The sequence below is a fragment of the Leucopleurus acutus genome (genome assembly GCF_964270905.1).
Source record: "Leucopleurus acutus genome assembly, chromosome: 5".
In the NCBI taxonomy this organism is placed as follows: Eukaryota; Metazoa; Chordata; class Mammalia; order Artiodactyla; family Delphinidae; genus Leucopleurus; species Leucopleurus acutus.
Window position 1 is genome coordinate 94,139,716 of NC_139147.1, and position 144,179 is coordinate 94,283,894.

General features: G+C 40.2%; 1 protein-coding gene across 1 annotated transcript; it reads left to right on the plus strand.

The window, feature by feature from the left end:
• Positions 1 to 34,989: 34,989 nt before the first annotated feature.
• Positions 34,990 to 96,770, plus strand: NCEH1 (neutral cholesterol ester hydrolase 1; the record flags this gene model as incomplete). Its single annotated transcript, XM_082839896.1, has 5 exons — positions 34,990 to 35,190; positions 79,135 to 79,363; positions 81,337 to 81,406; positions 94,522 to 94,693; positions 96,153 to 96,770. Exons 1-5 carry the CDS (start codon positions 35,053 to 35,055, stop codon positions 96,768 to 96,770), a joined length of 1,227 nt encoding a protein of 408 aa, XP_082696022.1. The 5' UTR covers positions 34,990 to 35,052.
• Positions 96,771 to 144,179: the final 47,409 nt, after the last annotated feature.

The window sequence follows — 144,179 nt, forward strand, 5'->3', positions numbered from 1 at the left end:
CACCCCTGACCACAGGAGCAATGGCAGCAGTGTTTCTGTTCCCTTTGCCCCACCCATCCCCAGCCACAAATCCCGCCACCCACCAGACAAAGCTTGGTGCAGTGAAGACCTCCACTGCATTCTTTTCCTACCAGAGAGAGGACAGCCAGTCCTTCTACACCAAACTTAATCTCTCTTCTCTTTTAAGGGAAAGCCTGCAATGCTCAAGATGTCTCCTCTTGTCTAGAAGATACGGCCTTCTTGCTGCTGCCCTTGGCCAGGCTTCTGTCCCCTTCCAAGGCAAGTCCAGCCAAGATTCTTTATGCTAAATGCAAGCCTCTTCCTTCAGGTGCCTTCACTGGAAATGTAGTTATTGAATTCATATGTCAAGGGGACAAAACTGTTTACAGTACAGGATAAATAGATAGATAAATCAATATGAGAAGTTCCTTGAAAGAATAAACCATTTAAAAACTTCTTACATGTCATTCACAGCTCCTAAGATGCTGAATGAACAGTTTTCAACAAAAAATACTAAAGGAATTGAACTAAAGTACTTAGTATATTAAAGTACGTGACATCTTTTCATCAAACAATATGATAATTTCTGAGGTGGGGAAATGAAATGTGCAAGATAGAACTACTGAGACTCTTCCTTTGGAGGATCAACTTCCCCACCTCCATCTCTGAATTGAGTGACACGCTGGACCATCTTTCCTGACTCTCATCTTAACACTTGTTCCTCTTCCAGTTTATTCCCTCCTCTTTATTTATAGTTCCTTTCTTTCCTTACACCCTCCCCTTTCCATCTCCATCTTCGTTTTCCATATGTACTCCTTCAGGGCAGCAGAGAATGGGGAGTTAGGAAAGTTACTTTGGGGTTATGGAATATCTTTTTCCACCCTATATCCACCCGCATTCACAAGTATGCACACTGCCCACGCCATCACTCTTCAAATCAGAATGAAGAAGTTTTCTCACACTTTTGTAGTTTGTTCTAATCTGCTAATAAGAATTAGTATGTCTGAAAAGAATATTAAATTTTTGCAATAAATGGGCAATATTTGTTGTGGTAGATTTTGTTTTTATTACCTAAAGTTGTGATGAAATATAATTTCTAGGTTTTACTTTTTATTTTTTAAAGGAACATTTCTTTCTCTTTTTTAAATAAATTTATTTACTTATTTTTGTCTGCATTGGGTCTTCATTGCTGCACACAGATTTCCTCTGGTTGCGGCGAGTGAAGGCTACTTTTCTTTGCGGTGCATGGGCTTCTCATTGTAGTGGCTTCTCTTGTTGCAGAGCACAGGCTCTACGTGCATGGGCTTCAGTATTTGTGGCACATGGGCTCAGTAGTTGTGGCTCGCTGGCTCTAGAGCAGAGGCTCAATAGTTGTGGTGCACAGTCTTAGTTGCTTCATGGCATGTGGGACCCTCCTGGACCAGGGCTTGAACCCATGTCCCCTGCATTGGCAGGCAGATTCTTAACCACTGCACCACCAGAGAGGGAAGTCCTAGGTTTTATTTTTAAGTATGAAATGTCATCAACCAATAATACCATCTACTTTATAGTAAATTTAACTATTTCATCATAGAATTAAATGTTTTACTGTAACTAAATATTAACATTGTAATGGCACATAGAACTCATGTAATTGTTTTTCTCCTCTGTCACCATCCTTACCACCTCAAAGCATTTGTGAAATACATAGCTATGTATAAAGCCACACTAGGTACAGTTACAAAGATTCAGTCCCTCTAAGAATTTATCACTTAAGATTTTTGTTTCAAAATCTTTAATGAGTAGCCATGGAATTCTGTACTTTCTTGGAATTATTAACATTTTCCAATTAAAATGTTGTATTTCCAAGTTGGTTATAATATAGCATCTTCTAACCTGTCATCTCTGCCTGTGAAACAAGCTTTAGAAATTATAATCACTGTGAGCCAGAAGAAGCTATTTTACATACCTCAACAGTCAGTAATTAGGATATGACATTGGCAGTTTTATTCATGTGAATCATTAGGCTGTAAATCACTTGACATAGATTTGCAATACTACACAAATTTACCACTTAAATTTTCACTTGGACAAATAGAATTACCGTTCCTTGATGGAGCAAGAGGTTTCCAAATATGGTGAGGCCATTTTTCAAATTATGTAATTTGATTAGCAATATTTTAGATGTAGAAAAAAAAATCTCAGTTCACTAGTGTCATTCTTTATTTTACAAATGAATTTTACCAAGGCCCGCAACATAGAGCTTATATTCCTTTACCAAGGTCAGGTAACTGGTTAATGGAAAAACCAAGATCAAAAATTTTATTTCTATTAAATCTATTTTGTCTTTATTAAATTAAAGATACTAATATTTATATTTTACATTAAACTTATAAAAGTACCAGTATCTTTATTCATACTGCTTATATATTTTACTTTTGAGGACATTAAGATGCTTTCAGGGACTTCCCTGGCAGTCCACGCAGGGTGCGTGGGTTCCATCCCTGGTTGGGGAACTAAGATCCTGCATGCCACCCGGCATGGCCAAAAATAAAAAAATTTTTAAATTAAAAAGAAAAAGATGCTTTCAGTCCCATAAGAGCCTTGTTGGTCTTGTTCACCAGTGTATCTATCTCCAGCACCTAGCAACAGTTCCTGGCATATAAGATGTTCTCAAAAGTTGTTGCATGAATAACATTGTAATTGATCTTCAGAATCCATATTGCCTTCTTCTAATTAATTCTCAAGTTTTCATTTAGAGTGACATTATGCAAATCCAAACTCATCATATCACTACCTCCTTAAAACCCTTCAATACTACTAGGCCTCCATGGCCTGACCTCTACTCATTTCCAGCTTCATCTTACACCATGTTCACTTTCTTTCTCTTGAGTTCTATACCTGCCTTCCTTCTCAAGGATTTTTGCATCTGCTCTTCTCTCTACCAATTCCTTTGATCCCCATTCTTTTAACCTAAGAGACAACTTCTAATCCTTTTAGCATTTGCTCACTTACTACTCCTCAGAAGATCTTTGCTAACTACCCATATCATCAGAATCCCCATTATATAGCCCCCAGCACCATGAGTATCTCTTTTGTGGTACTTATCAAAGATGTGATTATTGGATTAATGTCTCTCTCCTCCACTATCTAAGCTACTTGAAAGGGAAAATGTCTTTTTGTTTACCATTTTGTCCACAGTGAAGGCACTCAATGAAATATTTGTTGAAGTAACAAGTAAATGAATTAATGATTAAATGAACTTATTTTTATTATAATATCAGTGATGTCCTTTCTAAAGTTATTTTAAAAGTTTTCTTTTTTTTTTTTCTGATTTTGTTTTTCTTTGGCTGTTCTGTGCAGCTTGTGGGATCTCAGCTCCCCAACCAGGGATTGAATCCAGGCCACAGCAGTGAAAGTCCAGAGTCCTAACCACTAGGCCACCAGGGAACTCCCCTAAAAAAGGTTTCTATTATTTTTACTTTTATCTAACCCATTATTTATGACAATTTTTCAGGAAAGATTAAGTGGCATATTTCCAAAATTAATAAATTTACAAAAGGATAAAATAATTTACATCTTTTATTGACAGTTGAGTAAATTACCCAAGGATTGAATGCTTTTTATACCACGCCTATTCCAGCTATGAGTGGAAGAGAGTTAATGCTAATAGTACTAAACTGATTGGATAAAACTTGCCAGTGTTTATGAACATAGGCAATTATCCATATCAAAAATTCAGTTTTTATACAACCTACACTTTCATACATTATAAACTGATACTTATAAATTTTCTCTTCCACACTGTCAACTGACTTGTAGACATCAACGTTTTCCCAAAGTGATTTTGTCTTCAGTTTAGTTTTGACAGTAACTCCATCTTTGTAGAGTAGTACTGATATTTACTATGACAACAATTTGAATACTTTGATTGTACTTAGCAATATTTTGCTGCTGCTATTCAAATGAATGGAAAAATGGAATTGCTAATGCAATTGAAATAAAAATGGAACCCAGGTCCTCAAAAAATGGTGGATATTTGACCTCAGTTGGCATGAGGATTTAGCATAAGCAGATTAACTGTGGGTTTAATAATGAAGGAAAAATTACATGTAAATAGAAATGCATTGGGGAAGGTATTTTAAAGGTGAGATATACTGTTGTAAGTGATATTCAAGTGTATAGTGCAACTATATATATCCTATGCCTAGAAAAAAATTAACATTAATGAAATACACAAAATGTTCTTAGTGTCTCTATCTTGGCCATTGCATTTACATTATTTCCCCTTCTTTCCTTTTTTTTTGGTACTTTTCAAATTTTCTATCATGAGCATTTTAGTGGACAGTTGTTGCTTTCCTGGCTGTTGAACATTTAACCATTCCTTCCTAATGATAGTCTGATTTCCCTTTTGAGAAATCCCTCATTGAATATGGTTTTAGTGCAAGGTCATGTTCATCTGTTACCATAGATCTGAGTGGAGCCACATTCTCTTCCCATGCTTAAAGCTCAGTCATCATCTGCTCTTTCAAAGGATTTTGAATTTTTAGCATGTGCTAAAGATATGGGAAGGGTTAAGTATCATATATTGATACATTCTAATAGCATCAACAGTGTGCAGACCAGCTTCTTTGAGTCCAGTAATCTTTGATGGTATTTCCACTGACTATACCTCTGGAGCTCTCTAGCTCCTCCCAATTCCCAAGGCTGACCCTCATACTGATTCTGTGAATTTGCAGAATAAATTAAATCCTTTTTTCCTTCAAGATAGTTAGAATTGGTTTCTATTGCTTGTGACCAAGAATGCCCAGATGTGTTGCTTTTACAAATCCAAATCTTGTTGGCTCTACCTTCAAAATATGTCCATAATTAAACTAGTTCTTATTCCTCCATTACCCTTTTCTACACTACCATCATCTGTCACCTGAATTATTGCAATAGCCTCCTAACTCATGCCCCCAATTTTACCCATAAATCTTCACCATCTCTCCTCAAAGAAGCAACTGGAATATTCCTGTTAAAATATAAGTCAGATCATGTCACTCTGCTCCAAACCTTTATTGGCTTCCAATTTCTTTCATACTAAAGCCAAAGTTCCCACAATAGTCTTCATGGCCCTACATAATCCTCATTGACATCCTCACCCTCTCCCTTTCACACCTTTACTTACCTCTCGCCACACTGGCTTCTTTGCTGCTCCTCAAAGACACGAGACACACTCCTAACTCAGGCTGATTTCTCTGCTTTTATGTTCTTCCTTCATATGTGCCTGACTTACCTCCTCTTCTCCGTCAATTCTTGCTCAAATTCACCATATCAGCTAGGTGGCTACCCCTCCAAAAATTGCAGCTCCTCCTCAAGCTCTCCTGGTCCCCTTTGCCTTGCCCTTTTAATTTTATAGCCATTATCAACTACAAGTATATATTTATTTGTTATGTTATTATTTATTGTCTGTCTCTCCATACTAGAATGTGAGTTCCATGAAGGCAGCAGGGGGGTTTTGTCTGTTTTTTCCCTAGTATATTTCCAGTGACTAAGTCAGTACCTGCCACATGATAGGTACTCAGAAATCTTTTGAAGAAAAGAATAAATGAAAGAAGAAAGGAAGGAATGAAAATAAGGAAGAAAGGAAATAAATATTTCTAAATATTACTTACATAATATAATGAAAATTTAGTTAATAGTTTATCCACTGTTTTCAAGCTTTTTGCATATTTCTTCAAATGAAATGTCACAGTGAACTCCAATACATAAAACAGATAAATGCCAAGCTGAATTAACATAAAAGAAGAGAGGTCATGATTTATCTTCATAGAGACTGCAGGAATTTTAATTCTTCTAGAACATAGAATTTGAAAACCACTGACTACTGACAGAATTTGAAAATGATTGACCACGGTATCTGAAGGGCCAAACCCTTTATTTACAAAACAAGAAGATGAGATTTACTCCTAATAGATATTCACACCCATCTATGAAGTTATCTAGCAAAAAAAAAAAATTCTTTTTGAATTTGAATCTAGTTAATCTCTAGATCTGATTTTTTAGGAAATACAGAGAACAGAGAAATGTGAAAAATTATAGCACAGGGATACAGTCAGTAAGATCTAGCCTTGTAGAAACTCTACAAGAAACCCTGATTTCTTCAGCAAATAATTGAAAGGGGAAAATGATTAGTAAAGGGATAATCAATAGATGAGACTTAAAAGACATAAAACCAAATACAACATGTAGATTTTATTTGGATCATGATTCAAACTTTTTTAAAAATTATGACAACAGGATTTCTGCTTCTCCTATAGCTGAGTAAACTGCTAAACAACCAACTCTTTCACAAATAACTATAGATATAGGGGAAAAGTACGAAAAACAATTATCCAAAAGATTTGAACAGTGAACAAAAGCAGGTAGACTCTGCAGAGGAGTAAAAACTTGGATTGACATGGGGTGTTTAAAAATGTTATGACTTTTAGAATAAGAAAACTCTGCAGTTATTGTTATGCAGAGGCCAAAACTAAGAGAAAAGTCAGTCTTTCTGTCATAAGGAGCAGAGGACAGAATTTGGGGCAACCACAGCTGCTGGAAAGTAAGGGGGTACAGAGGGTCCTCTAGTGAGCCTAAGAGAAGCATGCTAAATTCTGCATATAGAATGAAACGATCTCTAGCTGAACCCTTAACCATGCAAATACAAAGAGGACTGCAAGTAATCCTGTCAAGGAAAAAAGAACAGAACTGAGATTTGAACTGCTGCTCAAAAGACAGAGTTTTCAATTTCAGTTCAAACAAGTAATTGCCTGACAATACAAAAATATCAGCATTTTTTGAAGAATAAAACAGAATTCAGAATCTCCAAGATATAACCATCACGTCTATGTTCTGTGCCATATCAAAAAAAAAAAAAAAAAAAAACAGGCATGACACATTCTAAGAAAAATAAACCAATAGAGGCTAATTCTGAGGTAGCCCAGATTTGAAGATTAGGATACAAGGACTTTAAAGCAGTTATTATAACTATGCTGAACGAGATAAAGGAAAGTATTCTTGTAATTAGTGAAAACACAGAAAAATCTCAGCAGAGAAATAGTATTAAAAAGAATCAAATGGAGCACAAAAAGCAAGAATCATCATATAAATTAAGAAAAATTTTATAAATTATATTTCGTAAAATTAAAAACTTCTACCCTCCAAAATTCACTGTTAAGAAATGTCAACAGTTAAGAAAGTGAAAAGACAAGCCACAGACTGGAAAAAAATTACTTTCAAAATACCTATATGACTAAACATTGATATTCAGAATATTTAAAGAACTCTCATGACTTAATAAAACAAGCAACCCACTTTTTTTCAAACGGGCAAAGAAAGATTTGACAGATACCCCACCAAAGAAGAGATACTAATGGCAAATATGCACATTATAAGATGCTTAGCATCACTATTCATCAGGGAAATACAGGTTAAAACCACATTCAGGTACTACTACACATCTATTAGAGTGGCTAGAATTTAAAATAAAAATGGTCAGTACCAAGTTCTAGTGAGGATGTGGAGCAACATGACCTCTCATACATTGCTGGTGTGGATGTCTCTTACAAAGTTAAACATAATTGCCAAATGGCCCAATAATCCCATTCCTATGTATGAGAATCATTGAGGAAATTTTATTTATAATTGCTAAAAACTGGAAAGAGCCCAACTGTATATCATTAGTGAATGCATAAACAAGTACATCCGAAACATGGGAAACTACTCAGCAGTTTACATGCAACAAAATGGATGACTCTCATAAGCATCATGTTAAGTGAAAGAAAACAGAAACAAAATACATGTTGTATGATTCCACTGATGTGGTATTCTGAAAAAGACAATGATAAACGGACAAAATACAGATAATGGTTGACAGAGGCTAAAGGGTAGGAGTGGAGGCTTACTGCAAAATGGCACAAGAGAACTTTGGGGGATGATGGAAGTATGCATGTCTTGATTGTGGTAGTGGTTACACAAATGTATATCTCTGCCAAAAGTCATGAAGTTACTGTATTGAATAATGTCTTAATAAGCATAACTTAAAAAAAAAGAACAAAATGGGAATTCTAGGATGGAAAATAAAATAGCTAAAACAAAAAATTAACTGGATGAACTTAATAGTAGATTATGAGCCTGGCACACTGCCTACTGTGCTAAGGAGACAGATGGATGGACCTAACAGAAGAATGAAGAGTCAGTCAGCTGGAACATAGACCAATAAAAATTATCCAATCATAAGGACAGAGAGAAAACTTTTAGATAAAAAATGAGAGCTTTAGGAACCTGTGGGAAAACATCACATATAATTGGAATCCCAGGAGGAGAGAGAGAAAGAGGAAAAAATAATTTTAAGAAATAATGGCCGAAATTTTCTCAAATATGGGAAAAGACATAGCATTTGCCAGAAGAAAAGGTTTCTATTTCCAGAAGCTCAGAAACCCAAATTAGGATAAATACAAAGAATATCTTTCATATCATAGTCAAATTGCTGAAATCCAAAGATAAAGGCAAAATCTTAAAAGTGGCCATGGGGGAAAAAAAAAGACACATTACAAATAGGAGAACAAGAGTTTGCAAATATACTAACTTCTTATTAGAAACTATGGAGACCAGGAGACAGTGGTACAACATCAAACAAATACTGAAAGAAAAAACTATTAACCCCAAATTCTATATCTAGTGAAAATATCCTTCCAGAATGAAGGCAAAATAAAGACATTTTTCCAATAAAAGAAAACTAAGAATTAACTGCTAGCACACTAGTATTACAAGAAATGCTAAAGAAAGTTTTTCAGGCTGATGTGAGATGATTCCAGCTAGAAACTTTAATACTCATGAAGAAATGAAGAACTTTAAGAAATGGTAAATAACTGAGTAAATATGAAAGACTAGTTTTCTATTGATTTCTTTAAAACACATGTAACTGCTTAAAACAAAAATTATAGGCTTTTTTATGGGGTTTATAATGTAAGTAGATGTAATACATATGACAACTACTGCATAAAGAAAGGCAGGAGCTCTAAACGAACCCACATGGTTGCAGAATTTGCACATGTTGTCTTAATCTGTTTAGGCTGCTTTAACAAAAACAACATAGACTGGTTGGTTTATAAACAGCAGTAATTTATTTGTTTTATTTTTATTTATTTATTTTTTTATTTTTTGACTGTATTGGGTCTTCATTGCTGCATGCGGGCTTTAGTTGCGGCGAGCAGGGGCTACTCTTCATTGTGGTGCGCAGGCTTCTTTTTGCGTTGGCTTCTCTTGTTGTGGAGCATGGGCTCTAGGTGTGCAGGCTTCAGTAGTTGCAGCACGTGGGCTCAGTAGTTGTGGCTTGCAGGCTCTAGAGTGCAGGCTAGAGCTAGAGTAGGCTAGCTAGCGCAGGCTCAGTAGTTGTGCCGCACAGGCTTAGTTGCTCCGTGGCATGTGGGATCTTCCTGGACCAGGGCTCGAACCCGTGTCCCCTGCATTGGCAGGTGGTTTCTTAATCACTGCGCCACCAGAGAAGCCCCAACAGCAGTAATTTATTGCTCACAGTTCTATAGGCTGAAAATCCAAAATCAGGGTAACAGGTGGTAAGATTCTGGTGAAGACCTTCTTCCAGGTTGCAGACTTCTGACTTCTCACTGTGTCCTCACATGGTGGAAGGGGTGAGGGATCTCTGTGCAGTCTCTTTTAAAACAGCAGTAATCCCATTCATGAGGGCTTCAGCCTCATGACATAAGCACCTCCTAGAGGCCCCACCTCCTAATATTATCACATTGGGCATTGAGATTTCACTATATGAATTTTGGGGGAATGCAAATATTGAGACCACAGCACATGTTATACGAGGTAGAATATGAAAAGTTGACTGTATACTGTAATCCCTAGAGAAAACACTAAATTAATAATTCAAAGAGGCATAAATAAAAATGCAAAGAGGCAGAGAAAAAAATTAAGTAAAATTCTAAAAACATTTAAATAAACCAGAAGAAGGCAGAAAAAGGGAAAGGAGAGAATAAAAAAGTGAGAATCCATAAAACAAATAATAAATGATAGATCTAAATCCAGAAGGTTTAAACACTTTACAAAAGACACTTTACAAAAGAATACAAACTAATGGTAATGACCAAGAAGCACATAGAAAGGTGCTCAATGTCATTAGTCATCAGAGATAAGCAAATTAACAGCAAAATGAGATAGCACTATACACTCATTAGAATGTAAAAAGACTGATAATTAAAAATACTGATAATACCAAATGTTGGCGAGGATGTGAAAAAATCAGAACCTTCATTGTTGGTCCATGTAAAAAGCTACAATCTCTTTGAAAAAAGATCGGAACCATTTCCTGTAAAATAAGTATGCACCTACCCTATGACATTAATGCTTACTCAAGAAAAATCAATACATCTGACCACAAAAAGACTTGTATAAGAACTTTCATAGCAGCTTTACTCATAATACCCCAAAACTGGAAACAGCTCAGATATCCATCAGAGACTATATAAACAAACTGTGGTATATTCATACAAGGGAATATTATTCAGCAGGAAAAAAAGGAATGAATCACTGATTTCCACAACAATGTGGATGACTGACTCTCAAAAACATTATGCTGAGTGGAAAAAAGCCTCACACAAAAGAGTAAGGCTATTTATATAAGGTTCAAGAACAGTAAAATCTAATCTATTATGGAAAATAATCAGAACAGTGGTTTTCTCTTAGGTAATGGAGATAGGGAGTAAATGGGGAGGGTCATGATGGCAATGGCAATATTCTGTATTTTGACAGCAGTTTGAGTTACAGATATATGCATTTGTCAAAACTCAATATATACTTAAGATTTGTGCATTTTATTGTTTGGAAATTTTATGACAAAAGAAAAAGTAAACAAATATTTTACTGTAGTTAATGATGTGCATATTGAAGTAAATATTTAAGGGAAATTGTACTGATATCTGTAATTTACTTTGAAATGTGTAAAAAAAATAGATGAACGAATGGATACACAGAGGGATAGATATATGATAAAACCAGAAATAGAAAAACATTAATGGTATCATCTAGGTGGTCTGAAAATAGGTGTTCACTGTAAAATTATTTCGACTTTGCTGTATGAAAATTTCTCAATAAAATGTTGGGGGAAAGATTCAGTAAAAATTTATTTAAAATAAGAGGATATCAAAGAAATGTGAATGCAGGCTGGATATTTGATGGTATTAAGGAATTATGTTTATTTTTGTGTGTGTGATAATGGTATTGTGGTTATAGTCTTTAAAGGTATCTTTTAGAGATGCATTACAAAAAAAATCACATTTTTGAGATCCTTGCATGTTTTTCTTTGTTTGTTCCCCAAATTTATACTTTTTTATTCATGTAAATTGACCTTATGGGCTTCCCAGTTCTCTGTTTTCCTATGATTGTGATATATTGACCCTGAATATGACACCTTTACTAAATTCTGGAGCAGAAATAGAACAAAAGAGTGCCTGTTAGCAGGATTCACAACTTATGGGATATGAGTTCAAAGGCACTGGGACTCAAGAAGTTTTAGACCCATGATGACTGAGCTACTAAAATTCTAGCAAGCGTTAGGGATCAAGTAGTATGTAAGATGCTATAGACAAGAGCCACACACAGGAAAAGAAATTCCATACTTTGGACAACAAAGGTGAATCAGAGGAAACCTAAAATTCAGGCAATTGTGTGATTCCAGAAGTTCTTAACCTTTGCCCTATAGCAAATAAGCTAATGGGTACCCCATGAAGTGGTCTGTGAGTTTTTGTGCGAGTTGTATAAAATGATGTTAGTGCTTAGAATAATGACACATAGAAAGCACTCAATCAATGCTAGATATTATTATTATTATGTATTTGACAAATATTTTTAGGTACTTATTATACATCAGGCACTGTGCTAGGCACTGGGGATAAAATTATGAAACAAATTGGTGCAGCCTTTGCCACCATAGAGCTCAGAGTTTAGTGAGCTCTATGTAGAAAATCCTCACTCCATCATAGTGCTTTCCTTTTTTTACAACTGGAGTTCACAAGGCCATATAGCATGCTAACCATCCATAACAGGTAATTTTATGTTAATATGTATAAAATAGAAAAATGTTTCCCTAATGCCTACTAACATGAAAGTTGTGATGCTTGGTAGAGTCGCAGATGTGGAAAAAAAAAACAACTAATGCTTTATGTCTCATTATTTTTACCTTCTCTTTCACACACAGTTGAACTTATAGAGGCTATTAAAATATTAGGCTATTTTCTCCTTCATTAAGCATAATTTCCTTTAATTTTTTATTAACATTTTGCATGCTTCTCTTTTTGAAGATTAAATGGAGCTATTATGTATAGTATCATAGAGTTGAGATGTTTATCAATATTTTCAAATTATATTGTTTCATTTTCCTAATTAAAATCCTTTCTTTGTTTTCTTTTTTGCATGAATGTGACTGACCAAGGAATTGGTATATATTAAATCACTGCTCTTGAGAACACCAATGTGAAATTAAAAGCCAATATCTTATCATATAGTAGATACCTTTAGACAGCACTTGTATGTTGATTTTTTTTTTAATTGTAAACATGGATTACTTATATAATTTAAAACTTGGGAAAACGAAGCAGTCCTAATTATGCCATTTTCTTTATCAAACCTTTGACTTCCTGTTACCAGTAGCATATGTCCAAGCACTTTCCCATGAACATCCAAGGCCTTTTACCAACTCTCTCCCAAGCAGAAAGTACAAATATGTTTCCATGCTTTGAAAATAAGGGACATAAGTTAAAAGACCCATTTCCTGGAAACTCTTGGAATACTTTAAGGTAGAAACCACAATTCATATACTTATCTGAAGTTTTAATAATATCTAATTAGATATTAAATCATCTACCCATAAACTTTACAAGTATAGTGTAAATCTCAAAACAAAACAAAGCTTGAGTTTCTAGTCTATTCATCTATTACATTATCTTGTTAAAATTGTAATGAATATATTTAGTATTTTACTATCTTAGGTTCCTAAAGAAAAACCAAATATGTGTTTGATTATCACAAGATTATCATAGGGAAAAGAAGTTTTAGTAAAACAGACTTTGTACTGTCTTAAGCAAGGTCTGGCTTGATTTCTTGAGCGTACTTTAGAATTCCTCAGGACAGAAAAAAGTTTATTATTGTGGCACAATTACTTTTCTTGAACCAGGAGAAGGGGGTTTAAGTATAGGCTTTGTTTCCTAGGCCATAGAAATGAAGGACTGGGCTCTAGTTCACCATCTTTGGCTTATACCACATTACTGGGCTTTACCTCCACCTGCTTCACTTGGTGGTCCTTTTTTATATCTCCTCTCAAATGTGGACACATTCACCAGGAACCAGGGATCCCACAGTGGTCTCCCTTTTCTATGGGTCCTAAATAGCTTAGGCTGGGTCAGAGTACACTGGGCTCTACTATATTTGTAAAGGATGTGAATCTGCTCCACAATCATGGATCCAAAAAAACATCATTTTCTTTATTGTTCTAAATTAGATATGCATGCCTAAGCTTTCTACTCAACAGGATTTGTGGGATATTTAATCCATCTTGTTTAGCTGATTATACAGGAGAATGCATATAAGGCAGACGGGCTGCACCCCTCTCTAGTATCATAAACAATCTGGGTCATTGTATACAATCCAGAAAATTTGGGGGAAAGGATTCTGGTCTTCAGTCCATTTTGATCAGTGCTGAGATGTTAATTATTGCTGCCTGCATAAATTATTTACAGGCAGCCACCTCTACTCTTGTCATACCATGCTTGAAGAAGAGTACCATCTGTTCCCCAAATGATGACACTTCGCTTCAGTCCCCAGGCATCCCCAAGCTGCCCCTACTCAGCAGCTGCCCCGTTTCTTACTTTTCCTGGGGAGCCGCGTGGGAGTGGGTCTGAGATCTTCATCACTCTCAGGACTGCCTCCACCATGTTTCAGGAACAATGCCCCAAAAGTCAGACCAGAATCCATCTTCACCTCAGGGAACTGGTCTCTATCTTCTCCCTCTCCTTCTTTCCAATCTTCTGAAACACAAAATGGCCTTCTTCCTTGAGGGCAGCGGTGGGAGTGCAGATGGGATCTTCAATGTTATTGAGCTTTTCACAGAAAGGAATGCTCACTCCTATATGTACTTTGTTTAATGCTAACTTACTGCACTAACTAAACATGAGTTATTATGAGACACTAAATCAAAACAAATTTAAACAGTGATTATTTATTTAATGAAACAAGTGTATAATAAAATTTCATATTTATTAATTAAAAATCATGTCTGATATATCAGGTCTTCTTAAATAATATATACACATTTATCAAACTAAAAAACACAGATTATATTGATTAAAAAACTTATTACTACTTTTATACTTCAAGCAATTAAAAAGTATTAATACTATGGATTTAAATTTGTTTTTCATTATTTCTATACTATTTTCATTCTTATTTCTCATTACTGTTAGTGGTTGCATTCCTAGGGTTACAGAAATATTAATTACCTGGAGGGGTATAGTGCCAAATTAAAAAGCAGAAAACATCAGTGCAGGGTAGCCAAGGTTACAGTTTCTGGATTGTCGGTATCTTGGGTCTGGCTGTGTCTTTCAAATCTCAGCTGCTGATCTCCAGGCTGTACTTCCTTTTCATAATTATTTTTCTAGCAAAGACTCTAATGTGAAATTTATGATAAGGTATTGTGGGCAAAGCAGAGCCAGAATCAATAAGAACAGCAGGGGATAAACCATGGAATATTAAAGCTAGAGAACACCTTAAAGTCAGTCTCTGCTCATTTCATTTTTCAAATGAGGAAAAAGAAAAAGAAAAGATGCTGGTGGTAAGGAGACAATTAAGATGGGCTTTTTTTTCCCCCAGAAAACTGTTTATGTGATACTCTTCTTTTTTTTTTTTTTTTTTTTTTTTTGTGCTACGCGGGCCTCTCACTGTTGCGGCCTCTCCCATTGCGGACGGAGCACAGGCTCCGGACGCGCAGGCTCAGTGGCCATGGCTCACGGGCCCAGCCGCTCCACGGCATGTGGGATCTTCCCAGATCGGGGCACGAACCCGTGTCCCCTGACCCAGCAGGCGGACTCTCAACCACTGCGCCACCAGGGAAGCCCACTCTTCTTTTTTTAAAATAAATTTATTTATTTATTTATTTGTTTGTTTTTGGCTGCGTTGGGTCTTCGTTGCTGCGCGTTGGGTCTTCGTTGCTGCACGCAGGCTTTCTCCAGCTGCGGTGAGAGGGGGCTACTCTTCGTTGCAGTGTATGGCCTTGTCATCATGGTGGCTTCTCTTATTGTGGAGCATGGGCTCTAGGCATGCGGGCTTCAGTAGTTGTGGCATGGGGGCTCAGTAGTTGTGGCTCGCAGGCTCAGTTGCTCCACGGCATGTGGGATCTTCCCAGACCAGGGCGCAAACCCATGTCCCATGCATTGGCAGGAGGATTCCTAAGCACTGCGCCACCAGGGAAGTCCAAGATGACCTTTTTAATAGCCCAGGAATTGTGACTCTATGGTCTTGAACAAGGATGGCAGCAGTAAAAAAGAAGGCAGATGTCAGAGACAGGGTAAACAAAACTGAAGACTTGCTGCTGACTAAGTTGAAATGCAAGTTTCTGTAATTGGTAACATGCTATGGGGAGTTGATTTGATAACAAAAGTGTAGTATATTTACAGCAGAGCTTGCCTTGTTTCTCAAAGCAGTAAAATTAGTAGAGCCAGCCAGTGAATGAGTGATTGCCACTGAACAGTGTTATATCCCCAAAAGGATTGGTTATCAAATTGGTTTTTCTTCATACTATGCAGTAATTTTAGGTGTTCTAAAACAATACCTAAAGTATGATCTGTAGATCAGAACCAGTCTATAAACAGTTATCAATTCACAGTGAGATAAATACAGAAATTGTGAGTAAGCATTTAGAAACTTTAATACCAATTTAACATTGCTGTGACATTCAACTGCATGATCAGAGTAACTTAACAAAATATTGGTCTGAAAGGATTGGAAAAATCCCTGGTCCTTCACAGTTTGAGAAACTCTGTTTTCAAAGACAAGGGAAGACTGGTGGCTCAGTGGTTAAGAATCCGCCTGCCAATGCAGGGGACATGGGTTCGATCCCTGGTCCAGGAAGATCCCACATGCCACAGAGCAACTAAGCCCGTGCGCCACAACTACTGAGCCTGCACTCTGGAGCCCGCGAGCCACAACTACTGAGCCTGCGTGCCACAACTACTGAAGCCCGCATGCCTAGAGCCCGTGCTCTGCAACAAGAGAAGCCACCGCAATGAGAAGCCCGCGCACCTCAACAATGAGTAGCCCCTGCTCACCGCAACTAGAGAAAGCCCGTGCGCAGCAACGAAGACCCAGTGCAGCCACAAATAAATAAATAAATAATAATAATTTTTTTAAAAGACAAGGGAAGATACTCACAATATATGAAATTACAAAAGCAGGTGACAAAAAACTTAATATTGTATGCAACTATTTTTATAAATATATACACTTATCTATAGTAAAAATAGAAATATATTAGCCAAAAGAGAGATTAAATAAAATAATGTATATAAAATACTTAGAACACTGCCTGGTACAGAGAAAGAAATACTCCATAGGTGTTCCTCATGATGATGATGACAATGCTGGGACCGATCTGCAGTTGCCAGTCCTATTCTGGCTGTTCTATAACCATCAAGGATTTTAATTCTATTCCATAGCTGCTGCTACTGCCACCATTGTGCTTGCTGGTCCCTCACTATTAGTACAGACCCCACCCCAGGGTCTCTGCCTTATCACTGTGCCATTCCAAACATACATTCATCATTAATCATGGATTGTTCCCTCGGCAGCCAAGTCTCATGGCTCTTTCTCTTTCTGAGTCAGTTTCAACAGGAGTTAACAGGATGTTAAGCCTACCAAGAAACGTAACAATACTTTAGGCTGCTTAAAAATCAAAATGCATAGAGTTGCTTGTGAAAGTCAGCTTACATGTTCCTTGTGGTTCTTATCTAGACTTACAAAAGAATACATTTATTTAGAGGGGTATAGCTGAAAGAAACACAAGAGATCACCTAATGAAGGTTAAAGAGTAAAGCTTTGGTAACAATGTGTCAAAGTCCATAGTCCAGCTCTGCCATTGCCTAACTGTGTGACTTTGGGCAAGTTACTTAACCTTGCATAGCTCCTCTCTTAGCCTGAGAGAGTAATATTACTTATCACTCCTTCAGCAGTGACTAGCAAAGTATGTGCTCAATAAATAATAGCTGTTGTTATTAACACAACCCTACCATTTACAGAGGAGGAAACTAGGTCAAAGAGGCCCAAGATCACATGATTGGTGCATTATTGAACTAGGACTAGATGCCAATACTCTTTCTCATACCCCTCGCTGCCTTTCACAACTCTGTTCTGAAATTCTATAAATTCTCAGAGATGCCTCAGCATTGTGTTTATTTGTGTCTTGGAAAACATGGGCAAAAATATAGATATCAGGTTCAGCATATGTTTTTATTTTGTGCATTCATTAATTCTGGAAATGCAGTGGTATAGACCTATAGATGGATGTATACAGAGGAGGAGAGGAGAGGAGGAGAAAGAACAAATGCAACTAAGTTGTAATTCCTCTGTATCCTATGGATGTGCCACCACTGGCTAGCCTCTACATTCAGGAATTCTCATGTATTAATGATCTGGGTTTATAAAATATTAAAAATCATCATAATTGTGAATTTATTCTGTAAACGATTGTATCTGGGCTTTCTGTTATAAACAACAGAACCAACTCAGTCTAGCTAGTTTTAACAGAAAAGGACCAATCATTCTCAGAGGCTAAAGCTTCTTGAAGCAGTACCCAAAACCATGAGACTGTCCACTGTGCCTCTGGGAACAATGAGGACAGACAGTATCCCCAACCTTCACCTCTGACACCGCTGAGAGCTCTGTGCCTCTCAGCCAGACTCTTCATGATGCTCTTTTGAGTCAAAGGCATTCCATGAGTGCTGCTAATGGCAGAACCTAGGGCACATACTGGGTGTCTGAGATGTGAAAGAGACTGGAGCGTGACATTTAGAGCTTCTAGCTTGCAGACCTGGGATTTACAATGTGGGAAATTACCAACATTTAGAGTGTTCAAAAGATTCTGAGAGGCCACAGATTTACAAAATGCCCACTATGATCCTCATGCAAGTTTTTTTTGGAATAGTGTCCCATTCACATGCCTCCAAACATATTTACTGTAAGATGTATGAAGAGTCAGATGATTCACCTTTTAACATGGAATAAACTGAATATTTCTGAGGAGTTAAATAGTTAAAAATTTTTTTCTTTTTGTTCTCTTTCCCTCCAACACTCCCTCTTTATCCCCTACTTTCCTTCCTATTCTCCCTCCTTTTTCTCTTGTCTTTTTTCTGTATCTGTGATTTCTCTAAATACTTATCAATAAGCTGTATAAGTGACAATTGTCATTAAATTTTAAGAAAATATTGAGTGAATTTACCAAGTTTTTTCATACTGTTAATGTTTTAAGTATTCAAATCTACATTTCACTAAGATCTCTCTCCTGAGATCCACACCTATACATTGAACTGCCTCCCAGAATCTCCCTTTGGAAGTCTCACAATTACTCAATCTTCAGTTAAACCCCAAACTGAACTCAATATTATCTTACACAGACCTTCTTCTGCTGTATTTTCTAAGTGAATGGTGCCACCTACCCAACTGTCCATGACTTTAGAAACTTTGGAATCATCTTCCACTCCTCCCTTTTTCCAAGCTGTAATAGCCCAGCAATCCTGTGTACTATGCTCCTCTAAAATCCATCCAGTTATTTCCACCCCTTCTGCTGCTATCTTATTCAGGGTCTCAGCTCTTTTCACACAGACCTTGAAATGATGCTTCCAGGCCAACATCCTGACTTTCATCTTGCCCTACCCACTACAGCAAGCATATGTTATCAGAATTATCTTTTTAAAAATATTGATCTGATTATGTTATTTACCTTCCATTAGACTATCTCAAACAACTTCCTTAGCCTTCAGATCAGTACAAAGCTTAAGCTACACCTTGACAATCAAAGTCCTTCATGATGTATTTACTGTCCCCTTCTCTTGCCAAGGGGTAGGGCTTAACCTGAGTTGTATATTTGAGTCCAAGGGTCCAACTGGGGCAGGGCACTCTACCTACCTAAGGATGGCATATATGCACACTTTGGACCAAGGACAGCTTTGCAGCATTCCAGGTTACCTTCCTCAAGTTTTTGAAGGGTTGCATTTAGCAAGTGAGTGATATATATTTGTTTAGTATCTGAGACCATACAAGATTGAACATTTGTACTTACGAGATTAAGCTTAATCAGCAGGGATTTTGGTTAGTCTTAAGAGAGATAAGTGTTTTCCTGTTAGTTTGATTAATCCTGAAAGCAAGTTGTCAAATCTCTAGAAGTGTTCAAAAACGTAATCTTTTTTTGTTTCTGCGGTTCCCGGGCCTCTCACTGTTGTGGCCTCTCCCGTTGTGGAGCACAGGCTCCAGACGCGCAGGCTCAGCGGCCATGGCTCACGGGCCCAGCCGCTCCACGGCATGCGGGATCCTCCCGGACTGGGGCACGAACCCGTGTCCCCTGCATCAGCATCGTCAGGTGGACTCTCAACCACTGCGCCACCAGGGAAGCCCCCCCGAAACATAATCTTATTTTAAGTAATTAGACATTAATCTAATACCAGGAGACATGCAGTTGTAGGAAAGAATTTTTTTTAAAACAAAACATTTTATTAACAAAGTAATGGATTTAATATACACAAAAATATTATATCTTATCACAAGAAACCATGGTCCACTCTACATACTAAGGGGATAAGGCACAAGCTTAAAGTTTTATGGGGAACATCATCCCCCCAGTCCTGCTGGAGTAGCTCTGTATTCATCCATTTGACCTCATTTGGAAATAATTCAAGGTTCATCTTTGAGGTTGTTTGTTGGTGTGAGTTCAGGGCCAAATGGCCCTCTGCAACAACCTGTCCCTCCAGTTTCTGGTTATGACATTTATTTTAAAAGAATACTCTTTGTTCAAATAATCAGTACAAATTAACAATGCTAAAATAAATAACTACACAGTTTCAGGCAATGCTTTCCAGAAGGGTCTCTAAATGTTCACTGATTCATCAAGGGTAGGTTCCCACATCCTCTTTTGAGGGGCTTTAACTTGCTGCAGAAGACCTTGGCAAAGTGATATGTGATGGTTCCCTGCTCTGCCCCTGAGTGTTGGGCTGCAAAAAAGAGCCAGGATCAGGCAAGAGAAATGCGGATTTTAGAGCTGAGCACCAGCAGAACCTTATTTAGAGTTTGTGTCAGTACTCAATATGGGTGTCTACAGGGCATTCACTGTTCCCTAGGGAAGGGTTATATCACCTCAGCACTGAGACATGAATGGGGTTTCAGTCAGGCCAGTGGTCACTGTCACAAAACAGCTTCGCCCACTGTGCCAATCATACTGTCATTCTTGTTGACCTGAAAAGAAGTGAGTTTATTCAGGATCAGCAGAGAATTGCAGTTTGGGTTCTACAACCATGATGAGCCACGGGCAAGTCCGTGCATGGCAAGGGAAGGAGAACGCGTTGACAAAGGGGTAAAGAAAGTTGGGAGGCTATAGTAAACAAAGAGTCCACGGCTTTTCATTGGTTGAGTCCTTCCAGGAAACCAGTCTTTTTTCTTCCTGTTGGGCTCTGCTATCATTCAGGGTGTGAGAGCTCCTCCTTCTGGCTTCCCAACTCAATTTTTTTGAGGTTTCTGTTCATTAATATTTTAGTTGTAATAATTGTTATCATTGGATCAATACCTTCTAATGTATATCACTCTTTACAATTTACAGCATACTCTCACTTGCATACTCTCAGGTTGTTCTCCCAACCATCCTATGATGTGGGTGTTATTATACTCCCATGTGTCAAATGAGGAGACTGAGGTTTAGAGAGGTTATCTCACAGCTAAGTCATTGGCATAGCTGGGATTTGAATTGAGAGTCCACGTTCTTTTTTTTTTTTTTTTTGGCCGTGTCACACAGCTTGTGGGATCTTAGTTCCCTGACCAGGGATTGAACCCGCGCCTTCGGCAGTGAAAGCAGAGAGTCCTAACAACGTGCGAGAGTTCATGTTCTTAACTGCTCCACTGCAACCATCTCAGCCAGAGCCTCTCCATCCCCAGAGCTGGTGCCAACCAGACTTTATTTGTTGAAATAGTCTGCTTTAGTGACTCAGCAGTCAGTGCAGTGGAGTGAAACGAGAATGGCTGTGCAGTCAGACCCAGGTTCAAATCCCAGCCATCTATCTGAGTAACCTTGGGCAAATGACCATGTCATTCTCAGCCCCAGCTTCCCGTTGCGAAATGAGGCTACTGAAAGTATGCCTCAGGGAATTGTCATGGGTGATGGATGAGGGTGGGCAGGGCAGGAAGGGCAGAATTTGCTACTTCTTTTACCTTTATTGTATCTGTGGCTATATTGTATGTTGAATGTCACACATATGATCTGGTCCCCAACTTCAAAGAGGGGAGGGCCTTATGTAAAGTGGGAAATGAGTTAGAAAATTCAGAATAGGAATTAATTCTGCCAAAGGAGGCTTCGCCCAGAAGAGAGTATGCAAATAAGGCTTTGAGAGAGATGAGGCCACTGGCCGGCTACACTCACATCTGCACAGGATATGTGGTTGACAAGGAATCTCATACCTGTTATCCAGTTCATCTCCACAGTAATGCTGGGCTAAGAAGGGTCTTTAGCAGATTACACCTTTGCAACTGGGGAAACTGAAGCAGACTATATTCAGTCAAGGTCACAAGTCAGCAGGGAGCTTCCTGCCTGTCTTCTGACTCTAGACCAGTGCCCAATGCCTCTGTTCCTCTCATGATAAAGTGACCCCAGGGTACCCGACTATCCCTGAACGGCTTGACAGAGCTTGTGTGCCTTTCTTTGGTCTCTGGCTGTAGAGACCAGCGTTATTCACATCTCCCTGGATTCCCACAGGGGACAAGCCCCACTTACTTCAGAAGGGGAAGGTGCCCAATTTGTGCAGATTCTCCTTCAGTTTTCCGTAGTCCACTTCTGCAGTGTCAGTGGAGGGGGTGGTCATGGAAGTAGATGTTTGTGATGCCCACCTTCCTCCCCTCCCTGAGGCCCAGCCGCCCAGGTTCCTAGACAAGTTCAGGGGCCCAGCATCTCTGCAGGAAGGAGAGGCCCATTTGGTCTCTGCCCCAAGGGAGGCTGAGTTTGGGCTCCTTCCTACCCCTATTAATGATAAATGTGTCTAATTAAAAATTTGCTACCCCCTGACTTGTCAGCCCTGGGGCAGGCCTGGGCTGGGTGGACTTAGAAAGTCCACATGGACTTAGAAAGAAGAGTGGAAAGGATAACATTTTAAAACAACAAAGAAAGTCGACATGGACTTAGAAAGAGTGGAAAGGATAACATTTTAAAACAACAAAATAAAAGCGTTAGCATAAAAGATAACTTTTAAAAACTAGGGAGATGCAGTTATTAAGTAGATGATCAAAGAATTTATAAAATTAATGAGACCTTCATTTAATAGAAATAGACCATTATATACAATAAAAAACTCATTACATATATGTTTTTCAGGCTAGCCTGGGAAGTAAGTTTCTTCTTACTTCCTTACTAGGACTAGAAAGAACACAACTTCCTTTGTTGGATGCTGAGATCTCTACCACTGATTATAGAATTGATCTTGTAATTCAATTCATTAAAGCTCTATTTATAAAGTAATTAGTAATGAGCTAGTCATAAGTATTGCAAAAGCTGAATGATTCATTTTACCTAAGGAAAGGAAAAATAACTTTAGACCAGTGAGTCTAGAAGAGCTTAATTATGCTCCATGTTTTTTCCCAATGATAGAATTTCTTGCCAAATATACATTTCTGTGGATTATGATCACCTATTGAACTAATACTGTATTTTAATGATTCCTTATTTTTTCCCACATAAATTAATTTTTTGTGTGATAGATTTTGTATTTTTCTTATAAAAGTACATTTTTAGAGCCTTAAAGTGCCTTTTGGAATATGATTAGCCTGTATTTGCATTCTCATATGACTGGTAGCTCTTGGAGCTAGAAGAAATCTTAGAGATACTAGGTCCAAACTATTATTTTACAGATGAAGAAACTAAGAGTCAAGAATGATGAGTAATTTTCCCTAGGTCATATAGGTAGCCTGTGATAGAGCCAAGTCAATAACTCCCAGCCAGCTTCCTTTCTATTAGGATAGGCTGTTTGAGGCAAATAAATTATAAAGAATTGTTTTATAAATAGAATTTTAAAACTGGATAAACAGATGTAAATAATGTAACTTTCAATGAAAGTCCAGGTTTATCTGGTATAAGATGGTTCCAGTACCAGTTTTCTTTGGCATCTTTGTGACTTTTTGTTTCTAAGTTATTTTAAAAACATTATAGAGTAGTGAATGAAGAAAATAGAAAATTTCAAAGTAATAAAAAGAAAATAAATGTATTCAAAGTTCTGTTATACAAACACAAATGCATTTGAGGTTTGGGTGTATTTCCCTCCATTTGTTGTATTTGTGGTGTTTTTTTTTTTTTGCGGTACACGGGCCTCTCTCACTGTTGTGGCCTCTCCCGTTGCAGAGCACAGGCTCCGGATGCGCAGGCTCAGCAGCCATGGCTCACGGGCCCAGCCGCTCCGCAGCATGTGGGATCTTCCCAGACCGGGGCACAAACCCATGTCCCCTGCATCGACAGGTGGACTCTCAACCACTGCGCCACCAGGGAAGCCCTGTGTTGTTTTAAACATAATTGTTGCCATAATATATATTCATTCACTTATAACTAAGCAGTTGTTTGTGGTGGTGGTATCCTGTTTTTTAAATTATTTTAAGGAGGTGTTCTATTTACATTTAGATATTTATTTTACTATGTAGAAGAAACATTTTAATATGTAGAAGAAACTTATATGTATTTATTTTAAAATAAATATTTTTCTACAAGAAAACACTTCATAGTTTCCAAGGTGTTTTTTAAGAAAATGTAGATAACTAATCTGTACTAAAGAATGTTTTCTACATAAAGATTCATAGCATCATTTATAAAAGGAAACTGGATATTGTCTATTTACCTACCTTCCCCAACATCTGTGTAATCTATTCTAACTTTATAATTTTTTGGAGGAAAAACAGGACCCTGGAAATTATTTTACATTCCTTGACTCTTGGAAGGTTAAACATTTTCCTATGTGTCTCTTTACTACCTGTGTTTTCTGCTACATGAATATAAACATTGTTAAAATGTACTTATTTTATCAATGGAGTTTTATATTGATAAAAATTTTTAAATAACAGAAATTTTTAATGTTTAAACAAATGCATCAAAAGTCTACCATATTTTTTACTATGTGTAGCAAATTATCATACCTGAGTTATAAACTTGAGGGAAAAAAAATCCTAAAACAGAGTTGACATGATACAATGCTGCAATAGTTGAATCACTTTTCAGGAGTCTTGAAATTACAACTTGCTGAATTAATTGTAAAACTCCCCCTTTAATGACACACATGCACAAGCAAAAAATAAAATCCTGCACATTTTAACAATTTTTTCCCTTACATTTTAATTCTTTGTTTCAAGAGTTTGTTTGTTTGTTTGTTTGTAAGCGTGGGGGCACTGATATTAATATGATGGTTCCATAGATATCCCTCATTTCTGTCTTCCCTCCCACCCCAGCAACAAAAAAGTCAGCATCCATCCACGGGCACAAGTGCCTTTGAGGGGGCTGTGGGTCCCCACATCATATGTCAAGGGACCCAGGAGGAGTCTTGCCTACCCCTGTGTCAGGTAATAGGCAGATAAACCTTGTCCAACTGTGAACCTTGCAGTGACCCATAAACCATTTCCAGCTTTTCTCGGTCAAGATCTGGGAGTCCCTGGAGAACACTGACTTGGACAATCACTCACAAACCAAAGAGCCTTTGTGGAAGTCCATGTTTGCAGAGAAGTTCCCACACTCCACTGGAGAAAAAAAAAGTTGAGACACATTGAACTGAGCATTTAGTAAAGACTAGAGGAAATGAGAAGACAGCAACACAAAAACTCCAAGGAACATGAAAAATCAAGGACACATGATACCACCAAAAAAATCACAATAATCTTCTGGTGACTGAACAGAAAGACATGGAGGTCTCTGACTTACTGAACAAAGACTGCAAAATAACTATTTTAAGGAAACTCAGTGAGCTACAAGAAAACACAGAAAGACAATTCAGCAAAATCAGGAAAACGATACATGAACAAAATGAATTTAACAAAAAGATAGAAATCATCAGAAAGAACCAAACAAATTCTGGAGCTGAAGAATACAATGAATGAAATTAAAAATGCAATAGAGAACATAAGAGCAGACTTGATCAAACAGAAGAAAGAATCAGTGATTTTGAAGACAGGAGCTTTGAAATTTTCCAGTCAGAAGAGAACAGATAAAAAAGAATGGAAAAGAGGAAGGAAAGCCTATGCAAGTTATGGGATACCATCAAAAGGATCAGTTTGTGATCATTGCTGTTACAGAAGGAGAAGAGAGGGAGAAGGGGGTAGAAAACTTAATTAGAGAAATAATGCTGAGAAGTTCCCAAATTTGGGGAGAGATTTGGATATCCAAGTTCATGAAGCTCATAGGTGACTAAACAAAATCAAAGAAACCCTTCCAAGACACATTAGAGTAAAATGTCAAAAATCAAAGACAAAAAAAATCTTAAAAGCATAGAGGAAAAAGGGAAACCCTCAAAAGGCTATTAGTAGACTTTTCAGCAGGAGCCTTACCAGCCAGAAGAGAGTAAAATGATATATTAAAAATGCAGAAAGGGCTTCCCTGGTGGCGCAGTGGTTGAGAGTCCGCCTGCCGATGCAAGGGACACGGGTTCGTGCCCCGGTCCGGGAGGATCCCGCATGCCGCGGAGTGGCTGGGCCCGTGAGCCATGGCTGCTGAGCCTGCGCGTCCGGAGCCTGTGCTCCGCAACGGGATAGGCCACAGCGGTGAGAGGGCCGCGTACCGGAAAAAAAAAAAAAAAGTGCAGAAATAAAACTACCAACCAAGAGTACTTTACCTGGCAAAGCTGTCCTTCAGAAATGAAGGAGAGATGAATATTTTCCTAGACAAACAAAAGCTGAGGGAATTCATCACTACTAGACCTTCCTTACAAGAAATGCTGAAAGAAGGTCTTCATGCTGAAATGAAAGGATGATAATTAGTAACATGAAGACATAGGAAGATATACAACACACTGCTAAAGGTAAGTATGTAGTCAAATTCAGAAAACTCTAGTACTGTAATATGGTGGAGTGTTAAACACTTAACTCCAGTATAGAGGTTAGAAGAGAAGAGTATTAAAAATAACTATAGCTACAATAATTTGTTAATAAATACACAATATTAAAAAAAGGTAAATTGTAACATCAAAAACATAAGAGGGGGGCTTCCCTTGTGGCGCAGTGGTTGAGAGTCTGCCTGCTGATGCAGGGGACACGGGTTCATGCCCTGGTCCGGGAAGATCCCATGTGCCGCGGAGCGGCTGGGCCCGTGAGCCATAGCCGCTGAGCCTGCGTGTCCGGAGCCTGTGCTCCGCAACGGGAGAGGCCACAACAGTGAGAGGCCCGCGTACAGCAAAAAAAAAAAAAACAAAAAAACCAAACATAAGAGGGGAGGAGTAAAGGGTAGAGTTTTTGTATGCAATCAAAGTTAAGTTGTTACCTGCATAAAATAGACTGTTATGTTTATATTTTATGTAAGCCTAATGGTAGCCATGCAGCAAAAACCTAAAGTGGATTCACAAAAGATAAGGAGAAGAGAATAAAAGCATACCAATACAGAAAATCATTAATTCACAAAGGAAGGCAGCAAGAGCAGAAGAAAGGAACAAGGCAACTGCAAAACATCCAGGAAACAATTGATAAGATGGCATGTGTAAGTTCTTACCTATTAATGATCTCTTTTTCACAGTCAGGCTTTCAGATCTAAATATTAGACTTTACCAGCTATAACATTTATTGAACTTCAACTATGTGCCTAGAACTGAGAAGAGACCTGGATATAGGGCTCAGAGCAGGCACCGGAGTAGGTAATAACTTTAATTTTGCATTCAAATTTTTGAAAAGAATAAGTTTCTGGGAATATGCTACAGAACTAACAAAAGTAAATGCCCAAAAGATCTAACCAATAGTTTATTTTTCCAAGATGAGTATTTAAAAGCCATGAGGCAGTAGAGAAACCTAACTGTATACATAACTCACTTGATTTACTTTTAACATATCTAGTTGCTAAAATTAAAATGTCATTTTGACTACTTCACCAGACATTTTTAATAGCTAGTTATTACAAAGCATATTTTTATCAATATAAATCATTTATTCCTGAGAAGTATACACTGATTATGCTATCATTAATTTACATAAATGCAATTAAATCACTGAAATGAATTATGATTGTAAATCACTAACTCGGGTCCCACCAGTAGTTCAGTTAAAAACAGACTTGTTTATATGATTCATAAAATCAACAGAAGTTGCTCCTTGAAAGTGTCATGCTCTTGCACCCAAACCTTTGATTACACAATATGCTTGCATATGCCTTTCTGCCCTTGTCTGTGTACTTCTACTCAGATATTCTTTCTACACCTCTCCTATAGCACTTAGCAAGTTTTCTTCTGTTTATTTATTTTCTTTCCTACTAGACTGAGAACTCCTTCCCTACATGGATATTATCCCATTCCCAAGAATGAAACAGTGTTCAATACTTAGTAGGTCACCGGTAAATGTCTACAGATTTTGAAAATAAATGACATCTATGTCCAAAGATAATAAGGGAATTGTAACATATTGTGATATTATATAAGTTTAAATATTATCAATTCCTTTCTACATAGTTTCATGCATAGACCATGAAAAGATGTCTGGTTCTTGAATGCACACATAAAATGCAAGGAGCTACTTTATATCAAGAACTATGAAATCATTTTCTCAGGGTTTAAAGGAATATAAGCCTTAAATGTGTTACCCACAGTCGTTTGCGTCAATCTGAAAATCTGAAAAAAAAAATGGAAAATGGAGAAAAGATACTTAACCAGAACCCTACTAAAAGGCTAGCTTTTAAGCAGGCAAATATTCAATAATCTTTCTGAAACAAGATTCTGAAATAAGAAAATCATGTTAGTATTTCAGAAATATTGAAAATTACTTTAAAATAGGTTTCTTCAGGATACATATATCCAATAACATAACTTCCTGTCTAACTCATCCCCTTTACCCAGAGGCAGGTCCTTTAAGTTGGCTTTGTGAGAAAGGTAAGAGTCTTAACTGCTAACTGATCAGGTAGCAGTTATAGAAGGTGCTTCTATGACAAGCTTCAAGGTCCAAATGTATTACATGCTTAACATTGTAAGATATTGTCACTCCGAGGAAGTGACATTTAAACAGACACCTAAATAATAAGAATGGGCCAACTAGGATGAAAAGTAGAGGGCAGAGTGCCAGGTAGAGGAAATGGCACAGAATGACACAAATAAAGACCCAGAGGCAGAAGAGCCTTCATAGAAGTGACTTACTGAAAAGAAGCCAGTGTGGCTGCAGCATAGAGGACAGGTGAGGAGGGCACTAGGTGAGTTACAGAGTAGGCAGAAGTGGACCAGCCAAGGTTGGTAGGCTTGGGAAGAACTTTGGAATTTATTTGAAGATTATATTCAAATTCACAGGTGACTGACTGGAACCCTGATTTCCAACTCATCACTTTCCATCAGATGCACCCCAGGACCAACAACCATGCCCAGTCATCTACCTGGGTCACACCTTTTCCGGTGGATAGATCCACCAAGGACACCTTAATAACAATCAGTTCCTTGGAGAGCACAGAAGATTTTAGATAATGGAATGTGCCTGACTTTAAATGAGAAATACCTTTGGTCAAAGATCCCACCTTGTATCTTATTGCTGAGTACCTTTCTCCTTTGGGAGTACCTGAGCGAATGCTGACCAGATGCTGGTTTAAAAGAATGGTGTCATGTTTTCTACTGGCCTTATTTACCTTCTGATTTTTAAATTTCTATCTTATTTTATTTTTTAATTTAAAAAAATCTTTTTTTTTTGTTTTGCGGTACGCGGCCTCTCACTGTTGTGGCCTCTCCCGTTGCGGAGCACAGGCTCCGGACACGCAGGCTCAGTGGCCATGGCTCACGGGCCCAGCCGCTCCGCGGCATGCAGGATCCTCCCGGACCGGGGCACGAACCCGCATCCCCTGCATCGGCAGGCGGACTCTCAACCACTGCGCCACCAGAAGATGTGTGTGTGTGTGTGTATGTGTGTGTGAACGCGCATGCACGCTGTAGATTCTTTGAGCAGTGCCATGGCCATGTTTCTGCAAACAGCCATCACCACTAGCCATGATCCTCCCCACATATACTCTTCTTCTATCAGCCTGAAATCTGAACAGGACAGTTTTTTTGTCTTTGTCAATCCAAAGACAAAAGACTGAGCTTCAGAAGATGAGCAAGGGGAACGTCACCTGTATAGGAACTGCCCAGACTATCTCAGGAGGCCTGGGAACCACGTGCACAGCCACTGTGGGGGAAGGGGCAGGATGCCCAGCTAATGTGCTTCCATTACTCATCTGACTCTTGGGTACCATACTGGATTGAATAGTGCCACACACCCTTCCCAAATTCTCTTCCTTCCCAGTACCTCAGCATATGACCTCATTTAGAAATAAGGTTGTTGCAGATGTAATTAGTTAAGATGAGGTCACACTGAGATAGAAAGGACCCTTAATCCAATATGACCGATGTCCTTATAAGAAGATGAGACACAAAGACCTGTACACAGGGGGATAGTCATGTGAAGACAAGAGGCAGAGATTGGATGCATCTACAATCCAAGGAACGTTGAGGATTGCCAGCAACCACAGAAGGTAGCATGAGCGAGGCAAGGAAGTATTGTCTCCTAGAGCCTTCAGAGAGACCATGGATGTCTGACACCTTGATTTTAGGCTTCTAGACTCCATAACTGTGTGACTATAACTTTCTGTTGTTTTAAGCCACTCAGTTTGTGCTACTTTATTACAACAGCAATAGGAAGCTAATACATTACTGAGGGCAAGATCCAGGAAACTGGGAGATTGGACATCACTGTGGTCGCTGAGTTGTGTGTTTATGATGGGAAGAGGAGGCAATATGATGCTCCCAATCAAGGAGCATCACGGCTGTTTTTGTGACGTTGCCATAGGCTGGTCCATGCTGGATTTGTGTGTGTGTGTGAAGTCATAGATCTTTGGATGATACCATAATAGGATGGTTGCAAGAAAAAAGAAAAACTTCCTTTTGTTCTTTGAATACAAGCCAAGGTTTTCTGTCTTAAGAGAGTATAATGTCACAATTGGCAAGATCAAGGATGAGCTTCCAACCATAATCAGTAGAGGGATTATGAAAATTAGGCACATACATTATAAATATAGTAATTCACAAACTGATTTTCTTCAGCATATCATGTAGTGGCTTTGACCTTAATCAAATATTTAACACTGAATTTAGATCATATTGATAAGGATGTTGCTGAAAATAATTCTTAGTACATCACAGCACTGAACGCATCATCTGACCCTCAAACCTGCTTTGCATTCAATATTTCTTATGTCAGTTGATGACATTACTCAAACCAGAAACTTTGAAGTCATTATTAACTCCATCCTCTCTCTCCCCTTTCAAGAATCCAGTTAGGAAACTCCATAAATTTAACTTCTGAATGAGTTTCTCTCACTTTCACTATCCATCATTACTCAGTTGTCTAGATCAGATAGTCCCCTTTCTGACCACTTCTTCTTGGCCTCTGTTGTCAACTTGTCCTCTTCCTTCTCCTAATCAGTAAATGTCAAGGCCCTCAGGCCTGGCTTTCTTCCTTGCACTTCCCAAGCTCTTAGCTTCTCTCTCTTTCACTGTCAGGGCTTCAGTTATAGGATGAAGACTCCCACACTTACATCTCTAGCTTGGACCTCTCCCATGAGCTCCTGACTTGTTTGTCTAGGAGTCTACTCAATATATCTTCTTGGATGTTCCATAGAAACCTTAAACCCAAATACTCCCCAGTGAATTTGTCATTTTCCCTCAAATCTTTTACTCTTCCACCATTCTTTATCCAGTTGCTTCAACAAGAAATCTGGGAAATCACCTTTTCCCTCCCTCTCCAAGTCCTTCTGATTCTACCTCTTAGATCTCTTCGGACTCTTCAACCCCATTACCAACACTTCATACAAGTCTGAACTACAATAGCATCATCTTTCTCGGACACCTTGGAAGCAACACACTGCCAGCAGCTTCCCCTGCTCTCCTCCAGACCGCATACCCTCTCCATTGTCACTAGATCTAACATAAATCATCCAGTGCCTTCCCACTGCCTAGGGGATAATGTTCAGACTCCTTGGCACAACCCACCAGGCCCTGCATCTCATGACCTCTGCCTAACTCTTCAGGTTAATCTCTCCACCTTCCTGCATTTGATGCCCGAGAAGTATCTGAACTGCTTGCAGCTCATACCACATTTCAGGACTTTTGTGTGTGCTCTCCTCTCTGCTTGGGATGATCTTACCTAATATCCACCTGCACACTCCTGTCCAACCTGCCCAATCGCTCAGTCATCACCTTTCTTGTAGGTCTTCTTACTCCTCACTCTTCTAGAACAGATCTACTCATGATTTCCTCCTCTCTATAGCTCTGGAATTTGTATATTTCAAATAATAAAAAGTTTATCTGACTTTCTCTCTGACTAGAGTGGACATTGTTTTGTGGGAAAGGGACCATTTTTATCACGACAGCACCTACCACAGTGCTTTGTAGACAGCAGAACTCAGTAAATGTTTGCTGAACTAAAGTTCTGCTTGTCCTTAGATGAAGAAGCCCACTTCACATGGCGTAGTATATGGCATTTTGGGTAAATTAGTTCAAGTAATAAAAGTAAAATTTCTGTTAAGCAATGATATTACTATGTCATATAATTAGGAGATCTTAATAAAAACGAATTTAAGATATTCTATATAAATAGAAACATCAATTGCCTAAACATCAAATCACACATTATTTCCTTAGAAGCAGAGCATTTTATTGACTCTTCTCCTTTTATCACCCTTCACAATCTGTGAGTATGTCCTGTCTCCCCTATCTCTAAAATGTATTCTAAATCTGCCCCTTCTCTCTGTCCCACTGTTAGCTCTGCCCATCCAGGCCACCATCATCTCTGATCTGGATGACTGAAAAAGCCTCTTGTTCTCTACACTGCAGCTGGAGTGCTTCTTTTCAAATACAGATCAAATTCTCTTGCTCCCCTGCTGCAAGGTCTTCAATGGCTTCCCATGCCACCTCCTTATGACCCACACAGTCCTAGACGATCCACCCTTCTGCATCCGTGCTACCTCTCTGACTGTGCCTGCTCTACCGTCCCTTGCACATGACCCCTACCTCTCCAGCACTCTCTCTGTTCCCTGACCTCGTAACACCTCAGGGCCTCTGCACTTGTTCCCCACCCTCTAGATTTCTGCATGGCTGTCTCCTTAGTCATTCAGCTGTCAGCTCAAATGGCATCTCCTTAAAGAAGTCCCCTTCATCACCCAGTTTAAAGCAGCAACCAGCCACAAGGTATCACACTACCCTGTTCTATTTTCTTCCCAATCCTAACCACTCGGCAGCAGGGTTGAGCAGTAAAGCACATGAGCACAAGGGCCAGACTCCATGGGCTCAAATCCCAGCTATACTTCCCACTACCTAGGTGACTTGGGGCAAGCACTTCATCTTTCAGTGCCTCTGTCTTCAGAATAAGAAGAGCACATACTTCATAGGAATTGTTGTGAAGACTAAATGAGTTAATGCATTCAAAGTGTTAACCACAGAACCTGGCTTGTGGTTAGCATTCCGTGCCTGTTAATTGTTACCATTTATCTATTGTTTGGCTCTCCTTTCTCTACTTTCCTTACTCTCACCCCACAACTATCATCACTACCAAGCACGCAAAATCAAAAAGAGCAGAGACCTTACTGCCTTGCCCCCACTCCTTTATTTCCTAGTGTGGACCAGGTATATTTGTGGAATGAATGAAGTATTAGAAACAAGTGATGAAGCTGTTTAAATTTATCTCAGATTTGTTTCATTTTATAAAGACTCTCAGATCTACAGAAGAAGCACTGAGAATCATAGTGGTTTCTTTGTTTTTTCTTGGTTTCTATCTCTTAGTGCACTGCTGAAGGGAAGCTACAGAGCACTGAGAGGCAGGAGTTAATGCATTCAAAGTGTTAACCACAGAACCTGGTTTGTAAGTTCTGTCACTTACAAACTAGAAGACTATGAACAAGCTGCTCTGGGCCTCAAAAGACTCATCTATAAACCAAGCTTGTAACTACTGGCTGAAGATGGAAGGATGGGTCAGGTGTGAGGTTGTTGTTGTTTGTTTTGTCATCAGCTCTAAGATCTGTGATTTTATGAATATAATCAAAATCCAGGAAGAAAATATTAAAGTCTACAAGGTAAAACTTTGAATTATTTTACAGATTACCTGAAAGAAAATTATGTGAATCAATCCAGTTGTCAATTCGGTTGGTAGCTCTGGGATTATTTGTAATTACCCGTAGAGAGTAGCTTCTAACTTTATGCACATACATTCACTCACAAACTTATATATCTCTTTCTGTTTAGACTTATATGCTTAACTAGTAACTGCAAAGAAAGATAAAATGATGATCTCAAACTTGAATGCTTGAAACATCATTGAAGTGTACCCTTCATATAAATGTTTTATTCCCAACTTTGAATAGGAAGCCAACTTTCTCCCAAGAATCTCATTTTCAGTCCCAAATTTATGATTATTTCATTGCTTTGGATTAGGTTAAATTTAAATTACTATATTAAGTTGCAAAAGTATATGTACCAGGTGTTTTAAGGCCTCGATCAATAAGTTTGGAGTTATTCTCTAACCACCTCCTTAAAACAGTTCTTCCAATTTTTTTCTTCTGGATCTCTGGTTGTAATTCTGCTAGTGAAGTTTCTCTCTCTCTCTCTCATTCTATATCCCCTCCCCTCTCCCCATCTTTAATAGGAAATTTGGATTCAAATGCTTTTTCTACTACCAGCAACCCACTTGAAAGAATTTTTTTCACGTGGTGTTTCCCTATTTATTTATATTGGTATAGACTCCTAGATATTTATTTTATTCAATGGTTTGTAATCCATTATTATTTATTTTGATGCTAAAATTATTCCAGCTTTAGCCATGGGAGACCCTTCAAGCTGCCACATGTGTCCTTTTGACCAGTTCCCATCATTTTTTAGCACTTCCTTATCTTACAGAGCAACAGGTTCATCCTGTACTTTACCTGTCCCAGCCCTATAATCAGGCTTTTCTCCACGGTGCCATGGCAAAGGGTCATGGTTCCTTTTATTGGAGAATGAGATCTGGAAACCAAGATTTGGGTGCTAGATGTACTACTGGCTTAGCACTGCTTGAGCTATAAGAATTTGTTACTTTCTCTTACCACATAACAGCTAGAATTTACATTCCATTGCAAATCTGGCTGAAGACAGTGGATTTTTATCATTATCATTTTATTATCTTTCTTACATCGGACTCCATTTTGAGTCAGACTGGCCCACGTAGTTTGGACAGACAGAAACTCATCACACTGAAACTATTCCAGGCGTGTTTTCGTTTGGCAACCTTCAGGAGGGAGCCTTTGGTCACAAAGGTGCAATACACACCTGTGTCCTCCGGAGTGCGCTGTTCTGCGCCCAGCACAGCCCCAGAGCTTTCTCAGACCTGAAGCGTCTGCAACACTTTGCAAGGACACAGTGGAGGGGGCACGTCAGCGCTCCGACTTCCTCCTGACGCCGCCTCTGATTGGCTCCTGGACATGTAAGAAACCGGTGAATGAGCTGCTGGCCCTTGCAGAAACTTGCTTGAGGTCTTTGGTGGCATTATCCTTTCCTCCTCGGCAACCCGGCAGGCCAGCCGATCCGGGGGAGGATGAGGTCGTCGTGTGTCCTGCTTACCGCCCTGGTGGCGCTGGCCGCCTATTACATCTACATCCCCCTGCCAAGCTCCGTGTCCGACCCCTGGAAGCTGATGCTGCTGGACGCCACTTTCCGGAGCGCACAGCAAGTGGTGAGACGTAGCCCAGCGCCGATTCTCTCTCCCTTCTCTTAAGCAATGTTTAAAGAGGGAAACAGAATTTCCGGACCTTGTCCCACGAGAATACAAATTTTTCTAACGCAATGATGCGATCGCTTTTTAAGGTGGTTCAGACTGACATTTTCAGGGTGTCGCATTCTCCTCTTTGCTAGCAGAGGGTTAGGTCTATGTGTGTCTCTTCTTCTGTGTTGGTAATGGAGAAGGTGAAGTTCTTGAATAGAATTTGACGACTGTTTAATCCTTCGTCTTTCCTAAATGTCCCCCTCTTTCTTGGTTTGCAGCGCCAGAAACGGATCTTCCAGCCTTTTATAAACCACCCCTCCTCCATTTTTGTTCTCCTATAGAGGGCGGCAGAGAGTGAGTTAAATGTTTTAGGAAGGCTCTGGGAAAAACGGGTTCTGGTTCCTGGGAGTGCAGCCACCTTAAAAGCAGACTCGGGCGCGGGTGACCTCCCAATGTCCCCGACATTGGAGCCCCCCATTCCCGGGGGCAGCAGGCTGGGCTCCTCCAAGTACTTGGGGAACAGCACAGATCTCGCATTTCATGGGTGGCACTCATCAGCTCAGCCAAGAAAAGAGGCCAGGAGACCTGGCTGGCGGGAGAGGCAGTGGCAGCCGGTGTGTGCATGATGCATTTCTCTCCGGCCTGCCCTGCAGAATTTAGTTTGTCTTTAACTGTCGCGGAGATAACCTTTGCCTGAGCCAGGATACCCTGGCTTACCCTGGCAGGGTGACAGTTCTCTCTACTGTGTCACGGGTGTGTATTTCTTTAATCCCGTAGACAGGAAAATGTAACTTTCTGGTTTATTCTATGTAAGAGGCATTATTTTCAGTGCCAGACAATCTAAAATCTAAGCTACAATCTGTAGTCAAGGCTGAGCCCTATGACTGAACAGTATTTCGAAGCATCCTGCTCTATCTAAACTCCTAACCCTCCTCCAAAACCGAGTCTCCTCCCTTCCCCCAACCTTGAGCTTTAATCTCGGGTTATTTTGGTAAACTCCTTTCAACAATGACAACTAGAGGGAAAAAAAAAACCATGATTTTCCTAGAGGGTCGATGTTCCTTTTCCCTGTCCATTCTAATTGTGTGTAGGATTACATAGTCTCTGAAGCTTTGTCCTATCAAAAAGTCTCTTGGGCTTCCCTGGTGGCGCAGTGGTTGAGAGTCCGCCTGCCGATGCAGGGGATACGGGTTCGTGCCCCAGTCCGGGAGGATCCCACATGCCGCGGAGCGCCTGGGCCCGTAAGCCATGGCCGCTGAGCCTGCGCGTCCAGAGCCTGTGCTCTGCAACGGGAGAGGCCACAACAGTGAGAGACCCGCGTACCGCAAAAAAAAAAAAAAAAAAAAAAGAGTCCCTTAACTAGGGTATTGTAGCACATTCCTAGGACTTTGCTTTTCTTGAATCCAGCATCGTTCTCCACCCCTAAGTCCCCTATTGTCTCTTAGGTATGATCCATTGAGGCTATAGAGCCTCTTCCTTCCCTCCTGCTTACTACAGTGTTGACGTGGTGCAAGAATTACCATTCCCTTCTCTAGCATTGGCTCCAAGAAAGGCAATTTTTGTACAGGAAGCCCTACAATCACTCTCTTCCTCCAGAAATTATGTAGCTGGGGAGTAAAACCCTTCAAAGATTCTCGGGTACAATGGTATTTACCTGGGTGGCTTAAATGACCCTCTACAATAAAAAGAATAATGACTAATAATAAGAAGAAAAACAGGAAAAAAACAAAAAGAGTCAAACTAGTATGGTGGCCACAGAAATTATTCTTCCTTTTCTGGTCACCAAGGAAATCTTCCCTATCATAAGTAATTTGGGAAAAGCCAGGTTTGGAAAAAAGCTTTTCTTCCCCAACGAAGCAGCCAACCCATTAAGGCCTTTGGGTCATGCAGTCCTCTGCAGAGTATGCTCTCAGCTGGTGTTTGGGAATGATAATGTTTGTAATGCCAGGTCACAGAGATAGATAAGGTAACAGAGTGTCCTTACTTGACACTGTGGCCGGAGGTGGGTTAGCACAGAAGTGGCTCTCATCACTTGTCTTCTGAATTGTAAAGTATCAGAAAGATCATTCAGACCACAAGGAAGCATAGTCCACCCAGGAAAGCAATTTACCAATGTCACTTCAAATTGTCCTGGGGAAAAGGAAACATGGCTTGACACTTGGTAGTAAATAGAATATGACTGTTGAAGTTAAGTGTCCTGCTTCCCTGAATCCCACCTCAGCCAGGCCACTTGCTGGCTTGAGGCCAGCCCATTTACTAACCTTCTCTGACCCTCAGCTTTCCTTGTAAAATAGGGCTAATAGCTACTTTGTAAGAGTGCTCTAATGTATTTAAATGGCTAGAACTGTTTGTAGTTATTCTTCTAAGAGTTGTCCCAAAGGGCCACTATGGGTTGTGGGGAAAATCTGTGGTACTGCCCAACTTTGTTGAAACAATAAAGCAAATGCAACCTGGAAGCAGTTTACCTCCTGGAATGAAACCTGGAATGCTGTCACTAAATTGCATGGCATAACATTTGTTACCCAAATCATTTTAGTTTGAGTTGATTAGCTTAACTACAAAGGCTATCAATACTTCAAAGATGAGGCTTGGCCTACTTCCTAACACAGCAGGCACCTGCCTAGCCTCAAGAAATGTGACTGCTCAGGACTTCCCTGGTGGTCCAGTGGTTAAGACTCTGCCCTTCCACTGCAGGGGGTGCGGGTTCGGTCCCTGGTCTGGGAACTAAGATGCCACGCGGCCAAGAAAGTGAATGCTACTCTTATCCTGTTGTCATTGGCAAATGATTCACCCCTAGCTGCCCCTTCTAATCTCCTTTATCTTCTGCAGATGAGTCAGGTTATTGAGATTATGTTCCTTGTACTTTTTCTTCCTTGGCATCCTCCAGTATTACGTAAGAAGAAACTACTTAGGATCTTTCTTAAGTCATCTCAAACACAGATGCTACATTAGAGTCACCTAGGGAGACTTCAGAAATCCTAAAGCCCAAGTCACACAGTATACTAAATTTATTCAGAATCTTTGGGAGATGAGTCCCAGGCAGCAGTATTTTTAACAGTTCCCAAGGTGATTTCAACGTGCAGCAAAATTGAGAACCACTGCCCTGTAAGTTAAATAAATGCATTGCTGATGTAGATAATATATTTTTGTTAAACTGCTCGAGTTATATTTCACACATGTGGCTGGAAATTAGCCCCTTAACATTAGCATGGATTAGTTTATCAGATTTGTTGGTTGATACTTTGGCTCTAAGAGGCTAAGGGGATAAAATACTAGCTAGGCAACTTTCAGTGTTATAGCAAAGCCATTGTAAGACTTGAGCAGTGGAAAAGCACAAACAAAAATAGATCTGGAAAGGACAGTGGAGAGAGGTTTAGATGAAGATCGGGCAGCAGGAGACTAGAAGAACGAAAGGAGGGAGTTTGGGGGAGGTTCTGAAGACATTTCAAAATGCTCTGCAAGCAAAGATTTTTTTAAAAATTGTAATCCCAGTACAGGTAGAGATATTGAGAAGTATACACTGCTGGAGAAAATGTAAATTTTAACAACTGTTTTGAGGGCATTTTGGCAATATCCATCAGAAACTGTAGAAGCATTTATTCTTTGACCCAGAAATCCCTCTGGATGAATTTATTTTAAGTAATTATGCATATAGTCAAAGCTGTAGCTATAAAGATAGAAACATTTCACAGGTGGTACAGAAATCTTTTTAAACTAGTCCAAAAGCACTGCCACTTATGAGAAATATGAGGGAGCATTCAGCAACCTTTCTCTTCTTTTTTCTGCAGTTATTTAAAAGAATTTAAGAACAATAAGAGATTAAGTAAATATGGTAAACCCATATTTTGGAAACTATGCAGTAAAAAAATTTAAGTTGTAAAAATAAAGTTTAGGGCTTCCCTGGTGGCGCAGTGGTTGAGAGTCCGCCTGCCAATGCAGGGGACATGGGTTCGTGCCCCGGTCCGGGAAGATCCCACATGCCGCGGAGCAGCTGGGCCCGTCAGCCATGGCCGCTGAGCCTGAGCGTCCAGAGCCTGTGCTCCGCAACGGGAGAGGCCACAACAGTGAGAGGCCCGCGTAACGCAAAAAAAAAAAAAAATAAATAAAGTTTAATGGTCTACAAATGATTTGTACTGGGCGTTAAGTGCAGTTAAATACCTATAGTATACCTAAGTACGTTAAAATACCTATTTATCAAAACATACAGTTTTATATATCTATATATAGATGTATAGAAAGAGCTAAAGGATATAATTTAAAATATAGTGTTTTTTTTCTGGGCCATAAGATTATATCTTCAGTTTTCCTATCTTGTATAGTCTAGTTTTTCTACAATGAACATGGAATAAGAAATTAATTTAAAACTTTTTTGTAGGAGGTTTTCTACTTCTAAAGCAGAATTGATGTGCAATGCATATCAATGTGATTAATATTTTAGTAATTGTTCTATGAAGAAAATAGATTTCTTTCTTTCTTTTTTTTTTGGCTGTGCTGCATGGCTTGTGGGATCTTAGTTCTCTGACCAGGAACTGAACCCCGGCCAAGGCAGTGAAAGCACCGAGTCCTAACCACTGGACTGCCAGGGAATTCCCAAAAATATTGGGGAAAAGTTCCTTTGGTTTTTAAGTAAAAATAAAAGACATATTTTTCATTTTCACCAAGAACTTTATTGAACAATGTATTCACTGTTTTGTTCCACTACCTTCTGTCATTTTTCAGGCAACTTCATAATTCCATCTTCCCAAAACTTTTTATCTTTTTTGAGCAAAGAACTGTTCCAGGTGCCTTTTACAGTCTTCCAGGGAATTTTCCATTAAGAGAATTTTGGGGCTTCCCTGGTGGGGCAGTGGTTAAAATCCGCCTGCCAATGCAGGGGACACAGGTTCGAGCCCTGGTCCGGGAAGATCCCACATGCTGCAGAGCAACTTAGCCCGTGAGCCACAGCTACTGAGCCTGCATGCCACAACTACTGAAGCCCGAGCACCTAGAGCCCATGCTTCGCAACAAGAGAAGCCACCGCAATGAGAAACCCACACACCACAATGAAGAATAGCCCCTGCTTGCCGCAACTAGAGAAAGCCTGCACGCAGCAACGAAGACCCAATGCAGCCAAAAATAAATAAATAAAAGATAAATTTATTTAAAAAAAAGAATTGTGTAAAGACCAAAAAAAATGAAAATCCGAAGGTATAATGTCTGGTGAATATGGGGGATGAATATGAACTTCCCAGCCAAGCTGTAACAGTTTTTGCCTGGTCATCAAAGATACATACAGTCTTGCTTTATCCTGATAGAAGATGATGTGTTTTCTGTTGACTAATTCTGGACGCTTTTCGTCCAGTGCTGCTTTCAGTTGGTCTAATTGGGAGCAGTACTTGTTGGAATTAATTGTTTGGTTTTCTGGAAGGAGCTCATAATAGAGGACTCCCTTCCAATCCCACCATATACACAACATCACCTTCTTTGGATGAAGACCAGCCTTTGATGTGGTTGGTGGTGGTTCATTTCGCTTGCCCCACGATCTCTTCCATCCCACATTATTGTACAGTATCCACTTTTCATCGCCCGTCACAATTTGTTTTAAAAATGAAACGTTTTCGTTAGGTTTAAGCAGAGAATTGCATGCAGAAATATGGTCAAGAAGGTTCTTTTTCACTTAACTTATGTGGAACCCAAACATCAAAGCAATTAACAAAACCAAGCTGGTGCAAATAATTTTCAGTGCTTGATTTGGATATTTTGAGTATGTCGGCTGTCTCCCATGTGGTATAACATTGATTGTTTTCAATTAATGTCTCGACTTGATTGTTATAGACTTCAACTGGTCTACCTAACCGTGGAGCATCATCCAGTGAGAAATCTCCACCACGAAACTTTGAAAACCACTTTTGACATGTTTGATCAGTCACAGCACCTTCTCCATAGACTGCACAGATCTTTTTTTTGTGTTTCAGTTGCATATTTACCTTTCTTGAAATAATAAAGCATAATATGCTGAAAGTGTAGCTTTTCTTCTTCCATCTTCAATATTAAAATGAAAATTCACCAATTTTGATAAGTTTTTAAAAAATGCACGCTGATATGACAGCTGTCACAATACAATCTAACAAAATTGTTTCGAGTGAAGTTAAAGACAACTTAGCGCTACTAGGGCCATCTTATGGAAAAACTGAACGAAAGAACCTTTTGGCCAACCCTATATATACATTGCTTTTAAAAACACATCTTGGATCCTTTGACAGCTATCACGATAGCAGGCTTCACGCTCAGTCACTTGGATGTAACACAGATTGAAAGCTTACTGTTTGAGTCTGACCTACAAGAAATTGCAGTCTAGTACGATGAGAAACCATGTTAATATACAGATATTAAAAAGGCAAGGGACTTCCCTAGTAGTCCAGTGGTTAAGAGCCCACCTTCCAATGCAGGGGACTCGGGTTTGATCCCTGGTTGGGGATCTAAGATCCCACATGCTGTGGGGCAACTAAGCTCGTGTGCTGCAACTACTGAGCCCACCCCTCAACTAGAGAGCCTGTGTGCCACAAACTACAGAGCCCATGCGCTCTGGAGCCCTTGCACCACAACTAGAGAGAAGTCTGCGTGCTGCAATGAAAGATCCTGCGTGTTGCAATGAAGATCCCGTGAACCGCAACTGAGACTCAACACAACCAAAATAAATAAATAAATAAAATAAAATGTAAAAAAAGCAAGAGCTGACAAGTTTTTCAGAAGCTCATAGGAGGGAGTGGTTATGTACAGTTCAGAGGGGTGATAAAGATGGTGACTAAAGGTAATAATGGTATCTCAAAAGAATTCAGAGCCAGAGTGTGGCTTGTCTTACCTCGATCATTTCCTAGCTTTCTAGTTCTTACCCTACTATCTTTTTTGATGACATAATATAAAAGAGAGATTATTGAACCTGGTGTTTCTGCTGACTTTATTTATTTCTTATAAATGGCAGTGCTTTTGGACTAGTTGAGCAAGGTTTTTCATCCCATAAAATATCTCCAGACTTGTTGAAATCTAACGTGACCACACCTGAATTCTCTGTGCATGTGCCTTTGGACTGTGTGGGTATGGTTTAAATGACAGCTCAGCTGGATGCCATGCAAAATTCCAACTTGGTAACCTTTTTCATAACCATTCATGAACTGGAGTGTTTACTACTGTCACGTAAATTTAACTTTAAATTAGAGATTTCACTAAGCACAATTTTTAGCTGATTTAATGGGATTTTCTTTAAACACCTGGCAGCAGAATGGCTTTAAGAATAGCTTAAGGGCACAGTATTTAATCAGCATTAGTTCTGACAGGTGCTCAATGTGAGTTGGTCTCAGTAGACAGTACCTGCCGGTGAATCCAATCAAATATCAAGGTCAGATTGAATCAGCTACAAGTGTGTAAGACAATACCTAATTTATAATTCTCCTTTTTATTTTTCCCAGAACTCTACCAATATGGCCCTGAGCACAGAAATGCCATCATTATTACTTTATTTTAATGGGACATCCTATTTCTAACATGTGGCTTGAGCTTGATATGAAAACATTTCTCTGAGGTGTGAAAGTGTAATAATTGTTCTTAAACATTCTATTAATGTACAGTTACTTCTTTTAAATTAGTGAGCATATTTTTACTTTTACTGCCAAGTGAAACTATATGGGAACTATCACTTATTTTCTTCTTCATTTATATTTATAAAGAATTAAGACATATAATTAAATTTCCAAGTGGCAAACCTAGCTATATTCCCTACCTAATCTGTCTTATTATGAAATTTTAACAATCTATCTTTCAATGTTTCCAAAATGAAATTTAAATCCTACTTTAATATCCTATCCTTAACAAAATTAAAATTCAGAAGTCATCATTAATTCAATGAATATTAACTGAACCCTAATGCTAGGAGTTGGTGAAACAGAATAAGACACACACCTAATCTGGAGAAGTTTACAGTCCAGTGACGGGAGACAAACCTACTGACAGTTACAGATTGTGCACTTGACGGATAGAGGAAGAGTTATGATGGAGGCATTTGGGGGTTGCTATAGGAGCCTGAAAAAGGACATCTAATGTTAACCTGGGCATTAGGAACAGATGTCTCCCTTTCACATTGATTTCTACTGTGAATTATCAAGGTTGAGCATTTATGGTAAAAATAACATCTATTAAGGATATAACTCAGCATTTACTCTGTGCCAGATACTGTGCTATGTGCTTTACATGCAATTCATTTAATCCATGCTATAATTCTATGAGATGGATGTTCTTATTTTCCTTATCTTACAAGGGAGGAAACTGAACTGTAAAGAAAAGTAACTTGCTCATGATAACAAAGCTTGTAAGAGGTGGAGTCACGATATAACTCAAGCCTGTCTTACTGTGAGTTCAAGAGTTCAACCATTGTGCTAGGTTGACTTTCCGTAAGAGCTAGCTGAGTGGAAGAGTTGGGGAAGAGAAGAGGGAGAGAAAGGAGAGTGAAAAAGGCATTCCAGCCAAAGCGATTATTCCAATGGGAGAGGATGGTACAAGCTAAGTCTCTAAAAGTGGTTCAGAGTGGCTGGAGCATAAAACTGCGAAGTCAGAGAGATAAGGTAGGAAGGAAGCACAGGCCAGGTAATGAAGGGCTCTGTGGGCCAAGAAAGGAGCCACTGAAAAAGATTTTTAGTAGGGAAATCACATGCTCAGATCTGTGTTTGAGAACAGTCTTTCTCAGTGGCAGTATAGACACTAGAGTTTAAGAAACCAAATGAGGGCAAAAGACCACTTGGAAGCAATTATCCAGGTAAGAGGGGAGGGCATGAACTAATAAAATGGGACTGGTTTGGAGTGAGGCTGACCAGAGTTGCTGATGGAGGGGGCGTGGGAGGCTAATATGGAGTGAAGGAGAGAAAGGAGTCAAAGATGACTCTTGGGACAGACTCTGGAGTAACTGGGTGAATGGTGATGATGACCCTGATTAGGAAAAGGAGCATATCTGAGGGTGAAGGTAATAGAGTTTGGCACCTTGCTTTGAAGTGTCCATGGGACTGGTTTAAGGATAGCTGTTCATAAATAGTTTGCATATACAAGACCAGAGCTTGGGAGTGAGAGGGAGAGAGACAGCTGGGCTCGAGACATGGATTTGGCAGAGGTCAGTGAAGGGGTGGTGGTGGGAGTGGTGGGAATGAATGTGTGTGGGGTGAGAGGAGGATTGGTGATCCTACCAAGGAAACCCTAGAGGCTCACCAGTAAGAGGAGGAGGAGGCTAACCCTAATAGAAATGAGACCCTAAAGAACATAATTGGGCTTCCCTGGTGGCGCAGTGGTTGAGAGTCCGCCTGCTGATGCAGGGGACATGGGTTCGTGCCCCGGTCTGGGAAGATCCCACATACCGCGGGGCGGCTGGGCCCGTGAGCCATGGCCGCTGAGCCTGCGCGTCCGGAGCCTGTGCTCCGCAACGGGGGAGGCCACAGCAGGGAGAGGCCCGCGTACCACAAAAACAAAACAACAACAACAAAAAAACCCCATAATTTTTTGTTATACCTTATATGTATATAGCACTCCAGGTTTTACAAAGGGTTTCCCTTACATTATCTCATTTTATTTTTACAGTGAATAACTGGCTGGCATTAGTTATTTCCATTTGTCAAGTGAGGAAACAGGTTCAGGAAGGGTCGATGATATCCCCAAGGTCACATGATTAGTTATAGTGGCAAAACAGAACTAGAATAAAAATTCCTAGACTCTTAACTTCACGTTCTCACTGCTGGGCCTGGGTGACCTGAAAACAAAGTCCTCCATGATGGATTTGCCCATTTTTGTCCCTGGTGCTTGCTCTCTGACAGGCCCCTCATGGCTGTGGCCATGCACTTGGGAACGCTCATGATAACTTTATCACAGCTACACTGTATCTTGACTATTTTTTGAGCTCCTACCATTAAATTAATCTACACTGGTGTTTCCCAGTCTTTTTTCATGTCAGAGACTTGATGACTTTTGTATGCCAGGAAAAAGTGGAGGAAATACCAGGGGAATCTATAAGGGCTTGAATGACAGAATTCACAAGATTCAGAAAGAAAATTATACAAATGGCTCTCAAAGAGAATACCAACTCTGATAAATTTTGAATAGTTATAAAAAATGGTTTTAAGTTTTTACCTCTGTAAAACACCTAACCATCAATCTCTTATAGCCCATCTGTAACCCGTTAGCAGCCTACCTGTTGGGAAGCTCTCTTCCTTACAGTTTGTAACTATTTAAATACACGTTTATTATTACTGCTATTAAACACAAAGATATAGTCCCCGAGTTACATATACCTAGGTAGCCACATAATTTATTGTCCAAACCATGACATTTTTGAGAGTGATAGGGGCTGCTGTTAGTAATCATGCCAAGACAACCGTCTTAAACCAGAACTATTCCCAGACAAATCTGGACATATGCTCAGCCTGCATTTATGTGACTTGCATTGATCAGCATAATCAACGCAAAGTTATGGAGTGATTCCTGTGCTCCCTGTTCTGCCCAGATTTGACTGTTAACCCTCCCGGGAACCAGCTCCCATCCATCACCCCCAGGCGGAATTCCTGTTCCCTAGGATAATGGCCAAATAAAAGTACTAAGTTCCTTAGCTGGCACTTAGGGTCTGCTCCAACCTGGTACCACGCTGCTGAATCTAGCCTCACAGTGTTCCCATGATAATCCTGGCAGTTTTCCTCCTGTTGTCACCTCTACCTCACATGCCCTCCCACCCTCTTACTTTAGCCAACATCCCACGTGTCTTTCAACACCTACTCAAAAATCATTTCTTTTGGAAACTTCCTCTTTTTCCCCAGTCAACCCTAATTTGTCTCTCCATTATACTCTGTTAGCATTTCATTTTTCTTTTATGGCCCTTGTATGTTTCTTTCCTAATGTTGATATTTCTTTATGTACAAGCTCCCCACCAAATCATAAGCTTTCTCACCTATCATAGACATAACTATTCTCTTACTATTTTAGGGCTTTTGTTTTTTGGGTTTTTGAGAGGGGAGGCTTGAAGATCATTCATGATAGAGGAAATAGGAATTCATAGTTCTGCTTTCTTTCAATCCTCTGTGTTACTCCATTTGCCCCAAAGGGCAGACCTGGTGCTTTCTTGTGCTTCTGACTCTGAATTTATCCCCAAATGGCTTTTTGTTGTCCTTTGCAACTTTTTTTTTTTTTTTGCGAACCTTGCTGTTTTCTGGGTTTCTAACTTCCTCATAATGTTTTTGTAGATTTATGGCTGTTTTTGAATTTGTAATGAATCATGTGTTTCTAGCTAAACATTAGTTATCATTACAGGCCATCTCCTTAAAAGATCACTAGCAAATTCCCACATTCATTTGGTATCATTCTACTTTTCTCTTTTCCTCCAGAATGGACAATTGATGAATGCCCCCTGAGAAATTAATTTGACCAACACTCTTCTGTGCTTCCTGTACCATAATATTTTCTCTGCCCTAGGTACCTTTTCCTTGACCATTCTAAAGTCTACTTTTCTAAAATGTAAGCTGTTTATTTCACTATTCCTACTTTATGCCATTTCATGGCATAGTTCTTCCCTGTTAGAAGCAAGTCCAGAGCAGCAATAATCCCTGCTTCCTTGACTTTCTTAGCAAGACAAATCAATTTTGCTTTTAAAAGATGATCTGCTTTTAATAGAATAAGATTATTGGCAGATATCTGCATAATAATGGATCCATTTATTGAATAATAAGCACAGCCACCTTGTGAAATAGCAGTTAATGCCCTCACTTAACGAGAAGGGAAACAGAAGCTCAGTAAGGTTGGGTAACTGGTTCACAAACACATGACTGCCTGGGAGGCTGGCCATGAACCAGGTCTGCTGGACTCCACAGCCCTTTCAACTGTATTCCACAGCTTCCTGTTATGACTGTTCATTCTCCCTTCCTCTCCTTGTCACTTGCCCACTCCATTCTAAAATCTTTTGTGTAATCCACATTGAACAAGCATCACGAAGGCAAGGAGTGTGTTATGTACTACTTACAAATTTTAGTCCTGGAGGGTTTTAATATATGTTACACATTGAAAAGTGTTCCATGATTAAATAAGACTAGGAAATGCTGAGTTAAAGAAATCAGGATTTTTTAACTGTGAAACATTTCAGAATTCCTACCATACTAACATGTATTTTGAATTTTAAAGAGAGAATATTTAGTGAGTCCCATATTTAATTGACTATAGATCCTTATTTGAACCTCATGATACTGATGGTATATTTGCTAAATTTGGGGGTCCAGTTTCATAGTGTTTAAGAGCATGGATTTTGGGGTTAAGAAGACCTGTGCTCAAATCCAGGCTTGAGCTATACTAGCTGTGTGACCTTGAAGAGTTTATTTAACCTATGCGTGTTTCCTGATCTAGTAAGTGGTCATGATACTTAGCCCATAAAGTTATGGTGAAGATTGCATGTGATAATGTGTACAGAGCTTTATCGTTTGTCATCATCATCACACAGTAGTTAGTACGTAAAACACTTGGAACAGTACCTGTCACATAAGAAATATATTTGGTCCAAGTCTGATTTTTGGCAATTGTCTACAGTATACTCCAATAGTAATATTCAGTTTTTTTATTTTTAACTTTCACCATCATTCTTGTCGATCAGCTACTGCTCTCAGGTTTGTGGATTTCTATACAGCTGTAGATCTTTTTCACCTGGACTGCTGTTGGCTACGGCTACTGGGCTTAAATCGTGACTTTAGCACTTACTAGTCGTGAGACTAATTGGGCAAGTTACTTAAACTCTCTAAGCTTTAGTTTCCTTATCTATAAAAGTGGGATAATGGCAGTGCCTCCCTCAAGGCTTGTTATGTGGATTAAATGTGATTGTGTATATAAAATTCTTAGCACAGTGACTGGTATACAGCAAGAACTAAAAACCTCTTCCTGCAGTTAAAATTTTGGAGTCCATGGGCTTAGTTTGCTGATGTTCTAACTGGATAGATGAGTCATCGTCATCATAGCTAACTCATACGGTCTAACCATTTCACATATATATTAATTTAATCTTTATAACAGCCCTGTGAGGTAAGTACTATTATTCCTATATTAGAAATGAAGAAACTGAGGCACAGAGGGGTTAAGTAACTTGCCCAGATCATACTCCCGGAGCCAGAACGCTAATTCAAGCAGTCTGGCTTTGAAGTTAGTGCTCTAAAAGCTGAAGAAATTGAATGTCTTTTAGACTGTCATTGTCTTATGTCAAAGATTTTCATCAGACTCTGCCAAGGTATCAATTCATTTTAGAGTAATATGTGTCACCTGAAAAGAGTTCTTTAGACTTTAGGTACCTAAGGTACAGTTGGTGACATGACATTTTGTTACATAAATTAAAGTGCTTTACTTGAATTCTGCCCTGATGGTGAGCTGTGTGCCACAATGTGAAGGTAGTAAAGAAGCACTTTACTTAAGGGTTGATGCTTTCCTAAACAAAGGGCTTTGGATTTGCTCAAATGATTGCCATCTGTTGGGCCCAGAGATCTGGCCTATAACTTTGGAAAATATGACATTGACCTCTAAGGATACTAAAGGCAGGTGTCTTCAGCTGACCACCATAATAGAAGAAATTCACCATGGCCTCTATCACCTGTTTAATTGAGCAATCATTAATTGCTGGGCAGTGAGGTTATAGCAATTCACAAAACAAGTAGCACTTGGCCTTCCTAGAGCTACAACACTGAGCCAAAAATATGTGGCAAATAATTATATAATGGAAAATCCAGGAAATATGGTGAAATTTGTTGGCAGGTCACTGGTAACTGAAATCCCCTAAAGACATGAAAGTCCCCTGAGGAAACAGTGTTGAATAAGAGAATAGTTTTAGAGTTGAGGAGAAGAGGCGGAGCCAGCAGAGGAGATAGAGCAATCAGAGAACAAAGGAAAACTGGGGAAACAAGAGTGTCAAACAGGGCTTCCCTGGTGGCGCAGTGGTTGAGACACGATGAAGAGTGGCCCCCACTTGCCACAACTAGAGAAAGCCCCCTCACAGAAACGAAGACCCAACACAGCAAAAATAAATAAATTAATTAATAAACTCCTACCCCCAACTTCTTCTTAAAGAAAAAAAAAAGAGTGTCAAAGAAACCAAAAACCACCGAAGAGCTCCACTAGGAGGGGTGGTCATCTGTGTCGAATTCTCCTGAGAAATGAGGAATCTGAGGATGGAATAAAGCCCATCAGCTCTGCATCCTGACCTCTCAGTGGATGAGCCACAAAATGTGCTTCCAGGCAACAGTGGCTTTTACATTTCAGTGTCTCAACCTGTAGCCTCTTCATTGGAATGGTTTCAAGGATGTCTGTCAAAACTAATGTTTGACTTTGGCAATGTTGTTATTGAGCTATCACTTATGACAGGAGATAGCCAGAATATCCTTTATAACTTGCGATTAAAAAACCTGAGATGGAAGTTACCGATGGATATTACTGAGGTACTAAATAGGTTTATCTATAAATATATATGATAATTATATAACTACTTAGTACATTAAAGAAGTAAATATGTATTTAAAAATAAAAATGTATATTTAAAAAATAAAAAACAAGGGGAAAGAAAAAGTCAGAAACACCCCTTCCCCAAATAACTATGTCTAAATTTGTGTTGGTTGGTTCATCTATGTGGAAACATATTTTAAAATCTAGACTCTTACAGGCTAAGTAGCTTTTCCTGTCTGCTTCCCAATGAGGTTCACATCAGATGACTATTAAACTTGCTTCCTTGCAGGTTGATGCCTATTAATCCTATAGTTAGCAGTGTACCATTTAAATGCATGTGCTATACTTTTGTCAAGGATAGTGGGCCAGTATTTTACAGGACGCACAGTGTGCCAGATTCAGGGCTTACTGGCCCCCTACTGACCCAAACCAATAACTTCTCAGCCTTATTGCCTCACATAGCTAATCCAGATGGCACCGTCCTGCAACTTAAATGAAGATATATCTTGGATGAAAAGAAGAACATTGTTATTGGTTATGTCTACAGAAGGAACCTGTTTGGAAGTGATTTTCAGTTACTCTAAAAACAGTAACATGATTTCCTGACTCCATAAAAGTGTATTTTGGGGCAAATCATAGAATTTAAACTGCTTAAAAAGTTGGACTTTCATTTAGGTGTTGTCAGTGGTTAAATGTCTTCTGCTCTTATCTCCCCCACCTTCCTTTTTTGTTTTTGTTTTGTTTCATTTCCATTTTCAGATTTCAGAGAGTGGCAAGCAACCATGGGTAGCATTTTTTAAGTTCTATACACCTGTGATCCTTAAAGTTGCTGCACTACAGATTGGTTCCTGTGGTTTTTAGTGCATGTGGGAGAGCCAGGTTTCCTTAGGGTCTTTTTCTAATTATTGAGATTATGCTTAATGTATAGTGTTATGCTGTTTCACCTCTTTCTCTTTCTGTTCATGGAGGAAAATGGTGCATTGTTCATTCTCTAAAGTGCCGATATACTTTCAGCAATTTATTGAAAGGTGTCAGACACTGCAGAGACATTGAGGTGCTCACACTCTATTGTGTTTGGAAAAGCCAAGGAGACACTTCCAACAAAACCTACTAAGTGCTGTGGTTCGTGGTACGTAGTGGGTGCTGTGGGAACCCAGCAGAAGAAGCTTCTGTGTGTCTGTGGAACTCAGGCAGAGGATCCCAGAGGAAGTGCTGGCTCAGTTGAGTCTGGAAGGATGAGAAGAAAGACATCACACAGGTGTAGAAGGAAGGGCATTGCAGGAAGAGAACAGCAGGTGCATATCCCTGAGGTGGGACAGCATGACACATACAGGGAGTTATTTCTATTGCATTTCTGAAAGGTATAAAATGTTTGAAGGAGATCTTTGCATAACTGGGCCATGGGTGGAACTAGTCTCCGTCCTGTGTTGTTAAGCTTAATACATTTCACTGTTTTAATTATGGTAACTTTAAGTAAGCTAATATGATTATGAAAACACACAACCAATATATGATTCTTCAAGAATAAGTGCTACTTGGTGAAATAAGCTTTAATCTACTTATTAAAAATATTCTCTGTTATAAATCAGTAGAATAGCATTAAATTCTGGTGCCCAAATACATTTTTTAAAAATTAATTTATTTTTGGCTGTGTTGGGTCTTTGTTGCTGTGCACGAGCTTTCTTTAGTTGCAGCGAGCAGGGGCCACTCTTGGTTGCGGTCCGAGGGCTTCTCATTGTGGTGGCTTCTCTTGTTGCAGAGCAAGGGTTCTAGGTGCGCGGGCTTCAGTAGTTGTGGCACGCAGGCTCAGTAGTTGTGGCACACGGGCTTAGTTGCTCTGTGGCATGTGGGATCTTCCCAGGCCAGGGCTCGAACCCGTGTCCCTTGCATTGGCAGGCAGATTCTTAACCACTGCACCACCAGGGAGCCCCCAAATACATAATTTGATTGGAAATAAATTATCTTTCTACTGTTGTTTGGTTTTAGTAGTTTTTTGTCTTAAACTGACTTAACAAAATTGTTTTTCTTGTTGTGTTTCTACTGTGCTGCTTCAGAAAGTCTTTCTTTGTTTAAAGTTTGAAACAGACACTGCAGCTGTTGGCAGCTGTGGTGCCTTAACTGAGACAAAAACTTCTTGCGTGTTCATCAGAGGAGTTAGGTGTCTGGTTAGAGACCTCTTGTTTTAACCACCCAGTCTAGTTTCTGTCTCACCCCTATTTTCCTCTCTCACTCTACCCTGACTTTTCCCTCCATGGAACATACCGCTATTGGTGATTGTTTCTTTAATTACTCCTAAGTAATTTGTCTCTCTAAGTAATCCTGTCTCCCCTGCTAGGTTGGAAGCTCTGTGAGGGGAAGGAGCAGGTCTGTGGGCTTCGCTGCTCCTAAAAGTACCTGGCAGAAAGTAAACGCTCGCATAATTGCGGAGTAAATCGATGATGAGTGATTCAACATCCCTGGACAGCTTCCACAATAACGAGGGTTGGTGATAACAACCGGCCAGGAAGCTTTCCCTATACATCCTACTTCTCAAATAAGGCATCATCATCAGTAGGACCAAACAGCAAAACGTATTTGCTTTTACCCTGGATTCCTGTTTCCTTTCCTTGAAGAGCCCAAGTAGGAAATGATAAGGGGTAAGCTGCCTGCTTTTTCTCAGAAAGCAGGAACTTAGAAGCAACAGTGAAAGAAAGCATAGTCAACAATATAAGCCATTCATTCAGCAATTATACTGAGCACTAATTATGTACCAGGCAGTGTGATAGACCAAGCAGAACAAAGGTGAAGGAGATAGCTCTAGAAATTCATAATGACAATACAGCAAGTATCAAAAATAGGAACTTGAACCAAGTCCTAGAGAGCACTGAGGCAGGAGCAACCGTCTGAGGAGTGAGTTGGACAGGGTGTCACAGAGGAGGGTGCATTTGAGATGGACACTGAAGGAGGAACTGGAATTTGGTCAAGTGGGAGAAATTCCATTAGCAAATGGAGCCCTGCAGTGCAGCCTTCTGTTATCTTTGAGGAAAGTAAATACTTCATGGGCAAGACAGACAAGGTTTATAGGCAAAGGTGTGTACAGGGAAGTAGTGTGTAGGAATATGAGTAGGTATAGGGTGTGTTTGAGCAGTAGGTGGATGTCAGACAGTGGAGAGTGTTCTTTAAGTTCTATAATCTCTGGCTATCACAGCCACTTAAAATTTTTTCCCATAGAAGCATATTTCCTTTAGTAAATTAGAGGACTGGATTATTTTATATACTATAACAGGTACATAATTATGCTATAGAAAATTTAGAAAATAGAAAAATTCACCTACTCTAACTGTAACACAGCCACCATTTGCTTTTTGTTATATTTCCTTTCAGTCTCTCTTTTTGTGTGTGTGTTGTCTTTTGGTAGATGCTGTCATATTATACAACTTTATGCACAACTTAATTTACTTGTCATTTTACCAGAAGGATATACCACATTATTACTGCATAGCATTCCTTTCTCTTTGTAATGGACGTATCAAAGAGCAGGTACCATTTTTAACATAACTATTTCCCTATTACCAGAAACTTAGACTGTTTAGTTTCTTGCTATTATAAGTAATGTTATAGTGAACATATTTGTGTCTATAATCTTTTTTGCTTTTAGGATTTTTCCTCAAGAGATTCCCCCAAATTAGAACCACTAGATCAAAGAGTATAAATATTTTTGCAGGTCCTCCTTCTTATTTCCAAGTTATTTTCCTATTTATATGATTAATAGCAATGTGAGAAAATGCCAGTTGTGCTATATTCTTTCCAGCGTGAACTGCTGTAATTGATTTTTTAAAAAACTTGTTAATTTAATAGCTTGCATGGATACCTTGTTTAATTGTAATTTCTTTGAAAACAGTTGACATTAGAAGTTTTGTTCATTCCTTCAATGACTATTTATTGCATATGTATTTTGTATCAGCTCTACTCTAGGAAAGAAGTGGTAAACAAGTGTAATTCCTGCTCTCACACTATATATTCTTACATTTAAAGAAACTTTCATTTAAAAAAAAATACTTGAGAGGTAAAATATTTTTTAAAAACTCATACAGCTGGTAAGCGACTAAGAAGGAATTTTAACCTAGTCTCTTATTTCAATCCCTTGGTCTTTCCAATCTGCTACGCTACCCTTCAAAGGGAAATATAGTGACTTGTTAGTAGAGTGCCTGTTCCTCCAGGTATCTTCCTCTAAGCTTGAATCTAATGATGGTGCCATCGCTAATACTCAGAACTTGAATAAAATATATATTTTTAAAATTTTATTTATTTATTTTTGGCTGCGTTGGGTCTTTGTTGCTGCGTGTGGGCTTTCTCTAGTTGCAGCAAGTGGGGGCTGCTCTTCGTTGCAGTGCGGGGGCTTCTCATTGCGGTGGCTTCTCTTGTGGAGTATGGGCTCTGGGCGTGCGGGCTCTAGAGTGCAGACTCAGTAGTTGTGGCACATGGGCTTAGTTGCTCTGCGACATGTGGAATCATCTCGGACCAGGGCTCGAACCCATGTCCCCTGCATTGGCAGGTGGATTGTCAACCACTGTGCCACCAGGGAAGCCCTAAAATGTTTTTTAAGAAATTTCATTCCAAGCCATTTCTTGTGGTGCATGTCAACGTCATTCTCATTACTTTATAATCTCATCTTGTTTATGAACGAAATGTGATCCTCAGCTTCATCACACACCTTGTTATCTAGAGGAACTTTGGCTTTTCCAGAAATCAAATCCAACTTCAGGGAAAGAGGATTTGTTCCCATTAAGGGTATACAGAGGAGTGAACCAAGGTCTCTGAAAGCAGTTATAAAAAAATACTTTAGTCAGTATTCTTAGTCAGTTGGATCACACATGTGAACTCCCTACTTCTTTGCAAGGGTTAACATTTACATGCTATGGAAGCTGCTTTGGGTTTTGGTTTGTGTGAGGACTGTCAGCTTCCACTCCTGCTGGAGTTATAGGGCCCTGCATGTCCAGAGCACCTGTGGGTTATTACCAAGTGTTTAACACGTCTGTCAACTTCAAGGAAAAGGGCCAGTGACCCTTAGCACAGTACTGGGCACCTATCATTGTAACACCCAGTTTTAAATAGCCCACTTCCTGGCATCCTTGGGGTGGAGGGGAGAAGAAGGACGTAGCATTTAGGCAGCTTGGACCTCCTTTCATACTCATATCATATGTCATATCATATTATAGTCTCTTTAACATATTTTCCTTTTATCTTCTTACTCTAACCCAGCTAATTGTCTCAGAAAAATTAGTCTTTACCCCCCATTTCTTTTGTGATCTCTCAAGAATGACCATAATTACCTCTAACAAGACTATAGTCAAATCAAGGAAAAGGAAATCTGTGTGGTTTTAAAGGAAAATAATTTTTTTTATTAAAGTATAGTTGATTTACAACACTGTATTAGTTTCAGGTATACAGCAAAGTGATTCAGTTATATATCTACTATATATATTTTTCAGATTATTTTCCATTATAAGTTATCACAAGAAATTGAATATAGTTCCTTGTGTTATATAGTAAATCCTTGTTGCTTATCTATTTTACATATAGTAGTTTGTATCTGTTAATCCCATATTCCTATTTTATCCTTCCCCCCGCCCTTTCCCCTTTGGTAACCATAAGTTTGTTTGCTATGTCTGTGAGTCTGTTTCTGTTTTGTATATATCTTCATTTGTGTTATTTTTTAGATTCCATATATAAGTGATATCATATATTTGTCTGACTTACTTCACTTAGTATGATAATCTCTACGTCCCTCCATGTTGCTGCAAATGGCAATATTTCATTCTTTTTTATGGCTGAGTAATATTCCATTGTACGTATGTATTACATCTTCTTAAACCAATCATCTGTTGATGGGCACTTGGGTTGTCTCCATGTCTTAGCTATTATAAACAGTGCTGCTATGAACATTGGGGTGCATGTATCTTTTTGAATTAGAGTTTTTGTCTTTTCTGGATATATGCCCAGGAGTGGGACTAGTGGGATCTCAATTCCCTGACTGGGGATTGAACCTGGGCTACGGCAGTGAAAGCCCCGAATCCTAACTGCTAGGCCACTAGGGAACTCCCTATTTTTAGTTTTTTAAGGAACCTCCATACTGTTGTCCATAGTGGCTGCACCAATTTACATTCCCACCAACAGTGTAAGAGGATTCCCTTTTCTCCACACCCTCTCCAGCATTTATTATTTGTAGACATTTTGGTGATAGCCGTTCTGACTTGTGTGAGGTGATACCTCACTGTGGTTTTGATTTACATTTCTCTAATAATTAATGACATTGAGCATCTTTTCATGTGCCTGTTGGCAATCTGTATGTCTTCTCTGGAGAAATGTCTATTCAGTTCTTCTGCCCATTTTTTGATTGGGTTGGTTTTTTTTTGATATTGAGTTGTATAAATGCTTTGTATATTTTAGATATTAACCCCTTGTTGGTTGCATCATTTGCAAATAATTTCTCCCATTCTGTAGGCTGTCTTATTGATGATTTCCTCTGTTGTGCAAAAGCGTGTAAGTTTGATTAGGTCCCATTTGTTTCTTGTTTGCTTTTATTTCTTTTTCCTTGGGAGACTCATCTAAGAAAATATTGCTATGATTTATGTCTGAGAATATTTTGTCTATGTTCTCTTCTAGGAGTTTTATGGTGTCATGCCTTATATTCTTGCCTTCTTTGTCATAGATTAACTGACTGTAGGTGTGTGGGTTTATTTCTGGGCTCTCTATTCTGTTCCATTGATCTATATGTCTGTTTTTGTGCCAATATCATGCTGGTTTTTGTTTTTTGTTTTTTTTGTTTTTTTTGTGGTACGTGGGCCTCTCACTGTTGTGGCCTCTCCCGTTGTGGAACACAGACTCCAGACGCGCAAGCTCAGCAGCCATGGCTCACGGGCCCAGCCGCTCCGTGGCATGTGCAATCTTCCCGGACCGGGGCATGAACCCATGTCCCCTGCATTGGCAGGCGGACTCTCAACCACTGCGCCACCAGGGAAACCCCACCATGCTGTTTTGATTACTGTAGCTTTGTAATATTGTCTGAAGTCTGGGAGGGTTGTGCCTCCAGCTTCATTCTTTTACCTCAGGATTGCTTTGGCAATTCTGGGTCTTTTGTGGTTCCATATAAATATTAGAATTATTTGTTCTAGTTCTGTGAAAAATGTCATGGGTATTTTGATAAGGATCACACTTAATCTGTAGGTTGCTTTGGATAGTATGGACATTTTAACAACTTTAATTCTTCCAACGTAAGAGCATGAGATACCTTTAAGGGAAAATCATTTTTAAAAAGAAACAAGTGCATCAACCTGTGCAGTCCTTGGGAGGACCCATAACTCCCATTCAGAGTCTCTATAATCCCCATTGCCATCACCTTCTAATTAAACTGCTTCTATGCATCACTGTAATTTAAAATGTAAAATGAAAACAAAAAAAACCAAATATTTCTAATTTTATGCCTTAGTTTTGTTATTATTGTCCAGGTTTGGGAATAGAGCATTGTCAATTACACACATTGTCTGTCTAAAAAAGTGATCTGACTTTCTCAAACAGCAAGCATGAGAGCTACAGATTGACATGCAGATATTATTTTTGGTCCACACTGCTTATTAAACATTTAAAAATTCATTGCCAACATCTAAAATTCAAAATATCTCACACAATAATCTGGACTTCCTATTTTTTGAAAAATCAGATCATCTGACAGCACTAGGCCAGACTTCCCACGTCACAGAATCACCTGGGGAGCCCCACAGTTTCTTCCTTATTCAGGGCATTGTTTTTCCAGTTTGCTGCAAGCCTCCCCACTCCCTGATGTTTACACCTGTTTTACTCATTTGCATGAGCAGCCCTGGCCCCTGAAGGCATGAGTTTATGACCTATGTTCTACAGTTAACACTCATTTAATGTTTCATATAATTAACAAGTATGTTTCATTTTGCACACATGTTCCAAAAGGTTCCTATGCTTGAATGGTTCAGAATCTATTTGGGGAAACAAGACATAATTGCATAGCCAATAAAGTCATAACAAGAGCATAAACCTAGAGATATCAGGACTCAGTAAATACATGGGTAATTTTCAAATGGGCAGTGGAGTTAAGGGCTGTAAACTCCAAGATTGACTGGAATGACCTTGGGAGGGTTAAGATCAAAGCTGTACCTTAAAGAGTGGGTCAGAATAGCATTGCAGGGAGGCTAGGGGAAGGGGATGGGGGGAAGAAAAGAATAAAATATGTACAAAAGCAAGTTGATAAGAATGAGCATTTGGGGGAACTATAAGCAGGCCTGTGAGTTTAGTTGGATAAAGGAGCTGTTTAGCAGAGTATGGGCTGCCCCTCATCAGTGAATACTATCTGGCATCCATCCTTTAATTCTTCCCATCATTATCTATTCACTTTACAGTTGTTCTGGAAATGCCCACACCAAAGGCAGCAAGCAATTTGTGCAAACACTTGGCCCACCACTGGGCCATGCAAAGCATGTTATCCACTCTCTTAAAACTCCTTCTTTGTGTTACTGCTTCCTAGCTCTCCCTCTCTCAAGAAAATATGAGAGGAGACCTTGACTCCTGGCCTAGTAAGGTCTCTAGAATCAACTAGGAAAACTTGGAGAAAATGAAAAGGAAGCACAGAGAGGAAGGAAGGGCAGTTTGACGTGCACCAGCAAATTTTTGGAGAGGCCCACGTTCACCTAACTCTTACCTAGAGACTAAGGCCCCCTCTGGAGAGTCTTACCCTCAAATTGCCTCCATGACATTTTGCTCAGGACTTGTACCTCTAATTCCCTAGAAACCCCTGAGAAAGATCCTTTACGATGGCTTTGCGTGCCTGTGTCCCAGTGTTTAGTGTTGCACAAAAGTTGTATAACTGAGTAAACCCAGCCCAGTCCTATGTTGAATGGATGTAGGATCAAGCTGAAATAATATGATCAAGCATCCACCCTTCTCATCTCCCCTCACAGGCATACAATACACGAACATTTGTAGTCCATCCCGGGACAAAGGGTTGGATCTTGAGTGTGCTGAAGACCAGAAAGAATTGGATCCAGCAGAGGGGAAATAATACTTAAAGAGTAGGCCCTGGCCTGAGACTCAGAGCTGGATTGGAGCCCTGGCTCTGGCCCCAAAATAGAGTAGGACCCTGGTCAGTCATTCAAATGCGGATTCAGTTTTGATTGTAAAACAAGGGGGGTGGACTAGGCAAGGCCTTCCCCAATCAGTTTTAAGGGAATTTGATAGGTGGAAAAGATGAATGACTCAGCAGAGTTAAATAAATTTCTCGTTTTCTTTTGGGACTTGTCAGTGTCTTTAAAAACCTGATGTGCACTGTGAATCTCTGAGAAAAGAATTGATATGCAGCATATCCTAAGCTTAGTTGATCACAGGATCACAGAACCCTTCACTCTTTGTCCTCTGTGAAATCATCACCTCAGAACTGCTGCTCCATAGAACTCAGTTTGGGAAAATGTGCTCTGTAGTTTTCCTTTCAGATCTCACATGCTAATATTCTAAGTATGTAAAGAGGCAACAAAGGCCTAGAAAGCCAGAGGTATCAAAGAGAGCTCAAGAATCATGTCTTTGGACAGTTCTGTAAAGATTGCAGATGGTGAGGATTTAGGAGGATGCTGTTGAAACAGGGATGCTCTAGCTGTAGTTCTGGGAGGCAGATGGAATGGTAAAGTGGGAGGGTGGAATTAAAACAACAAAAATAAGTGTAGAGTTAAGCAATTTTGCTAAGAAGGGGAAGCAAAAAAAAAGGTTAGGGTCTCAGAAACTTTGAGGTAAATTGAAACTTTTTTCCGTAGAGATGTAGTCAAAGAACCTGGGACTAGGACTCTGTTGACCTGAGTTGTGGTCCAAACACGTCAGTAACTGGATGATTTGGAACTTGTCACCCCACTTCTCTGTGCATCAGTTTCCTCAGTTTTCAAAGAAGACAGTCTATATGCATAGGCCCTTAAGATGTTAAAATTATATGACTTTATTGGCATCTAGTTTAAGTTAGTAAGGATTGAGTCCTTCAGAAAGGGATTTGGCGAGAAAGATGTATGAGTAAATGAGAGCAGAGACCTAGATTAGAGAGAATTAGGTCAACAGAGGCCCTTTACAAGTTCCACAGGGATGGATCTTTAATGGTACTCTGTGAAACAGTGTGTTCCAAGTCCTGGCACTTCTCTGCAGCATTGCACATAGACTAGATGGTATCTGTTCAGTTGGCTTTTTAATGTTAATGTGGTTTAATTTCCCAGCTAAACCCACCAGACATTTGAACTAGATGAGTTGTCATTAACTCTGCTGAAGAATTGATTTACTTGATTAACTTTCACCCTGATTTATTGAGTTGGCCAAAAAGTTCGTTTGGGGTTTTCCGTAAGTTACGGAAAAACCCGAACGAACTTTTTGGCCAACCCAATATGTTTTTTTCTGTTAGTAGAGTTTCTGGATAATGACAGTTTAGTGAGCCATTGCCAATTTTCATTGTTTGTAGTCTTGTGACGTTTTCTACATTTGATTTTCTTGGGTATTTGCTGAGGTAAAATTAGTTTTAGTAATTTCATAATTATGAGACATGATAATGTATATCTTGGTAAATAGTTTAGATATATGAGAAGTACCACTGTATTTCTTTTTCAGGCATTAAACACATACTTCTAAGTGTGGTTATGGACACCCATTTGTTCCACAAGTGTTTGTTGCACATGTACTGAATGCCACGCAATGTACTAGAGATGAAGCAGTGCACAAATGCATTGTTATTATCCTTACAACCTGTGTTGACAGGTATCTAGCTTCAAAGAACTGTTGCCTATGCAAACATTCACTCCCTAATTCATTTTTATTTAATGATTCTATTCATTTTGTGTTATAAAAGAATGATAAAGTGGCAACTTTCAGGGAAGCATTGACGGAAAGAAAATATGCTTAGTCACCTTATTTATCCAATACTCAGTAAGACAGGAAGAACATGTTTGACAATACTAGGTTTTATTAATACCACAGTGGTAAATAACCTTATGTTTATTTAAAATAAATTTCTGAGTCACTCGCAATTCAAAACCCACAAAGAAGCTGAGTCTTTTTTTTTTTTTTTTTTTTTTGTGCGGTACGTGGGCCTCTCACTGCTGTGGCCTCTCCCGTAGCAGAGCACAGGCTCCGGACGCGCAGGTTCAGCGGCCATGGCTCACGGGCCCAGCTGCTCCGCGGCATGTGGGATCTTCCCGGACCGGGGCATCGGCAGGCGGACTCTCAGCCACTGCGCCACCAGCGAAGCCCAGAAGCTGAGTCTTTAAGTTAAATGCACTCTTCCTGAGAATTCTTAGCTGCTGTGTCTATCCTTGAACAGTAACATTTTATTATTTACCGTTCAGTATCTACACAGCAAAATAATGAAGGTGCAGCTAATGCAAGCAAACTTAAATCTTTTCTGCTTCTGAGCTGGGGGCGTGGCCACACACTTGGATTGGTGGTTTCCCGGGACTCGTTAACAATAATGTCTTGATCTCCATCCAACACAACCTTCTTCGAATCCATCACTCTCTTCTGAAGTGTAAAGCTGATGATCTCTGGGTTACAAAAGACAACATTTTTCTTGGGTTCTGCCTTTTCCGCACTAGGAAATTTCAGGGCTGCTGGCGTTGAAGAATTAAGCATCAAAAACATGTTCAGTTTTGGCTTGGTGTTCCACGTGTAGCATGCTGTTATGATGAACGGGTTTCAAAATGAAAATCTTTACCTTGTACCTACTTGACAACCTTTATAAGCCTCAATTTCCAATCCTCCCAGAAGAGATCACAAAAAGGTCATCTCAAGAGTAAATCTTCTCCCACAGCTTTGGATATATTTATTGTGTTCAAATGAAAGTCAAATTTAAAACTAAGGGGCTGGCCAGGATCTGACTGCTTCCATTTCATATATTTTAGGAATGTCTGACCGGGTTCACGTTGTATTTTAATGAAAAACCTGGGCGTTTCTTAAGTTCACCAATACTTAAAATGCTTTAGTGTTTGGGTTTTTTTTTTTTTCCCTTAGTTTTCTTTCTCCTCTTCAAGCTCTGCCCTTTCTTATTTCTCTGGGTCATCAGACACTTCAGAGTGGGGATCCTGACCATTAAATACACCTCATTATCATCTTCTTCATCTTCCTCCTCCCACCTCTTTGACCCCTTTAGGGGTTCATCCCTGTCCCTCCATTTCGCCTGTGGGCTCGTGGATCTTGGCAAATGAGACCTTAGAGATGTCATTGTACTTGTTTCCCAGGGACTGAAATTCCTTCAAATATGGCTTCTATCTGATCTTGTTGCTTCTGCAGCTTTTGGAGGGCAAGGACTGGGCTGTTCACAGAGCGCATCAAGCTCTCACGGAAGCCGTTTTTAGGCCTGGTACATTCTCCTCCGGGGCCTGGGGCTCCTCTTGCAGGTGACCAGTACACCCTGAGTCCCCACTGTGCTCCGGCTGTTGTGCCACCGCCTCTTCCACCGTCTGGCTCGGCTCTGGAGGTCCCCTGTTCCCTGAGTCTGGGGTGTTAGAGAAGTGGCAAAGGGGAGGGGTGGCATTTGTGAGGGCCCAGCTGCAGGGAGAGAAACTGGGCCATGCCTGGGAGGGGCTGGAGGAGGTGGGAGGGGGCAGGCCTGTGACCGGAGCTCCTGTACAAAAGGAGGCTGGGGAGTAGAAGCCTCCCCTGTCTGGCAGCTTTGAGGCACATCTAACTCCCCCTCTGTATCCATTCATCTCTGAGCACCAGCTGCTTGGATATGCAGATTTCTTCAAATGGGTTCCTACTCTCAAAGAGTTGATGGGAGAGCAGGACACAAACCAACCCTCACACTGAGAAAGGAGAGGTGCAGCAATGGAGATACGTTCAAGCCACATCTTGACACACAGACTGTGACACACAGAACACAGAGAGATCATTTCTGTGCCGAGGAGGGTACAGTCAGGGGGTCCTTTACAGAGGAGGTGTCTTGAAGGATAAGGGGGAGTTCAGAGGAGGGATCATTCAAGCCTGAAGGAAGCCAGTGTGGTCCTTCAGACGTTCCACTGTGGCTTGTCATCGCAAGCCCCGCCCTTAGCAGCATTGTCCCAGGACTTTGACCCATTGCTGTTGCAAAGAAAATCAGTCACAACAAAAACTGCCTAATGAGAGACTGTCTCACACTTTGAAGAGTATAGGCCAGTGTTTCTCAACTCTAATGTGCAAAAGAACCACCTGGAGAGACTCCTGGGTCCCACTCCCAGAGATTCTAATTCAGTAGGCAGAGGTAGGGCACAAGAATTTGTACTCAGATGCTGCCAGTCTGGAGAACACCCTTTGAATAATCTTGGACTGGACAACTTGCCTGATTGTGTAATGGTGATAATAGAAATAAGAGACAAAAGAACTAGTTCTCAATGACCTTCTCTTAAAAACAGGTGAATTTTTAAACCGAATAACTTACTAACCTATTGTTTTGCCAAACTCCTTTAGTGTCTTCATTTGGGATTTATATCTTTTAGTGGAACCAGACTTTTGCTTCCCTAGGTTTTGTGCCTGGGATTGAAAGGGAGGGGTGCATGGAGAGGAAGAATAGATGTTCTTAAAAAGTACCATGAAGAGAGATGATTCAAAGTCATATCATAGATATGGACTATTTTCCTTATGATGGTATATCTAACCTATAAGTTCACCTTAGGACAGCAATACAGTCAGTCCTCGGTTTCCACCGTTCCTCACCTGGATGGATATTCTATGCTTCAAGCCCTGGATGTAGAGAGCCTACTGCGTTACGCCACTTTATATAAGGGGCTTGAGCATGCACGGATTTTTGTATATGCTGGGGGTGGTGGTGCTGGAATCAATCCCCCACTGGTAACAAGGGACCACTGTAGAGTTATCTCATCTGTTATACAGATATTTTGACTTAGACTTAATATGTTATACGTTAAACACATTAGATTGTTGTGGATCATGATTAAATGTTTGTGAGGAGTAAATTGTTTCAATTTCCTGAATCTGTTAAATCGAGAAGCCTCTCCTGGGGTAAAAGTAAAACCTCCATCATTGGGGGCTCCAGATTCTATCACAACAGCCCTGCCTTCTGCTTTCCTTCTTGAGCCTGGTGGTCCAGCCTGTCTCCTAATGCCTCAGGCCAAGGAGTGACTGAGCTGTATTAACTTGACACTGCTGGCTGTAGAAATTCTAATTGCTGTCAACACTGGCTTTTGCACTGATGCCAATTTTCTTAGTCACTGTTTACATTGGCAAACTGGTCCTGCTAGCCAGCTCAGCAGATCTCCTGGCAAAGAGAGTATGTAGCTGGTAGGGTAGAGTTTGGGATACATTTCATGACCTTCTTCCCCTCTCTATCCTGATTTTACACTTTTTTTTTTTTTTTTTTTTGCGGTATGCGGGCCTCTCTGTTGTGGCCTCTCCCGTCGTGGAGCACAGGCTCCGGACGCGCAGGCTCAGCGGCCATAGCTCGTCGGCCTAGCCGCTCCGCGGCACGTGGGATCTTCCCGGACCGGGGCACGAACCCGTGTTCCCTGCATCGGCAGGCAGACTCTCAACCACTGCGCCACCAGGGAAGCCCCTGATTTTACACTTTTTACTCCTAAGTGTTCAAAACCTGTGTGATGGGAGAAACTCAGCTTTAAACAGTAGTTTGATTGTTGATTTTCTTCTGAGCTCTGAGTAATAACATTCAGAGTGATGGGGCAGCCAGTTGGGCTTTTGGGTACCCGTACTCACTTTGTAACTTGGAGCTTTACGATCCTGGGCAAGGCATTTAACTTCTCTGAGCCTCAAATGAGCAAAAAATGAGTGTAATACCTGTTCTTCCTATTTCACAGGTCCTTGTGAAATTCAAACAAGTGAAAGCTCAAATGGTCATAAACTGTAAAGCATTGTACAAAAGAGTAATTATTATAAATATTGTAATTTATTATGTATTTTATAGAGTATGTATTAATTTATAATAATCACATTCTGAATGTGGCAAAGGGGTCTTAATTTATTATAATTATCATCTGAATGTGTCTCTTCAGACATGAGTAGATATCTATAAAAATCACTTGCCTTTTATCTTTTGGGTTTATATACCATTTAATAAACATTTTTTCAAAGAGACATCTAATTTGCTGCTTTCTCCACTTTACATAGAGCAGAAGATTAACTCAACTCCTGGAGTGTCCTGTGTAACACACTTGTGAAGTCAGGCAGAGGGCATGAGTGGGCAAGCTCTGAACTGCCGAAAGCAGAAGGGAGTTTAGGAGGTTTTGTTTAGAAGTTTAATTCTTTTGTGCTGCCTTGATTCAGCTGCTATTTGGAACACTCAGATGAAGACAAATGCTGCTTGTCCTGACAGTGGAGGCTTTCTGCAGCTTGAGTAGCCTCATGAAGGACATTTGTTTATGACCATGTACATGGGACACTGGAAAAAACTTTGATCTCCAAGCCTCAGACCTTGCCCCAAGGAGCTCACGACCTAGTTATTGCTATTGTAGGTAACAGAGATGTGAGTACAAAAGAACTCTAATTTTTTTAATCAGCTGTCATGTGCATGTCTATGGAAGGTAAAGGGGAGTAAGGTAGGAACAAGACTGGGACAGGTGTTAGCAGAGAAGGCTTGAGAGAGAAATGTGCTGGTGAGGAAGAGCTGGAGGACAGGGGCAGAGGGGAGTGCCTTCTCAGCCCAGAGTGGTCAAGGCTAAGCTACTGATCCTGGGAGAGTCATGTGTCCCTTCTGGGCCTCAGTTTCCCTTTGTGTAATATGGGAGACTAAAGGGTCATTCCAGATGTAAAAATCTTCCAGTTTTCTGAAGTAGGTTTGAGAATCAATTGACTAGTGAATGGCTATAGAGGATGATGGCTGAAGGTTCTGGAGCCAGAGGGGGTTCAAATCCAGCCCACCACTTTATGCCTGTGTGACGTTGGGTGATTCACTGGAGCACTCTTGGTCTGAGGCTCCAGACTAAGAACAGTGGCTGGCAGAGAGCAAATGTCAGTACATGTGAGCTCTTATCCCCCTTGAACATAGGAGGCTTTTGGAGCTAAGCAAGTACGTTGGCAATACAGAAACCGTCGTCTGTGTGATAGTAAAAAAATAAACAAAAAAGTTGAGGGACTGGAAAGGGACAAGCCTCTCCTTTTTGTGTTCCCCCAGGTTGAATTGCAGTGAGAGAACACACTGAAGGCTTTAGGGTGAAGGCGTTAGGGTGTCAGATCCCTTTGAGAGCTCTTGCCTTTCTCTCTTCTAGATTACCTTATTAGTGAGTGGTGGTGAGGTTCTCCTCAGGTTTGCTTTGTAACTTATAATAAAATCTTCCATAGAGGACTAAACAAGTATGAAATTGTAATAGAGCAATCGCGTCAGAGAACCCTACTGTTACATAATCATATTTGTGCTTCACAGGTTGGCTTCATAATTCCCTCCAGTGCTTTGCTCTATGGAGAGAGTGCCCTGCACAGAACTCTTTTGGTCCCTGACTATTCTCAGAGTGTGAGCCAAAAGGTTTACTTTATAAAAATAATGCTGACTAAAGGAAATAAGGGAGAAAGGTCAACTATAAGAAGGGTCCTTAACTGGATGGGGATCTACCAAAGGGCTGAGCAAGAATCCTGCCAATTCTGGGCCTCTGGAGAGAGGGGACAACAATAGATAACGTGGATTTACTCCTCACGTGCACTCTTTTTTACTCCTTTATCTGGGAACCTTGGGCCCAGACAACTGGGGAAGCTTGCCCAGGTCACGTAGCTAATAAATGATGGAACCAGGACTTGGCCTTGGGCTCTGTCCAAATTCTGTGCTCTTGTCTCTCTATCATATTTTGTTAAGCCTTTCTACCCTTGCTCAAAGAATCTCAAGGCAGGATAATGAAAAGTGATTCTTCACAACCTTTTCTTCTGAGGAAGCCTTGAAGGTGGGGTTTACGTCACTTAAAGGGCTCTGCTAGCCAGAAGTCCTTATATAGCTCTCAGTTTAGGAACATGCAGCTGATGATTCAGCCTGGCTCCAAGCTACTGTGAGACTTACTTTGTGAGTTACCAGAGCTGAGCTAAGGTAGCAGGACTTCATTACAGGACAGACTGAAGTGCTACGAAGCCCTGACGTAAGCAAATAAAAAGAGGTAACATTATGAGAACTTACGTCCTAAGTTCTATGCCAGGTATCCTTTACAAATCACTATAAAATATAGGTATTATGATCACCCCAATTTTACAGATGAAGAAACTGAGGCATAGAGAAGTTTGTGACTTGCCCAGAACTACCCAACTAGCAAGGATCAGAGCCAGGATTGAGCCTTGGCTGACTGCCTTTATCATCCACACCCTAAAATGCTATGCTATGCTCTGGATGAGTTGGGGATGGGGAAGGATGAAGTAGAGGCAGTGGAGTGCTCTCTGGGGGTGCGGCGTGGGGAAACGCTGATTTGGAGCTATTGCTGATTTCCATGATATAAATACCCACCCTACCCCCATGGTCACTTTCAAGCTACTGACCTGATGTCAACTGACTTGTACATTTAACAGTTGGTTTTCGTGACATGGCAAGAGCTGGCTCCAGCACAGAACTGAAGGGTATTGCCAAAGAGAATAGCAGGTACTGAAAAAAATTGAGTTATGCAAGTTATGCCTGGGTACGTTTGACTCTAGAGAACTAGAAAGCACAAGGGGTGGGGTAGTGAGAAATAGGCTGAAATGTAGAGAGGGACCAGACTGCAATGTGAAGTTCAGATTTTTTTTTTTCTGTAGGAAACTGGAAGTCAGTGAAAGTTTTTAAGCAGCCAGGTATTGTGATCAGTCTTTTAGGATAAGAACTCTGACAGCAGTATGGAGCAGGTTATAGAGAAAGAAAGTGCTATCTAGAATTCAAGTTAGTAGGCAAATAATGGAAATAATGAGCATCTAATCAAGGCAGCTATGGGAGTTGGGGTAGAGTCTTAGGGTAGAACTAGATTCAGAAAATGTTGGCAGGTAGAGTTGACATGAATTGATGATTGATTAGATATCATGTGAGAGAAGGAAGGAGCTGAAGAAAATATTAAGATTTCTAGCTTGGAAGCTAGATTTACGGTCAGTTCATTAATTGAGAATTTAATGGAGTGAGTTGCTGAGTCAGGAGTGGAGAAGCAAGTGTAGAACATGTTCATTTTGAAGAGCATATAGGCTATAATCCTGGAGATGGTTGGAAAAGTGAACCCAGAGCTTAAGAAAGACAGATCATGGATGGGAGATGTGGAAGTCATCAGCCTATGGATAGAGCTCATAGCCATTTAATTTATCAGGCTGCTAGTAAGCACTTCCTATTTGCCACGCATTATGGCATGGTGGCACATTGGTCTGCTCAGGGAAAGCAGGAATTATGTAGCTGAATAAAATAAAAAATAGAACCTTGGGGAAAACCATCATTTACAGGGCCAAGGGACAGGAAAGGAAGAAACAATCAATTAAAAACCCAAAAGAAAAAAAGGAGGAATTAATTATTAGCACGGCAAGAGACTACAGAAGTTCAGGAGGAAGAGAGCTTCAAGAAAGAGCAAGTTGGGCTTCCCTGGTGGCGCAGTGGTTGAGAGTCCGCCTGCCGATGCAGGGGACGCGGGTTCGTGCCCCAGTCCGGGAGGATCCTGCATGCCGCGGAGCGGCTGGGCCCGTGAGCCACGGCCACTGAGCCTGCGCGTCCAGAGCCTGTGCTCCGCAATGGGAGAGGCCACAGCAGTGAGAGGCCCGCGTACCGCAAAAAAAAAAAAAAGAAAGAGCAAGTTATTAAATGCTCGCCAAGTAGGTCATTGGTGTTGGTAGTGGGGGTCATAGTGTCATTGGTGAACCTAATAAGTCCAGTTTCATCAGAGATATGGGGCTGAAAGCCAGATTGTAATGGGTTGCCTTCAAAGAGGGTAGTCTTTGAAAAGTCACTGTCTTCTCTAGGGTAAAGGCAGAACTGACTCAACAGAAATCAAGTTCTATTTAGAGGCAGATCTTCTCTACTTTCCTCCCTGCTTCCTATACACTCCTCTCTTACAGCTTCCCCCAAGTCTAACCCTTCCTTCTGTTTTCTATATCCTATCTCCCCTTCATCCTCCAGGATCGTAATTCACACGTCATTTCTTTTCTCCTCTGTAACCTTTGTTTCTCCTTGTTCACAGGCTCTTTCCCTAGAAGTGTGGTTAAGTGTCTCTCATCTTGGGGAAAAAAAAAAAAAAGGTTTTTCTTTACTGTTTCCCTCAGGCTGTTGTCCTATTGCCTTCTTTATCTCTACAGTGTAAGTACTGCCTATATTCACCGTATCTATTTCTTCACTCCTATGTACTTTGCAACCCGTTACAATCTGGCTTCCAAGCCCACATCTCTGACTAGACTGTACTTGTTGGGTTCACCAAGATCCCATGACCCCATTGCCAACACCATTGACCTACTTTTCCTCTCTGCTGGCATTTTTTTTTTTTTTTTTTTTTTTTTGCGGTACGCGGGCCTCTCACTGTTGTGGTCTCTCCCGTTGCGGAGCACAGGCTCCGGACACGCAGGCTCAGCGGCCATGGCTCACGGGCCTAGCTGCTTGACGGCATGTGGGGTCCTCCTGGACCGGGGCATGAACCCGTGTCCCCTGCATCGGCAGGCGGACTCTCAACCACTGCGCCACCAGGGAAGCCCATGGCATTAAAAAAAAAATAAATTTATTAATTTATTTATTTTGGCTGCATTGGGTCTTTGTTGCTGTGCACGGGCTTTCTCTAGTTGCGGCGAGCGGGGTGAGCTACTCTTTGTTTTGGTGCATGGGCTTCTCATTGCGGGGGCTTCTCTTGTTACAGAGCATGGCCTCTAGGTGCATGGGCTTCAGTAGTTGCAGCACGCAGGCTCAGTAGTTGCGGTCAGCAGGCTCTAGAGTTCAGGCTCAGTAGTTGTGGTGCACGGGCTTTGTTGCTCTGCGGCATGTGGGATCTTCCTGGACCAGGGCTTGAACCCATGTCCCCTGCATTGGCAGGCGGATTCTTAACCACTGTGCCACCAGGGATGTCTGTCTGCTGGCATTTAACAGCTTGCTCTTTCTTGAAACTCTCTGCCCTGCTGAACTTCTCCAATCTTTGTTTTTTCTTGCCATGATAATAATTACTTCGTCCTCTTTTGGGGGTGGAGGAGGGATCTTTTAATGATCGATTCTTCTCTCCTGCCTGCTATCCCTCTAAAGGATGGTGTTCCCTAAGGTTTCATTTTTATTTTATTCAACTTTAGGATTCCTCCTTTCCCTGAGCAAATTGACTTTCCCTCTTTGGTGCAATTTACCATGTGGCCTAAAGCCTGCCAGCAGAGCCCCATCCTTTCATCAGAGTTGAGTTAGAGATCCAACCCCCAGCAAATAAAGGGATGTTTTTATCCTTGTAATCTGGGTGGGACTAGGAAAGAGGACTTTGATGCCTTCTTATCCTTACTGGAGGAGGGTGATGCTGAACACTTGCAAAGCAAAGTAAGATTGACGGGCAGAAGACTGAAGTGTAGCCCACATGTCCCACAACCACAGACATCTATGTGCCTTTCCCCACCCTCCTCTCCTTCACCAGCCTACTGATCACTCATTAAACTCATTTCAGTCAGCTGCTACTATCTCCAGGCAAGCAGATGAGGCCGACTCTGTCCTCTCCTAAGCTGGTTATACTGATACATACCTTTGTACTTTAAGGTACATATCTCTACTTTTTAAGTTTCTATATCATATCATAATCATCTATTATGTCTAGGATGTTCCCACGTTTATATGTTCCTCAAAAATAGGCCATTGTGCTTTGTTCATCCTTGTACCCCCAATGCGTAGAACAGTCATGACCAAATAGGTACTTAAATGTTGGTCGAATGAATTTGTTGATTTACGTAGTGATTCTCAACTTTGCTAGGTATGCAAGGAATTCCTCTAGGAATTTACCTAGAGAGCTGAAAACAATACCTATGCCTTAGGTCACATTCCCAGACATCATTATATAATAGGTGTGGAATGGGACTCAGGCGTTGGTAATTTTTAAAAGTTTCCAGGTGATTCTATTATGCTTCCAGCTTTGAGAACCACTGGCTTAAAGGAGTAAAATAAGATACACCAATGCCTGCTATGTGCCAGATGTTTTAATTACATTCGCACAATAACCAAATGAAAGGGGATGAGGTTTGATTTTGTTAACACATGGGAAAAAACTGAGGCTCGGAATGACATAATAACTTTGCATAAACCAAAGTTGCTAAGAGGCAGGGCTAGGACCTGATTCTGTTACCTTGCATTACCCTTCCAGCTTCCCAGGCAGCTTCCCTCCAGTGGTGAGGAATCCATTTAATCTCTTATCAATTCTCTCAGAGGTGGAGCATTGGCCAGTTGGCTGAATTGTGTAACATTAGAAGAAATGTGTGATTAGCTCTATTCGACCTCCAAAAGTGAGGTTGGATTGGAATCAGCCCATGTAAGAACTTGTCTGTGTCACAACTTCGTGTCTTTCACATTTGTAGGATAGTTATGCCTTTTTTTTCTTTTTTCCCTGGGCTGGGCACTCAATCTTGCCTCTGGGTCTCTTTCTATGAAGGATGGCCATTCCAGTAGCTTCTTGGTCAACCCTTTACAAACCCCCTCTTACCCCTTTCATCTCTGAAATGAGCCTATAAATCTAATTTTTCTTTCCAGGTCACTTGCAATTTCTTTAAGGTTCTGATGCTAACAGTGTTTCTCCTTCTACAAGTTCTATATGATATATATTTATTACAAAGAGAACTAAAAAAATCACTTAGAGTTTTTGGAGAACTTTATAATATCTCAAATTCATTAGAAGATATGCTGGGATCTTACAAGTTAACCATAAATTACAAGTTCACATAAAAGTTACTGATAGCCAAAAGCAAGTCAAGTTGTTCTAAACATTTAATTTGTAAATTTTAATAAATTAAGCAAACATTCTCTAAATACTCTAGTTAGTCTTAATTAACAGTAAGTTAGACCTAAGTATTGTCAAGTTTGTTCTGTGGGATAAATACTAAGTAACACTTTCACAATATTAATTATGAGTTGGTAATCATCATAATTAATAGTTACGTAGTGTTTGCTATGTGGCAGGCACTGTTCTAAGTGCTTTCTACATGTTAACTCATTTAATCTTCAGAAAAAAATCTGTGAGTTAAGTACTATTATTCCCATTTTATTTTTTAGTCCCATTTTATAGATGAGGAAATTAAGGCATAGGAACATTAACTAAGACATACAACCAGTATGTAGTAGAAATAAGATTCAAACCTAGGCAGTCAAGCTTCCTAGTCTTTGCTCCTAACCAGTTTTCTAGATTTGCCTAACACAAAGCTTGGAAATTAGACCAGTTTTGCACATGAGTGAGGAAGACTGATATGGTGCTATAATTCCTGAGTATCACTTAGCCTGGACTGACACTTTTACCACTTGGCTTAAGCAACCATGAACACAGGAGTTCTCTGCAGGTTGGAATGGGAGGCATGAGAAGACCTTGACAAAGCCAAAAGGTTGGTACAGCCATTAAATCTTTAAGGAAGCAGTAGTCGGAATGCAGAGCTAGCAATGACGAGGCTGTTGAAATAATTAGATTATGCCTCCGCAATGTGCCTAAAACTTCTCCTGGCTAGTAGTGATGACTTCCTAATTATGTTAGTGGCCATTTTTTTAGTCCTTAGCTCCCTCAAATTGCCAAATAATCAGTCTTTTTAAAAAATTCTTCCAAATTTGACTTTTACTTTCTGATTCACTCTCAGTTTTCCTCTTGCCAATCTCTGGATTTCTCCCTCTAGATTCTTCTTTTCAGCCTGTCAAAGAATGTTTTCCTCCCTGGTCTATTTCTTTGTCACTGTGTTCTGTCTCTTCACTAAATCTCCTGAGTCTTACTACTGTCTGAGTTGTTAACAGTTACCTCTGAGCTCTTCCTCCAGGCCTGACCTCCTTGAATCTCTGACCCTGCATTTGCTATCTGTCTTTTGGACCTATCTACCTAGATGTCCCATTGGCTTTAAATGGAATAATTTTAAATTGGAACCTTTCTTACTTTCCCTGACTGTTCTGCCTGTTTTCTCTGTTTCTCATACTCCAAGTGAGGACCCTCCAGGATCTTTCAATCCTTTCTCTGTGTCCTACCAACCTGATCCCATATACTACTCTGTGAGCAGTTACCAAGGCCTATCAACTCCATCTCAGTGATCTCTCTTGAATATATTCCCTCCTCTATATTCTCCTGGGGCAGACCTTCATTCCTCTCCTGTGGACAATTGCCAAACTATTATAGCTGTTGCCCTCTAGTCTCTTCTCCCACCAATCTACTGTGTACACCTCAGCTGTATAATTTTTCCCAAAGTATAGTCTCATTAAAGAGTGTCCACTGTATAGCACAGGGAATTCTGCTCAGTATTCTGTAACAACCTAACTGAGAAAAGAATTTGAAAAAGAATAAATACATTTATGTGTATAACTGAATCACTTTGTTGTACATCTGAAACTAACACAACATTGTTAATCAACTATACTCCAATATAAAATAAAAAGTTAAAAAGAATGTCCAAAATCTTTGTTGTTTAACCATTAACAACTAAGAGCATTTCATCTGCCACCACCTTTCCAGCTGCACCTGCAGTAAGACTGGATCATCCTCTACATCAGAAGTTGCAGTTTGTGGCCCTTAGTCCAGATTTGGCCTGCGGGCAAGTTTTGTTTGGTCTGTAACTTAAAAAAAATTTAATCTGAATCAATGCTTTCAAACCAGAGGATTTCCCTTAAAAGTTAAAGTCTTAGAGAAAGTTCAGAGAACTGTGAAAACTTAAAGACAGATGGAAATTTGCGGGAGTCAGGCAAGATTTAAATTCTTAGCTACTTAAGTTCTCAGTCCATCTTTCACCCATCTTTGTATCCTTGTAACATGTAGCAGAATCTTTACATACAGTAGGTGCCTAATTAACACTTGTTGAATTATAGTTACTTGACTTTTGATAGTTCCTTGGCGCAAACATTGAGGTTGTTTGTAGAACAAAAGCGCTGCATTAGTGAATCACAGGTGATCTGTACAGTGGTCTTAAGTGAAGGTCATATAATTTGTGCACCAATAGAAAAAAAATAAATCTGCATTTTAAAGTATACTCAAACTTTACAATGTTTAAAAAAATGTGACCATAAATTTTCATACAGGTAAGTGTTCTATGAAATTGTTTTCCTGTAATAGGCAGGAATAGAGCAGAATCTGGAGGGGAGAATTTAAAAGCTGCTTGACAGAATGAAATGGCCATCACTGGAAAAGTTGGGAAACCACTGGCATGGAATACAAAACTTTGAATGTGAGAAACGAAGCAGGTAGTGAGTTATAGTAGATGCTCTAATTATTTAATGTGGTTGGTTCATGTTGAAATTTGACCACATGCTAAGTTGTTGATGTGTATGGAATATCAGAGTACTATGGCTTTTCCCCACCTCTCCCTCCCACTTTGACATGAGCACACAGATGAACTTTTTAGAAAGAAATATTTGACATCTTTTTCACCTGTAGTAATTTCAGAACTTGGTGATCATTGGGGTCCTAGTAACAAATGTACACAATGGGAGAAAATGATCGTCTCAGCTTCCCTGGAAACATTGAGCTCTCTGTCCCTGGGCTCACATTTCTTCATGCAGTGATCTTCCAGATCAGAGGTGTGACAGTAATGATAACCAACTCATAGAAGGCTTGGTATGTGCCAGGTACTGTTCTAGGGGTTTTTACTTTTTTAAGCTTCACAACAGTATTTTGAACCAGTTAGCATGTCATTTCTGTTTTACAGATGAGAAATTGAGGCACAGAGAGGGTGAAGAACGTGCCCAAGACCCCACTGCTGGAAAGCGGGGGAGCTGGGCTTTTAACCAGGTATTCAGTCTGCAGTCTGTGCTGCTGACTTTGGCTTCCTACCTGCCTCCTAGACTGAGCCTTTTATTGCCGGCTCCCCCTGCCTACACTTGCCTTACTTAGCTTTTCTTCCCATAGGCATTTGAATTATAACACTTGCCCGACACTTTGGCATCTTGGATTCCTATCCTTTTCCTTGCTACTCGCACTTCGTCTTCTATTAAGGCACGATTCAGAATAGATGCCGTATCGGATTTCATCCCAGAACGAAGAGACACAAGTAATTCCTTCCTTCTCTGGGCTTGTGCAACCCTTTATCTAGGCTTCTCTTACTAAGCTTGTATTGCTTAACTAACGTCAGCTATTCATTTACAAGTCTTGGCTCTCCTCTGTTTCCCTCAGCTCCAGAAGATGGTCTTTTTCTCCCCCTTAAGTTTCCCTGCCCGTTGAATAGATTTTCTAATTTGTATGGTGAATGAATTAGCAGAGAACAACCCCATTTATAAACTAACAACGAACATATTTTAATAAGCAGAGTATAGATTCTGCTTGGCTGCCTTTGATTTTTGCTTGTCCTCTGACCTTTGGTCATCAGACCTGGGTAGGGAGCCAGTGGCCACCTATTTTGCTGTATCTGGTTCTACTGAAGTGTAATGAGTACCCTTCATCCCTTCCACCTCCTCAGGCAGAATTCCCTTCTAGAGCCTGAAATGGTTATGGGGCAAGTTTTAAGACCTCTAGTACTGTCCTGGAGTACTTCATCTAGCCAAAACTGGGTCAGTTCGCAACCTGTGAAATTCTTAACACTTGGCTTGCTTCTTTATGCTACTGGAGTTTTCCAGCTACTTCTAAATAGGTTTCAGGAAACTTTGTTAACTAGAGAATGTTTCTTGGGTGGATCTGAATCTCATTTCACAAACTCAAGGATGCAAGAAATATAACTTGATCTATATTTTGAGCCTTCATTCTTTAGGTAGAACTTAATTCCAGTGAATTTAGGTATTCCCCCATCACTGTTTTCTTTTAGGTTTTGAAGTGTCTCATGTGATGTTGATGCATAATGCATGGGGGGAGCCATCTGGGTACTCATCCTTAGCCCACATTCATATTCCACCTGGTCCATGGTGTTTGGTTCCTACAAGTTGCCCTGGGATATCCTTTGTTCTTATTTATAAGAGCCCTTCAGGTCCATTAGTGCTCTCTTCTATTCCTGTTAGACCCTTGAGAACATGTAGTGGGCCACGGATAACGGAGAAGTTGTCTCAGACCCATCTGCAAGACATTCATGCAGCCTTCCTGTTTTTATGCCTTTCTGGACACATGGAGTCATTCTGCTGCTCCTGCACAAGCTGGAGCCTGAGGGAGGCTCTCTGAGGCCATTTGAGGCACCACCTTCCTAAACATACCTTGCGGTCACTCTTCCCTAGAGTCTTGCCTTTTTCCACGGTTCTGTCTGGGCATGGGGTACATGTCTGTTGCTCTCAGATTACATAGACATATCTGAGGGTTGCTGTGTCCCAAGGTTCTTTTTTCATTGGATCTCAGATATCAATCCGTTCATTCCTCATTTCATCTCTAATAATTTCTCCTCCCCTCTTCCACCACCTAGCTCGGAGAATCACTTCCTATTCTAGGAGACTTCTTACTCATCATGTAATCTCCTAAATCAATGTCTTTTTTAATTCTCCAAAGGATATAGGCTTTTGAAAATCAAAAGCAGGAGGACATTTCTGTTTCTTTGCTATTTGTTCTCATATCCCTTCCCTGAAATAACAACTACATAAAGGCTTGGCTACTGATTTTACCTGTTGGACAGTAGGGATGGGAGGGGAGTAGTAAGAGGAGCTAACGGAAACGGATATTAGGGAAAAAAGTTAGATACCATTCACAGTTTTATCATGCCACATGGCAGCACATACACATATGAATGTCATCCTATCCTGGATAGGACTCAGAGCAGCTTCCTGGGCCCACACTGTTCTCAACCAGCATCTCTAGGGTAATTCTGTATGTCCTGCAGCCCTCTCATAGTTCCAGGAATCCAGCTTCTATACTGGTTACTTAGTCTCTAAACTTCTCTTCTCTCTTCTTCACAAGGAGGAAAATAACAGAATTGTAGCCAGAATTCAACAACCTCTCCTCATACTGTAGGCACTCAGGCAGTGATAACTATTATTATTGATAATAGTAACGATAAATTGGTTAATGACAGATTACTGCTTGTTTCTCTTCATTTTCAAATTTTGAAACAAAGTCATTATTGTCTGCAGGATAATGATTTTTCATTCTCTAATTTATCAATACAATTCCAAACCTTAGCACAATTTTATTTTAATACCTTTCTGGATTCTTCTTTTCCCACCCATCCAGCCTTTCTTACACCCATCTGCTTATTTTTTTCTCCTTCATAAACAAACTGTCCCTTCTCCAATCAGCACTTCTGCTCCCACACCACCCTGTCAATGTTGTGAACAATGCAGATAGTTGTTCAGAAATTCTATTAATGCAAGTGCTCATAAGCTAATACAGCAGAGGTGCTTCTGGAAAGGTATGGGCAGATTGAGGCAAGTCTGCATGCACTCAGAGCATGCAGTACACGTAAAGGAAACCCGGGGTGGATTCTATGAAAATGAATACTCTTCTCTAATCTGCCTTGTAAAGACAACTCACTTGTTTTACAGCTTTCCTTTAGTTGAAGAAACTCATATGATTTGTCTTATATATTCAATGAAGTCTTCATTTAACTAAAAACAAAAAATGTAGTTCAAAAAGTAACAGAGCCAAGCCTGCCATGTCTTTGTTCATAGTTAATTATTTGATGCCTATCAAGCTACTTGGCCTGTGAGACATGGAATGGATCTTGCGTGTTCTCTGTTAATTGACAAGGGTTTATTGTGTGAACTCTAGAAATCTTAGTGAATACATTCTCGGCCATGCCCTGGCAGATCTCCATATTCCCCAAGTTAGACTGACGTGTTACCACAAAACTTAAGTGATGATTGCTTTTTCCCAATTTGCCAAAGACCTTAAACCCTTAAACTTGTGGTTAGGGTGCGCGCACACACTCACATTTGTTTGTTTCGTATCGAGAACGTTAACAGTTGTTTTAACTTTTTCAATAAATTGGTCAATTGTACATATAGAAATTGAATTATTTTCTTAATATTCATTTGCTTTCCTGTTGCTTATATTTCCAGCAAATGAATATTAATAGAATTATTGGAAAAGCTGTTCATGGTTAGATAAATTGCCTCTTGTTCTTGTTTTTCATGAACACTCGCTAATGGTTTTATAATGCAGTCTTTCCAACTCTTCACAGCAGGGCATATGTAAACAATTTTATATGGGACACTGGGGTAAACAACTCAGGAACTTGGCTGCCCAGGGGCTGAGGGGATCAGTGTCACAGCACATCTGTATCCTCTTCAAGGCATACCAGTGTGCCCCATGTACATGCTGGGAAGCTGTATTATGGTGTATTGCAGACTGCATACAGTTCTCATTTCTATTAGGAACATTGTTTTCTTGATCTTATGAAGGCATTAAATATTTCACTAATCATCAGCATTCTGTTTCATGTTCTACAGAAGGGCACTGTTACTCTCCAGCTGCTCCCCTTCAAGGTTTGAGAGCCACTAGGCGATACAGTATCTGAGTTCACGCGCCTGTGCCGGGAAGGTTTCTAATCACTCTGTGACACTTCTGGGCCTCTCTACCTTAACTAGTCACGGGCTTCCAGATGGCTTCTAATTCTCTGACTTTGAAACATGGCCAGTAGGTCTTGCAGGGAGGTCAGTTTTATAAGTGTACTCAATAGGAAGAGCTTGTATAAGAAGTAGAAAGAGGGAATACATTCCACAGGGGCTTTGCTGGGTGGATGGCCTGGGTCTCCTCTCCAACCAGATAACTTCCTGTGAACACTTAATGCAGAGCTCAATGCCCTCAGGGCTCAGAAGGGAAGAGACAACAGGCTGCATGTTTTTTGTACATTTCTGCAAAGCTCCTGGTTGTGTCTGAGCTGGTCTGCCAGGACTGCAGTTGACTCTGCTCCTTCCCTCTCACACACTCATTCCTTTCTCTTACTCTCAAAACAACCAGACACACTTCAATATATAAGCTTAAAAACACTCTAAAAATACTTATAGTAAATATAAAACTCTCCTCTCTTCTATTTGTATTCAAATAAAGTATTCTTCCTCCATTCCTAGTATGTTATTGGAACTGTGATGTGCTGATTTAGGGTGGGCAGGGGTCGGAGGAAGGGACTGAATCCTGGAATTCACAGTTCCTAGGTTTGAGTCGCAGAACTGCCATTTATCCAGCGAAATGGGCAAGTTCAGCTAATTTCTAAACCTTCTTGATAAAATGAGACTGATGACAGATTTCCCTCTCAGAGACCATCTGAAGATCAAAGGAGATTTACTCTGATATTTTCAGATGAAAATACTCTCAAAGTTCTGAAAACGAAAGGTAAATATGATTTGTTATTGTATTAAAAGTAGCCAGTGAGTCCTCAAGGGCAGCGGCAATTGCTTGCAAGAATTCGAATACTGAAGGGTTGGTGAGTGTGGCTCAGGTGATAACTTAGCTGACACACACTCTCCCTCATTCCCCCCTCATCCTGCAGAGTAACCTGATACACTACTTGGGCCTCAGCCATCATCTGCTCGTGCTGAACTTCATCATCATTTCTTTTGGCAAGAAAAGTGCATGGTCGTCTGCTCAGGTGAAAGTAACAGACACTGACTTTGACGGTGTGGAAGTCAGAGTGTTTGAAGGCTCTGCAAAGCCAGAAGAGCCGCTGAAACGCAGCGTTGTTTACATTCACGGAGGAGGCTGGGCCTTGGCAAGTGCAAGTATGTCCTGGTCACATTCAGGTTGTTTGGGGTTGTAGCTGGCCCACAGAGATGTGTGATTGAAGTGACTTTCTTACTGGGTAAGGAGAAGGGAGCCATTGGACTTGCTTCCCCTGGCAGTCCCAGTTATCCCTATTGTCTCAGCAAAATTATTCATAGTGCCCCCCCTTTCCATTCTTGAAAGGGTCCTGGTTTGGATGATTGATTATATAGCTACCCTATATGATTATATAGCTACCCTACATCAAGGGTTTTGCTTGTTTTTTTGTTGATTCAGGCAGACTGTTTTGAAAATATTTCCTGTAACCTAAATCCTAGACTAACTTATTGTGAAGTACTGAAGTTGCTTTCTGCACCAAAACAAGGTAAAGTTTCCCTGGGCCAGAATATGAGGCCATTATCTGTAGCTCTATGCCAACTTGCGTTTTGGAGACACCTTTCTGTGAAATAGAACAAGTATTTCTGAATACAAGTTAACTCATCAACATTTCATCTGCTTGTGAAAACAAAGATGAAAATATAAAACATACGCCACAGTTAAAAGGAAACGACCTTGCAAAGTTCAAGAACATTCTCTTTGGTATTGGAAAACTTTCATGAACAGATCACACATTAAAAATGTCAGGCAAAAAAAAAAAAGTCAGGCAGCCAAGGGGAGCAGCCTAGTGAGAAGCATACTAAGGAGGAAATAAGGGCCTTATCTCTGCTTGTAGTTATTATGGCGCTACTTTCTCATCTTCAGCCCAGAGCTTTTGGCATCCCCTAAGTTTAAAGGCGATGGCAACTTGTTCTAGTTTGTCTTTTTTTTTTTTTAATGCAACAAAGGCCAAAAAGTATAACTTTTTCTAGTAATCTCATTTCATTTAACTCCATATTCATCATTTATTCTTTTATTCATTGATTCGTTCACATTTCCAGAAGATGATTACTGAATATGTAGGTTTGCCCAGGACTGAGTAGTTTCCCAGGGTGCAGGACTTTCAGTATAAAAACTCAAAGAGTTGTATGCAAACCTGGACCTCTGGTCACCCTAATGTGTGCTTGGTGATGGGGATACAAAACTGAGTAAGACAGAGTCTCTGCCCTAGAAAAGGGTGCATCTGTAGCACTGGACACTTGCCAGGTGAGATAGTATCAATACGTCAGAGGCCAGGAAGTGTAAGTGCCAGGAATGGTATGGATTGTGGGTCAGCCTGGCTTTTTCCACATAATTTTGGCTGATCACTTCTGCCAGAGGAAGAGCTGGAGGTAGGTGTGCAGGTGTTTATGTAGTTATTGAACTTCTGGTTCTTAGACTGCCTTGGAAAACCTATAAATAAGGTAGTATTTGGCTTTCTGTTGACGCAATCCAGCTCTTAATATATTATAAAAACATTAATATATTAAAAGAACAGCCTAAGGGATTAAAGTTTTACATATTAAAATTTCTTCTGTCACTGCAAACCTGTGGATTCTCTTTCTAAGAAATGCTAAGACTTCCTAAAATTCTATTTGTTCTGTGTTGGTTTAAACGGAATACCATATTCTTCAGATTGGTGACTTTTCTGAATCACAGCAAATGATGGTGTTAAAAGAGAAAAATTTTTTGGTTCTAAGGCGGAAACTTCTTATTTTCTGTGATTTCTGGAAAGGCATACATTTGAAGAACTACAAAATCAGAATGAATCTGATGCACTTCATATCGTCCATTATGAAATAAATTTTTAGTCAGTTAAAAACACATTCAAAGGTAATCTAATATGGATTTCCTGTTATTTTATAGTAATTGCATTTTATGAGAAACCAGATTAATTTTTTACATTTGTACATGTAGCTCTGTTAATGAGGTATATGTTCATATTTACTTTTTATTGTTTTTATTATTAATAACTTAAGTCCAAGTCCAAAAACAATCCATAGTTAGCAGAATTTAAGAACGGACAGTATTAAATAAACTGCTTTATAGTGAGTGTTTGCTCCTTTGTCTCTTTCAGAAATCAGGTATTATGATGAACTGTGTAAAGCAATGGCTGAGGAATTGAATGCTGTCATTGTCTCCATTGAGTAAGTAATTAATAATAGTCATAGAAAAACATTTAAGAAGGAATCCTAGATAACCATCTAGTTATTTTATTTTACAAGTGCTAGAGTGTAAAATGAAAGTCCAGAGAGGTGAAGTGATTTTCCCAAAGTCACAGAAAATGATTTCTGTTGTAACTTAGAATTTCTTGAACTAGCTTTATAATGCCTCAAACTATCATTTTATTTTAGTTTTGGAACCTTCTGGAAACGGAATTAGCTGAAATTAAGAGAAATATATTATCAGTTATTTATAGTATATAGTTTGATTACTGCCTTTTTTTTTTTACTTTAGTATAGCTCTGTATTATTAGACTATTGAAGTGTAAGAAAGCCATGCAATGCCTTTCAAGAGGAATTAAAGTATAGCTAACTAACTTTAATAAGTTATAGTTGAATCATTAACCTTGTGAACTGCAAGGTCAGACAGTGCTCATGGAATTTCAGGAGAAAAAACCCTAAAGGGAAAGATTATTTTGTTATGCTGTTATGTGGAAATAAACTATGATAAAAGCATAAGAGAGAAGGGATTTTTTCCATCAGGTTTTTTCTTAGACAGCCAAGTAAAAGCATATTCTAAAAATTACCACTATAAATTTCAACTGATGTTGAAGTTAAAAAAATTCCTGTATAGTGTGACTGTTTTCTGTGTTAATTCTCTCACTTTACCTTCACAAGTGCTGAGAAAGCAAAGGAAGTATGGACATACCAGATAATTCCTACTATTCCATCAGATCCACTCATTTAAAATTAAGTGGAAATACTGTTAAGTCCCCTAAGTTCCGAGAGCGCATTCCTAAGTCCAATTTGTTCGTAAGTCCAACAAACACAATCGTTATCACTTGGTGCTTCTTAGCAGTGTACCAGCTACTTCACCGCTGCTTTTACACTTGCTTCCGGACACCCTGGGCTTGAAATAAAGATACTGTACTACTGTACTCCAGACAGTACTATACATGATTACTGCCTTTTTGAATCTAAAAACCAATCAGCATTTTAAGAGAATCTCTCCTACACCAAGAGTTGGAGAAGTTATCCTCCTGGAGTTAGGTTCTGTAATTCAGACCTTGTAAATAATAGTGTGTTCAACCAGTCTTAGTTAATGTAGCTATTATTATCACTATTAGTATTAATATTAATATCAGTGTTTTGAGTTGTTTCTACCAGTTCTATATTAGCTATTTTTCTGGGACACTAAGAAGAAAGTGAATAATAATTATAATGATTGCAGTGATGGTAATACAAAAATCACAGCACCAATTCCGTGGCAGGTATTGTGCAGGTGCTATGTATATATTGTTTCTCCTCCTTCAGATCTTTGTTCAAGTATCATCCTTTCAGCAAGGCCTTCCTTGACACCCCTAAAATTGCAGTCCACTTCCCTTCTGCTTTATTTTTCTCCAAAATTATCATCAACATCTGACAGACTATATATATAACTTCTTATGTATTTATTGTATTGAATATAAATAGACAACGTAAGTTTTATGAAGGCAGAGATTTTAGGGATTTTTGTCTGTTTTGTTCATTGCTGATCATTAGTGTCTGGAAACGTCCCTGGCAGATAGTGGAAATTTATGATATTGTGATTTGTAACAAATATATATTTGGTCATTCAGATGACCAAAGTGTATTTTTCACATGTACTTGATCTTTGTCCAAAGTTCCTGGCTCACAGCTCCCCAAATCCTTCAAATTTCCTAAGTGTTCAGAGAGTTAAAGGAGTCTTTTGTGGGACTTCCCTGGTAGTCCAGTGGTTAAGACTTCACCCTTCCACTGCAGGGGGCAAGGGTTCAATCCTTGGTCAGGGAACTATCCCGCCCCTACCCCCCTTGCATGGCCAAAAAAAAAGGTGTCTTTTGTTATGTGAATGAGGTGACTTTTGGAAGCACCTAAGGATGGGGGCTGGTTGCCAGGAGAACCAACCATGTGATTAGAGGGCTGGGACTTTCCCACCCTGCTGGCCTCTGGGGAGGAGAGATGGGCTGGAGGTTTTATCAATCACCATTGGCCAATGATTTAATCAATCATAACTAGGTAATGAAGCCTCCATAAAAACCCAAAGGACAGAGTTCAGAAAGCTTCCAGTTGGTGAACACATGCAGATTTGGGGAGAGTAGTGCCCCTCCAGAAGGCATGGAAGCTCTGCACCCCTTCCCACCTACCCTGACTTTCGTATCTCTTCCATCTGGCTGTTTCTGAGTTGTATTCTTTTTATAATAAATCAGTAATCTAGTAAGTAAAATATTTCTCTGAGTTCTTTGAGCCACTCTAGCAAATTAATTGAACCAGAGGAGGAGGTTTTGGGAACCTCTGATTTATAGCCAGGTGGTCAGAAGTACAGTAACAACCATTGGCATCCTGAGTTGGAGGGGATTGTTGGAACCTCCAATCTATAGCTTGGGGAAAAGCATAGGTGACAACCTGGGTTTGCGTCTGGTGTCTGAGGTTGGGGGTGATCCTACAGTTTTGCAGGACTGAACCCTTAATCTGTGGAATCTGCTGCTATCTCCAGGTAGATATTGTCAGAATTGAGTTGAACTGTAGGACACCCAGCTGGTGTCCAGAGCATTGCTTGTTGGAGGTGTGGGGCACCTCCCCCATCACACACACATGTTGAAAATTAGTCACAGAACACCAAAAGAGCATTTAATACGTAGTTATGGAATGAATGCATAAAGAGTCTTGCTTAACTTTCGTATAAGTCATCCAAAGTAAGTATTTTGATATTTTCCCCATAGATGAGGAAATTGAGGACCAAAAAGTTAAGTAACCTGCAAGAGGTCACATAGCTACTTAGTCACATATGTGGAGTGGGGAATTGAGCCAGGTGGAATCACTCCCCAGGCTCCTATGCTTCTTTGGCCCAGTATCAAACTAATATATATATATATATATATATATATATATATATATATATATTTTTTTTTTTTTTTTTTTTTTTTTTTTTTTTTGCGGTACTCGGGCCTCTCACTGTTGTGGCCTCTCCCGTTGTGGAGCACAGGCTCCGGACACGCAGGCTCAGCGGCCATGGCTCACGGGCCCAGCCGCTCCACGGCATGTGGGATCCTCCCGGACCGGGGCACGAACCCGTGTCCCTGCATCGGCAGGCGGACTCTCAACCACTCCGCCACCAGGGAAGCCCTCAAACTAATATTGAAGGAAGCTGATGATGCTGAGTGACAGGGTTATGGCAACATCAGCCACTTTCCATGCCCTGAGCTTATGTAGCTCTCCCCTTACCTCTGCCTCTCTCTGCCAGCTGCACTCCCATTCATAACTCATCTCCTTCTTGCCCCTACTCCAGATCGCAGGCCTAAGAGAATCCTTGCTTCTCCAGTTCCTTGGAAGGGTTGGTCTCCTAAGTCATTTAGGCAGCTCTGACCCTGTGAATGGGAGCCTTAGAATCAGAGTGATGCTGTGGCTTCCTCCTCTGCAAATGTGGCACTGGACAACTCTGGACAGCTCTCCGGCCTCCCTGGATCCTCAGCTGGGCCTCCCAGATCACTCAAGGGCCCTTGATGCAGTTTTATAATGCAGGAACCTTCAAGTAAACGATTGTATCATCTGGCCTGGGTAGCTGGCCAGAGGAAGGCAGGGCTGTTTAAGCAGCTGAACTCCATTATGGAGCAAGGCCCTGCAGCTTGGTGCTGGTGAGCTGGTCTCAGGGCCTCTTCAGTGGTTTCCTGTGTAGCTCCAGCTCCTCAAAGTCCTGAGGAAAGGAGAGAAGGTGGACTTGTTTTACTTGGTACCATAAGGATTCTCCACACAAGCCTTATCCTCCAGGGCTAATGTAAGCAACTGGTAACATGACTTAGCTCTTCCTACATGCCCTTCTCCACCTGTTAGCATCTGTCTCCAGTGAAACAGGTGTTCTTTTAAGTCTGTGCTTATCATAAAACAAAGGATGGATAGGGTGGTTTTTTTAATAAATTTATTTATTTTATTTATTTATTTTTGGCTGCATTGGGTCTTCGTTGTGGCACGTGGGCTTTTCATTGTGGTGGCTTCCCTTGTTGCAGAGCACGGGCTCTAGGCACACGGGCTTCAGTAGTTGTGGCTCATGGGCTCTAGAGCATAGGCTCAGTAGTTGTGGCGCATGGGCTTAGTTGCTCTGCAGCATGTGGGATCTTCCCGGACCAGGGCTTGAACCTGTGTCCCCTGCATTGGCAAGCAGATTCTTAACCACTGCTCCACTGGATAGGGTGTTTTTAAGAAAATTTTTTTTAAAAAAGAACTAAAATATAGAGGGGCCGTGCTTTCATCTTCACTTTCCACTGCGCCAAATCTGTCAATGTAGCATCCGGTTTATCAGCAGATAAGCATCACAGCAGTGGGCAATTACTATTACTCAAGGCTGTGTAATCTCAGGCAAGTCACTTAACCTCACGTGCAAAATGGGGTTAGGACTCTTTCCTGTGTATGTCAACGTGAGCTACTGGGAACAAGAATCATGTCCTCTTTTCTTTGGGCCCACCGCACCCAGTATATGGCTTAAACATGTATGCTAATAAGTAGATACACGTTGAGTTAGGTTAATGATTTCAGAGAGCTGTTATGAGAATCAGTTTGGACATTTGAGATAAAAGGGCTTCTGATATTCTAAATCACTAGACAAGACTGAAGGGTTATTGCTCTAGCCCATAGGACAGAAAGGTCATAGGACAGAAAGGTCCAACTTAACTAATTTATTTATCAACGTGTTTGGAACTCACAGCACTTTTCTTTGCAGAAATAATGAGCTAAGGTGATTCGGATCCATCCAGGCGAGCCAGCCCACAAAGAGCCACATAACCTATGCTCTAGTTGAGGTATAGCCAACATCATATGACCGCGATGTTTCTCTTGGAAAGTATGTTCAGAGGTCTAACTTGGGACCTCTTCTCACTGCTCACCTCTTTCTTTTATTCCATAAACACCTATTGAATTCCTGTTATGTGCCAGCTACTGTGTTAAATTCTGGTGGCATAACAGTGTGAGTAAGAGAGGCATAATTTCTGTCCTCATGGAGTTTACAATCTAGATGAGAAATCAAACCTTGAACAAGTAATATTAAATGTGATAAGTGATGTGAAGTAGTAATGGAGGCATCGAGTAGGTAAGATCTTACCTAGTTTGAAGGGTTTGAATCGAGCTCCTAGGGATGAGCAGAACCTAGTTGGACAGAATGAATTGGTCATGGAAGTCCAAAGTGGTGTAATGAGAGGGCTTGGGAGGATGGGAGGAGGCAGAGAGCATTAAGGGAATGAAATATGGGAGAAGACAGATGAGGGGACCTATGCTTCTGGCAATGACTAAGGAAAATAAGAAATAAGGGTGGATAATCCTGAGAGCCTTCACAAGGATGGTGGACTCTTGGTTCTCTTGGAATTCCTTCTCCTAGCAGGGAGGTTGTCTGGAGACAGCTTCTCCTTATCCTTGAGGCCAACAGGAGTGGGTAGTGGTGTCATGGCTTTACTTCAGGTAGGGAGTGGCCTTGTGGAAGGTTAGATATAATCTGAGGAAGCTGGTAGGCAAGGGTTGGGGGCAGCCCTGGTGATGGAATCACTTCACATGAAGCAACACCAGGAGCTGGAACTTCTGAGTTTGCATCACTGCTATTGGCTCAAGATTCTGGGAACAGATCCAACAACTGAGGTAGACAAAGATCTCAAGGTATGAAAATAGGCCATGAGTTCTATTTAGTAGCTCCTACAACACTATGCTATTTTTACACATAATTGCACAGTAAGTATTTATGAAATAAATGGAAGAGTTCGTCTTATCATACCCAAGATACATAATCATTTACATAATCATTTACATAATCTGGGAAGGAAGTTTATATTCATAAGTTTATTTTCATAAACTTCATTGCAGTTTAACTATAATATGGTACCTTTTTACCTGTAGTTTATATAATAAAACACAATACTAGAACCATAAGGCATCAGGAAAAAGGAAGATTTAATTTCTTTCTTCTTTTTTTTAAAATTAATTAATTTATTTTTATTTTTTTGGCTGTGCCGGGTCTTAGTTGCAGCATGCCAGGTCTTCGTTGAGGCATGCAGGATCTATTGTTGCGGCGTGAGGGCTCTTCGTTGTGGCGCACAGGTTTTCTCTTCTCTAGTTGTGGCATGTGGGCTCCAGAACGTGTGGGCTCTGTAGTTTGCCGCCCGTGGCCTCTCTAGTTGAGGCGTGTGGGCAAAGTAGTTGCGGCGTGCAGGCTTAGTTGCCCCGCAGCATGTGGGATCTTACTTAGTTCCCCGAACAGGGATCGAACCCATGTCCCCTGCATTGGAAGGCTGATTCTTTACCACTGGACCACCAGGGAACTCCCTAATTTCTTTTTTTTTAAATTAATTTATTTTATTTATTTATTTTTGGCTGTGTTGGGTCTTCGTTGCTGCGCGTGGGCTTTCTCTAGTTGAGGCGAGCGGGGACTACTCTTTGTTGCGGTGCTCGGGCTTCTTATTGCGGTGGCTTCTCTTGTTTTGGAGCATGGGCTCTAGGTGCACAGGCTTCAGTAGTTGTGTCACATGGGCTCAGTAGTTGTGGCTTGCGGGCTCTAGAGCACAGGCTCAGTAGCTGTGGCGCACAGGCTTAGTTGCTCCGTGGCATGTGGGATCTTCCTGAAGCAGGGCTTGAACCCATGTCCCCTGCATTGGCAGGCGAATTCTTAACCACTGCGCCAGCAGGGAAGCCCCCTAATTTCTTTTTTTTAAAGATAAAATGCTAATGTACAGCATGGGGAGTATAGTCAGTAATACTGTATTAACTATGTATGGTGACAAATGGTAACGACTTATTGTGGCAATCATGTCATAATGTAACATAGTGCCATAGATCATGGCACTATGTTGTGCCCCTGAAACTAATATAATATTGTATGGCAATTATACTTCAATTACAAAAAGATAAAATGTGAGATAATAACAAAGTAGGCATGTCAGATATTATTAAATTCTACAAGGCATTTACATTGCTGTTTTTGGTTGTCAAAAATGGTTTCAAGTTGTGTTTTGCTTTTAACTAAGTCTGTACGACACTAAAACTCTATTTTGTGTCAGTGGAGACCTATTCCCATCCACCAAATATCAGGCGGCACTATGCACAGAGAACTTAAAACTTGACAGAGCTGTAAAGAAGAACGTTGCTCACACAGACAGAATAGAAGCTGGACCACGTATCTTAGTCTGCTGCTTAAGCAATGGGACTTTTATGACTCTGTCCTGCTCATCCATAAAATTAGATGAGTACAAGCTGACAAACTCACAGAGCTTCTAGAGGCACAATACAACACACATCTCGATAAATAGTTGTTCAAACAAGATACTCTGGAAGACACGAGCCACGGTGACCTAGCTGTGACTCTCCCTCTGCTCCTTTTCCTTCTCTTCTTCCCAGACCAGCACGCAGAAATCCTCATGCCTCACCCCAACCTGGGCAGCCCTGAGAGATGGGCAGACTGAATTCCTCAGGGTTCCCCTCCAAGAAAGGGAAAATTTGTCCAAAACTTTCCTTTTACTCAGTCCAGGCTACCTTATTAGCAAACCCAAAGGCCAGTGTTACAAATAATTTATTAATGCTACAGAAAGATAATATTGAGGCTTCTTTTAAGAAGTAGGTTGTTTTAGTTCCTTCACTATCATTAACTAATGAATATCCTTTTTAGACATATTAAGCTAATGTCTTCTTGGCTCTGTTTTCTACTAACATTAAAAAAAAATCTACTGGTTTCTCTCTTGTGGTTTAGGTCTTTTAGAATTTGGGGGGAGGGGGGCTTGGAGCTGTACAGAAAGCCTGTGCTGCACACTGCAGCGAGGTTGGGAAGCCTAGTTCCGCCCACACCTGAGCCCAGAGCTCTGTTCAGCTTCTGAAATCACACAGAGAAAGGAGGTCCGATGGACATGGACCCAAGCCTGCTTGGGATTCTGTAGCCACCTGAGGGAATGTTTGGCTCTCTATTCCCCCTTGAGCTTAAAGGCGAGGTTTATATCTGAATTGGGGAGGGGAGGCCTGGGGAGCTCCCTGCCGTGTCCATAGAGACGTCTCAGGAAGTCTTAACTCGTAAACAGCGTCAGAGCATCATATCATTTACACGGATCACAATTCTAGGTTCAGTCAGTCCTAGGATTTTGGTGACACATCCTGACATCTGTCAGTTCTTTTGAATGTACTTATTATCCATTCAGCCAAGCCTTTGTTAAGCTGGGCTCTGCCTTGCTGAATGACTGGTAGTCAAAGCTATTTCGAGAGCCAATTTTGCAGAAACAGAAAGGAAGACCCTTCCTCAATCTTTATGCACAAACCTCATTGCACAAATGGAAAGAGAAACAATTATCCATTCACAGTCTTTCCACTTTTATGTAATTTTATTATATATTCTTTTAATGGAAAGGAAGCTTCTACCTATTAGAGGAATAAATAGATTCTTCCCCTGGAGTTGTCCCTCTCAAATAACACAATCTGACTGTAATTGTTGTTTTGTTTCAGATAACCCCTACTGATATGGGTTCTTTAAGACTGAGGAGAATGTTAACCTTTTTATGTTCTCAAGATGAATCTACTGAGCTCTTCTTGGGAGACAGTGAAAAAGGAAAAGAAAAACGAAAGAAGGCCAAAATGGAATGTGATTTTATCTCACTCCTGAATCAAATAGGAGTATAATTTCATTCCGGAATATCACATGTACCTTTCACCTAACTGGCACTACGTGACGAGAACTCAGTGTCCTTGCCCGCTGCAGAAGACTGTCTCAGTGTTTCCAGGCTAGCTTATTTTGAGGGAGAATGCACTTTACAGCACTCTTAGAACACTAGTATTATTCAGGGCTTCCACATCCATAGTCTTGGAAGCAGCTCACATTTTCCTTCAACTCTGGGCTGTGTATCTGCCTTTGACTTAAGGAAGAATTTGTCAGTCTTTCTGAGCATTGCTCCATCTCCCTGGTCACTAACAAAGTAGATAATAAAGTAATAAGTTGTAGAAATGGTGCTGCTTATTTCAGGTGGGTATACATCGAACTCTAGTACATAGCTGTGTGACTTTCCGTCTACTCCTAGAGGAAGTTGACATGTCTGTTATGACCTATTGTAAGAGAGACTTTGAGGGCTTCAAGCAAGGAGAGTTACTTTTGGCTGGGCTCTTAGAAGATTTCATGGAGGAAGTGGCATTTGAGATGAGACTTAAAGAATGGCAACATTTGATGAGGAATTGCTGGGGGAAGGGCATAGGGGATGGAGAGAATGCATTGGGAACAGGAACAGGGAGTTGTGTTCAGAGGAGAGTGACAGTATGGTTGGATTCAGTAATATTTCTAAACCCTGGCTGCACATTAGAATTACTTGGGGAAATTTTTCTTCAAATATAGTTATGCTGGGCCCCACCTCAGATCAAATAAATTGGAATGTTTTGTAGAGGAGCTCAAACCTCAGTGTTTTATTATAAAGTTCCCAAGATTATCCTATGGTGCATTTAGAGTTGAGAAACTCTCAGCTATGCAGAGCATACAGGCAGGCAGTCCTTGGAGATGTGCCCAAAGAGTAGGTGGGTTAGGAACAATTTCTTTTTTTAAATGTTTTTTAAAGGCATATAGCTTATTACTTTTCCCACCATAAGAGTATGTAATAAAATATGACATATTTTATATGTAAAAAGTATAAAATTAATCTCTAAAATTTTGTTTGGGACAAATAAAAATATCTTATTAAAGATGTACCATGTGCCAGGTACTCTGCCAGGTGGTTTGTTTTGAGAATATTGCAAAAACATTGAAATCATGAGAGAAGTTATGGGATGTCAGAAATCTACAGTTTTGAGAACTTACTGCTTTGGTGAGGTAATGAAAACACACACACATACATTTAAAGGCTGTGGGTTTGGAAGAATGAGAATATTTTAAAAGGGGGCGGCATGTGGATTTTGAAGTCAGTTGTGAATTCAGATCACAGCTTTGCCACTTACTAGCTGTTGTAGACTAGTTATGCATCCCCCTTGAGCCTCATGTTTTCATCCTTAAACCCACAGGTTTGCTCTGAGATTTGAGTACCTGGTGAATACCTGGTGAGGTACCTCACCTAGCAGGAAAAAGATAATTTTTATAGAGTGTACATATTTATTAAATTGAGTAAACCTCATTCCTGAATTTACACCAAATTTTGTTCTTCTAGTGGGAGGCACCTGCACTAATAGGTAGGTAGAAGCTGACACTGCAGAGTCATGTATCCTGCACTGAGCTGCGCAAATTGAGACTGTATGTGCCACAAATTCATCAGGTGCTTTCACTCAAGATCTACAATTAAAAAAAAAAAGGCAGAATCCCCTTTCAGTACTTCGCAGGGACACAGCCTTGAACAAAAGCATCAGATAAATGTATTTATGCATGCTTTCTTTGACTACACCACTCATGAATCACCTCCTGACTCTCAGTTTTCTGTGTCTATAATGATATTACAGAACCTTCGTGATACTTCTCAGGCCAATTTCAAGCTCCTTTGAAGGCTCATCTTAAAAATATCTAGGGCTTCCCTGGTGGCGCAGTGGTTGAGAGTCCGCCTGCCGATGCAGGGGACACGGGTTCGTGCCCCGGTCTGGGAAGATCCCACATGCCGTGGAGGGGCTGGGCCCGTGAGACATGGCCACTGAGCCTGCGCGTCCGGAGCCTGTGCTCCGCAACGGGAGAGGCCACAACAGTGAGAGGCCCAAGTACAGCAAAAAAAAAAAAAAAAAAAAAAATCTAGTTTCACTACATCCTTCAGTCCATGAAAATAGTATCCCTTCTTAATGTATAAAACTAGAGAATGTTTCCAGAATGAACAAAGATAAGGGGAGGAGGGCTTAGGAGATAGATCTTCAAGGGCACCAGAAGGACTAGGATGTTTACTCTGTTATCTGAGCCAGTTATTAATCAACTCATAAGATTTGAAGTAGTAGCATATGTTTTAGATTACCAGTTCCTCTTTTTTTTTTTTTTTTTTTTGCAGTACACGGGCCTCTCACTGTTGTGGCCTCTCCCGTTGCGGAGTTCCTCTTGATTCAAAGTCATTAAGACCTTTTGTGAAACAACATCTGAAAATTTGATTCACATATGTGTTCTAGCAAAATATGTTCTGACCTCTTGGGCCACTAGGAAGATAGTCTATCATGCTATCTGGAATCTTCCTGAGACAAAATAGCCTTTATTTTCACACCTTGAGTCAGTGCATTTGTTCTTATTTCATTGAAAGAATTAAGAATTCAGCTTGGTAATATGAAAGTAACAAATTGAGACCTCATCCCAGAACTGAGGGTAAATAGAATCATATGAGATGACTCCACCTATTGGACAAGATGGTGTACTCCTACTCCTTTTACCCATTATTAATGAATGAAATAAAGTAGCAGCAGCTTCACTAAGACATTGTGAAAGTCAGCTGGAGGAAAAATATTTCAGATGATTACTTGATCATCACAGATGGAAAAAAAAAAGAAATTAGAAAACTTATTTTATCTGTTATAGGGCAACCACTCAGGGAATTTCTTATTGCATTTTGTGTTTTAAAAATGTAGTCATTCCTGAAAGAGCAGATCTACATTCACTACTTATCAAAGTATTTCACAAATATTTGTCGATTTGATTGTATCTGCACAGAATGTCAAGTTTTCTTTTTTGGCTGCGCTGTGCCGCTTTTGGGATCTTAGTTCCCTAACCAGAGATCAAACCCGTGCCGCCTGCAGTGGAAGCACGGCGTCCTAACCACCGGACCGCCAGGGAATTCCCAGAATGTGAAGATATTTCATTAACTATCTGGAATTTAGATGGGGGAAATGAATGACCTTATATAGAGTAGTATAGAAAAAACTAGTTTCTGAGAATAAATATGCTCATTACAAATTGGAAATCAAAAGACTTGAGTACTAGCTGACTATTATTAGGTTTTAATTAATTAGTTCCTATCCTACCTTGTTTTGATTTGTGTTTGGCTTATTTTACAAATCAAGTAGTTTTTCTGTGCCTCAGTTTCTTCACTTGCAAAATGAAGGTATGTTAATACTCAGAAAAGTTTTACTAGATGCATGATTGTGTGCTCAGCACATTGATAGATATACACTGGAAACACATAGTCCCTGATATCGGAGAACACACTCTTAAGAGGAACTACGGAAAGAAATCATGTTACTATGAGGCAATATGAACAATATACCCCAGCACATAGAAGTATCAAGGAATGGTAGCCAGCTGAGCCCCAGAAGCAAGTGGAGTTGTAGTCAAGGAGAGCTTCCTGGAGAAGGCAAACCCTCAAGGAAAGCTTAAAGGATGAGTGAGAAGTAAGGAGTGTGGAGGATGAGAGGGCATCTCAAGCCGAGACTACCAATGGATTTGTAAGGTGATATTATATATAGGTGGGGCATTTGACAAAACCGGGGCTCTTGGGGCTCTTAAGGGAATCTGAATCCTACTAAGTGTACAAAGCAGGATCCCAGAGGGACTCTAATCTTGCAAAGTGGGGCAGTAGGAGAAGCCCCAGAAGTGTCCCAGCAGGCCTGCCATGGGCCATCTGGAAACTTGGTTTCCCTTTTGCTGGTTGACAGCTGACATTTTAGTTCCAGCCTTCCAGAGAGCAGATACATTGCTTGGGTTTAATGTCGGGCTGGCAAGACCTCTTCAATGGAGTACAGTTTTACTATATTTATCAAGTAAATCATGAAGAATACCACATGCACTCATTAAACTTGAGACCAATGAAGTGGTTAGTGCTGCCGAGTCACCTTCTAACCCAGAGGTGTTGTGAACGGAACACTGACTTCCAGAAATAAAATTCCAGAATCTTTTGTGGGTCTATCTATATTTTAATAATCAACATCTGCCTTTTACTTCAAAGTTTTGTTTTTGCCTTGGTGGTGGTTGTAGGTTTTTGTTTTTGTTTATTTTGTTTGGTGGCCCACAGTAAAAATTACTATGACAAAATCATGACTTTTTAAAAGTATTTGAATTGCAAGAAGATGGTTTATTTTTATATTTATTATAATTCCTTACCTGTTTGTTTCTGGCTTCAAAAGAACCAGTTTCCCCTTAAACTTTAAATGGCCTCTGAAGACTTGGTGAAGTCCTTAAATGAATACAACTTTTGTCTTCACAGATACAGGCTAGTTCCAAAGGTTTATTTTCCTGAGCAAATTCATGATGTTATACGTGCCACAAAGTACTTCCTGCAGCCAGAAGTCTTACACAAGTATTCAGTTGACCCAGGCAGAGTCGGCGTTTCTGGTGACAGTGCTGGTGGGAATTTGGCGGCTGCCCTGGGCCAACAGGTAACAGAGAGCCCTGAGGTGCTGGTGGACGGAGAGCATGTGATAATGTTCAACAGATCGTCCACTAGGCATGGCAAAGGCCTAGCTGGGTGGGCTGGTCACCTGGGGGCCAAGTAATTCAGATGACTGCACTTGGCAAGCTCTCAGAGATCTTTTGAAGTAGGAAGAGGGGTCATTGAAAGAATTGTAATCTCTGAGTCCTTGGAAGGGCCCTGATTACAATTAAGGTGAGTAATGTGAGAGGAGGGCTAACATTTTAGAGGGCTCCCTTACTCCTCAGGGATATGCATGGAAATTAAGTATCTTCTGCTCCTTTTCCATGTTGGACTTACAAAACAAGATAATTTTGCTTAAATTCCAATTGCTAAGGTTGTTTCCTTAAACTTTGAGCCAAATTAAAATATTTAAAAGTGTTTCCCAAAGGTATTTTTTTTTTAATATAAAAGAAAGAGTTAAATGGTTCATCCACTTTAAATGTTACAATACAAGTTAGTCTGAGCTTTAGCTGGTTAAATTCTTTGAAAACTGTCTAGCTGTAGTAGCATCTCCAATTTTGGGCAGCTGTGTAGACTCAAAGATAAGTACATTTTCTTCCTTTTCTGGGTTAAATAATTTAAGAGTAGCATCTCTGTCTTCTGACCTCCAAATTTCTTTTGGCATTCTCAGATAGCATCTGCCTTTTCATTTGTGTCATGTCCTGATTTCTTCTCTTTTGCTATAAATAAAGAACTTTGTCCTCCGCTTGGCATTGGTGGGTTTGCTATCCACACGTCCAAAGCGGTAAGAAGAAAGTCCTGGTACAGTGGGGAGAGCCTCATGGGCTTTCAAACTGGCCACAACCAGGATGGAATCCAGGCCCCGCTGTGAGAGCTGTGGGGCTTTGGCATGTCCTCTTACCTCTCTGAGCCTCAGGAAAATGAGGCTCATGCCATTTGATTGCAGGGCTGTTGCCAGGATTTAGTGATATGAGGTATATACAGTTCTTGGCACACATTAATAATACTATTAACTGATCATTTCCTCCTGCTTTTACAGAGCAGTTGCATCTTCCCTTGGGATGGGTTCTAAAGTGCGGTGTGAAACAAAATTGTATGGCTAACGTTACCTTGAAGATTGTTTAGCTGCTCGTGAAACACAGTGACCTAGTTAGCTGCCATTTAGATGGAGGTTTAAGGACCTAAGAGATCATGTACCTTTGAAGTGTTCACTCAGAACTATGAGTTTCAAACATCACACCTTTCTCAGTAAATATCCAGCAGCTTGAAGGGTGCTGGTAGTGGTGGCGATGGGGAAGTATTTATTTTTTAAACTACATTCCTTAATACCATGCCTGGTAGAAATGTAATACTTATACCCCTTTGATTGAGTCAAGGTAAAGCACTGGGCTACTTTAAAAGGTATGGTTTCTGTAAAAGAAGCCATTCAAAATGAAATAATGTGTTCGCTTTTTCTTCTCCAGTTTAATCAAGATGCCAACCTAAAAAACAAGCTCAAAGTGCAAGCTTTAATTTATCCAGTTCTTCAAGCTTTAGATTTTAACACACCCTCTTATCAGCAAAATGTGAACACCCCCATCCTGCCCCGTTATGTCATGGTGAAGTACTGGGTGGACTACTTCCACGGCAACTATGACTTTGTCCAGGCAATGATAGTTAACAATCACACTTCACTTGATGTGGAAGAGGCTGCTGCCCTCAGGGCCCATCTAAACTGGACATCCCTCTTGCCCGCATCCATTACAAAGAACTACAAGCCTGTCATGCAGACCACCGGCAACACCAGGATCGTCCAGGAGATCCCTCAGCTGCTGGATGCCCGCTCAGCCCCACTCATCGCAGACCAGAAAGTCCTGCGGCACCTCCCAAAGACCTATATTCTAACCTGTGAGCACGACGTCCTAAGAGACGATGGAATCATGTATGCAAAGCGTTTGGAGAGTGCAGGTGTGGAGGTGACCCTTGATCACTTTGAGGATGGCTTCCACGGATGCATGATTTTCACCAGCTGGCCTACCAACTTCTCAGTGGGAATTCGGACTAGGAATAGTTACATCAAGTGGCTGGATCAAAACCTGTAAAGGCGTGAAATTTCTAAAAGGCTTGAGCCCCTCTTGATCTCCTGCACCTGCTCTGGAAAGACATTCACTCTTTAGGTGACTAATTTCCCCTCGTTACTTGAGTTATGGAATCTCTATTCCCTGAAGACTTTATGTTAATTTAATTTTAAAAAATGCTTTTGAGTAACATAAGTGCAAAAACATCTGAATCTGGTTCTCTAAGTGAGCCAGTCTCTCCGTTCTTGTTTTAACCAAATTTCTACTAACACCCACAGCTGCAGAAAGCAGGGCTAGGAGCTGGAAATAGCTTTGGGTCTTGCCTCCGTCAAGAAGTTCTTTGTGAAGAAATTCTACCAGCTGCGGATGACCTTTAATGAGTAAAAAGAAAATGTGGGCTCTTCAACTTGCTAGAGTTTACTTTGAATTAAGAACAGTGTTAAATGTGTTCACTTCAAGGTCAGTGCTGGCTACCAAGTGCCCTCTGTTCTTTATGGATGGATGGCTTTGTTTCCTGTGGGAATTTTGGCAGAGCTGTTCTAGCAAGGACAAGTTTCTCAAATGACTTTCCTCCTTTAGAGTGTTAATTTTATGTGATAGCTGTCTCTAAGTCCAGTTGGATTATGATAATACTTGAAAGTTACTTTCTACCACTATTATTAGAAAATACGAGGTTGCATGCACTGGATACCTGTACATCATTAAGTTTTTTGGTTATGCTATCTCCCTGGTGGAGATCTTTTGGGAGCAGATTAATTTAGATTTAGAATAAATTTTCCTTTACAGAACAAGTAAAAACAGACAAATGAACCAACCTATTGTTTTCATAATGAATACTTCTCATACAAATTACCAAGAGTGGTGTGTATATATTTGGCATAGTCAGAAAAGAAGATACATTTAATATTAAAATTATGAAAAATACCTTTAGAGGGTCTAGTTTATTCTTGAAAACTCAATTTTTTCACTTACATGGCTTTAAAATGGGGCTATTTTGGTATATATAATGTACTGTATTGTTTATTTTTTTAAGTTATTTAATGTTAATATATATAGCTAGACAAGATTTTTCAGAATAAAGTCAGTAATGAATATTAAAAATAATGATTTTTTAAAAAAACTACCTTAGGGTTTAAAAAAACAACTTTAGAATTATATCCACATGTAATTTTATGGAAAGAGGTAAAATACCTATTAATATTACTATATATAAGGCCTAAATATTTTGATGTTTATATGCATATACAAATCACAATAATTAGAAACTATGACTACACCTAGTAAAGTCATCTAAGTTTATAGTTCAATAGCTTAGACAAGACACACATTGGTCATTTCTGCTCCCTGTGGTCGGAGGAAATACTTCATGCTCTTCTGGGTGACACCCTTCATTATCGCCTTCCAAGTAGGTCTAAAGTTACAATAGACCAGGCTTAATTTCATATGAAGCCTTCACTGCCTGTGGGACATCTTTGGCATACAAGGAAGCTCCAATTCTGATTTGACTTGTGTACCTTCGCCCTCCTTCCTGCCACTCTTCGTACTGCTGCAATCTGGGCTACTTTCAGGGACTGCAGAGAGCAACTACACAGCCAAGTCATGATACAATACATTTATCAGTGGAAAGAAAGTAGAGCCTTTTCACTCATTTGAAAGATGGGTATTTCCTACTTATGAGGATGAAATAACAAATGAATGTATATGTGAAAGTGACTTGCACTATATCCCACCTCAGACCTTTCTTGAAGGTCTTCCTTGAAATTTTCCTTGGTATAATAATTGGGAATCATGATACACAAAAACCACTAGATACAAGAGAGGCTAAACCAACCAAAAATCTGAGTGCTAAGAATTCCTTTGGGAAGCATACAGAGTTTATATTGAAGATATTTTGGCTTGGAATCAGTTAATTTTGTTTTAATTTTTGTTCTTATAAAAAATGTTTATGCTCTGCAGATTGATTTTTTTTAAGTGTTATGGCTTTGTTTTGTTTTCCTATTTTAAGAAAAAATGGATAGTCTTTTTACAATATCGTTGTTGTTTGTGAAATGTGACCATAAATATATGAAGAAAAAATCTTGAAGTGCTACAAAATCTAGTGAAGTGCAAATTAGTTACTGTTTTATCATTGATTTGTGAGGAAGTTAAGACTGTTGCATATCTTGGTGGATATAATATTTTATGCATGACCTTTTAACCTTTGACTTTTTGCTTATTTCTCACTGCAAAGGGCAAGGCAGATTTTATGAAGGATTTTGGTAGCCAGTCTATTTTGTAAGACGAAAATCCACTATGGAGGTAGGAAAGTATAAATCTGTTTTGATTCATGTTGGTAAATAAAATGTCTCCATCTGGAAATGTGCCTCTTTCACTTCCCCTCATCTCATTTTCTGGTTCCCCCCTCTCTTTCTCTTGGTATCCTAGATCCCTAGCCACAATTCAGCCCAAATCTTCTGCCCCCTGGAGTCCTCCAGCTGCCTTTCAATTACTGAGAGGTGACTCAGTGGCCTCTCTGATGACATCCATTTCATGTCTGGATACAGTATGTGCTGCTCGTACTGGAAACCTGCCTTGGACTGGCTAGAATATTCATAAAAGTTAGGCAGTTAGGCAGGCCATGAGACAATGTGGGGACTTTCCATACACATATTAGGAAGGGTTGATCACAGTGCAAATGAATTTGGATTTGAACTAGTTCAGGCAAAGAAGTACTGATACCACTGAAGGCAAGTTTTCACATTGACTCTGTCATTACAAGCAAAGCTAATAATTTCACGCTTGAGTTCATTATACTTAGTTCACTTCAATATCATAGGAATTTGCAAAACTTTTTTTTTCAAAGTAAATTGTTTGTGTTGGTTCTAAATGGTCACATATGTGTGGGTAAATTAGATTTTCCTATTCAATTATTTTCATCTTCTCCAGCAAAACCTCTGGTGTGTGGCTATATTTTGCTGAAGGGATCCACTAATGGTCCCAACAATTCTCCTTTAGGGCATTTAAAATGTACTCTATGTGTTTTAATATTGTTTTTTCTTGTGATTTTCATTCTTTTTTAATCCCCCATTTTTTTAAAAAAAACTAACGTCTCATATTTTCCAGTGGATCCCCTATTTAAACATCTAGAAGATACTGATATTAGCATCATATTCGTCAAATTTGAGATTGAAAATGTAAATATGATTTCCAGTAGGCATACATGTATTGTTCAGCCCTGTCACTCAGCATTTTGTGTCATTAGAGAGAGAGGCTGGTGACATTTTGTGTCTTGTTAGAAATGTCCCTACCAGATTTTCTCACCACTGGTATTTCAGATTGAGAGCTCCATCTTCTCACATAGGCTGCCTACCCAGACTAGCTATTTGTTACTGTTTTTCTGTCATAAGTGTAGAGTGGAGTTTTCCAGCTGCTACTTGACATGTAGTGTTGTAGTAGGTGGGCTGTAGAGGCAGATATGAGAATCCAGATGGCTCCTGTTAAGCCAGACATTAAGGAGTTGCAGACACGTAAAACAATGCCACACTTCTTACTCGTTTGTGTTTGGAAAATTTAGTGATTTTTTTCCACCATAGAATATAGCTTAAGGTAACATGTAATTAAGTACATGAATAACTGTGTTTACAATTTCTCAGTTTTAATTCCTAATACAGTGAACATCAATAAAGTTCATATGAACAGAAGCTATTTGGGGTCCTCAATAATTTTTCAGAATGTAAGGTCCTGAGACCAAAACAGTCAAGAAGTGCTGTTGTACATCATCTATGGCAAGCCCTGTATTCTGTGCTAGGCTATATAGCCAGCCAACGCTGACCTTATCATCATGGGAGACACATGCCATATTTCTCTTACCTAATACTCTTCCCTCTACCCCGATGGCCTTTCTTTGCCCTCCCTTGTCTTCCTTTGCCAGCCTGCTCCAGGAAGCCCTTCCTAACTCCTCCCTCCTCAGGATATTTAGGTGTCCCTCCTCTGGTCCCACATTGCACTCAACACATGGCACGTAATTGGCTATTAGTAGGTCTGACTCCCTCACAAGAGGGTGGGATCCTTGATGTGGGGTCATGTCAGCATCACTTTTGTGACCCCAGTGCCTGACACAGTGCTTCTCACAGAATAATCGCTCAATAAGTCTTTGCTGAACAAATGTTCTTGTGTTGTTGCAATTAAAGCATAGTGTCCTTTTCAATGGCATGTAAAACTATGCCTGGTGCTATTGTATATATTTGCTTATTTATATTCTTAAGACACAAATCTCTGTTTGTTTTAATTGTTTTCCCCCAGCAGATGTTTTCTTTCTACCCATGCATTAAAGACTTATTTGGTCAACAAATGAAATCCCGGAGCCCACAGAGTATTTTTAAAATTCAAGGCAACTGCCAGCAGAGGGCACTCTTGAAAGTAGAAGGCGTTAGACATCCTCCACGCTGCTGCTTATGTTTCACCTGGAATTTAAAAAGATTTCCCAACAGCTTATAAAAGGTAAATAAAAAGACATGCTATATTTAATCACAGAATAAATTAAACTGAGTATTTTTTTTAAAATAGACTTTAAAATCCTCATAAGTACCTAGAGAAAAAAAGACTGCATTTTCAAACCAAAGAAAAACAAAACTAAAAAGCACTCACATTGATTCTTTGTTAAAGCATGACTCACCTCTCTGCCCACCAAAGTGCTTTGTCTTTTTTTTTACATGTTTTTATTCAAGGTAGGTATTTGCCATCCATTTGGAAAAAGGCTGACAGAAAAATGGTGTTCTACATTTTTGAAGGACCATTTAGTACAGTGGGAAATATAGGAAGCACTGGATGAATCCTTAGTTGGGAAGAAACTACCTTTGAAAACAATAAGTAAGGTAGAGCTAGATGGCCTTCAAAAGCTAAAGCACATTTTCAATTCAAACATTCAGCAGTGACATTTTCAGTATTGCCATACTTTTTTTTTAATATTTAAAATTTATTTATTTCTTTATACAGCAGGTTCTTATTATCCATTTTATACGTATTAGTGTATATATGTCAATCCCAATCTAGTATTGCCATACTTTTAAAAACAGATATAATATGTTCCATGGTTAAGGGAAAAAACCTTGCCACTCAGCTCACGTGGAACAGAGGAAATGGAATGAACTAGAATTTAGGAAACCACAATTCCAGTTCCAGCTCTGCCATAAATTTCTCAGTGAATTTAGGTAAGTCTTTATTCGTACCTTGGTTTCCCCATTTTAAATTTATATTTATCTAAACTTTTTTTTTAACCTCTTTATTGGAGTATAATTGCTTTACAATATTGTGTTAGTTTCTGCTGTATAACAAAGTGAATCAGCTATACGTATACATATATCCCATATCCCCTCCCTCTTGCATCTTCCTCCCACCCTCCCTATCCCACCCCTCCAGGTGGTCACACAGCACCGAGCTGATCTCCCTGTGCTACGTGGCTGCTTCCCACTAGCTAGCTATTTTACATTTGGTATCTAAACTTTCTCACTCCATGAAAATACTTGAAGCAGCTTATAATGTAAAGATACAATGAAATAGAGATATAGAAATAGGAGCTTATAGCCAAGGAAAAGAACAAAAATATGCCAAATAGAAAAATCAGTTGTGGTTAACTTCTGGTTTGGCTGAGTCCCCTGGCAGTTGAGGAAAAAAGTAAAAAATGTGATTAGTGATTTGGCATTTCTGTCAGTGTTTCTGAGGCATTCCAGTTTCTTAGGGTTGATGGTCTTTCCCTAAGACTGAATTCTAAACGAAAATCCCTCCATGTGACTTAATGGAAAATCTCCTCAATTATTTTAAAGCAAATACAATAGGAACTCTTACATAGCTATTTATTTAGTCAATTTCAATGAAAACTGAGGACATGATTTTAAACCTCAGTGTATCCATATGTTCACTCAATGAAAGTTAATAGTGCTTACCTTACTGCCTGCCTCAAAGGATTAAAAAATAAAGCTAAAGAAGGAGATTTTTTTTTAAGTCATGAGTTTGTTAACCTGAAACAAATAGGCTGCCAGATATTTCTCCAGCAATGATGGGTTTATTCGGGATCAGCAGAGAATTGCAATTCAGGGTCTGCGGCTATGGTGATCCACATGCAAGTCCCAGTATGGCAGGGAAAGGAGAATACTTTTACAGAGAGGAAAAGGAAACTTGGGAGAACTATTTAGTAAACAACGAGTCCAGTGGCTTTTCCACTGGTTGAGTCCTTGTGGGGAAGAAAAGGAGGGTGTCTTCTTTTTGGGCTCTACTATCGCCGCAGGGCACAAGAGCGCCCCCTTCTGGTCTCCCAACTCTATTTGATTGAGGTTTCTGTTCATTTTTTACAAGTTAAATGTTAGATATTATTAAATGTATCCCTCTAGGTATAGTAATAATAAGATGATCAGCTTTCTGTTCTTTTATTGATGCCAAGAGGGAAAATATCAGGGGGCATTATAGGTAAGGTACATAGGAAAATGATTAAAGGTTATACAAGACACTTAACTGGTTACCTCTGGGGAGTGAAGATAAGGGTCCTAGGGAAAGATCTTTTTCTCTACCTTGCTTCCCTCTGAAATTTTTGAATTTTTTATAATGACTATGCATTATTTAATATTTAAAAAGCATAAAAGAAAAGGCAATCTGCTCATAAATAATATCTATACAATCTAGGGTATGCAAAATAATGCCAAATATCTATTTATATTTCCATTTAGTGGTGATTTAGTTCATCTCTTTGCAAGTCATCTCTTGCAAGAAACAGATACTCATTCAAGCTAGCTTAAGTAAAAAAGGGAGGTTTATTATAAGGATACAACCAGAAATCTTCTGTACATCCAGATAAAAAAATGAAAGAAAGCCTGCTCTCATGGAGCTTGGTACAGAAAATTCAAGGAGCCAGTCTTCTTACTCTGTCTCTCAGTGGATCTAATTTCTTCTTCTTTCTTCTTATCTTTCTAAATAACTAACTTCTCTCAGCAGATAGGCTTTCTTGGCTTGCTTTATGAATCCATCATAACTTTGTATGATCAAAAGTGACCATCAATTCTGGATGGTCCAGAAGCACCCACTACTGACTTTCTAAAATGTTTATGCCTCTTAAGCCAGCACTTGTCAAATGTTAATCTGCATTGGAATCACCTGAGGATCTTGTTACAGCACAGATCGTAATTCAGTAGATTTATGTGGGTCCTGAGAACCCTAGGTGATCCCCTGATGCTGCTGGTAGGCAGACCACACTCTGAGTAGAAAGGCCTACTAAAAATAGCAAGTGCACATTTCTGAGAGAAGGAATCTGATTGGTGGCTAGCCAGCCAATGCTTTGGGTTGGATGCAATCTCTGGCCTGGGGTAACTATATGACATGCCCGCTTAGCATGAGCTATGGATGGAAGTAGAGCCTCGGAGAAAGTGGGGAGGCACCTCAAAACACAGACATTTTACTCTTGTCTGCATCTAAAGCTGCCACAAACATGACCCAGCTACATACAATAGAAAAGCCCTCTCTCCCTGTTCCCAGTAGGTAGCAATCTAAATAAAGTCAGGTCCAAAGGTAACTCTGGTTTCTTCAGAGCTCACAACTTCATGATGAACATTCTTCCTTCAGGTTTGTTGCTGTCGGTTCCAGCTGTGGTTTCTCACCGTTTTGAACTGATGGCATGATCAGTGGTTCCCAAACTTGAGATTCTGATTCAGTGAATCCTATGTGGGACCTGGGCATCGGGATTTTGAACAAGCTTCACGGGTCATTCTGATGCATCATCGCACTCTGGTCTGAGACCACTAAACTGAGAAAAAAAAAAGTCCTTTCCAGTGGAGTGGAGGGTGGGGGAGCGGAGGATAGTGTCCCTAACATTAAAATGCATGGGGAACCATATGTTACATCAGTGGTTTTCAAACTTTAGCATGTATTAGAATCCTTTGGAAGGCTTGTTAAAACACAGACTCTTGCCCAGATTGCTGGCTCCCAAATTTCTGATTCAGCAGGTCTGGGACTAAGCCCAATAATTTATATTTTTACAGGGTCCCCGGTGACACTGTTGTTGCTGAGGCTGCACACATTGTGAGGGCCTCTGTGTTATATGACACCACTACTGATGATCACCTACCTCACAATCCTATGAGTATAGGATTGGTGGCAAGAGTGCATGTAAAAATTTATGGAATAACTTAGAGCTATAAAAATGTCCCTTAGTTGTCAGTGAATAACAGAGGAATGGATAGAAGATGGTTTCCATTCAGCTACTGGCTAATTTTTAAGGACCTAAGATAGAAAGGCCAAAACTCACAGATGCATTATATTCTCTCTGCACGCGAGGTGTATCAGTCAGAGTCCTGGCACGTGAGAGATAGCACACTTAAATTGGTTCATTTGAGAAGCATTTAACAAAGTGACTCCATGCAAAGATGTGGGTAGGGTTTAAGGAAACCAACAAGAGACAGGGCAGTACTCTGGGGCTGGTAGCAACAGGGAGCTGTTATCTAGCCCTAGAAACACAAAGGAAGGAAGTAATCCCCCATTCTAAGAGAGGGTGGCTGTGTGAAGAAAGCCTGGCATCCACTGTGTCTTTTTCTGTGTGTGTGTGTGTGTGGTACGTGGGCCTCTCACTGTTGTGGCCTCTCCCGTTGCGGAGCACAGGCTCCGGACGAGCGGGCTCAGCGGCCATGGCTCACAGGCCCAGCCGCTCTGCGGCATGTGGGATCTTCCCGGACCGGAGCACGAACCTGCGCCTCCTACATCGGCAGGCGGACTCTCAACCACTGCGCCACCAGGGAAGCCCTCCCCTGTGTCTTTCGGTGGACCATCAGAGAAGGAACCAGGGGAGTAAATTCCCAAAACGTCTTTCTTCTTCGGCCCTCCGTTCTCCTGCCCGTGCCTTCCCTGTTCTAAACTGGAAGTGAGGGAGCCCATTCACGCAGTCCATATCAGTCAGATTCTGTGGGCCCCCAGCAGGATAGAGAAGGGTAGAGAATGGATCTGCAAATAGAAGACACCCAACACACAGGTTCTGTAGACTGAACCCCACATCTAGTGCTTTTGTAGCCCAGGGTTTAGTAGCAGAGATAAAAAGGAGAGGTAGATGTTTTCCATGTCAGTTTCACACAGGCAGATTTTAGCTCTTTATGCTCTCTGAAGTAATTATACTTAAAAAAATAGTAGAAGTGATATTTAATTTAGGATGGCACTTAGCAGAAGTGTAGCTGTATTATGACATCTAGCCCTAGTGGTTACCCTGGCTCAAAATTTGTAAGCACAGTAACTAACAAAAAATACACTACTAGCCTTTCCTTTTAAGTATGAGTTTTAGGATCAAATGATTTTTCCTGCCTACTTCAGAGAAATAGCTTTGGCTTGTAGTAGGCAACAAAAGGACCTCATAAACTGTAATTCCAACATTCATAGGGATAAAGACTTCACTTAAACTGTCAGTTTACTGGTCAGTCAAGAAAGAGAATTGTGCTTCTCTTCTATGGCCAATGAGGACCGTTCAGGCACAGAAGGGACACAAGGATGGTACATTCAGCAAAATATTGGGTCTTAAAATACCCTCTTCTCCCGTGGTCTCTCACTGATTCATTCATTTATTTAATAACTGCTGTTTCATCCCTCCTAAATGCCTGGCCCTGTTCCAATCTCTAGGGATCACTGGTAAACAAAGCACCTCCAGGCTCTCGAGGAACTTGCAATCCTGTGACGGAAACGCAAAAGTTAATGATATTCATCTAATTGTGAAAATAACTAAACATGTTCATAATAATCCATGGTTTACCAAAGCAGTTTTTTTACAGATGTTATCTTACTTAATCCTCATTCAACTTGGGAAGTAATTTTAATTGTCCTGATTTTACAGGTAAATAACTGAGACTCTGAAAAGATGGGTACTGACCAGTGATTGGCAGAGATGGAACTGAATCCCAAGTCGTAGGACATACACCTCTGTGCTGGGCATTGCTCTGTAATTGCCATCTTTGTTTAAAAGCCAAATACACAGGAAGGGTAAAGTATCAAGACAATTCCAAAATATAAGTCAACTTTAAGCATGACAGGAATAGAGCACCTTGAGAGAACACAGAAAAGAAATAAGTATGTAATGAAAGTTGGCCTGGAAAAGAGGAAAACAGCATAAAAATAGAAGATGAAGGTCACCATCAGGCAACAGTCTCTGCGTTATAACTTTACTCAGCTCTGGCCCTGTTACCTACACAGTCTCCATGACTGCTGCCCCCAAGATTCATTTCCAGGCTTGAGTCTATAACCAGGTCAATTATAATTAAGCTGAATTACTTGTCTAGCTTTGCTGAGAGGGAGTGGGATACCAGGTTAATGTGATAAACAATGTTCTATCTGTCCTTGTGGTCAACATTTGTTCTTTTCCTTGGGGCCATAATGAATTTGTGCCCCAAACAGCACATGAAGTTCTATGTAGCCAATTAAAATGCCCTGTAAGTAGTCCCAACAGCATGTTTTGTTTTGTTTTTTTTCCAGTTTCCAAATTGGCATGGCCTAAAAGGGAGAGTTTTGAAAACAAGTGGGAACACTTTGTTGTCCACCAATGGAGACATGCTCTATTTCCTCCATGGCTTACCTTACCAAGTTTGGTACATCAGACACCCAGTGAAGATTCAGGATGTAACAAAATCAAAGCACATGATAGAGGAACATGGAACATACTAAGTATTAACATCATGGTCTGGTTTGATTTTTAAGACTTTACTAAAAGTTGTGGATACATTTTGGTGATTTTAAAAGAACACTGAACATACCTTAAAAAATACTACATTCAAGCTACTCTGATTCATCTTCCATCTACAAACTATTTTCTATTTTACCTAAAGTACCAAGTGCAGAATAATTATTTTTTGGAACAATGCTATATAAACCTGAGGGAAACACTAATAATAGATATGATGTGCTGAATGCTTACGTATGTGATAAACACATTGCAATATTTTTCCCTAACAATCTGCAATATCTTGTGCTTTGGGGATGAGGAAATTGAGAGGTTAATTAGCTTATCCAAGATCACATAGCTACAAAGTGGCTGAGATCAGGGATTTGAATCCAGATCAATTTAACTCTAAATCTGTGCTCTTTCATCACATCACTCTATACCAAGGAGGTGAGTTTTCTTTTCTTCTTTTTTTTTTTTTTTGTGGTACGCGGGCCTCTCACTGTTGTGGCCTCTCCCGTTGTGGAGCACAGGCTCCGGACGCGCAGGCTCAGCGGCCATGACTCACGGGCCCAGCCGCCCTGCGGCATGTGGGATCTTCCCGGACCGGGACACAAACCCGCGTCCCCTGCATCGGCAGGCAGACTCTCAACCACTGCGCCACCAGGAAAGCCCTGGGAGGTGAGTTTTCTGATCCCAAGTTCTGACTTTAAAGTCTTAAGAGCTGCATTGATTGTTTTGGACAGTGGGGGAGACCCTGTTAGAACAACTCGTGATGGTTAATTTTATGTGTCAACTTGACTGGGCCACGAGGTGCCCAGATATTTGGTCCAACATTACTCTGAGTGTGTTTGTGAGGGTGTTCTTGGATGATATTAACATTTGAATTGGGAGATTGAGTAAAGCAGATTGCCCTCCCTAATGCGGGTAGGCCTCATCTAAACAGAACCAAAAGGCTGACTGCCTGTGAATAAAAAGGAACTTCTGTCTGCCTGACTGTCTTTGGGCTGGAACATTGGTCTTCTCTGCTTTTGAACTTGGACTTGGACTAGAACTTACTCCATTGGCTTTCCTGGTTCTCAGGCCTTTGAAATTGAACTAGAAATATACCACCAGCTCTCCTGGGTCTCAGCTTGCAGACTGCAGATCTTGGGAGCCCTCAGCATCCATAATGACATAAGCCCATTCCATATTATAAATATTTGAATATATATATACATATACATATATATATACATATATATATATATGTATATATTCAGTTGACTCCTGAACAACACAAATTTGGACAGTGCAGGTCCACTTATAAGATACGTGGATTTTTTTCAATAAATATAGTGCCTGTATTTTCATTTTACAGATCTTTACAGTAACAAACTGTGGAGGAAAATTTGTGTTCGATTAGAACAATATGTGGAATCAACAGAACTAAGGTTTGAGTCCTGATTTTATTCAAACTGTTTCAGCTTCCTGTCCTTGGGTGTCACTGATCAATTCCTTGTTTTTGAGGAAGAGATAGCAGTACACAGATTTTTGATGGGGGGGCGGGGGTTGGCACTCCTAATTACCCCACATTGTTCAAGGGTCAGCTGCATATATGTGTTTGTGTGTGTGTGTGTGTGTGTGTGCGTGCGTATATGCATATTTATCTCCTATCTCCTATTGGTTTTGTTTCTCTGGAGGACTCAGACTAATACACAGCTCTTCTCATCATATATTCTGAGGTCAGCCAGTTGGCCAGCTGTTATTTAAGTTTCATTTGGCCCATCTCCAAGCCTCTGACACATTCATCTCTGGTAATATTCTGGAAATTCCCACTACACTTCCCTGATGACAAAATCCACACCCACTTACCCTTGATGTTACTGAGATTTTCAGGAGATAAAAGTGACTCACCATCCAAAAAGAACTAAAACCTTCTATCTTTTAAATTAAATTTGTAAACATAAAATTTATTTTTTAAAAGGTCAAGTTCTTTGGTTCAAAGTAGAAATTTATTTTATATTGAAGTTTGCATATTCAGTTCAACATTCTTTTTTCTTTGGCTGCATTGGGTCTTTGTTGCTGTGTGCGGGCTTTCTCTAGTTGCGGCGAGCGGGGGCTACTCTTCATTGCGGTGCACGGACTTCTCACTGCAGTGGCTTCTCTTGTTGCGGAGCTTGCGCTCTAGGCACACAGGCTTCAGTAGTTGTGGCACGCGGGCTCAGTAGTTGTGGCTTGCAGGCTCTAGAGCGCAGGCTCAGTGGCCATGGCTCACGGGCTTAGTTGCTCCGCTGCATGTGGGATCTTCCTGGACCAGGGCTTGAACCCATGTTCCCTGTACTGGCAGGTGGATTCTCAACCACAGTTCCACCAGGGAAAGCCCCTCAACATTCTTAATTGATAAAATATACTGCCTAAACTACTTCAAGTATATCTCAAGCCATATGAAACTCATCTTTGGGTCAGAAAGGGGGACATTAAAAACTTGAAATGCATAAAAATCAAAATGGATAATTCACCCAATTTCTAAGACCACATTTTGAATTAGATAGTATAATCAACTGTGCCATACCTAAGAGGGTTTTCCAACCAGTCGCCTAAATTGTATTGAGGAGTCTGTGAAACAAACCAGTTGAATAGGATGTTGCCCTGGGCAGGAGCATCCTGACCCACCTGGGAAAATGTTGGCTGCTTATCTGCCACCAACGGGCCCTGGCCTCGGCTCTCTGACCTATTTGACATTCAGGGGATTTTCTGTGACTGCCCTATCTCTGTGGCTGTAAGAGTAAATGTGCACACAAAGGAGAGCAAATTCATTTCCAGGATATTAATGAGATCAGACCCAAGGACAAGTGAGAAAGAATCCTATTTTTAAAAGCTCAAAAAATTGTTCATGAGTGAAATGCAAGCTGAATCTGCAAGTCACTGGCTACATTCAAATATCCCAAAAAGGGGAGATGTTTCTGTGCATTATGATATATTCCCCCAAGCTCATTTTGTAAATATATATTAAAAATGTGTACCTATTTTCCTGCTACATCATTAACTCATTTATTTATTATTCATTTATTCAATACACATCCATTAGGTATCTTCCATTTTTGAGCCATTATGCTGGGTACTATAAGAGGTTTTAAGATAAATAATAGAAGCGTAGGGGGAAGACAATTAGCCAAATAACTGAAATGCAAAACAGCTTTATATGTATAGGCGTATGAGGGAGAAAAAATGGTTATCAGGATTCAAAACAGGCTAAAATTTAAATAGCGTACTGCATGAAGTAAATTAAGTATACTATATGAAAGATGAAGAATGTGATTTTAGCATTGAAGGTTGGCAGACACTTCAGCAAAGGGCCACTATGAGCACACATGTGTAAGTGGGACAGTTCACTGACCAGCACAGTTGGTTGATGGGAAAAGCATGGACGATTGGAATGGGATGATGGACCAAGCCCTGATCAAAGGAGAAACCAGAGAAGCATATAGGAATTAAAGGTTAAACTCGACCAGAAAGAAATTGCCCTGTGCATACCATGGCCAGTATGACACGGTGGAGCAGGGGCTGCCAGGTCTGTGAGTCAGAAAATCTCAACTCTGGGCTCTTCCTTGTCTTCTGGGGGCTCCTTTCCCCTCTTTGGGTCTCAGTGTCAATATATGTGAAATGGGAGTACTAATCTGCCTACCTCACAGAGTCCTTAGGAGGATTAGACAATGCAGATGATTACTGATCTCCAGTGTAGAGTGGAAGATCAGTTGGTTAGCACTATGCTATTCAATTTTTGAGAGCTCAGAACACTAATTCATTTTTAATGTAAAAACATCCCTCAAAATTCTGCTTGGGGGCTTCCCTGGTGGCACGGTGGTTGAGAATCTGCCTGCCAATGGAGGGGACATGGGTTTGAGCCCGGGTCTGGGAAGATCCCACAGGTCGCGGAGCAGCTAGGCCTGTGAGCCACAACTACTGAGCCTGCGCGTCTGGAGCCTGTGCTCCACAACAAGAGAGGCCGCGATAGTGAGAGGCCCGCGCACCATGATGAAGAGTGGCCCCCGCTTGCCACAACTAGAGAAAGCCCTTGCACAGAAACGAAGACCCAACACAGCAAAAATAAATTAATTAATTAATAAACTCCTACCCCCAACATCTTCTTTAAAAAAAAAAAATTCTGCTTAAACAATATAACTACTAGATGTAGAGCAAAAACAATCTAATCATATTATAGCAATGATGATAAAATTTACTTTGATTTTTTAAATAACCCTCTTGATATGGATACTATTATCACCCCTAATTCAGAGGAAACTGAAAATTAAAGGGAGTAAATCAGTTGCCTACAGTCAGTGGACTAGAAAATGGCAGAGTTGAGTCTACAAACTCAAGCAGTCAGTCATGAGCCCACACCAAGCTACACTACTTTCACATAAAGCAAGAAAGACACAACCTTGCACATGGTTTTAATAAAAGAAAAAGTATATAACTTCAGTGTCTATTGTCCAAAGGAGTATTAGCCCAAAGAGATCTAATATTCAATTCTCTCCTTTATTAAAAAAAGTACACAAAAGAACCTTATTTAATGTTAATACTATAACTCAATGAATTGGAATTAAATGAGATACTACTTTAGTTAACATAGCAGATCCTTTAAAAATCATTTGCATATATTTTTCTGATGTTAAATTGACAGGCTCATCATAGAAAATTGAAAAAGTATTGAAAAGTATAAAGAAGACCATAAAAATAACACACAATCCCATTATTAACATTTTCTTTTGTTGTTTGTTTTTTTTGGCCATGCCACACGGCTTGTGGGATCTTAATTCCCCAACCAGGGATTGAACCTGAGCTCTCTGCAGCAAAAGCATGGAGTCCTACCCACTGGACTGCCAGGGAATTCCCTAACATTTTGTTAAATGTCTTTTCAGCCTTTTTTAAATCCAAAGATAATATTTTTAGGCTTTTCTGTCCCTAGTGAAATATAGATACTTTGTTAAAATTTAAAAATAATTGCATCTGAAGGTCTAGGTTCCTTAGCAACAAAATTTTCACTCACTGCTAGCTTTTTCCTTTATTATATATAGTTATATGTATATGTAAAATATAACAAGTATAACATATAAATTACACCTATATGTTTAATTTACACACAAAGTGTACACATCTTAAGAGTCTAGATCAGTTAATTTTTACATACACCCATGTAACCACCACCCATGTCAAAATATAAAACATTTCCAACATTCCAGGAGGCTCACTTTTGTCACCTCCCTGTCAATTCTGTCCCCCAACCTGGGATAACTATTGTTCTCATCTCTCAACCTTCCCAGCTTGGCTTGAATGACTATCCTTGATCAACCAATCAAAATTTTGCAGTCTGTCTCTTACTTATTATATAACATCTTATAAACATCTGACAATGCAAAGCAACTAGGTGGCCAAATGAAATTGCAATTCTTGCAAAAGCAGAATTTCATGACATTGATAAAAGTGAAGTTGGAGAACTGTTCCAATCTCATGTATATTCACGTATCAAGAGACTAGGTAAAAACTGAAGAATAAAAGAAAAGAAAATGGGTAAGGATAATGACACAATAAATGATTCCCAAAGGTACTGGCTTAAATACCAAAGAATTTTTAAAAATCTCTTTGGAAGATTGATTAAAACCCTTGATTTTAAAAAATTCTTAATTTTAAATTATTTTGTAAAAATGATCCCCTTTGATAGTGTTGCACAGGGTAACACGAACTAAAGGATCTTGCTTTGTGCCATTCTACAATTTTGTCCAAGAAAATGTGTCTTCTCTCTCCATGCCAAATCAGCTCCCTAACATTCTTTGGACTAAGAATTTGTGCATTGTTGCAATTAATCATAAATTCTGTTAACTTTAAGATAATTGTTTTATTATATACTTTGAAATTTGCTCCTTATTATAAGAAAGTTCATTCACTTTGACCCCTTTGCTGCTACCATTTATCCTTGGATGACAAGTGTTTCTTGTAACTCTGGTCTCTGTGATGAAGTTTAGAGATCTAATTTATTTACTGCATCCACACTGTCCTCACTTGGCCAACAGAATAGAAGCACAGAGCAGATAAGTGATCTGCAAGGGCCACAGTGATGGTGTTTCCATCCATGTCTGTCTGTCTCTTTAGGTCAGAATTCCTCCCAGGACCTCAAAAGTGGAGGCAGCCGGAAACCCAGGGTGATTCCTTTTACTTTCCAATCCTCAGTCCTTTGAATGAGAAAATGATGTCTGTATTCTTACTCTTATTACTAATACCCATGCTTTATGACTGCAAGGGCAAACCACCTCCACACACATCTCATTTGGTCCTTACTACCACCCAAGAGGTGGAGGAGAAACAGGCGAGCAGGAAGCTGAATGACTCCCCCCAGGACCCCCAGCTCACAAGCAGCAGTGCTGTAACTGGAATTAACACCTTTAGACTTAGAGAAGAGCAGTACTCTTTTCTCTTTACAACTGTCTCCTGGCATGAAAAGAGGTCTGGGGAAGCTAGAAAAGAAGTTCACTGACCAAGTTAACATCTAAGCAACATCTCTACCTAATACATGGCCTTCTACTGTGACATTTTCCAGGTGAACAACCATGCTGTCTCCCCCTAAGGGCAGTGCCTGCAACCCCAGCAAGATGGAGGCTTTGAAGTCACAATTCTCACCTTGGAGGCTCAAGAAGTTTCTAGTATTTGAATTCTGTACCAGTAAGAAAACCAACAAAAGGACCCCTCAGGGTCTCTGTCCCACCAAGTGCACTATCCAGGGGAGCCGACAGAGGGCAGTGACCCAACACAGATCCTGTGAAAATCAACCCTCGAGTCGTTTTCTTTCAAACAGCTTTCACAATTTTACTTTCTATTTCTTGAACTAACTTCTCAATTTCCATTCTTGTCAGGGAAAGGCTGAAGACCACAGCAGCAACACACCAGGATTTATAAATCCTGTTTAGCCCTTTTTTCCCATAGAACTCTCAGCTCTTCAGACCTATAAGATTTATTCTAAAAAGCCTTGATCAACGTACACTCCCGCCCCTCTGGATATAACTGGTAATAACGTAAAAAGCAACAGGGTCAAATTTGGGGACCCACCATTGCAGGGCGGGGAAAAAGCATAAAACCAACCGTTTGGTACTGCACAGCCTATGAGAGGAAGCAGCAGCTTGAAATAGAAACAAACACATTTTGAAATAAAAGCAAAAACATACACATTCTGAGCTCATCTACATCTAAAGCTAGTTTTAAAAAGTTATTATTCCTTTTCCCTTCTCTATCATGTTTATCAGGATTTTCTCTCTATCTAGGGAAAGGTAGGGAAAGGTTTTTTTTTTTTTCTTTTTTAGATTAGTAAAGCTTTTGCTCAGTTTTCCAGTCGAAAAAGAACATGAACTTTCATATCATCTTGGAGTTCTTATCTAAGAACTCCACCCAGTCCTTGGCAAATTCCAGATTAACTTCCGCTAGTTCTAGTTAATCAGTTAAGCAGTGTGTTAGCTACTCAGGGGAGCAGTTTCTAGTTGATTGAAACTGCTTAGCTGAATTCAAATGTCTTCATGTCCGCTGACCTGGCACACACATTCTCTACCTGAGGAATAAAGTGTAAGGGTCAAAGTGAATTAACTCTCTTATAATAAGGAGCAAATTTCAAAGTATATAATAAAAATAATTATCTTAAAGTTAACAGAATTTATGATTAATTGCAACAATGCACAAATTCTTAGTCCAAAGAATGTTAGGGAGCTGATTTGGCATGGAGAGAGAAGACACATTTTCTTGGACAAAATTGTAGAATGGCACAATGCAAGATCCTTTAGTTCGTGTTACTCTGTGCAACATTATCAAAGGGGATCATTTCTCCAAAATAATTTAAAATTAAGAATTTTTAAAAATCAAGGGTTTTAATCAGTCTTCCAAAGATATTTTTTTAATTCTTTGGTATTTAAGCCAGTACCTTTGGGAATCATTTATTGTGTCATTATCCTTACCACAAGATAGACAAGACATTTCAACAGCTTTCAGGATATATATGTGCAAACTATATATATTCATTTGATATATATGAATATAGACAATATGCAACATCTATCTATCTATCTATCTATCTATCATCTATATTGGTAGCTAGTTGTTAAAGTAATAATAATTCTTTACCTCTGGAGAACTCAAAGTGTAATTACAGCTATTATTCTCCTGTCTGCATTGTCTTTGGGAGGGAGGGAGGGAAGGCAGGAACGAGAGAGGAAAGAGGGAGGGAGAAATCAAAACTGAGATTCCCTTCTCCAGAGCTGCTCAACTTCTAGACCCCCTACAGCTACTCCTGAGAGGAACACCAATGCGTCCTGAGGACCAGCCAGCCGGCCTCGGTGTACCCAGCCCGGGAAAGGACAGTTACGCATGGAGCCGCCCTCTGACTGGCTCCCAAGACCAAGGCAGGAGCCTGAGGCCGAGGGCGGCTCCCGCTGTGGTCGGATGCCCAGGACTCAGGGCAGTTGTATCCCCTTAACCACATTTAAAACATCATACTACCAAAAAAAAAAAATGTTGAGCAGCTCTGGAGAAGGGACCCTAGGGAGGCGGTATATGGTTCCCTGGCTCCTTCCTCCAGGGCTTCTCTAGGCTTTGGTGGCTGCCACGTCCCCACTCACATAGTTGGGTTCCCCGCCGTCCTCGTCTGGGCTTCCTACAGGGGAGGAAGGTGCCTCCCTCGGGACTGGCTCCACGACTCTCACTGTTGGATGTAAGCTGAGTTCCGATAATCCTCAGAGCCCTCGTTCCCTTGGGGAATTTCTCCTAGTTTGAACAAACAGGAGCACCTGCCTGTTAGACTTCGACACTTGTGGGAAAACTTCCAAAGCACATACACACTGGTCTTGATTGCCTTAAGTGGCTTAGAGTGGATTTGCCTGGGTTGAGTTCTGGAGTCTCCAGAATTTTAAGGAGAAACAATAAATTATTTCTTGGTCTTTGCTGTGTTTACAACAAAGCCAGCATGACACTCACATCCTCAGGGACATGTGGAGGAAGCTTTTTTAGGACTCTGAAGCTCTGCTTCTACCCCAGCACACATCACCATATACACATTATGGCTCAGAACTGTGTCTTCAAGGGGCCTAAAATTGCTGGGCAGAAAAGGGAACAAAACAGCCTATCTCTGGCCTCTGGACCTCTGCCCATCTTTCTACCTGCCACCCTAAACTAGGAGAGGCTAAAGCTTTAAGGAAAGTTCACCAGTGGAGATCCCAGTGTTAAAGAAAATCCACTGGGATATTTTGGACTGAACTGACGTTTCCTTTCCTTTCATACAATTGTATGGCTGGAAGTCCAAGGGTCTCAGAGAAGCCTTACCAAAGGTGAGTGAGAGAGAGGCAGCTGGACCCAGGAAAGGTATTGACTAACTCTTCCCTCATCCTATCCTAGCAAATGCAAAAAAACAAATTAAATCTTCTTTTAACTGAATGCCTCACCTGTCAAGATTTAGCTTATCCTGCTTTTAGAAAGAAAAAAAAGTCACAATAATAAGGATCTGGCATTGGGCTCTGTGTAAAAGCTGATGTTCTTAAACCCCAAGGGTCTCTCCAAAGAATTATCATTATTTCAAAGAAAAAAAAATGCATTGGGGAAAATAAACATACATACTTGTATATTTAATTTGTAAGAAGAATACGTTTTCCTCCTCTTTTCTTTAGGAAATGACTCCACTGATTCTTTATAATGTTTCTTCTTATAGTAAACACATTAAAGGATATTTTTCTTATGCTCAGACCTAAATCCTTTTCCTGTGTTTTCTTTTTTTCTCTCTTCTTCCTTTCTCCACTCTCCTTTTCTGATCTCTACTCTCTTTGATTTTCTTCTGTTTCTGAAGATAAAATCAGGAAAAGAGAAGAAGGAAAAAATTTAGGTGTGCATTTACCACACTGGCAAGACTTCCATACGTATTTGTACTGGAGTAAACAAAGAGATGAGCCTGAGTATACCTAGATTAGCTGGCAAAATTTGCCTTAAATGTTCTCTGTTTAGTCTGAGAAGGACCAGTGTACTATAGTTCCATATCCCAGAAGTAAATAAATGCCTGTAACACTGTCTCATGAATCCACTCACACGTTTTTTGAGCTTAAATAAAATTAGGTGCTTTCATGAGATACTTTTTTCATAGCTTGTGTCTGGGTGTTCATGTGGAAGCGTGACTGTAGGTATGTGTTTGAATGTGCAGGTGTTTATTCATGTCAAGTGTTCTTGCCAGATTTTGAGCTGATGCCTTATTTCCTGGAGTTAGCCCATTTATAAATATGTTTCTTTTTGCTTAGCTTTCCCTTTTGCTTACGCTTACCTCAGATGAACTGTAGAGGCTTTCGGTTTCTTAGAAAATAAGCTTGGAGTTTCTCCTCTATTAGCCTCTGCTGATTTACATTTGTTCAGTTCCACAGATCTTGATGAATTACGGTTCTGGAATCAAGAGCTAAATCTGAGGCATTCTGTCATACAGCAACAGGTTCTAGAGCTTTATCCATTCTGTAAGTTTTCAGCATTTAACCTGGCAGTGGAAAACTATAGCCCTGTAGCCTGGTTGGAGAAGAACAATTCCCCTTCCCCTTACCCCACGTTCCACGTCATGGAATGGTTTTTACAGTGGGGGTAATTGTCATCTTTGTCAATAAAAAGAACCCAAAAAGATGTGTTAGGAGCTGAAGAATCAGACTTCTCCAGGTCTCCATCTTATGTCCAACCACATCTCCCTTTATTTGCTTTCCCTGACTTTAGTTTGGTGCAAAGAATCCAGCGTTTTAACTCTGCAAAGCGCTAGTCTATCCATCATTCAACCATATTGGCTTTATAGTCATAGGCAAAATGTATCTTTCTTAGAAAAGTTGTATTTCCTTCTTCTCTGCCTTTCAGGGAGGCCACACTTGATAGAAGCTTCTCACTTGTATGATTTTACTAAAGTTTTCAGGACATAGTCAACACATCCTAACATCCTGATATTGTCCCATCAAGCCCCCCAAAATCAAGGCTTGGTACCAGGCTGTGCTATGATTTTATTTTTAAAAAGCAGGTGGGGAGAAAATATTTGCAAAAGGTATATCTGGTAAAAGATTGTTATCCAAATTTTATAAAGAACTCTTAAAACCCAACATAAGAAAACAAACAACCTGTTTGGAAAATGGGCAAAGGACCTGAACAGACACCTCATCAAAGAAGATATATGGATAGCAAATAAGCATATGAAAAGATGTTTAATGTCACGTCATTAGGAAATTGAAAATTAAAATAACAATGAGATACCACTACACACTTATTAGAATGACCAAAATCCAAAATACTGAAAGCACCACATGTTGAGGAGGATGTGGAGCAACAGGAACTCTCGTTCATTGCTGGCGGGAATACAAAGCGGAGCAGCCATTTTGGAAGTCAGCTTGGCAATTCCTCACAATACTAAACATACTCTTACCATGTGATCCAGCAATTCCACTACTTGTTATTTACCCAAGTGAACTGAAAATGTATGTCCACAAAAATCCTGCACACAGCTGTTCATAGCAGCTTTATTCATAATTGCCAAAAGTTGAAAGCCACCAAGGTGTCCTTCAGTAGGTGAACGAATAAACTGTGGTATATCCAGACAATGGAATATTTCAGCACTAAAAAGAATGAGCTATCAAGCCATGAAAAAACATAGAGGAAACTTAAATGCATATAACTAAGTGAAAGAAGTCAATCTGAAAAGGCTACATACTGTATGATTCCAAATATTATGACATTCTGGAAGAGTCAAAGCTACAGAGACAGTTCAGTGGTTGCCAAGGGTTAGAGAGGAGGGAGGGATGAATAGGCAGAGCACAGAGGATTTTTAGGGCAGTGAAAGTACTTTGTTTGATGCTATAATGGTGGGCACACATCATTATACATTTGTCAAAACCCACACAATGTCCAACACCAAGTTTACATATACCCTAATGTAAACTATGGACTTTGGGTGATAAGGATGTGTCAATGTAGGTTTGTCAATTGTAGCAAATGTACCATTATGGTGTGGGATATTGATAGTGGTGGAATTTGTGTATGTATGGGAGTAGGGGGTATATGGGAACTCTTTCCACTTTCTTTTTCTGGCCTTTGAGTTGTACAGAAACCCAACTTAAGCTGACTTATTCAAAAATGAGAATGTATCAACTATATAACTGAAAAGTGCAGGGATGAGACTGGATTCAGGTTTAACTAAATCCAAGTGGTTAAAAGATACAGTCAGATTCCCCTCACCTCCCCCCCTGCCACCCAGTCCAGTGAGGGCTGGCTCTCTCCATGTGGTGGCCATATGGATACCGGCACCTCTGGACTCATGTTACACTGGTTAATCCATAGTTAGAAGAAACAATGCTCCTTTCTCAGTAAAATTTAAGATGCTATCTCATTGGAAAGCTACTTGCTGAACCAACTTTAGTCCACTCTTTCCAAAAGTGTGTATGCATGTCACTAGTGCTCTATGAGATGATTCAGTGGTAAGCAATCATCTTTCTTTACTTCAAGAATTACATTAATTTTCATGTATATAAAAAATAACTAGTACAACAAAATTTCTTTTATGCTTTGGGTGAAGCTGAAATATTATAGAAAGGAAGGTAGTAAGCCACTTTTCATGGCTAGGATGAGTGTCAAGTAAGATGTTCAGGCATGTTCATGAACATTTCAAACCGTTGGTAATCTGAATCACTCACCAAGTCTTCATCTTTTCCATGAAGGCAAAGTGCTGCACAGGCAGAAAAATCTAGGCACCTTGTATATTGAGGGGAAAAGTTTAGGATAATTTAAGTCAAGGATTCTGGAAAGATCCTTGTGATCCATGCAATTATTCATCAGACAACTTTTGAAATGAAGTCAATAGGCCACAAATATTTAGTATTTGATGGTGTCACATTCCATATTACAGTTGATAAATGAAAGATTTACTTCTGTGGAATGTCATAATATCATGTATGACCTAGGGGAGTTTGAATTAATGAGGTATGTCGGCCCATAAGTGTACCTTTGAAAAGTTTTACCCCACTTGAGAATAGTGTCATTTTAGTGTAAAGCAAAATTAATTACGTGATTGACTCACCCACAGTTAAGTTACATAACTGATTTTTGTTCCTTCTGATTTATTTTCATGCAGTTTGATTTCCGAGATAAAGCAAGCTTCCTTCTTAAGTTTAATTTGGATTCTATTCCAGGAACAAACACAAGCTGTTTCTTTTTACATTTTCTTTTAAGGTATCACTTTTGTTTCTCTGTTGTTTCACTATGAGAAATAACCCAAGGGGGAAGAAGGCTGTTATAATATGTTCGTATTTCTATACGTGAGTGAGTTCTTAAAAATTCCTTCAGGTAAGTAGAGTATGTAGTTAAAATGTAATTTCATGAATTTACAATAATAAAAATTTATAAGGATTCATCCACCACAAAAATACAAAATAAGCTTTCATTGCTCTATATAAATGATTATTCTACATGATGACCAATATACCAAACCTAAATTGTCTATATCCTTCCTATGGTCATTGTTTCTTTTTATTCATTTTGTCACGAAAGAACTCATTGAACACATACCCACAATCAGGGCAAAACAAAACTGAGGATACATCTAAACAATGGTCAAAACAGAAACAGGAAAGAAGTGAAAATTAAAAAGAAGCACTTGTAAACTAAGGAATGGAAGGAAATAGATATTTACTAAGCACTTTATTACACATGTTATTTATATAGTACTCACATGTGGAATATTATTTCTGTATATATACACATATATATATACATATTTTTTAAGAGGTTAAATAATTTTCTCCAGTTCATCTGGCTTGTAAGTGGTATTTTGTTTGACTCCAAAGACGTTGCTTTACCATTCAGCCTCAGGAGGAAAATCTCACAGGCAAAATCAATGTAACTTATTTAAAACTCTTTGGAATTTCTTTTGTGCATTCTAATATTTCCTGCCACATTAGAAGGTGATTTCTCTAATAAAATAGATTGGAGGCCAGAAAAAACACTATTTGGCTAACCTGCTTCTTGAGCACAGCAAGGGTGAAAGGTCTTGCTCAATAGTAGGAGAGGCAGACACCTGAGAACCCATAAGGATCACTCAAAGCATGGGGGAAGCAGCTCAGAAAACTGTAAAGGCCTTGCAAATACCATTATCCATGTACAATTTGCTCTTGCCCAAGTACCCTCTAAGCAACAAGTAGTGAAACCCCACGTTTCCAGTGTTGGGGAGGGGAGGGGACATTCTGAGGCCTTCTGTCTTAAGTGGAGAGTAAAAAGCAACTACCAGTTGAAATTCTACGGTGAAGCCAGGCCCACACGGACAGGCCATAGTAACAAGGAGTAGCCAGTGAACCAGGAAACAAAGAGGGACTGTTTAAAACGTAGGTGTGGCCTTATTGCCAGTCATAGGAGCCACACAGATCTACCACGCTCTGCTATTGTGATAATAACAGTAACAGTAATATATATATTTTTAATGTATTTATTTTATTTTTGGCTGCATTGGATCTACGTTGCTCCTCATGGGCTTTCTCTAGTTGTGGGGAGCGGCGGCTACTCTTTGTTGTGTGTGCGGGCTTCTCATTGCGATGGCTTCCCTTGTTGCGGAGCACGGGCTCTAGGCGTGTGGGCTTCAGTAGTTGTGGCGCACGGGCTTAGTTGCTCCGTGGCACGTGGGATCTTCCCGGACCAGGGCTCGGACCCATGTCCCCTGCATTGGCAGGCGGATTCTTAACCACTGCGCCACCACAGAAGTCCCAACAGTAACAGTAATATTAATAATACTTTATCATAGGTGCTATAGATGTATTATTTCTTATTCTCAAAACAGCACTGCAAGGTTGGCATTAGCATTTTGCTGTGAGGTACAATAGAGTTCAGAAATGCAAACCCACCCAGCAAGGGTGGAGCTGGAGCCCTCCCAGGTCCTGGGCTACTTGATTTCTCCAAGTTCCTGCTTGTTACACAGTCATACCAAGCATGTGTTTGTTACACAGTTACACAGTCATACCAAGCACATTTAACACATGTGTTAAATGTGTAGCCTTTCACTTAGTACATGCTAGGGCACTCAATAAATTTTAGCTCTCTTCTTCTTGCCTGTGACTTGCCTGTTGGAAAGAAACTTCTGATCTTGTTTCATCTTTGGGTCTGATTATTGGCTGTCTTTATTAAGCATCCTATTGCTGCTACAAATTTAATGTCTTTAAACAACACAAATTTATTATCTTATATTTCTGGAGGTCAGAAGTTCAAAATCAATCTCACTGGCCTAAAATCAAGACGGTGGCAGGACCGGTTCTTTCTTGAGGCTACAGGAGGGAATATGTTGCCTTTTCCAACAGCCAGAGGCTACCTGCATTCCTTGACTTGTGGCCTCTTATCACATCTCCTTTCCCTCTCTGTGCCTGTCATCACATCTTCACAACTCTCACCCTTTTGCCTCTCTCTTGTTAAACCTGTGATTGCAGTGGACCCACCTGTATAAGACACCGGGAGTGTCTCCTTAACTCAAGATCCTTAATTTAACCCCACAGCAAAGTCCCTTTTACCGTGTAAAAGTAACATAGTCACAGTTTCTGGGGATTAGGGCGTGAACATCTTTGAGGGGCCATTATTCAGGCTATCACACCATGTGGGTGACCACTGGGTGGTCAGGCTGTGCTACAGGATGGAGTGTAACATGAGTGGGGCCCAGGCTAAAGGGCAGGCATGTCACCCAGGGAAGAAACAAGTACATGATTTGAGGTCACTGAGAACAAACAACGCACACACCAAGCTCAAGTGGCACAGCATTTATTCATAGCAAGAGGAGAGAAAGCGTGCATAAGATCCAGCTCCTTGCAGAGGCTGGGCCCCGAGGGCCAGCTGATCCACTTAACTACCAATTCAGGTAGCGTGGTTGCACGTACTCTATTTTGTGCTGCAGTCAAACGACCCAGACTCCAACCCCACACCTGTGGGCTCTGACTTACAGAAAGCTGGGAGTGTGCCTGAGGGCACTGACACATGCGCACAGTCCGGTCATGTGCATGCACATGGTCGTGCACAGTCTTAAGCAAAACAAAGGAGCACACTGTGAGTCTGAAACAGGGAAAGCTATTCCCACACAAGGCGATAAACCCAGCACAGGTGTGTGGGCTCTAGGGCAAGCCCATTCTTTTTTCACTGTCGCGGCCTCTCCCGCCGCGGAGCACAGGCTCCAGATGCGCAGGCTCAGCGGCCATGGCTCATGGGCCCAGCCGCTCCGCGGTATGTGGGATCTTCCCGGACCGGGGCACGAACCCGCGTCCCCTGCATCGGCAGGAGGACTCGCAACCACTGCGCCACCAGGTAAGCCCGGAAAGCCCATTCTTATGTGGCTGAAAAACTGCATGCTTGAGACTGCCTTTCCCAACACATTTTTTTTATCCCCTTCACTGGGAGCTGGTTTGGGAACTGCAACCGGGAAGTATAGGAAGAGGGGAGGCCAAGATGGTGGGGTAGGAAGACTCTGAGCTCGCCTGCTCCCACGGGAACACCCAAATCACAACTATTTACAGAGCAACTATGGATGAGAATGACCTGAAGACTATCAGAAAAGATCTACAACTAAAGATATAAAGAAGGAGCCACAATAAGATGGTAGGAGGAGCAAAGGCATAATGTAGTCAAGACTCACACCCCCAGGTAGGTGACCCGCAAACAGGAGGATAATCACAATTGTAAATGTCCTCCCGAAGGAGCCAGGGGTCCGAGCCCCACATTGGGCTCCCCAGCCCGGGGGTCCTGCACTGGGAAGACGAGCCCGCAGAACACCTGGCTTTGAAGGCCAGGAGGGTGTACTTTCAGGAGGGCCAGAGGGCTGCAGGAAACAGAGACTTCACTCTGAAAAGGAGCTCACACGCTCTGAGACCCAGGGCAGAAGCAGTCATTTAAAAGGAGCCTGGGGCTACCCTGGTGGCGCAGTGGTTGAGAGTCCGCCTGCCGATGCAGGGGACACGGGTTCGTGCCCCGGTCCGGGAAGATCCCACATGCCACGGAGCGGCTGGGCCCGTGAGCCATGGCCGCTGAGCCTGCGCGTCCGGAGCCAGTGCTCCATGGCGGGAGAGGCCACAGCAGTGAGAGACCTGCGTACCGCAAAAAAAAAAAAAATGGAGCCTGGTCAGACCCACCTGCTGATCTTGGAGAGCCTCCTGGAGAGGCAGGGGGCAATTAAAACTCACCCTGGGGACACAGATGCTGGCAGCAGCCTTTTGCGGAGCTCGGAACTCATTCTACCGTAAGGACACAGGTGCTGGCTGGCACAGTTTTGGAGTCCTTCCTCCAGCTTTTTAGCAGCTGGGACCCATCTCCATCCACCAGCTGGTCTGCACCAGTTCTGGGAAGCCCCCAGGCCAAGCAGCCAGCAGGCTGTCAGCTGCCATAGGTCCCTGTGAGCCTACCTAGGGACCCCGCCTTGCCCACCACCGAGCCAACACTAGCCACAGACCAGCCTCACCCACCAGCAGGGCAACAGCTCCAGGACCCACCCGGGGCCCTGCCTACCTGGGGGTACCATTCACAGAGCACACATTGTAGATCTGTATATTTATTACATCAATTTTCCAACAGATAGAAGTAAAGTGTCTTGAGAAAAGATTTCTTTTATTAATCTGCACAATGGTGTAGCGCTGGCAAGCACTGGTCCTGCTCTGTCCTGAGAAGAAGAAAAAGCAACTCTGGGGCTGGGGGGAAGGGGAAAAAAAGGCTTATCGCAAAGAAGGCTGGTTCTCATGAAGGTTCCTTAACCACCTGCTCAAGGAACTCAGCTTAAGGATGTTTAAAAGAACAGTTATCACTTGAAGATACCAAGTAGACTAGCAAGTTAAGTCACCCCCTTATTTTGAAATTTTGACTTGATGGTCTTAATTTTCACAACATTTTACAATTTGTTTTAGTCTTGGAAGATTTGGAGCAATTCCTATGAAAATCCAGCTGAAGTAATTGCCAGATGAGAAACAGTGATGAGGTAAAGTCTTTTTTTAAAAAATAGATTTATTTTATTTATTTTATTTTTGGCTGTGTTGGGTCTTTGTTGCTGCGCACGGGCTTTCTCTAGTTGCGGCGAGGGGGTGGCTACTCTTCGTTGCGGCGCGCGGGCTTCTCATTGCGGTGGCTTCTCTTGTTGCAGAGCACGGGCTCTAGGCGCGTGGGCTTCAGTAGTTGTGGCATGCGGGCTCTAGAGCGCAGGCTCAGTAGTTGTGGCGCACGGGCTTAGTTGCTCCGTGGCATGTGGGATCTTCCCGGACCAGGGCTCGAACCCATTTCCCCGGCATTGGCAGGTGGGTTCTTAACCACTGCGCCACCAGGGAAGCCCCAAGGTAAAGTCTTGCTTGTGTTTTTTGCTTCCTTTCCACCCTCCAGGGCTGCCTTAGCTGGGCTCAAATCCTGAACCATATTCAGGAAAAAGTTCTGTTATCTACAGGAGGGAAAAAAATGGCTGCCCATCCATTTAACCTCTATATTACTCTGCCTCATGTGTGTTCTGTAAGATCTGTAAAAAGAATGGTGTCCAGCTTGCATCTCTGGAGTAAAACTACTTACTGTGGACATACCCAGTGCACAAATTACACAAGGAACTATAGTCAATATCTTGAAATAACGTATAATGGAAAAGAAGCTGAAAAAGAATACATATGTTCACTTTGTTGTACATTTGAAACTAACACAATATTGTAAGTTAACTACACTTCAATAAAAAAAATTTTTTTTTAAAGGGAGCCCTACCTATGCTCATCTATGCTGGATGATTATGGTCCCCAATATGTGAAATATTTTAAAGTTTGGTATAGATAAACAGAAATAATCTTAAACTGTAGTTTTCCTTCGATAGATCTTGAAACATCTAAGGAAAATCATGGAATGGAATCATGCCTTTTTTGCCTATATGGATTGATGGTGTGTGTGTGTGTGTGTGTGTAGTTGGGGGAGATGAAACTTACTACCAAATACCCAAGATCTCATTGAGGACCTCAAGGAAAAAATCTCAGTGGACACCTCCTCAAGTAATTGTAAAATCCTTCTGGAAAATGGCCCCCAAGACTGTCCTCTGGTCTCCACCCCACCCTACACTTGACAGGAGTAAAAGTCTGCTCAGTTAGGCTTCTCTCTTCCTCTGCTCTCCAGGTCCCCTAGACCCTCTCTGTTCTGAATCCTCAGGAGCCTCCCAGTAAACCATCCCCTGAGACTCTGTGATCCCATACATCAGGTTGCATCAGAATAAGGTTAAGCCTTCAAGGCATTATCTCTAAAATCTTGAAATAGTTAGGAAGATCCACTCTGGAAATAATGGACTCAGTATCTGGGACATTTGATCTTCATAGCTGGAAACTGGAAAGAGTCAACGTGAAGTAGCTCTATCCTCAGAGTAAGCCTAGATTGCAAAAGGCAGAGGATAGAGCAATGGCTTGTATCAAAGAATCTGAATCTAGCAAGCAGCATTGGTCCTGAGATTTGAATAAGTATAATTGGAAGCAACTTGGGCTTTACATGTGAAGTAATTTTGTTTTATGGATTTAAAAAATATTTCCACAGGAGCTTAGATATAGATATAATATTAACATACCTTATAATTATAGGATATTAAAGGCAGAATTGGTTTGCCCAGCAGGGACTCATGCATTTGAATTTTACACATACCATTCATTTAGTCACTGATGATGAACCAAATGGTGGCTTAAATGAAATTTATACACAGAACTTTGGCGATTCAGTGGCTGACTTTTTCCCTCCTATCTGTTAAGGGACTTTTGTTTTCCTCTGAAGTAAAACTTAAAATCTTCTAAAACCTGAGAATGGTCACCATAAGAATATGAACAACCTCAAATTGAAAAAGAACAAACAATCGCACATTAGGTAAGTGTTTCTATAACATGTAGAAATGAAGGATTGTGAATGACTGTAGGCCAAAATAAGTTGACAATACATCCATAATGAGATGTATTCTAAGGACAAAAACAAGTGAAAGAAAATTTCGAACTTCATCTTATCAGCTTTTAGTTTGTATTAATGGTGTTATTGTTTTGGAGTTATTTTCTTTTTATTGTTAGGTAAAAACTAATCAGCAATAATATTTATTTTGTTAAAAATCAAGATTTTTTTCCAGCATAAAAGAAATGGAGGTACAATTATAGAAAATAATTTAAGTAATAGCACAATAGTGTTAGAACTGAATGAGAAAAATCAATATAAACTCACGCGTTAAGAGGAAAAAAATGTGTCTTTACTAGAACTATCCACTACAATTGTTTTCTAACAATGCCATCCCAGGTGGAATACAATGACTATGTATGTTTAGTATACATATTATGGTTTATAATACCATATTTCCACAAAAACAAACCAGGACTCCTTGGAAAGATAGCCAATTCCATGTCTGGGTCTAGAAAGGTGTAAGGCAGAAGACAGGAAAACTTTCCAAGAACAATCTGCGTAGGTGCTTTAAAAAAATTTTTTTTTTCATTTTGATAGAATTTCTGTCTTACAGAGAAGTTGCAATGTTATTACAAAGAATTCCTGAATGCTCTTCGTTCAGATTTCCCAAATGTTAACATTTTAGTGCATTTGTTTCATTTTTTTCTCCCTCAATATATATTCTGAAATATTTGAAAATAAATTGCAGGCATGCTAGCCATTACCACTAAATACCTTAGTACATTCTTTTATATAATCACACAACAATAATCAAAATCAGGAAATTAACACTGATATAATTCTTATCTAATATCAGATCTTATTCCAATACAGCAAATTATTCCAATAATGTCTTTTATAACAAATGAAAATCTTGGATCATGCATTGCATTCAATTATCATGTCTTTTAAGTCTCCATTAATCTGAAATAGTTCCTCAGATCTCCTGTGTTTTATGACACTAACATTTTTGAAGCACACAGGCCAGCTATTTTGTAGAATGTCTTTCAGTTTGGATTTGTCTGACATTGTCTAACCATTAGATTAGGATTATTTGTCTTTGTCAGGAATATCACTCAAGTGTTGCTGTGTTCTCACTGCCTCACACCAGGAGATACATGATGTTGATTTGTCCCTTTACTAATGATGTTGACTTTGGCCAGTTGCTTAAAATGGTGTGATAAAGGTTCTTTTCTGTATATTTCTTCTATATGTTTCAGTTTGCTTTGTTGGGGGTTATAAAGGAGACAACTAAGTCATATTTGTTAGCAACTAAAAGTAAAAACATCAGAAAGTATTTCAGCAGAGATTATATTTGAGAAACTATTATATCAATATACACTGGGAAAGCACTTAAATGAATATAAAGGATTGTTATTATTTTCAATAATTATTCTACTTTTAACATTTCCTAAGAAAAAAGTTATTTAATATGTGAAAGGGTAAGCCACTCAGCTTTTTTATCTGGATTTTGTCAAGTAAAACAATCACATAAAAGTAGTATCAATCCAAAGTCAAATGCCCTAGAACTCTTGATGAAGGATGACGTCTATGTTTCTCAAAGTCTTATGATCTCAGCTCATTCTCCTACACTTGGATAAATTACCTAGAGTCTCCACGTTTTAACTTCTTTTTCTAGAAAAGAGGGGGGAGGGGAGAGAGAGAAACCCTTAGTTTCCAGAATAGTTGGGAGGAACATATATAAAGTACCAGGCACTTAGAGTAATGCATAATGCTTGGCAAGTCACTGTGAAAAAGAAGACATATTATTGTGGAAGTTGTCCCTATCCTTATGCCCTGTGGGTCCCCATGAGATAGGTAGGAAGCACTTGTTATTATCTCCATTTTAGATGTGGTAACTGTCTCCAAGATGACCTAAATCAAACTAGATGTGGGGCTGGTGCCTGCTTTTGGGTTACTATTTTATTGTTGTTTCTTCTACATTATGGCCATGACCTTGTGTTTATGCTTAAAGAATTCGTTTCACATTTAATGCATATACAGTTTTACTTACACTTTTCATATATTTCATGCAGATCAAAAAGTGATCATGCAGGGAATTCCCTGGCTGTCCTGTGGTTAGGACTTGGTGCTTTCACTGCTGTGGCCCAGGTTCAATCCCTGGTCAGGGAACTAAAATCCCACAAGCTATGCAGTGCAGGCAAAAAAAAAAAAAAAAAAAAAGATCATGCAAAAGATAATAATAGCCTCTATTTAATATCAATTAAATCATTTTGTTCACTTATCTCTTTTGTTGAAAAGAAAGTTCTCAATAGAATGAAAGGTGACCTGACTATGACTGCAAAACCAAGTCATATATCAGTGTTGGAGGCAACAGCTGTAAACATTTCTCTAATCTGAATTCAGGGGCATTCTCACCAATCATGCTGGCAGAAAGCAAAGCAACATTGCTTTTACCCAGAGCAACCTTCCATCTGACTAGTAACCATAAAAACATGTGATACATTCTGCTGAAAATATATTACCTTGAAACCTCACCCAGGAAAGACCAATAAGTCTGTTTCTGTGGTATTCAGTTTTCTAATTGCAACTTGGCTTTTATCAAACTGTTTGTCAGATCTAGATCTTTAGCTAATAAATACAGTTGCCAAAATGTGAAGAAAAAATTATTAGTTTTCTTTGGTTGGCCATATGCTTTGGTTTGGTGTTATATAATCCAGAAATGAAAGAGAATCAGAACACTGCTAAATAGTTAAACAACTTCAATTGCTTAATAATTTGAAAAAGGTCCAATTAGTAGGAAAAATGCTAATAGGAGGCTCCCAAGACAGTGTCTATTCCTGGAACTTTCCCCACCTCAGGGAACCCAGGAGCAGGGTAGCAAATCCACCCAAGCATAACCACCTCATTCCTATGCCCCAGATCATATTCTCCCCCTTACCCACCCACCACCTTTCTCTCTCTCTCTCTCTCTCTCTCTCTCTCCCTCCCTCTCTCTCCTTTCTGTTTCCCAACTAATACCTTTTTTGTGAAAACAATCTAACATTAATTTAAAAAGTGAAGACTGGATGCTGACAATCTTAAAACAAATTTTGAGAGAAAACCTCTTTGGTCTTCTTCTTATATGTAAATGCAGATAATATTGTGATGGTTTTGTTCTTCTTTACCAAACTGTAAAATGGGTAAAGTTTTGTTTCATTTCCCCCCTCTCAAAAATATGTTTTCCATTTGACCTTGATGATTATGGGTATTCAGGTTGTGTAGATGTTTTTAGTCAATTGTGAAAGCACTCAGACAAACCCATTCCAGATCCAGGAAGCCTAGAGAGTTCCAAATAAGATGACTAAGATTAATCCAAAGAAATCTACACTGAGACACATTATAATTAAATTGTCAAAAGTTAGAGACAGGGAGAGAATCTTAAAAGCAGCAAGAGAAAGACAGCTCATATGAACAAGGGAATCAAGTTTTTTAGCAGAAATTTTGCAGGCCAGAACGGAGTGGCACACTATATTCAGAGTGTTGAAAAAAAGAAACTGCCAACCAAGAATACTATAATCAGCAAAATGTTTTTCATGCTTTTTTCAAAAGTGCAGAAGAGATAGACTTTCCCAGATAAACAAAAGCTGAGGAAGTTCATCACCATTAGACCTGCCTTACAAGAAATACTAATGGGAGTTCTTCAAGTTGAAATAAAAAGATGTTAAGGGCTTCCCCGGTGGCGCAGTGGTTGAGAGTCCGCCTGCCGATGCAGGGGACACAGGTTCGTGCCCTGGTCTGGGAAGATCCCACATGCTGCGGAGTGGCTAGGCCCATGAGCCACGGCCACTGAGCCTGCATGTCCGGAGCCTGTACTCTGCAACGGGAGAGGCCACAACAGTGAGAGGCCTGCGTACGGCAAAAAAAAAAAAAAAAAAAAAAAAAAAGTGAGGTAATAAATCTCCTAATATTATTGTATTGCTGTCTATTTCTTCTCTAGTTCTGTCAATGTTTTCTTCATATATATAGGTGCTCTGATGTTGAATGGATATATATTTATCATTGTTGTGTCTTCCTGTTGAATTGATCTTTTATCATTATATAACATCCTTCTTTGTCTCTTGTGACAGTTTTTGACTTAGTGTCTATTTTGTCTGATAAAAGTATAGCCACTCATGCTGTTTTCTGGTTACAATTTTCATGGACTATCTTTTTGCAACTCTTCACTTTCAGTCTGTCTGTCTTTTGATCCAAAGTGAGTTCCTTGTTGATAGTACATAGTTGGACCTTGTTTTTTAAATCCATTCAGCCACTCTGTGTCTTTTGATTAGGGAGTTTAATTCACTTACATTTAATGTAATTACTGTTAGAGAAGGATTTAATATCGCCATTTTGCTGTTTTCTGTTTGTATTGTACTTTGTTCATCTCTTTTTTTCTCTTGCTGTCTTCATGTTTCATTTATTTTTTATATTAATATGCTTTGATTTCTTTCTCTTTTTCTCTTGTGTAACTTCTATAGGTATTTTCTTTGTAGTTACCATAGGGCTTACATAAATTTTCCTATAGTTATAAGTCTATTTTAAGCTGATGAGAACTTATTTTCAATCACATATAAAAACTCTACACTTCTACTTCTCCCTCTACCGCCTACCTCGGCAGGCGGACTCCCAACCACTGCGCCACCAGGGAAGCCCATATTACCTCACTTTTAATAATGGCTAGAACAGCTAGACAGAAAATCAACAAAGAAACAGTGGACTTGAAGAACACTACAGAGCAAATAGACTTAACAGATGGATATAGAACATCCCTCCCACCCAACAGCAGCAGTATATGCATTCTTCTCAAGTGTTCACAAAACATTCTCAAGAATAAATCCCATATTAGTCACAAAACAAGCAGACAACTTATCTGATTCCACAGGTTCACAGCTGGAGAGGAATTTTGCTTCAGGATGAATCATACCTCGTCTCACGCATACTTGATTTAGATATTTAGATGAGATTTGGAACTTAGAGTTGATGCTTAGAGTCAAGACTTTGGGGCTATTGGGACTAGGGGTGTGTGTGAATGTATTTTGCATGTAAAAGAACATGAATTGAAGGAGACAGGATATTATGAGCTGGATTGTGTGCCCCCCCCAATTCATATGTTGAAGTCCTAACACCTAACACCTAGTGCCTCAGAATGTAACTGTATATGGAGATAGGGCTTTTAAAGATTAAGTTAAAATGAGGCCATCAGAATGTGCCCTAATTCAATCTGACTGGTGTCCCTATGAGAAGAGAAAATTTAGATGCACAGAGACACCAGAGATGTGTATGCACAGAGGAAAGACCATGTGAGGACACAGCAAAAAGGCGGCCATCTGCAAACCCAGGAGAGAAGACTCAGAAAAAAATCAAACCTGCCAACATCTTGATCTTTGAGTTCTAGTCTCCAGAACTGTGAGGAAATAAATTTCTATTGTTTAAGCCACCCAGTCCATGGTGTTTTGTTAAGGTAGCCCTGGTGGACTAATACAGGAGTCCACTGTTGACCACTGTCTCACCAGTTGACCTTAGCAGGACCCTCCTGCTCTCCAGGCTCTGGATTCCACATCTGAAAATGACAGTTCAGATTAGATGGTATATGAAAGTCCCATATGTTTTTATGGTCAACCATTCCAGAATTATCATTGATTTTGATCTGACAGATTTTACTGTGAGAGGATAATCCCTAGAACAGGTGTGCTTTTGTTTTTTAACTTCCCATTGTTCCTCATCTCTAAAAGAGGGGAGGTTATAATTAGGCACAGGTGCCTCAGCATCTGTACTAGTTTGCCAGGGCTGCTACAACAGAGTGTCACAAAGTAGGTAGCAAAAACAACAGAAATTTTTTGTCTCACAGTTCTGGAGGCTGGATGTCTGAGGTGTCAGCAGGGTTGGCTCCTTCTGAGAGCTGTGAGAAAGAATCTGCTGCTGCCTCTCCCCTAGCTTCTGGTGTTTTGCAGGCCACCTTTGGCATTTCTTGGTGTACAGAAGCATCATCCCAATCTCTGGTCTCTGCCTTTGTCTTCACGTCTTCACTCTTCTGTGTGCATGTCTGTGACCAAATGCCCTGAGCACTAGTCATATTGGATTAGGGCCCACCCTAGTGACCTTATATTAACTTAATTACCTCTGTAGAGACCCTGTCTCCAAATAAGGTCACATTCTGAGGTGCTGGGTATTAGGACTCCCCCATAGGAACTTGCGGGGGACACAGTTCAACCCATAAATAACAGCATCCCTAAAGGCTCACCTCCCACCTTCCAAAGAAATGATCACAGCAATCTTCCAGGTCAGCCTCCTGTCATAGTTCGTCTCACACCCACATGCTCATCCTGGGTTCTCTTGTCTGCTGCTTTGTGTCTATTACCTGGTTCTCTCTCTCTGGAAGTTCCAGAGCTGACAACAACTTAAAGAATCTGTTTGATAATCACCTTCACCTTCCATTGGAGGTTACAACAGTGTAGGTGCATATTTTCCCAGCCTCCCTTAGATCCATATTCTCAAGCCCATGACCACGCCCATTTTCAAAAACCCATGCGGGCCAAAAATCCCCACCTGAGTCAAAACCCTAGATCCCATCCCCCAACCCTACAGTCGTCTGAGAGGGGAGTGTGAACAAGAAAACTCACAGATCCTGAGATGGTAGATTAAAAATGATCTCTAAAACAATAAGCAGAAGAAGAAAAAGGGCAATAGGGCAAGGAGTACCACCCCAATTTGTAAAAACATTTATTTTGCCACACCCCATCTCCTTCCTAGCAGACTGCTTTCATGTTCTCAGAACTTTTGCAGGTCAACAGCAGCCTCCCTGCTTTCGTAAACAGTAAGAAGTGAAACACAGGACCAGGCAAGAAGACCAATTCACATGCTCTCAACCCTTTGGAAACCCTGGTTTAAGAATTAATTCACTCCACTGGGAAAGCACAATTATCATTTGTCACTTAAGGATGTTGGTACGCTGAAGGAGAGTAATTAAATAACATATGTTAAAAAGATGATTCCTTAAAAAAAATTGATCCCTACAGAAATGTTCCTTGAGCCTCGGTGTACAAAACACAATTAGAAATGGCATTTTCCACAGCCAGCACTGAGGTTGCCATGGTAAGAACAATTTTTTAGAGCTACCTAGGAAAAAAAAATCAGAAACATGTACAGTTTGTTATGTTCTAAACACTAGCATAGAGATGTTTTTCTTTTTCTAAAAAGGTGAATTTAATGGAAGATAAAACTTTCTATTCTAGAAACTTTCTATTCAATTCTAGACCATGATTCCCCACAAAGCTTCCTATTTCAAGGAGAACTGTAAACATATTTGAATGCTGCATTGTATGAAATGTCAGTAAGGGAGCGGCTAGGTTCCTTGAGTATGTCCTGAGGTGCTGGAGAAAACACCACCTCCCTGTCAGGGTTGTTCCAGACACGTGCAGTCATCGGCTATCTCCTTTTCCCTTGGCCCTTGTGTCTGTTACGTGTTATCTCTATTTCATGCTGGGCTGAGCTGGTCTCACAGTTTAACGCCTCTCAACTCTTTGAAATTGCTAAAGAGAATTCACTTACACAAAAGTATGTAGACTTTCTGAAAATGTCAAAGGGTAAATGAAGAAGACAGTTTCGCATTGCACAACTCCCCTCTCTTCCCATGCCAATTTTTTTTTAAAAAAAATCTCTATTTGGTACTTTTTTCTCTATTGTTTCTTCTTTGGCTGTTTTAGCGACTAAAAACAGGCTACCTGCACACACTGCTCACTGGCCCAGGCTTACCATCCACACTTTCTGTTTCTCCCAAATCCCTCCTCACCATGTCCCTCCTCCCTTCTATTTTGCTGAAGAATTCAGTCTGTCTTTACTCCTAAATCCAGAGTTGCACAATCCAAACCATTACGAGATTCAGGAAAAGCCCTCTGTTATGTAAGGATAGAAACACCCCATGTTAGGGACTATGTACTCTCCCCAGCCCATGGTAGGCCCTCAAAAGCCTAGGGTTAGTATAACTCTCATCCTGTCCTTGAAATTCAGCCTCTTCTCACTTCTTCAGCTGTTTTCCTACCTTACAACATTCCCTGCAGCTCCTGGAATGAAAGACTGCTAAAAGCTTAAAGCTGAGAAAGACTTCAGAAGCAAATTTCACACTCTCATTTGACAGAGAAGATCAGTAAAACCCAGAGAAGGAAGGAGATTTACTTGCCCAGGTCACAGGGGAATGATAGTGACAGAACTGTGATTATAGCCCAGATCTCCAGGTTCCTCACATCTCCCAACACTCTTTCCACAGCATCAGTGACATTCAAAATATTTTTGACCACACCTGCAGTCACAAATACACTTTACATTAGATCCCTGAATATCCATATGTGTGTAAATATATGATGTAAGATGCTTAGCCATACTACATGTGATGCATGTCGATATTTTCTATTTTGTCCTATTGAATCTCACTTTTTACTTTTTTGTCTTTTATTTTTTAACATCGAGTATAATTGCTTTACAATGGTGTGTTAGTTTCTGCTGTATCACAAAGTGAATCAGCTATACATATACATATATCCCCATATCCCCTCCCTCTTGCGTCTCCATCCCACCCTCCCTATCCCACCCCTATAGGTGGTCGCAAAGCACCGAGCTGACCTCCCTGTGCTATGTGGCTGCTTCCCACTAGCTATCTACTTTACATTTGGTAGTGTATATATGTCAATGCTACTCTCTCACTACGTCCCAGTTTACCCTTCCCCCTCCCCATGTCCTCAAGTCCAATCTCTACGTCTGCATCTTTATTCCTATCCTGCCCCTAGGTTCCTCAGAACCTTTTTTTTTTTTTAGATTCCATATATATGTGTTAGCATACAGTATTTGTTTTTCTCTTTCTGACTTACTTCACTCTGCATGTCAGACTCTAGGTCCATCCACCTCACTACAAATAACTCGATTTCATTTCTTTTTATGGCCGAGTAATATTCCATTATATATATGTGCCACATCTTCTTTATCCATTCATCCGATGATGGACACTTAGGTTGCTTCCATGTCCTGGCTATTGTAAATAGTGCTGCAATGAACATTGTGGTACATGACCCTTTTGAATTATGCCTTTCTCCCAATAGTGGGATTGCTGGGTCATATGGTAGTTCTGTTTGTAGTTTTTTAAGGAACCTCTATACTGTTCTCCATAATGGCTCTATCAATTTACATTCCCACCAACAGTGGAAGAGGGTTCCCTTTTCTCCGCACCCTCTCCAGCAATTATTGTTTGTAGACTTCTTGATGATGGCCATTCTGACTGGTGTGAGGTGATACCTCATTGTAGTTTTGATTTGCATTTCTCTAATGATTAGTGATGTTGAGCATCCTTTCATGTGTTTGTTGGAAATCTGTATATCTTCTTTGGAGAAATGTCTATTTAGGTCTTCTGCCTATTTTGGGGTTGGGTTGTTTGTTTTTTTGATATGGAGCTGCATGAGCTGCTTGTATATTTTGGAGATTAATCCTTTGTCAGTTGCTTCATTTGCAAGTATTTTCTCCCATTCTGAGTGTTGTCTTTTCATCTTGTTTATGGTTTCCTTATGGTTTCCTTTGCTGTGCAAAAGCTTTGAAGTTTCATTGTTTCCCATTTGTTTATTTTTGGTTTTATTTCCCTTTCCCTAGGAGGTGGGTCAAAAAGGATCTTGCTGTGATTTATGTCATAGAGTGTTCTGCCTATGTTTTCCTCTAAGAGTTTTATAATGTCTGGCCTTACATTTAGGTCTTTTATCAATTTTGAGTTTATTTTTGTGTGTGGTGTTAGGGAGTGTTCTAATTTCATTCTTTTACATGTAGCTGTCCAGTTTTCCCACCACCACTTATTGAAGAGGCTGTCTTTTCTCCATTGTATATTCTTGCCTCCTTTATCAAAAATAAGTTGACCATATGGGCGTGGGTTTGTCTCTGGGCTTTCTATCCTGTTCCACTGATCTATATTTCTGTTTTTGTGTCAGTACCATACTGTCTTGATTACTGTAGCTTTGTAGTATAGTCTGAAACCAGGGAGCCTGATTCCTCAAGCTCCATTTTTCTTTCCCAAGATTACTCTGGCTATTCGGGGTCTTTTGTGTTTTCATACAAATTGTGAAATTTTTTGTTCTAGTTCTGTGAAAAATGCCATTGGTAGTTTGATAGGGATTGCATTCAATCTATAGATTGCTTTGGATAGTATAGTCATTTTCACAATGTTGATTCTTCCAATGCAAGAACATGGTATATCTCTCCATCTGTTGGTATTACCTTTAGTTTCTTTCATCAGTGTCTTATAGTTTTCTGCATACAAGTCTTTTGTCTGCTTAGGTAGGTTTATTCCTAGGTATTTTATTCTTTTTGTTGCAGTGGTAAATGGGAGTGTTTCCTTAATTTCTCTGTCAGATTTTTCATCATTAGTGTATAGGAATGCCAGAGATTTCTGTGCATTAATTTTGTATCCTGCTACTTTACCAAATTCATTGATTAGCTCTAGTAGTTTTCTGGTAGCATCTTTAGGATTCTCTATGTATAGTGTCATTTCATCTGCAAAGAGTTACAGCTTTCCTTCATCTTTTCTGATTTGGATTCCTTTTGTTTCTTTTTCTTCTCTGATTGCTGTGGCTAAAACTTCCAAAACTATGTTGAATAATAGCGGTGACAGTCAGCAACCTTGTATTTTTCCTGATCTTAGTGGAAATGGTTTCAGTTTTTCACCATTGAGAACGATGTTGGCTGTGGGTTTGTCATATATGGCTTTTATTATGTTAGGGTTAAGTTCCCTCTGTGCCTACTTTCTGGAGGGTTTTTATCATAAATGGGTGTTGAATTTTGTTGAAAGATTTTTCTGGATCTATTGAGATGATCATATGGTTTTTCTCCTTCAATTTGTTAATATGGTTTATCACATTGAACAATTTGTGCATACTGAAGAATCCTTGCATTCCTGGAATAAACCCCACCTGATCATGGTGTATGATCCTTTTAATGTGCTGTTGGATTCTGTTTGCTAGTATTTTGTTGAGGATTTTTGCATCTATGTTTATCAGTGATATTGGCCTGTAGTTTTCTATTTTTGTGAGATCTTTTTCTGGTTTTGGTATCAGGGTGATGCTGGCCTTGTAGAATGAGTTTGGGAGTGTTCCTCCCTCTGCTATATTTTGGAAGAGTTTGAGAAGGATAGGTGTTAGGTCTTCTCTAAATGTTTGATAGAATTTGCCTGTGAAGCCATCTGGTCCTTGGCTTTTGTTTATTGGAAGATTTTTAATCACAATCTCAATTTCAGTGCTTGTGCTTGGTCTGTTTATATTTTCTTTTTCTTCCTGGTTCAGTCTCAGAAGGTTGTGCTTCTAAGAATTTGTCCATTTCTTCCAGGTTGTCCATTTTATTGACATATAGTTGCTTGTAGTAATCTCTCATGATCCTTTGTATTTCTGCAGTGTCAGTTGTTACTTTTTCTTTTTCAGTTCTAATTCTATTGATTTGAGTCTTTTCCTCTTTTTTTCTTGATGAGTCTGGCTAATGGTTTATCAATTTGTTTATCTTCTCCAAGAACCAACTTTTAGTTTTATTGATCTTTGCTTTCATTTCCTTCATTTCTTTTCATTTATTTCTGATCTGATCTTTATGATTTCTTTCCTTCTGCTAACTTTGGGTGCTTTTTGTTCTTCTTCCTCTAATTGCTTTAGGTGCAAGGTTAGGTTCTTTATTTGAGATGTTTCTTGTTTCTTGAGGTAGGATTGTATTGCTATAAACTTCCCTATTAGAACTGCTTTTGCTGCATCCCATAGGTTTTGGGTCATCGTGCTTTCATTGTCAGTTGTTTCTAGGTATTTTTTGATTTCCTCCTTGATTTCTTCAGTGATTTCTTGGTTATTTAGAAGCGTATTTTTTAGCCTCCATGTGTTTGTATTTTTTACAGATTTTTTTCCTGTAATTGATATCTAGTCTCATAGTGTTGTGGTTGGAAAAGATACTTGATACAATTTCAATTTTCTTAAATTTACCAAGGCTTGATTTGTGACCCAAGATATGATCTATCCTGGAGAATGTTCCATGAGCACTTGAGAAGAAAGTGTATTCTGTTGTTTTTGGATGGAATGTCCAATAAATATCAATTAAGTCCTTCTTGTTTAATGTATCATTTAAAGCTTGTGTTTCCTTATTTATTTTCATTTTGGATGATCTGTCCACTGGTGAAAGTGGGATGTTAAAGTCCCCTACTATGAATGTGTTGCTGTCGAGTTCCCCTTTTATGGCTGTTAGTATTTGCCTTATGTATTGAGGTGCTCCTATGTTGGGTGCATAGATATTTACAATTGTTATATCTTCTTCTCGGATCGATCCCTTGATCATTATGTAGTGTCCTTCTTTGTCTCTTGTAATAGTCTTTATTTTAAAGTCTATTTTGTCTGATATGAGAATTGCTACTCCAGCTTTCTTTTGATTTCCATGTGCATGGAATATCTTTTTCCAACCCCTCACTTTCAGTCTGTATGTGTCCCGAGGTCTGAGGTGGGTCTCTTGTAGACAGCATATGTATGGGTCTTGTTTTTGTATCCATTCAGCCAGTCTATGTTTTTTGGTTGGAGAATTTAATCCATTTACATTTAAGGTAATTATTGATATGTATGTTCCTATTACCATTTTCTTAATTATTTTGGTTTGTTATTGTAGGTCTTTTCCTTCTCTTGTGTTTCCTGCCCAGAGTAGTTCCTTTAGCATTTGTTGTAGAGCTGGTTTGGTGGTGCTGAACTCTCTCAGCTTTTGCTTGTCTGTAAAGGTTTTAATATCTCCATCAAATCTGAATGAGACCCTTGCTGGGTAGAGTAATCTTGGTTGTAGGTTTTTCCCTTTCATCACTTTAAGTAGGTCCTGCCACTCCCTTCTGGCTTGCAGAGTTTCTGCTGAGAGATCAGCTGTTAACCTTATGGGGATTCCCTTGTGTGTTATTTGTTGCTTTTCCCTTGCTGCTTTTAATATTTTTTCTTTGTATTTAATTTTTGATAGTTTGATTAATATGCATCCTTGGATTTATCCTATATGGGACTCTCTGCACTTTCTGGAGTTGACTGACTATTTCCTTTCCTTTGTTAGGGAAGTTTTCAACTATAATCTCTTCAAATATTTTCTCAGTCCCTTTCTTTTTCTCTTCTTCTCTGGGACTCCTATAATTCGAATGTTGGTGCGTTTAATGTTGTCCCAGAGGTCTCTGAGACTGTCCTCAATTCTTTTCATTCTTCTTTCTTTATTCTTCTCTGTGGTAGTTATTTCCACTATTTTATCTTCCGTGTCACTTATCTATTCTTCTGCCTCAGTTATTCTGCTATTGATTCCTTCTAGAGAATTTTTAATTTCATTTATTGTGTTGTTCATCCTTGTTTGTTTACTCTTTAATTTTTCTCTGTCTTTGTTAAACGTTTCTTGTGTTTTCTCCATTCTATTTCCAAGATTTTGGATCATCGTTACTATCATTACTCTGAATTCGTTTTCAGTAGACTGCCTACTTCCTCTTCATTTGTTTGGTCTGGTGGGGTTTTACCTTGCTCCTTCATCTGCTGTGTATTTTTCTTTCTTCTTATTTTGCTTAAGTTACTGTGTTTGGTGTCTCCTTTTCACAGGCTGCAGGTTCATTGTTCCCATTGTTTTTGGTGTCTGCCCCCAGTGGGTAAAGTTGTTGAGTGGGTTGTGTAAGCTTCCTGGTGGAGGAGACTGGTGTCTGTGTTCTGATGGATGAGGCTGGATCTTGTCTTCCTGGGGCAGTTCCGCATCCAATGGTGTGTTTTGTGGTGTCTGTGACCTTATTATGATTTTAGGAAGCCTCTCTGCTAATGGGTGGGGTTGTGTTCCTGTCTTGCTAGTTGTTTGGCGTGGGGTATCAAGCACTGTAGCTTGCTGGTCAATGAGTGGAGCTGGGTCTTAGCATTGAGAAAGAGATCTCTGGGAGAGCTCTCACTGATTGATATTACAAGGTGCCAGGAGGTCTCTGTTGGACCAAAGTCCTGAACTCAGCTCTCCCACCTCAGAGGTTCAGGCCTGACACCTAGTCAGAGCACCAAGACCATGTCAGCCACACAGCAGATGAGTGGTTTTTTACTGAGGATATTAAAGCACAGGAACCAACAGCCAGATGAAGAGATTAATAGCGTGAGGTTGAGAAACTTCAGTCCTCTTGTAGTTTGGAGCCCAGCATGGTGACATGTGGAGGCATTCTGCTTCACCAACCTGGAATCTCTCTGAAATCCCTCCTTTTGGATTTTAATGGTTGAATCTCACTTTTTAAAACATTGATCGTAACTCTCCAACTTGATTTCAAACTCTAGTAGCGGTTGTAGCAAAGAGATTGAAAAGTGCTGTACTAAACCCACGATCAATGTCATTTGAAGTGAGGGAAGTTTCCGTAGAAAAGTTAAGGCTTGTGTTGGAACTCAATATATGGACTGAATAAGTCGAGATGAGCAGATGAGATAGAACAAGGATGAGGAAATGTGGTGGCTAAATAGACGTATGTAAACATCTCCTTAGATAAAACAATTTGAAGAAATGAAGAGAATAACTTAGGAAGCAGCATGTAGTAAATTCTAGTAACAAGTCTATCAATGACAATTAATAAAAGATGGAGGGAATAGTTCAAAAATAAAACAATTTTATACTATAGAGAAAATCTTATTTGTAAAAACTATGTACAACTGTATACAAATGAGATGAGTTACAACCACAGGATTTCATGTAATTCACAAACTTGTCATAGATTTAAAGCATGGAGCACTGCTTTACTGTCTTCACTGACCTTGCCTGCAAAAGCAGCCTCCATCTTCCTCTTTTCCTCCCTATTCTAGATGAAGCCAAGATTTCTCTCAGCTGCCTATATCTCTTCGGATTAGGGTTCTTTAATGACAAGGTCTCAGGAGGGTCTTTCTTGGTTCAGAACTCTCTCTCTAGACACGTTCATCCCAGCACATGACTGCTGGACACTTCCCACAGAAATGTCCAACCAAGCCTTACTCTTAGCTCTGCACCCTCAGCCTCCAACTCCTCCTCCTGTACAGAGCCTCCAGTCTGCAGCTTCTTTCCTTCCCCAGTCTCTAAATATGCTCCTCTTTTGTTCTTTTTTTTTTTTTGCGGTACGTGGGCCTCTCACTGTTGTGGCCTCTCCTGCCATGGAGCACAGGCTCTGGACGCGCAGGCTCAGCGGCCATGGCCCACAGGCCCAGCCACTCTGCTGCATGTGGGATCTTCCCAGACCGGGGCACGAACCCATGTCCCCTGCATCAGCAGGCGGACTCTCAACCACTGCGCCACCAGGGAAGCCCTCCTCTGTTGTTCTTGATGGTTCTCAATGGGCTGCATACACACCCTACTCCTCTTAATCCACTCATTTAACCCCTCTTGACTTTTGAGCTCCCAGAATTCATTAAAGGACTATGTTCCTTCACAGCTCACTACCCCATTCTAGATCCCTTGCATCGACTGCTTAGTTCAGCCTCCATTTTGGCCCATCTTCCTACCCCAGCCCTCATTAGGAGGGCCCTGGAAGGCCCAAAGCTCACATCTACAAGCTCAGATTTAAAACTCATTTGACTGCCTCAACCTGTCTTTGGATATTTCAGCATTAATCTTGCCCTTAAAATGGTAGTAGACACTCTACAGCTTAACCCTGCCCAAGACATTTCTCCAACCTGATTAGAATTTAAGCCCCTTATAGAAGCAAGACAGGAGTCCTAAACTAAGGGCTGGGATATGAGGAAGCTCTGGTTTTGATAGCTTTTCTCTTTATTGACAGACAAAGTCCAATCTGGTCTGTTTAGCCAGAGTTTCCTTCCTCCCTCCTTCTCACTATGCTCCAGGTGCATCCTTCCCAGAGCTTTGAGCTCCATGGAGGAAAACCTTCTGACATAGATGAAGGGGAAGTTGCTGCTGGTGGTGGGGTGGGGGGCATGGAGTGGGAACAAGTCAGAGACTTACTGGTGTCCAGGGGGCCCATAGAAGGACCTTTCCATGTCTTTCTGGGGACAGTGGCATAGAGATCCCTGCAGAAGCAAACCTAGGAGTTCTCAGAATGAAAGAATCCTAGAACCAGAATCAGGAGTAGAGAAAGAGCAGAGGGGACCACAGAACAAAAGCCCTAAGACGCTATAGCAGCCAGGTGGGAAAAATTCTGAACACATCTGTCTTTCCTTCATATGCCTTCCTTCTAATCTCACCCCATCACTCCAGCTGAAATTAATTGTTGCATTTCTGCAACATTGCCTCTGTACTAAACCACTTCTTTCACTTAAATTTTAATTACAGATATTTAGGTTTACATCTCAATGCCTATATATGTCCCTATGGCCATCAGGACCTGGCCCCATGCTATATACATAGCAGGGATGTAATCAGTGACTGTCGAATTGCAGCTATGACCCCATACGCATCCTGGGTTGGTGCTACACTCTACTCAGTGTCTCTAACATAGCCTAACCCACATTTCCCTAGATAATGCTCTTTCCAAGATGAAAGGAACCAAATTTCCCAAATAAGATTGATCAGTGATCTCTTTCTGGACATTTTCCATGATACATAACTCAGGGAATATTCTACCAAACCCAGAAATGTGATCACTCTGCCTTTTAGGAAACTTTACAGCATCATAAGTTTGTTAGGTAATGAGGTGAAAAGAGAATGTCAGATAACTATGATATTAAATGGAATTTATACAGCTACCTAGACCATGCAAATGCTATTTCTAAGTGTACTTGCTTTACGTTCTTCAATAGATAATGCCAATGCATTTGATATACTATTTAGTGCTTACTATTTTTCTTATAAGTTTTTAATTCTCAAGCATATTTATAATTACTATTTGAAAGTCCTTATATATTAATTTAATTTCACTATTATTATTT